Source organism: Solanum lycopersicum, chromosome 9, assembly GCF_036512215.1.
Source record: "Solanum lycopersicum chromosome 9, SLM_r2.1".
NCBI lineage: Eukaryota > Viridiplantae > Streptophyta > Magnoliopsida > Solanales > Solanaceae > Solanum > Solanum lycopersicum.
The window spans coordinates 65,430,398-65,566,612 of NC_090808.1; the positions used below are offsets into that span (position 1 = coordinate 65,430,398).

The 136,215-nt window shown below is 31.2% G+C and overlaps 15 protein-coding genes and 3 pseudogenes across 19 annotated transcripts; 9 read left to right on the forward strand and 9 right to left on the reverse strand.

Moving 5' to 3' along the window:
- Positions 1-1,970: 1,970 nt before the first annotated feature.
- Positions 1,971-5,435, reverse strand: LOC101247367 (FCS-Like Zinc finger 8). 2 transcript variants are annotated; one of them, XM_010328372.4, is made up of 3 exons: positions 4,432-5,435; positions 3,497-4,324; positions 1,971-2,435 (listed from the first exon to the last, which is right to left on the reverse strand). In XM_010328372.4, exons 2-3 carry the CDS (start codon positions 4,276-4,278, stop codon positions 2,327-2,329), a joined length of 891 nt encoding a protein of 296 aa, XP_010326674.1. In that variant the 5' UTR covers positions 4,279-4,324; positions 4,432-5,435; the 3' UTR covers positions 1,971-2,326. The 2 variants fall into 2 exon arrangements, with proteins under 2 accessions (XP_010326674.1, XP_069144876.1); XM_069288775.1 differs by having other exon boundaries at positions 4,409-5,189.
- Positions 5,436-26,950: 21,515 nt separating this feature from the next.
- On the reverse strand, positions 26,951-28,056 carry LOC138338210 (uncharacterized; annotated as a pseudogene).
- Positions 28,057-29,748: 1,692 nt separating this feature from the next.
- On the forward strand, positions 29,749-30,804 carry LOC101247659 (uncharacterized). The gene has a single exon (XM_004247525.5). The coding sequence runs from the start codon at positions 30,069-30,071 to the stop codon at positions 30,621-30,623; it is 555 nt and encodes a 184-aa protein (XP_004247573.2). The 5' UTR covers positions 29,749-30,068; the 3' UTR covers positions 30,624-30,804.
- An 8,716-nt stretch (positions 30,805-39,520) lies between these two features.
- LOC101250737 (uncharacterized) lies at positions 39,521-40,045 on the forward strand. Its single transcript, XM_004247618.3, has one exon. It carries the CDS (start codon positions 39,521-39,523, stop codon positions 40,043-40,045), a length of 525 nt encoding a protein of 174 aa, XP_004247666.2.
- A 638-nt stretch (positions 40,046-40,683) lies between these two features.
- LOC101247959 (uncharacterized) lies at positions 40,684-41,757 on the forward strand (annotated as a pseudogene).
- Positions 41,758-42,477: 720 nt separating this feature from the next.
- On the forward strand, positions 42,478-44,149 carry LOC138338647 (uncharacterized). Its single transcript, XM_069289624.1, has 3 exons — positions 42,478-42,901; positions 43,764-43,841; positions 43,989-44,149. Exons 1-3 carry the CDS (start codon positions 42,478-42,480, stop codon positions 44,147-44,149), a joined length of 663 nt encoding a protein of 220 aa, XP_069145725.1.
- Positions 44,150-44,834: 685 nt separating this feature from the next.
- Positions 44,835-45,278, forward strand: LOC138338648 (uncharacterized). The gene has a single exon (XM_069289625.1). The coding sequence runs from the start codon at positions 44,835-44,837 to the stop codon at positions 45,276-45,278; it is 444 nt and encodes a 147-aa protein (XP_069145726.1).
- Positions 45,279-45,653: 375 nt separating this feature from the next.
- Positions 45,654-46,806, forward strand: LOC101251328 (uncharacterized). The gene has a single exon (XM_004247620.5). It carries the CDS (start codon positions 45,839-45,841, stop codon positions 46,709-46,711), a length of 873 nt encoding a protein of 290 aa, XP_004247668.3. The 5' UTR covers positions 45,654-45,838; the 3' UTR covers positions 46,712-46,806.
- A 120-nt stretch (positions 46,807-46,926) lies between these two features.
- LOC101248237 (non-specific lipid transfer protein GPI-anchored 5) lies at positions 46,927-48,605 on the reverse strand. The gene is made up of 3 exons (XM_004247527.5): positions 48,116-48,605; positions 47,422-47,472; positions 46,927-47,265 (listed from the first exon to the last, which is right to left on the reverse strand). The coding sequence occupies exons 1-3, from the start codon at positions 48,438-48,440 to the stop codon at positions 47,144-47,146; spliced, it is 498 nt and encodes a 165-aa protein (XP_004247575.2). The 5' UTR covers positions 48,441-48,605; the 3' UTR covers positions 46,927-47,143.
- A 2,758-nt stretch (positions 48,606-51,363) lies between these two features.
- Positions 51,364-53,214, reverse strand: LOC101248516 (non-specific lipid transfer protein GPI-anchored 5). 2 transcript variants are annotated; one of them, XM_004247529.5, is made up of 3 exons: positions 52,638-53,214; positions 51,941-51,994; positions 51,364-51,667 (listed from the first exon to the last, which is right to left on the reverse strand). In XM_004247529.5, the coding sequence occupies exons 1-3, from the start codon at positions 52,966-52,968 to the stop codon at positions 51,555-51,557; spliced, it is 498 nt and encodes a 165-aa protein (XP_004247577.2). In that variant the 5' UTR covers positions 52,969-53,214; the 3' UTR covers positions 51,364-51,554. The 2 variants fall into 2 exon arrangements, with proteins under 2 accessions (XP_004247577.2, XP_004247576.2); XM_004247528.5 differs by having other exon boundaries at positions 51,941-52,021; positions 52,638-53,057.
- A 3,197-nt stretch (positions 53,215-56,411) lies between these two features.
- Positions 56,412-59,312, forward strand: LOC101249017 (non-specific lipid transfer protein GPI-anchored 20-like). The gene is made up of 4 exons (XM_004247530.5): positions 56,412-56,909; positions 58,319-58,348; positions 58,512-58,586; positions 59,006-59,312. The coding sequence occupies exons 1-4, from the start codon at positions 56,561-56,563 to the stop codon at positions 59,215-59,217; spliced, it is 666 nt and encodes a 221-aa protein (XP_004247578.2). The 5' UTR covers positions 56,412-56,560; the 3' UTR covers positions 59,218-59,312.
- Positions 59,313-70,642: 11,330 nt separating this feature from the next.
- On the forward strand, positions 70,643-71,928 carry LOC104649376 (non-specific lipid transfer protein GPI-anchored 21-like). The gene is made up of 4 exons (XM_010328373.4): positions 70,643-71,070; positions 71,227-71,253; positions 71,365-71,439; positions 71,548-71,928. Exons 1-4 carry the CDS (start codon positions 70,731-70,733, stop codon positions 71,814-71,816), a joined length of 711 nt encoding a protein of 236 aa, XP_010326675.1. The 5' UTR covers positions 70,643-70,730; the 3' UTR covers positions 71,817-71,928.
- Positions 71,929-72,528: 600 nt separating this feature from the next.
- On the forward strand, positions 72,529-75,275 carry LOC101251621 (non-specific lipid transfer protein GPI-anchored 25). Of its 2 annotated transcripts, none has more exons than XM_019215734.3 (4): positions 72,529-73,006; positions 74,405-74,443; positions 74,534-74,617; positions 74,858-75,275. In XM_019215734.3, exons 1-4 carry the CDS (start codon positions 72,625-72,627, stop codon positions 75,064-75,066), a joined length of 714 nt encoding a protein of 237 aa, XP_019071279.2. In that variant the 5' UTR covers positions 72,529-72,624; the 3' UTR covers positions 75,067-75,275. The 2 variants fall into 2 exon arrangements, with proteins under 2 accessions (XP_019071279.2, XP_010326727.3); XM_010328425.4 differs by having other exon boundaries at positions 72,534-73,006; positions 74,537-74,617.
- Positions 75,276-75,542: 267 nt separating this feature from the next.
- Positions 75,543-80,637, reverse strand: LOC101249580 (proteasome subunit beta type-2-B). Its single transcript, NM_001321184.1, is given in 3 exon segments — positions 75,543-76,087; positions 80,145-80,268; positions 80,356-80,637. Coding segments are annotated over 3 exon segments (615 nt in total). The 5' UTR covers positions 80,514-80,637; the 3' UTR covers positions 75,543-75,754.
- Positions 80,638-87,146: 6,509 nt separating this feature from the next.
- Positions 87,147-90,340, reverse strand: LOC101251923 (vicilin Jug r 2.0101-like). Its single transcript, XM_004247622.4, has 6 exons — positions 89,966-90,340; positions 89,402-89,577; positions 89,215-89,295; positions 88,483-88,740; positions 87,653-87,917; positions 87,147-87,464 (listed from the first exon to the last, which is right to left on the reverse strand). Exons 1-6 carry the CDS (start codon positions 90,273-90,275, stop codon positions 87,280-87,282), a joined length of 1,275 nt encoding a protein of 424 aa, XP_004247670.2. The 5' UTR covers positions 90,276-90,340; the 3' UTR covers positions 87,147-87,279.
- A 1,813-nt stretch (positions 90,341-92,153) lies between these two features.
- vicilin lies at positions 92,154-95,281 on the reverse strand. The gene is given in 7 exon segments (NM_001321189.1): positions 92,154-92,598; positions 92,768-93,104; positions 93,191-93,457; positions 93,547-93,627; positions 93,780-93,955; positions 94,039-94,425; positions 94,991-95,281. Coding segments are annotated over 7 exon segments (1,710 nt in total). The 5' UTR covers positions 95,244-95,281; the 3' UTR covers positions 92,154-92,389.
- A 4,232-nt stretch (positions 95,282-99,513) lies between these two features.
- Positions 99,514-102,256, reverse strand: LOC101250157 (vicilin Cor a 11.0101-like; annotated as a pseudogene).
- An 8,961-nt stretch (positions 102,257-111,217) lies between these two features.
- LOC101250445 (type IV inositol polyphosphate 5-phosphatase 7-like) lies at positions 111,218-116,812 on the reverse strand. Of its 2 annotated transcripts, XR_743319.4 has the most exons (13): positions 116,098-116,812; positions 115,866-115,953; positions 115,181-115,246; positions 114,970-115,060; positions 114,780-114,884; positions 113,870-114,689; positions 113,563-113,756; positions 113,109-113,217; positions 112,852-113,000; positions 112,423-112,678; positions 111,946-112,023; positions 111,695-111,855; positions 111,218-111,477 (listed from the first exon to the last, which is right to left on the reverse strand). XR_743319.4 is itself a non-coding variant. In XM_010328374.4 (11 exons), the coding sequence occupies exons 1-10, from the start codon at positions 116,125-116,127 to the stop codon at positions 112,456-112,458; spliced, it is 1,875 nt and encodes a 624-aa protein (XP_010326676.2). In that variant the 5' UTR covers positions 116,128-116,812; the 3' UTR covers positions 111,218-111,477; positions 112,423-112,455. The 2 variants fall into 2 exon arrangements, 1 of the variants encoding a protein (XP_010326676.2); XM_010328374.4 differs by lacking the exons at positions 111,695-111,855; positions 111,946-112,023.
- Positions 116,813-136,215: the final 19,403 nt, after the last annotated feature.

Below are 136,215 nucleotides of genomic sequence, written 5' to 3' on the forward strand. Positions count from 1 at the left end.
TTGTCTCCTCATCAACCACTCATACTATACTAAAAATGACAATTAATGATAATTAATTAATATCATTAAATATATATTTTTAGATGCAGTTGACATTTTTTGTAAATATCGCTAAAACTTACAACAACAGTGAATCCAAGTGAATTTAACTAATATGGATAAAAGTTTTATCAATTTTTTATTAATGTACATATTTATTGTTGCTAAAAAGTATTTAATTACATTAAATCATCCCCAACCCTAGTACTCACTCCAAGTCTCATTTCATCGCGCTTTCATAGTATTTTGATAAATAACACATAAATATTTTTAAAATAATATTTCTTATTGACTCGTCGATTACTCATATACTTTTCAAAAAGATATTTTTCTTCGTACCGACCAGGCTCTCTCTGTATAAGGAAAAAGCCAAGGAGAAAGCCAAAGGAGTACTGTAGAGAGGTAAACATTGGTAATGAGTTACATTTATGGTCCCAATTCCCAACTTGCATTCATAATTCATCTCAACAGTCTGAGCTCTAAGCTTCCCATGCCTGTCTCCTCTTATCCCAACCATATCTTCCTCAGCTCCTTTCAGGTTTTATTTCTCCAAGGCCCCATTTTTCTTTTTCGTACGAGCATCTATCGAAAATAATCTAGTGTCCGTTAATCAAGATTCACTATTGAGAGCGAGGGAAGAGCCTCAACTTTAGATTAAATTGGTTTCATCGTTCACCTTATTTCCTCGTTCAACAATTGATTGTGCAAGTATTTGTTGAAGAAGAAGGAAGTTGACGATTGGAACATGTCCAACGAAGCTAACTGATCTGTCTGCAGCAATTCTTGATGAAGAGAGTTGACGCTTGGAACAATCAATATAATCCTTGATTTCTATTATCCTAATCATGATATAATTCTAGACGAAATATAATCCTAATTAATATAGGTAGTGTGACTCTAATTCTTTAGCAGTGTTGTAAACTCGTCAGTCAGCTTCGTTGTACCTGTTCCTTTGACATGCTCCAATCAGCTTCCTTCTTCAAGAGATTCGCTGCAGACACGTCACTCAACTTCATTGGATATGTTCCTTAGACATGATTCCAATCGTCAACTTTCTTCTTCTTAAACAGTATTCATTCAATCAATGCATAGCGAATCAGAAAAGCTCTTACTAGTAAAAGTGCATGAATATATTGTTTGTAGTACTAAAAAAACTGTAATTGTATTTCAAGTTAAAGTAAAAAGATAATAAAGTCCATAAAATTCTAGTTTTACTAACACTTGAAATATAATGGTAAAAAATTTCCTTGCACATATACCAAACTATATCACATGATATTCCTAATCGGCATATTTATTTTATTTTTATGAGAGTGACCTTATTTATTACTAGAAAATAAAAAACAATGAAGTTGAAAAGTTCCATGAACAAATGTAGGGTATTGGTTAACTCGATGACGAAGATAAAAATTTTCACTAAAGAGGTTCATGCTATAAACAATACGAAAAAAAGAAAAACTCAATGTCTAACATATATATACCAATATAATTTTTATTAATAAATTTCTCGATCTTATTCGACTGCACACCTAGGTGAACCCATCATGTAAGTTGCTACACGAGGACACGAATTTAATATTCTAGAATTTGATCCGTATCTCTTTAATTTATTTCATCTAGGTTGTCACATAAATATTAAACAATAGCATAGGTAGAATATTTTGTTGTATATACTATACAATACTAGTAATATAATAATACTAAACACCATGATAGTCTTTAGGTGAATTATTTAATCTGTAAGCCTAGTCAAAATAACTATTACTTTACCAATAAACAAATAAAGAAAAGGACCTCCCAAATAAGATAAAAAGAATCTACTCAATTGAGGTCATTGGTTATGATGATGTTTGCATTATTATGGGATTGATTAGTGTATATTATAATAATATAAATTAAAGATTAATGCCATTAACTTTACTCTAACATCATCAATCAACATCATTTATATTATATTAATAATAAAAATTTTAATAAAGCATCCAAAGTAGTGTCAGACACCATAATCACCTACTACAATATTTTTTTTCAATAAAATAAAAATTTCATCAATCACTACAAATATTATCTCATTATCCTTCTTGTTTCTCAACAAAGACTTTTTCTTTTACCCACCTAAACCAAAAAAAAAAAAAAAAGTGACAAATATGTCTAAAAACAGATTCAATTATCCAATTTACAAAAAACAGTTTTTGAATCTGCAAATAGTCTTTTAACACCTTGCAAGTTGCTTACTAGGACAAAACTTGCTATCACTCATCAATTATTATTATAATTATTATTATTATTAGGAAATAATACCAAATACATTATCATCAATCTCTGATTTATCCATTCCTTCTTCCAACATCATTTCTTTGTATCTGCAATCACTGCTGCAAAATGCCTTCTCACCTCTACAAAGAAAACACCATACACAATTACAAAACGGAAATTTTGCGTCTGCAGATCTAACCCCTAGCTCGTGGAGGTAGAGAGGTTGTTTGTGAGAGATCCTCAATTCAAGTGCATCTTATGAACGGGGAAATACGCCAATGAACAAAACAGGATAACTAATATGGAAAGCAATACAAAGCATATAGTCATATGGTAACAAATATCAAAAGGCAAGAAACTAGATGAATAAGGCTAATACTGCGACATGCATGATGCTCCGGACTATCACCAAGCCTAATCCCACTGAAAAGCGTGATAACACCTACTAACCTTCTATCTTAATCTAGGTCTCTTCAAATGTTAGTGTCATTTTAAAGAATCTTTCATAGAATACAGAACCTAACAGAAGTTCTCAATGTTACTACCGGAAATTTGCAAAGATAAGAAGAGCAAACTATTCTAAAAAAAGGTATGTCAGACAACAATTAAATCATGAGAAAAGAGAAGTAAAAATCTGGCCCTCATGAGTCATGACCACATTAATAAAACAAACAGATGATATGAAATCATCAAAATACTTTAGAATAGGCCTTGAAACTTTTAACATCTAACCTACTTTTGGACTTAGTCTCATAATGTCATAAACATTTTTTAAAGGTTATTTTACAGAAGAAAAAAAACTTTGCAGAAACACTGAATTCTACTAGAAATTTGCCAAAGGGTAAATTCAAGAGAAAATTGTACTAGAACAAGTATAGTGAGTATCAAACAACTTAAAGGGCATATCAAATAACAGTTAAATCATGCAAAAAGGAAAATTCTTCCCCTCATGAGTAGATTCAGCTAGCGTTCGGCTATAGATTTTGAATCAAACCAAAAACAGGTCTAGACTAGTTTTTTGGTTTTTGAGACTTCGACTCACAAAACTTCCAACTTTTTACAAACAAAATGCATATACAAAATCATACTTCAAGATTCAAGTTCAAAATCTACGGCCAAACGAGAGCTAAACAGATAATAACTAGGAGCTACTAGGCAAGTTTTTTTTGAAGTTTTATAAAAAGCAGAAAATTTGGAATACCTGTACATGTAAATGTCTTTCCCTATTCCAAGATTCTTCTTGCAATTGTGACAGAAGCTGAGAAAACTTTCAGATGGATAGCACATTGGAGGACTAGTAAAAGTTTCATTTTCTTTTCTTGATGCAGAGTACTTAACAACACCACAACAGCTTTCAAGAATACAATCATCAAATATATGAGTTGTTCTTGGATTTGGACCATGTGAAATTACACAAGTATACTCCTCAGAAAGCTCCATTTCAGCAGCAGATAGACTACTAAAAGCCCCTGGTGAATTTGGGATATCTATGTTAGAATTTGAGGAACCAAATGGAGATTTCTTCACAGGAGACAAAGAACCTAACTGAGAATTCCTAGTCTTGATACCAAAATCACCAGGTGAAGGTGGTGAATCAGTAGGGTAATTAAAAGTAGGAGGCAATGTAGGGATCTGAATCTTCAATTGTGAACCAAGAACAACCATTCTGCTAACAGAATTCATCTCTTTAGAATCAGATTTTTCATCAATCAGAGCATCAACAAGACCAAGACCAACCCCTTTTGAGTCAAGTTTCTGAAAATGAACTCTACTTTCTGGTTTAGGAGATTTTGGCTCAGACCAAAAGGGGTTTCTCAGAACAGTGAAAGGTTTACTATCAAGAATTGAAGTAGGACTCATAATAGACTCAGTATCAGGAAACCCCTTAGCAGCAAAACAAGTAAACAACCTTGGTGAACCAAAAAAAGAAGAGGTTTTTCTTGAATTCTCCATTGGAAAGGGTAAAGAATTATAATCTGCCATTATAAACTTTGCTTAAAAAATTCTGATCTTGAACTTCTTCTTATTCCTATACAACAAAATCAAACCAGAAGTGTTACAAAGTTTCAAACTTTCCACTTCAAGAAACAAAAACAAAAGAAAAAAAACTTACTTTCAACAAAGATTATTGCATACCTTGATTATTTCAGCTTGAAAACACCATCAAGATTCAACTTTTAAGCAACCCCAGAAACTAATTTGTACCAAAAAAGCAAAGATCCAAGGATGAATAAAGCAACTTTCTTTCAACAAGAAGAATCCATCATATCTGAGAACCGACATGAGACCTCAATAGTCATCATCAACACTAAACATTTACAAAAGCAACAAAAAAATTAGTCATCTTTTTCTTTCTCTTCCCCTTGCTTTTTTTTTTCCTCTCTTTTGTTTCTTGTGAATACTTACAACACTATATTATTTCAGCAAAATTGCATCATAAAGACACAAAGCCTTACATGCAGACAAAGACCCACAAATCAAAAGTTAAATGAAAAAAATAAAAAATACCCCATAGTTTATTTTTATTTTTATTTTTTTAAAAAAAGTCTGATTCACTCTTCTAGTGCTCCTAACTGCAACCTTTTTTCTTTTTTTTTGGTGGGTTTTTGTCCTCTTTCCCAACCCACTACACTTTTAGTCCCTTTTCCCCTTTTTTTCCTCCCCACCTTACTCTTGTTTCAGTTTCTTCAAACAGATTTTATTTATAACTGAGTGAGAAAAAATTTAAAAAAAAAATAAAAAAGGGTGCATGAAAATCAGTGGTTTAGATGAAAACATTGGGCTTTAATCTGAAATGTTGTGGCAGTTTTATTCATGGTGGGTTTTTTTAATTTTTTGGGTGATTGAAAACTCAGTCACTGAAAGAGAGTCTGCTAAACTGAGGAAACTGCTCTTCTCTAATACCTATTGACATCAGCAATATATCTATATATGGAGTTGGCCATTGAGTTAATTTTCTTGAAGAGATGAGCAATGAATAGTGTTGTCAGTGGTAAATGCCAATTTTAAGGGTGTGGGGTTGTACAAATTTTGTACATTTGGCCTTTGGGGAGATCATTTTGTACAATTTGAGTATTTTGTACAATCTTTATAATTCTCTAATCTCCTCCACTACTTTTGTGAGAAATTAGAAATAATTTGATGGTAAAAAATATCTTTAAAAACATTTCACCGGATATATTATTATTGTTTTTATTCATTCGCGAGTGTAGCACCAATAAATATTATGTAAAGTATTGATTATTATTTATTTGTACTTAACTAAATTTTTTGAATTTGAATGTTATTTGAATATATATGTGTTATTATAGAGTGTTTTATCTTTGTATAATATTTTTCTATATAAAATTTTTAATACAAATATTAAACACCATGCATAAGTAACGAGACAAACAACCAAAAAATAAAAAAGTTTTTAAGAATTTTAATAATTGGCTTCGTTTCAAATATATTTTTCACTTTTAAAGTAATTTTTAAGTCTATTGACAATACAGCTACAGAGTGGTAGAAGAATTGTTCAAGGTCATTTTAGGGTGTCAAGAATGCAGGAAGAATAGATGTGGAGTTCAATGATATCATTCAAGAACAATGAGATATTCAAAATTACAATAATTATAGGATTATTAAGATGTTAAGCCAAATTATGAAAGTTGGGTAAAGAAAAATGGAAATAAAAGTGACAAGTGATATGTCTATTATCGAGGGCCAATTTGATTTATATTAGTGCATTCAAGTACAAAAGTCATTCATATCATAGGAAGATTAGTAATGCAGTTAATTTTAAGCTGGACATTTGGAAACAAGGCTCTGAATTTTAAATGATTTAAGTTGAGCGCGCACGACTAAGATAGAATACTTACAGTGCAACTCACTAGAGAGATGTGAAAGTGAGAATTTGCTCAAGTCATCTCAATGAGAGGAAGTTTTAAACGGTTATCTAGAATAATGGTAAATTTAACGAGATGTTACACATCGCACTATAGTGGGTGGAAGAAAATTAGGCTTGCATTCAATGTCTTATATGACAGGAACGTGACACGTAGACTTAAAAGTTGCTTTTATAAAGCGATGGTTAGACTAATTATGTTGAATGAAACAAATTTTTGATCAATCAAAAACTCACTTAGAAGTTGTGCTATACTTGTTTAAAAAATTTCCTACCATATCCATCATCGGAGGAGAGGTTTTGAATTCTGTAAATAGAAGATTTTTCATATATTACACAACACAATACTCTTTCATGATGTAGTCGTTAAGAATTTAGTTTAGAGTTAGATTATTCTTCCAATAAATTTTATGCTATTAGCTTTTCGATATGTCGATAACTTGACTGAATCATATTAGGCAATATAATTTTTTAGTATAATTTTTCTCTATCATTTGATTTGCCATTGCCAAATTTTGTAATTATTGATTTTCACATGACGCCCAGCAATTAAGAGCGAGGATATTATTGTCATGGCGGCAATGGGGCCCACAATGGACAAGAAAAGGAAAACAAGATTGAAACGATTCGGACATGTGAAGAAAATATGAATAGAAAAGATGTGCGAGAGGTTGACTTTGGTGGGCCTAAGGAAAGACAAAGATATATTCAAGAAATATGGGAGAGAGTTGATCAAACAAGATATGATTCTCACAATTTATCAATGATGACTCTAGATAGGAGAATATAAAGCTGGAGAATTAGAGAGAAGGTTAGTAGGTAACTGAGCGTTGTCTAAGGTATATTATCAGTGCTCTTTCCTCCATTATTTTTGCATGGCTACTTCAGTATTGTATCTTCTTTTCATATATACTTTTACATATGTATTTCTTATGCCTATGATTATTAAATACAGTGTTTCTACTTTCACAAGATATAAATAAAGTTTTGTATGTACTCCGGACTAGTGTTGTGTATCGGTCGATTCAGTTTGGTTAAAAGTTTGTCAGTTTGGCTTATTGGTTATCGGTTTGTAAAGATGATATAATGTTATAAACCATTAAGATATTGTCTTATCGGTTATTGATTTATTGGTATTTGAACGTTATCGACTTAATTATTAAGATTTTGTTACAGAAAAAGGTATTGAAAAATCACTTAGAAACAAGGTGACAAACCAAATAAACCATACACATGACTTCACAAGTTATATCTTGCTCAAATCAAACACTTTTACATTGTAGAATAACCAAATATTTGAGACAACAGAAATAAAAGTATAAAATGAAACTATAAGTCAAGGACTTTATATTCAATGGTATATTAAAACCTCTATAAATTAATATAGGTGGGACCATGAAATTTTATTATTTTATATATATATATATATATATATATATATATATATATATATATATATATATATATATATAATTAAATCGATTAAATTAATATTTATTAATTTAAAGAATAAAATGAGATTTGATGAAGGTTAATATTGATTATATCAAAATCATTTTATCTTACTAATGTATGTATCATATTTATTGATTTCACATAAAAAAAAATATACACATAAAGTGCAATGAATACATCAAAATCATTGTATCGTACTAATTTCAACCTTGTGATGCTGTGATAATAAGAGATTTCAAAATGTATGATCAAGCAGATTTTATCATAGGAATTAGAAGGCTATGAAGTGGGACGAATTGATCTAACGAAGATTAATGTTTGGATGCTATCAATTTTGTTATCCCTGTTCGGAGAAAAATATTCAGCAAGAGACAATAGCAAATTGTTTTCGACACTGTAAAATTCATTTGGGGATGCAATCTTAGGTACTTTGGATGAACCTACTTGTGAAAACATCATTCATGAACTTGAGGTCATTTTAATGATCTCTGTTACCACCATAAAAGATGACAATAACGTGTTGGATTATTCGAGTGAAAGTGATACATGTTCAGATGACCTGCGCGTAGAAGTAACCGTGGATACCATCAGAAAAAGCATGTTGATGATAAAGTTGAAGATGATATTATACCTTTAGAACCAGTTATACGTAAGGAAACACTTATGGTATATAGAACTCTTCATAATTTTATGTGCAATTTGAAAAGATAACATCGGAGATCGTGGATGCAATAAGAAAAGTAATAGATGAGCTTCAACCAGATTTTTTCAAAAAAAAAAAAATAGATTCATATTTCACTAAATTGTCTACAGATATATTTGTACTTTTAAAGATTTATTAATTTATGATATTAATGGGACTATATATTTATATAGATATCTTCTGAAAATATATTATTTTATTATCTTATCGAAAATGATGATTTTTTTCCATTGGCTCAAGTCGGAACTGGAGGAATGAAGAAAACCTTATCCCGATACAAGAACCAGGTTCTTGTAATTCTGTCGCAACACAATAAAACGAAGATTTATTGTGGAAGCGTTCCTCACTCAAGGAAGGAAAAAACCACACCGAAGTTTTATGTTAATTAAAGATTTACAACTCAGTTAATCAATGAATCTAAACTTCTACCTTTTCGATTAACTATAATCGAAAACACTCCACTCAACAAAAAGTCAAACTCGCTCTTGTTTACAAAAACTCTCAACTCTTCTTAACTCTAACCACCCAAGAAGTCAAACCCACTTATTGTTTAGAATTCTCACAATCTCTCTCCCAAGAAGTCAAACCCACTTCTTTTTACAATTCTCTCAAGACCCAACTCCCAATAAGTCAAACCCACTTCTTGTTACATAATCTAGGAATTATTACAACTCAATAATAAACCTAGAAAAAATCAACAAAGACTAAAAACCCAATTGATCAGATTTCAACATTCAATAGTTCTGAGTGGAACAGATACGTGGACCTGATTCTTTTGTTGTTGTGATGAAGGTGAACCTGGTCCTTGCGTTGCTGTAACGAAGGCCTGCGTTTTTTCTCCAGTAAATACTGCTCTCAAGATAATATATTTCGTGAATATGCAATGACTATTGTTCTGACTTTGCTGATAAATTCTCTCGATTTGTGTTTATGCAAAGACGTTTTTTTCCCTTCAACTTCTTGATCCTTTTATAGATATGATTTGCCTTCAACTTCTACAAGGAAAGAAATTACAAATCTTTTTCCTTCTTGAACTTGTCTATATTTACTTCTTTCATTGTTTGACTTGAATTGCTACTTCTTTATTTCTTTCCATATTTGTATCCTTCTTTCTCTCGATTTCTGCATTTTTTCTTCATTGCCGCAATACTTTTTTCTTAGCCGCAATCTCTCAAAAAGTACACATACGACAACAAGTTGTGAACCATGCCTTCACTTTATTAATAATCAAAACTACTTTTTATGTTCTCCTGCTTCCCAACAAGAAAAATATTATTTTAAAGTGATTATTAATTTATCGAATATTAATTTATAAAGATTTTACTGTATAAATATAATTGTTTAATTTAATATCAGATTATCCATTAATCCGTTAAGAATAAACTCAAACTGTTAAGAATTGATAACCCGATAACAAAAAGAATCAAAATTATAGTCAAAACCCCTAAACTAATAATTCAATACTGATAAATTAATAAATTTTTTGACTCAATTTTGAATAGTTCTACTCCAATCAAATCAAAATAGATAAAGTAAATGAATAATTTTATCTCAAAAGTATTTATATGGATATATAGTAAGTTTTAACCAAACCACAACTTTTTACTATTTTTTTGAACTTTTTTAGTGAATATAGAGATTAATAATTGAAATAAGGAAAGGTCCAAAAAATGGTAGGGAAAAGAGAAGAAAAGATGAGGTAATCCAATTATTATCCCAAGGGAGTTAGTGAAAGGAGTGGGGTAAAGGGATGAGTGGGTGAATGGTTCACGGACTGTCAACTGGGCCCACTATCATCCTTCTCAAGACTCAAAAAAAAAAAAAAACCCTCGAATTTCGTATAATTTTTAACTTTTTGTGGGTCCACCTTTTACCGTTTATTAAGCTCTTTCTTCATCCAATCAATAATTTCTTACTCAAAAAAAATAATAATCTATATATTTAAAAATTACGTAAAAAAATATGAGAATCACAATAAATGATAATTCAAAATATTTATAAAATTTATGAAATATTTACAGTTAAAAATAAATTTAATTGACTTTTAAAATTTAAAAAATGACATAAAATAAAATACAGATAGTATATATTTTTTGATATCAAATATATATATTTATACGAGATGCTATTGATATTATACAAATTATAAGGATATGTATAATGATGCATATTGATGTAATATATCATTCGTAAATTTCATTGGTTATGTTATTATTATTATACTCATGCAATAATTTTACACATATTTTTATTTTTATTTTTTCATAATTGATTTATGTATTCTCTACATTATATTTGTGTCCTAAATTAAGGACGAGATATAAAAAAAATTTATAAGCGAAAAAATAAATAAATAATAAGAGTATGCTTTAAAAGTTTTTAAGTATAGTGGGTCAATAATTACTTCTCATCGAATCAAGAATCAACTAAATCATTAACGTAGGACAATCTATTCGATTTAACTTACTTTAAAGACAATATTCAACTCTTTTCCATCTTAAAATGCAATATAAAGTTATTTTTAGTGAGTCATGACAAAGATTGATGTTTATACATAAAAAAAGAAATACTAATATTTTTCCAAAAATATAATAATATTATTTATTCGTCTAAAGTTGAAAGACAATCGAATTTACATTTCTTAAGTCTATTAAACTTATACTTTTTCTTTTTTTGCATTTTAAAATAGTATTTCATTTTTGTATTGAAATTCGTCTATATTTAGATTATTTGAATTTTATATTTCAGATTTCAGAATGAAAAAATATTCATTACTCTATATCACATTTCTTGTTAATAATATCCAGAAATTATTATATTGAGAATAAGTTATTCTAAAATTAATTATTTCGAAATAAGTTATTTTGAGATAAGTTTATTCGTCATGTATATGAAATAACTTATTTCAATAATATGACAAAAATAATGGGATAAATAAGACAATAACAACATATTATCTTTAACTAAATATAAAATAAAATAATTTTTACATTTTTTATTCTGAGATTATTATATATTATATCTCACGTTAAAATGAGTTTTTGAGATTATTAGACTATTACTAGTCAAACATTGCACCAATGGTATAATCATTTGAATGGGTTACCTTGCTTCAACTTTTGTGACCCACAAAGATTAATCACTCTTTTGTATATTCACATCATCCTTGATAAGGATTAGATACAGTATACAGATAAGACACTACTTGAAAATATATTTCCATTTCTTTTTTCTTGAAAGTAATTTAGCAATTTTTTTAAATATATTACTATGATATTTTTATCAGTTCAATGTATACGCAACACATATTTTGGGGTACATTTTATTAATAAATTACATTTAATTAATTGTCTAGAGAAATCGTTTTAAAAAAAAAATTGAGTTAATTAATTTACGCTATTCATAAACAAACAGACTGTACTCTAGTTGATTAAGACTTTTTTTTTCCTAAATGGATTGATTTAATTATGAAATTGAATATAAATTTATATAAATAATAATAACAAGTGTGGGAAAATTACGTTAAAATTAAAGGCCATATTTGTTTGAAGTTAATGTTATTGGTTTTGTTTGAAAAAAGGAAAAAAAATTGTTATTGGATTAAATTAAATAAGTCTTACTTCTTATGGTAGGATTACATTTTGATATTTATTTATTTTTGGTCCCCCCACCTTACCCCAACCCAACCCACCCATGTTTGTATTTGTATCGAGGTTTTTCAAACTTGTATCGAAAAGTCAGTTAAAGTGTTTTTTAACGAAATAATTTTTTATTTAAAAGAAAACTCAAATATAAGATTTTCAATTAAAATTAAAAGGGTACTTTTGTATTTTAAAGTGAAGTTACATTGTAGTGTTATATTACCTAGCTTCCTGTAATTGTCACATTCACCTTTATTTTATTTTTTTTCTCATTAAATTATTTTAATAGTACTTTCAAATACATGACATTAATTATTCTATTTCCAATAAGCTAAAAAAAGTTTAATTTTGGGAGAGCTTTAATCAATTCCTTCTTACTTTATGTCTCTGTCTAGGTTTACAAGATAAAGATTGAATATTAAGTGTACTTTAATAACTTTTTCTAATTAAGAAAAATGTATGCTTTTTTTTTTTTATAACATAAACAGACATCAATAATAATATATTTAGTAAAAACGATGAATTTAAAGATGATATAGTATACTCAATTTTTTTTTTCATGCGAAAATAAAAAAAATAATTTTAACAAAAAATCAATTTAAATAATATCTTTCAAATTAGATATATAAAAAAAATACAGTAACTTTTATATTTATTTCCACTATTTTCTTCTACTAGAAAATAACTTGTACTTTGTATTGAGTCATACATCATATGAATAATTTTCTTTTAGAACTTTATAACTTACTTTTTTTAATAAAAAAAAATAATAAAATCACCCTTTTTTAATTGAAAATATATTTATTATGTAAGAGATTCCAAGAAAATAAAGGAAAAGTAAAGGAGATTATAGAAGTCTCTTTCAAACTTTATTAAAAATACCTAATTTCATATATTTCCAGTCTCATTTAATTCACTTCTTCCAATTCATACTATCGATCGTCCTTCACTTTTATACTTTGTAAAATTAAATATTTACATGTTCGTAATTTTTAAAAGTTAATTACTATTAAAAACTAAAAAGTTATTTTAAATTTTTAAATAACAAATAATTAAAAATATTAATTTTCAAAATTTACGACGAATAATTTGACACTGAAAAGGTATATAACAAGGTTGTCAATACTAGAGGTTAAATTAATTGTAAAAATATGATACTCTTTTTCAAAGGAAGTTAAATAGGGGAAAATGTGATTTCATATTATATCTTCAAACTCGAGATTTTATTATTAAGAATATAAGAGTCTTTGATCTTTTTAGTTAAGTTATTATTAGCACAAAATAAAAGAAGAAAAATAGAATAGCGCTCTTTGAAATTCGAGGGTCAACACATTAATTTTAATTTTTTTTTATATTTAACTATATTTGAAAATGTTTAGACAAATCATCACACTTTTTATAATTAAAGGTAAACTGTTAATTGATTGATGAATTATTCTAACAAATAGGAACAATAATCAACCAAAAGAGTAATAACATCTTCTCATATAACCGTTTGCTTCATCAAATAAAATACTTTAAAAAATTAAATTTATTTATTTTTCTTTGAGATATAATTATTTTCTGAATAATTTATATCTCACAAATTGTGTTATTCTACCTAGGAAGTGGGTAAATTAGTCTTACGACTATAATTATAGGATAATTTTATTTGCAAAATAATTTATAATATAATTTAAATTATTTTCAGAGAAAATAATACTTCATTATTGAAAAAATGAATAAATTTGTAAGCATGTTCTACAACAGTGTGATTAGATTTTTTCCAACTCTATTGTCAATAATTAGATTGGAGACATTTTAATTAGACCCCTTTGATTAGATTAGAACAATTTTTTTTATATAATATATATATATAAAAAAAAAGTAGGTTTCATTGTAGTGATAATTGATATATGCATTTAATGCCAAATGGCAAAAATAAAAGAATTGGTCAAAGTAATTAGGATATGTAATTAAATTCTGGTCATTGTCCAAAAAATCATTTATGCGAAGTGCACGTTGGTCCCTACAAGAGTTATTTATAATTTGGAGTATTTTTATTTTCTTCGATTTTAAAATAAGTGATATTTTTATCTTAAATTTGTTTCAAACTTACTTTTAAAAAGTAAGAAGTGTTTTTAGGAAGGAAAAATTATATATAATAGCAAACTAATAATCTAAAATAAATAGAGTAGCTAGAGTTTAATTTAATTATGCTCCATAGCAAACGTTTGCAAAAAATTGTCAGACGCCTCTCTCCCAAATGTCTTGCTCGCCACTCTCCTCCTATCTCTCGCTCGCTTCCTCATTTTTTTATACAAACAAAAGCGTATAAAAAAATTTCTAATTGTATAAAGCAGGGAAAATTGTATAAATACATATATTTTTGTTCCCCTCTCTCCCCTCTTCCAGATCTCGCTGGCAACCCTCACCTTTCTCACTTATACAAATAGAAACAAAATGTATAAATTATGTTTATGTTTGTATAAAGCGTGATAAAATTGTATATACACATGCAAGTATATATATTTTCGTCCTATACACTTGTAATTATACAATAAAAATACTCCCCTGCCCAATTTCTTTTGTCTTTCTCTCTTTCTCGTTTTATACAATTTTCAAATTGTATCTAATTTCTATCTTTCTCATTTTATACAATTCGATTCAATTGTATATTCCTTGTCAAGTCTCTTTTGTCTTTCTTTCTTTCTCATTTTATACAAATTCAAATTGTATAAAATCGTTCTATACACTTATAATAATACAATTCGTTTTATACACTTCGTTTTTATACAGTTCTCTGCCCAAGTGTCTTTCTCTTTCTTGTTTTATACAATTCGTTTCATACACTTTGCTTCAACTGTATATGTATAGCGAATTATACAGTTTCTATGTTTGCTATGCAACGCAATTATGCAAACTTTGTTATAGCATACAAATATGAATTTTTTATTTGCTATATGTGAAAGTTGCTCTTTTATGAATACCCCAAATTAAATGCTTCAAAAAGAGAGAAACTTTTTAATGATTTTTCATTATTTAAATTTTTTAATAAAAGGATAAAATAGAAGAAAAAGTCATCGATGTCCTCTTAATTTGTGAAAATCACTTATATTTAAATATAAAAAAAATATATCACTTAGTTTGACATTAAAAACAGTATTGAATAAAATTTCCCGATTTTTTTAAAAAAATGTTTTACGTGAAAATTATGATTTATAATACTCCGTTCATTTTTTATTTAATATAAAATTATTTGACCAGTCATTAAATTTTAAAGATTAAAGAAGACCTTATGATATATAAATCAAATAATATTTATATCAAGAAAAAAGCATAAAATTCACTCATATGCTAACTTCCTTTTAGTTTTATCATATATTTACTTTTAAATATTTTAATTCTGATGATCATCATTTTATTAATTTTTTTTTAAAAATAAAAAGATGTTGGTCCACTAAAATTGTTTTCTGAAAGAAAAATATGCGACAAAATGAAAGATATGTGTATAAAATGTGATAAAATATTGTTTTTATGTACATTTGAGTTACATATATTTTATTTCAAAAAGAAATTACGCTATATTAATACTAAAATTAGTACCAAAATTAGATCCATTACTTGTTGTCCAAACTTGCAATTGATTTGGAATGTACTTTTATTTCCAAAACTTTCCCAAGTAACAACAAACGTTTTGTGTCCAATTTCATATAAATCACTTTGGTGGGTTGAAACTTGAAATGATCTTATTGGAATTATTTTTTTTCTTTTTTATTTGTTTATTATTTGTAACAAATTTTAAATATACGAAAAAGAAATAAATCATACAAATAAAATATTAAAAAAACATAATTTTATTGATTAAGATAGCGGATACAATTCTGTTGATCCCTTGATTCTACTCTCCTAGAATTTACCCATGATTCGAGGGCTTTAGTGACGTATTTCTTTTGACCTCTCTTTATGAATAAACCATCAATTTGTGGAGTAATCGAGATCTTGATCTCTTTATTAAATTTTCGAGATGCCTTTTAAGTAAATTTAGTATCCTTTGTATAGGCATAAACTAGGTTTTAGGATTGAGTAGCCTCCAAGAATCCTAATATGAATTGAATACAATTTGTAGAATCCCAACTCAAATTGAACACATCTTATAGAGTATACAAAATTTCAATGTCTACCTTCATATTATGGGATAAGTGAATCTACGATCTTTTAAAATATTAATGCATTATTAAACAATAAAATAAAGTGATGTTAAATGGAAAAAGATCTCTGGTACACAAGAAAAATGACTTAAACATTCAATTAAGGTCTAAGTGAACCATTCATCTTGTAGTATATGTTTTAGCAGATAATACTATATCAAGTTTTAAAATATTTACATAAAATATTTAATTTTTTAAAAAGACTGTTGTGCGGAATTTGATAAAATACAAGAAAATATAAATGCGAAAAACAAGACAACAGATTTACGTGATTCACCAATAAATTGGCTACGTCCACGGAAAGAGGGGGATCAGTTTTATTATGGAGAGGCAAAAACAGAATTACAGAATAGGGTTTGCCATAGCGTGTATATATAGTGCTAAGCTACGCCCTAACAGGCTTGGGCCCAAAATACATAATTGACAGATAATTAAGAGCCCAATTCAAGGCATTCAACAAATCTCCACTTTGACTTGAATTCTCCAAATAGATTCTTCAGACGCACTATGATAGTGCCAGACCTCCCCCTCTTCCTCAGAATTCCCCGCAGGGCAATTAACAGCTTCTGATGTTGAGCAAGTCCAAACAGTGTCGAAACTTGCTCTGTGGAACCGGCTTTGTGAACATATCAGCAGGATTATCAGCAGTTCCTACTTTCTTCACCTTGATTCTCTTCTCACTTCTCAGAAATGATACCTCACGTCAATATGCTTGGTTCTCTCATGATGGACTTGATCCTTGGCTAGACAAATTGCGCTCAAACTATCACAATACACCATAGCCTGATCATGATGCAATAACTTAGTCATATCCTCCTGGTGAACTTCTGACGATGCAACATGGACTGAACCTGTAACCGTGGAACCTTGTAGAAAATACAAAGTACCACGCATGACACCTTTCAGAATCAGATTTGAACCCTTCCAGACCCGCAAGACTCCATTTTTTCCCGACCAGCTGAATCCCTTGTTGTCCAAAAGACTGAGAGATATCATATTTTTCGTCATCAATGGAACGTGCCTGACCTCGTTCAATGTGCAGAATCTACCGTCATGTGTCCTTATCTTGATCGAGCCTGTCCCAACCACCTTGCAGAAAGAACTATTGGCCATTGAGATGCTGCCTCCGTCTATCTGCTCATAAGTCGTGAACCATTCTCTCCTAGGACAGATGTGATAGGATGCCGATGAGTGTGCTCATCCGCAACTAGGGCAATGTCTTCTTCAGAATTGGTGCCTTCTTCAGCAACAACAGCAGACACTGATTGTTTTTCCGATTGCTTCTTCTTCTTCGGACAATCAAATTTCCAATGTCCCTTCTCCTTGCAGTAATTACAAACATCATCCGGCTTTGCACCCTTCGACATCGGCTTATTTTTCTTTCCGCCGTTTTTCCTTCCCTTTCCGCTACTGGTGAACAGACCGGAAGGCTGTATGTCCGTACTTGTGCCGTTAGCCTTATGCCGTAATTCCCTCCTATGAAGGGCCGATCTGACTTCTTCTAGCGACACAGTATCTTTCCCAACAATGAACGATTGAACAAAATTCTCAAACGACATTGGGAGAGATACTAACAGAATCAGGGCAGCATCTTCATCCTCGATCTTCACATCGATATTACGCAATTCTAATAACAAAGTATTCAATTGCTCTAAATGTTCCCTGAGTTGTGTACCTTCATCCATTCGTAAACCGAATAGACATTGTTTCAGAAGCAGCTTGTTGGTTAGAGATTTTTTGTCACGACCCAAAAATAGACGTGATGGCACTCGTCTTATCCCACCAAGACAAGTAAGCCTAAAACTCAACTATTACAATAAATATGCGGAAAATTTACTATCAACTTACATTATACCCCAAAATCTGGTTGTCACGTGTACAAGCCTCTAAAGTATTACAATCGGATCAAAAGAAAATATAAGTCTCATATGATATTGTTTCTAGAGTAGAACAAAATCATAAACAAGAGTAAGGAGGGATGCTGAGATGACCAACAACTACCTCACAAAATCTCCAGGAAGCCTCGAAAAAGAAGAGAATATATCATAAAAGTCCGGGCTAGTAACCTACAAAAAATTTGTAGAAGCAAGGGATGAGTACCAAACCACACGGTACTCAGCAAGTAAACCTCTAAACACAAGCTAAGGGGATGATATACGGGTACTCCTACCACCCCAACCGAACCTCCACAACTACAACCTGCATAAACATCAACCCAACCTAACAACTCACAGTTTACATAGAACGTAACTCAACAAAAACATATAGACAAATTACATATCCTCCACAACAACACTTTAACAAATTACATATCCTCCACAACAACACTTTAACAAATTATATATCCTCAATAACAAGCTCAGTATTCAACAATCACAAGTTCCGCAAAAAGGCAATCACTAGATCAGCAAAATATGATATCAAGTTCACTAATGATAAGTATGTGCAATGTAATGGAATGCAATGTCAAGTATAATGATGCATGTCTGACCTAGTGATACACACCCGCTGTCTCTCAGTCCGGGACCCATGGGGGACATATCTGTCCATGCATCTGTCGCGGCGCATGACACGACCCTCGATAACAGTAACCATCGCGGCGTGCGATACGTCCCTCGAAATATAGTATCCATCGCGGCGCGCGATACGTCACTCGAAATGGTACATCCTCTTTAAGTTATCATTCTTTCTCAATGCACATAACACTTTCACAACCATGTCTCAGAATAATGCAATGACATGTCCACACAAATAATGAGGAGATGACCATTTTCATAACATTGCACAGTTCACAACCACACAAACATGAAATCACATCAACAATGATTCAACAAGCCATCAAACTTTTCTCAACACATCACACATAAATAATTAATCACATCGCCTTTTGTTATCCCTTTTATTTCATCATTAGAATTAATCAATGTGGACAAGTCAACCCATCACCAATCCCGTTACTCCCAAACATATATCACAAGGAAATACACGCATTCCATAGACTTAACAAGAGTTTAGAAATCCACTTGCCTCAATTTATCGAACAATCACTTCGGGACTTTAGCCTTCCTCCTTTGTTGCACTTCCAAATAAAATCTAGTCTATTCAAATAATTAAACACTATAAGGTTTCGAAGTTAACAACACACATATTGCACGTGTCTAGACTAAACCAAAAAAAAAAACTCACGCAAATTTATAATTAAGTTCTTAAGTTTCAAGATTAGGATTAAATTTTTAATTTCTTTTCAATATCATAAATCTTAAGACATTCACTTAATACCATATACCTAATACTTAATTATATAAATTAATATATCAAAACTTAAATGATAATATGGAAACTATTAAAAGGATCTCAAATTGATCCTAATTTATATCACCCGTATTTGAACACCAAAATAAAGATATTTCATGAAATACTTTTATACGGAAGACTTCTTGCATGTCTATTTACCTCTCTTCCCAATAATTGTTTTATGATCATCAACAATTGGTCATAATTACTTAATGACTAAGGTGAAATTTATGCTAAATAACATGTGCATACATGTACACAGAATTAAAAATTAGTTTCACATATTAGTGTAAATTATACACGTTTCAATCTAAAAATCTACTTCTAATTGCATAAAAACTTAATAGAAAGGATGAAAATAATTACCTTGACGCCTTGAGATGAAAATATTGATTTTTCTCCTCCTTTTTCCTTTTCTTTTCTCCCTTTCTTTTCTTTTCTTCTCTGTTCTTTTTTCACATCGTTCTTTTTTTTTCTTTCTCATATAGCCGTCACAGGCTTTATAAGTTTAGGGCACTTTGCCCCCTTTTTTAATTATTTTATTTTATTTTATTATATTATTTGATTTTTTTTTCCTTTTTCATTATTCTTAGCAATAAAATAATTCTTTATTAAATCTAAAAATTATGTCACTCATTCTTATAAGTCATATAAATTATTTACAAAATCTACTAAAAAGGTTAATATAATAATGTTGGTTAAAATTTCTAAAACGACTAAGAGGATCATTACATTTTGTCATGTACAAACTCTCCAGCTTCAACCACAGACCAGCAGCAGTCTCTTCATCCGAGACCTCCGTGATGACGTCATCCGCGAGACACAGCATGATCGTCGAGTGCGTCTTTTCCTCCAGAATCGCCATCTCAGGAGTAACGACGGCGTTCTTGTCTTTCAACAACGGCGCCCAGAAGCCTTGCTGTTTCAACAAAGCCCGCATCTTGATCTGCCATAAACTGAAACTGTTCCTACCTGTGAATTTGTCGATTTTCACGTTCAAAGCAGACATCTCGAATTCTCCAAGAACACCGATTAACCGAGAGGCTCTGATACCAATTTGTTGTGCGGAATTTGATATAATACGAGAAAATATAAACGCGAAAAACAAGACAACAGATTTACGTGGTTCACCAATAAATTGGCTACGTCCACGGGAAGAGGGGGAACAGTTTTATTATGGAGAGGCAAGAACAGAATTACAGAATAGGGTTTGTCATAGCATCTATATATAGTGCTAAACTACGCCCTAACAGGCTTGGGCCCAACATACAGAATTGACATATAATTAAGGGCCCAATTCAAGGCATTCAACAAAGACCACAATTTACGTACTTTAAAATTTTTGTTATAAATTTCTTTCTTAATAGAAATTCGATTAATCCAAATTCATAACATAAATTTTTTTACAAGATTTTTTTTTTCATATTTAGAATTTAAATTTGAAAACTCTGGATCACCTCCTTGTTCATAGGTTATATTTATATTTTAGCAGAATATATTATGTCAAGGGACCACTTTTTTTGTTGAATAATGGAATTCAGAAGAAACCCTAATTAATTTAATGAATTAAATTGGTGAGACAAGGCATTTCTTAATGTCCTAACAATTGGTCCACTTAACATAATTATTAAGACCTAGCTTTGTAAAACAGAGAAGATATGTTTCAACTCAAAGATAAGTGGCTTCAATTTATCTTATCCATAATTAGGGGTGTTCCCATATTGTTTTGCTTTTAAATTATTAAAATTACATTTAATATAACATATGTTTATTAATTTAATTGTTATCAATTTTATTTTGAATATTAATTATACACAATATAAAAGAATCGATTCACTGAGAAAAGAAATATAATTAAAGTTACTGGCAGAACCTTCATTTTTACTTTTTACTGAACTCTAAACTTAAGTCTTAAAACAAAGTAAAAACATTTGCACTAAACACACACTTTGGTCTAGATAAAGAAAAGATAGTGTCATTCCTAGTCCCACCTAGAATTGCTATAGAACTAATTTACATGAAACCCTGAGGGTAGCTCAGCCGGTAAAGGTTTGAGGACAAAGTTCTTCAAGTCGCCAGTTTGAGGCCCAACAGAGCCACTGAAGGCATTACAAACTGGCTGCGTCTTCCAGGGCCCCGTGGAACTAACCATAGTGCATCCGTCTTGAAATAGCGGGATCCGATGAATACAGCTAGCCGAGTTCGCAAAGCGATACCCAAAAACTACGGCAAATTTTTTTTTAATGAAATCAATGAGATAAATGCTCTCGTTTTTTAGACGTTTTTACTTTGTTGAAGAAATTATAATTAAATTTGATGAAAACATACATAACATGTTTGAAATTGTTTATAAAAAGTAATATATTATGTATGTATAATTTATCAGTTTGGTTATTTGTCCAATTTTTTTTTACGAAACTAAAATTAAACAAAATATTATCAATTTTGAAAAATGTAAAAGCAAACTCTAATCCAAATAAACTCAGTTTATTCAACTTGTTTAGTTTGATTTATCCTTCGGTTAATTTCCTGATTCAAGCCTAGTAATTTAGCTGAGTGTAATTAACTTTTAATTAATGTAAACGTGCTATTTTAACCCTTTAAGTTAACATAAGTTAAAAATTTAACCAAATAATTATTTTAAAGTAACAAAATAAATATTCTTTTGGTTTTATTGCCTTACCAACTTATGAGACTTGGGGAAGAGAGTTTTTTTTTTAAAAAAAATCAAATTTCAAGGTATTTTCTTTTCTTTTTTTAATCTCCATTTACAAAAACTACAAAATAAACCCAAAATTCAAAAAATCTTACAGTTAATAAATAAAAAATGAAACAGTATTTTGATTATTTTCCAACCCTCCATTAATTGTATTCAAGGACAATACAAATAATGAAAATAAAATAAAATGAGAGTAAGCGTGAAAGAATGGAAAAGAATTCTCTATATAGCAGACAAAATTATATTCCTCAGAGTACAATTATTAGTTAGACAATGACAAGGTTTTCTCTCTGCTTTTTTCGTCTCAAGTTATCTATCGTAATTTTTTATATATTTTTTTTGTCTCAAGTTATCTATTGTAATTTTTTATACATCTCAATGGAGAATTAGTTTTTTATTATTTAATACTCATTAATTATAACTCTGCTTTTTAGTACAATTATTATTAAAAAGAAAACAAAAAGAAACAATTGATATTGTTTTACATTTTAAAATAAGAAATATGTAAAATAAAAATTTTTAGAAATCACAATTAAAAATTTATGATGGAGAAAGATCAATAAATAGGAATAGAATCGATAAAAATAAGAATCTCGGAAAAAACCATATAATTTAGATGAATAACTACGATGTAGAGTAAGAAATGACTATAAAAGTAAAAAGAAAAACTATTCCATCGGTCCCATATTATAAGTCACCTTTTTCATGTACACCTGTATTAAGAAATAAAATAATTTTATCTCAATGCCTTTATTTAATTAGTTGTAGATTTCCAAGGTTAGTTCTAGTAAATATATTTTCGAAATTGATTCATTAATTAACTAATAAAGGTATAACGGACAAAATATGATATTTTATGCAAAAAAATTATAAAATGACATACATTGTGGTTCAACTATTTTTAATGGATGACTTATAATATGGGACAGAGGTAGTAGATATGAAAGTAATTGGATATGAATAAAATTATGTATAGTTTCCTAATAGCTTTGTAGTAACTGCTTTGAATTTAGTCAGAGTCTAATATGAACTTCGATACTGAGTAATAAAACAAATAAAAAGACAAAAAAATGAATAATATATAACCTCAAAACTTTTTTTTTAGATAATATTTTTTTAAAAAAACTTGTTTGTAATAATACTGTTAGGAAATAATTTAGATAATCTAGATCAATGTATCTAGAGCTATTATTGACAATCTTAGATAATCTAAATCAATGTATTTAGACCCACTATTGATAATCTTAGAAATGTTATAGAAATTTTTTTATCGTATTCTTATTAAATTTAGGAAAATGAATATCACTTCGAATTAAAGTAAATTTAAGAGACTTAATTAAAGAGGGCATTAGGTCATCACTCTGAACTGTATAAGGTTAGGTTCTTTGTCACTTCTCAACCACTCTTAATTAATTAAAATTAATATCTTATTATAATTAACCCCTTAATTATTAGATTAGAAAAGGAGAGGAATTCGGTATATCCAAATCCCGTTTGGAATAATTCTCCGTTGCTGGATTGACATGATTAAAACATAATACACTTTCATTTTTATCTTTATTTCGATTTTGTTTAGATACTTTTCGTATTTTTCAGTGAATAATGCATTAAAATTTTGATTAAAACATCATGATATTCATTGCGGTTTTGATAATTTTTTAATTTTTTTTGAATAAATTCTATATTAATATTAATATTTTTCTATTATAAATTGAGAATATAATTTTAATCTATTTAATCATACTGAATTCATAACAGCATCGCCCCTGACGAAGTTATTTATGAGGAGGTACTATCTACTTCGAATCCCTTTGAGTACGGAGTCGCCTTCGGGAGCCTTAACACTAATATGAGACTTTTAACGCATATTCAAATATGAAATATAAAAAAAAAAAAAAAGAAGAAGAAGAATTTAGACTATTTTACATTGAGGTTTTAAAGGTATTACTACTATATTTTTTCAGAGTCCTTGAATTATGACCAAAATTAATTTTACTTGGCAAAATATATTCTCATAGACAATAATATAACAATATACAAATTGAAGAAGCATCAATACACAGTAAAAAGGGCAAAAGTTAGGTCCCAGCCACGTTAATTTTTTTTTTCGAATGACCAATTATTATTTGCCTATTTTTCCTCTCACAAACTTTTCTTATGTTGCATCATTTTTGTGTTATTTTATATTTATCATTATAAAAGAAATTAATGTGATGCCCACTCAATTTATTGGCCCAGTGTGATGTTGACCATATTTTTTTGACCCACATCTTAAAAAAATTATAAGTACCTTTTTCTTTTCAAAAGAAAAAATTGAGGGAAAATATGTCAGAATTTTTCACATTGGTCCCCAACATATGATTTGGTCTGCATGGACCCTTTTGGCCCAAAAAATATTTTGAAAAAAACTTAGCTAGCGTTTGATCATAAATATTCAAATATTCTTGATATATAGTATTTCAGAGAGAATTTAGATGAAATTACATCATGTGTTTAATCATAGTATCTGAAAAATATATTTTACTTTTTTAGAAATATATGTTTATATCCATAAGTTTAAAAACTATCAAACTAACCATAAATTTATATTACAAGTCAATTGAAACTTCGTTTTAACAATAACAAAATAGTGTCTATGACACTAGAACAATGTTGTAATTAGAGTGAGTGCAGAAAGTATCATTTCATACATCGTGAAGTTGACAAAGCACATGACTTTGTTACCTGAGTCGATTGTTCATCATTTTAATCAACAACCATATCATCATTTAATAATCACTGAATATCTCATCACTATTTTGGTGTTCACGAAAAAAATTATGTAATACAACGCAAACAACTTCACAAATTAATGACAGATTGTATGGACAAACACTATTTGCGAAATCTTCACAAATTAATGGATATTTTAATAGGTTTTAGAACTTATGGGTATTAATCATATTATTTGATATAGTCAAATATTCTTAGAAAAACTTACGCTAAACACATGTTGTAATTTCACCAAAAAAACTTGGCCCAAATATTATTGGAAAAATTGTGTATAGTAGCAAACTATTAATTCAAATTAAATGCTATAAATATACTTTGATTTAATTGTACCCTATAGCAAATTATTGCTATTTTCGCCTTTCCCCCGGGTGGAATCTCACTCGCCACTCTCGATTGGCGGTAGTGTCGCTCGCCTCTCTCGCTTTTTATACAAACACAAATGTATAAAATGTGTTACTGTTTGTATAAATCTAGAGGAAATTGTATATATACATATATTTTTGTTCCTCTCTCTCCCCTCTCCCAGATCTCGCTCATCACTCTCCCAAATCTCGGTCGCGTCTATCGCTTATACAAACAAAACAAAATGTATAAATTGCATTTCCTTTTGTATAAAGTGAGAGAAAATTGTATATACATATTCAAACACATATATCTTCGTCCTATACACTTATATATAAAATATAAATATTTCCCTACTCAGTTTTCTTTTGCCTTTCTCTCTTTCTCGTTTTATGCATACATAAATTATGCAATTGATCTTTTATATACAACTGTTTCTTTTGTATATGTATAATAAATTATACAACTGTTTTCTTTGTATTTGTATAGCGAATTATACATCTTTTTTTTTAAATATATATAGCGAAATCTATATATTTATGTTTGCTATGGAGCAAAATTATACAAAGTTGCAAACTATCGCTATAACATACAAATATAATTTTTATGTTTGTTATATGAAAGTTAATGAATATTATTTTCCAAAAATATTTGGAAACTTGGGGCCAAACACTAGCTTATATTAATTTGTACTATCTTTATTTTATTGGCTAATTTTTTGGGGATGGAATTAGACATATTTCCACTTAAAATTCACAAATATTTTGAAAACAACTAGTGTTGTAGAGTTTCAAATTCTAAAGTGAAACTCCAAGTGGTCACTGAGTGTTTATGTTATATTATTCATGCTCTATATAGCAGGCCTAGTTATGCAACTTTGCATAATTTATTGTTCAAGAAAGTGATTCATTACTCCAAATAGAAGTTATTTGTTGTTAAGTTGAGTAAGCCTCAAAGGAGGCATACTTAACTTATCTAAATTCAAGATTTTCTTTGTTGCAATAGGCATATATTGAAAATTTACCATAAAAGTCCCTGCAAAATTAACAGTTAATTCACATTAATCACGAAAGTTAATTTATGGTTAAACTCTACTATAACGTATCATAGACTATGATCAAATACTTTTTATTTATTTATTTATATGACATTATTTGACTCTACACGAAATTTTTTCAGCAGAGGAATCTTGGAAAACACCAATAGAAATAGATGGAGAATTTCGATTGAAATCACCTTAAGGCCAATGAAAAAATTCAGATATGGAAGATTTCGATGAATGGTCAAGAGAAAAAGAACTTACATTGGCAAATATAACAACTATTTCAAATTTAGCCAATATATGACCATGGTTTAGAGTAATTAGTATGAATGAAAAGGCTATTGGATTCATTAATATGAATCCAAATTCTGGTCTAGATGATTGCAGAGCAGATCTTGCATATGCCTTAGATTACAAATATTGGGCAAAGGTATTGTTTACATTAGCAATTAAAATGGTTATTTCTAAGATTTTCTTAGAGTGGCCATTATTGCAAAGACTTTGTGATGTCTAGCCTTTTAAATACAAATGTTATTCTATCTTAGTTACTTTAGTTTACTATTAAAAGCGTTTAAATTATATGCACAAACAATGATTATAGCTTTTGAGCGTTTGTATGAATTGGATGTAATATTTTATTACTCTATTTTTCGAATCAACTTTGTTTATGAGTTTGTTTGAAATTATATAAGAACAATTTCTATTTGCTATATCTATTTGTGGAAGTAATTACACTTAATCTACTATAATTATAGAATACTTCCTTTTAACGAATGACTATATTCATCTTAGGTGATCCATAAATGGTAGAAATCCCTCTTCTTCTTCTTATCCCAATGGGTTGAAAACTCTCTTTTCTGTTGTATCTATACGATGTCAGTTCATAGAAATTAAACTCATACAAAATTTGTTCATCTCTTCACTTTAGCTTTGTTGATTAGATATAGTCAAAGCAGAGACAAGTTAGAATATTGAGTTTATGAGTTTTGAATTGGAATCCTTCTGAATTTTCGAAAAAACAACTTACTAAAATATATCTTTCAACACAAATATCGACTTTCAGCCAGAACGCCTGGATTTTATTGAATCCATAAGCAGAACTATAGCTCCGTCCTAATAGACATAGAACATAATTTCCCCTTTTTGTCACAAAATTTGATCAGGTATAGATGAACATATCTCTAATTTCACCTTTATTAAAACAATACTTCCTTAAAAACCCCTCTTTTTTGAAACCAACTTTTTCTAACACCTTTTGTGACCCTGTATTTGCAGGTTCCACCAATGCTTCTAACCTCAACAAATTAGGAAAATCATTGAACACAATTGGTATGGCCATTTTTAATGCCTTAGTAACAATTCCTTGTCCCCAATAATCAGAACCAATTGCATATCCAATGTGAGCTCTATGATTTTGATCACTCCGTGATTCTGGCCTTACTGATACGTATCCGATTGAATGATTATTTAAACAAATGGATCGACGCCATGGATGTGGAATAACAACTTGTTGGATGTAATTTGTTGCTGCTTCAATTGATGTGATTGTGTTCCATCTTAGATATATAATGTGTAACGTTTTCGTCGTTAGCCCATGTAAAGAGATTGTTAGCATCAGAAATGTTGAATGGCCTGAGAGAGATTCTTGTGTTGTCCATTTAATTGAACTTGTTCTGGTTATGATCTCCCCTCTGTTATTTACTCTGTATGTTTTGGATTTGTATAAATCTTGGTTGAGTGAGTTTTGGACCTTAATATATATATATATAAGGCATGTGATGATGTAAATAATTAATATTATGATATTATATTAATAAAAAGGTTAAAGTATTCATCACTTTCCTGAATTTGAAACTTTTTATTTGGTATACATTTAAATTATATTTTGTTTTAATTATCCCCTCAAACTTGTTTATCCCACTATCTCGTACACCTTTTTGTCTGTTGCTCCTAGTGTGACTAGACACGCGCGTCAGCTGACAAAATAGTGATGATGTGAATTTCCACCTGCACAAATAATAGCCACCTAGATAAATTAAAATATCAAAAAATAAATATCATATTCCAACTACTTTCCCGGTTGCCGTCAATCTCCACCACCAACCATCATATCTCCTCTTCTCATCTCTCTTTCTAATGCAAAATCAATTCTTCACTCTAACCTCCTTTCCGCTGCAAAACAACACGGTTTCTTCCAACCCACATAACACTCCATCTCCTCTCACCTTTCTCAATCAGCTGAATCGGAATCCTTATCCATTTTCAACGATGAGAAATAACTCTGCTACACGAAGAACTGACCCTTGGGCTTTGATAATGATGACGACGACGAGGGTGATGTCGTCTGCGGCCGGTCAATATTAAAAAAAATAGAGATTTTATATTTATTTTTACTGTTGTAGCTTTATGACGTGGCAAAAAATCACTCCTTCACGCGCCTAGTAGAGTGTGATTTCAATTTCTACGCCAGGTGGACAGAAAAGGTGCACACATTGAATGAATAAACAAGTTCGGAGGTAATTCAAATAAAATAAAATTTAAGTGTACAACGAATAAAAAGCTTCAAGTTCAGAGGTAATTAATACTTTTGCCTAATAAAAATTATTCAAAACATAACAAATAAACATAAGTACAACTTATTATTTTGTTTGATTCCATTTTATACAATTTATTTTCAGATTCTTATATTTTATATATAATACTAAAATCTTAAACAAAAATATAAGTAATTTTGTTTTTTAATTTTAATAAGTAAAAAAATAATAATTTAAAAATATTTATATGTAAGTTAGTATATTATGAGGTTGTGCCAATATTTAAGGTAAAAGAACAAAGAAACAGTTTAATTCATTAAGTTTTCGTTATGAATGAAATTTCTTATTTTATAATTTTTTTTTATAATTTAACTTTATAATTTTTTAATTACGTGACAATAAAATATTATATTTAACTTTTATGCACTTGTGATGGATCTTTCCAAGAAAAAGTTGGGAAGTAGTCAAGTGAGGCGGCTATCAAAATTATTGCTCTCTTTTAATTTATTGGCTGCAAATGGTTCGTGATAGTTCCAATTTCTTGGTGATCAAGTCATAAAAACAGTAAATATCCAGTTGACTTCATTTTAAAATTTATATATAGTATATTTTTATTTGTTTTTGTTGTGTATAATAGATACTCGATTTTAACATGATATAAAAAGTTAAAAAGTATCTAAATATAAGTTAGAATGTTTAATCGGACGATACATACGAGTTAATCAGATTTACATCCTTAATAGTGTTTAATAATCGATTGAAGTCAAACTAGGACATCTATTTATATATATTATGCTCCTATCAAGAATTTCTTCATTGCCGTGGTTCATATAAATATCTAGTTAAAAGCGAAATAATCTCATTCATTCCGTTATAACTTTTAATAATGCTTTTTATTTTTTGATTTTCACTTAATGTTTGAAGCTCGTATTAGAGCCCTAATTAAATTTGAATCGCACATTGCAAGGTCTATTCGAAATTGATGTGGCTCAAACCCAATCACAACGAGATCTCTGATTAAGAAAGTTCCAAGAAGGTTTCTTATCTGACTCCTCGATTTTCAATGGTCAAATTAATTCCAAGATTATTAATAATATAAAAAGGCCACATCTCCATGATCTAGAAACCATACAAACAAACAAAAAAATCTCATTAGCTTCAATATATTTTCATTTTTTTTCTTCATTTTGACGCAATGGAATCTGATACATCTTCTAATCTTGAGAATTTGAAATTGAGTAACAAAGAAGATGACATAATTACCCTCAGGTTACTAGACCTAACAGATGTTGATGATTTTATGGAATGGTTTGGTGATGACAATGTTAGTAAATTTTGTTCATGGGATACATTTAAATCGAAAGAAGATGCAGTATCATACGTAATTGATGTTGCAATTCCACATCCATGGTTCAAAGCAATTTGTTTAAATGGCAAACCAATTGGTACAATTTCAGTTTCACCTTTTTATGGTACTAATAAATGTAGAGGTGAACTTGGTTATGTCATAGCATCAAAGTATTGGGGCAAAGGGATTGCTACTAAAGCAGTGAAGATGGCGGTGTCCGCCATCTTCGTAGATTGGCCTCACTTAGAGAGACTTGAAGCTGTGGTTGATGTTGATAATCCAGGATCACAAAGGGTGTTGGAAAAAGTTGGTTTTAGAAAAGAAGGTGTCTTGAGGAAGTATTATTTACTTAAAGGGAAAACAAAAGATATTGTTATGTTTAGTATTTTATCTGGTGATTAATAAGTTATCAAAGGAAAATTCATGGATCGATCTTATCATCTCTATCCTATAGGTATTACGAGATTAGCTTAAGGATGTTTTTGATATTCAGGGGTCACGTATCGATCATAGAAACCTATTAGCTATTTTGTGTAAGTTTGTAAAATTTTTAATTAATTAATTAATTTCTTATGAAGCTTAAGAATGTTTTGAGTGTGTTGAGAGATTAAATATTTCTTGAATGTTGAGGAGATCACTTTTAGTTTTTATCTATGATTACATCTTATTGACTCTGTTATAAGAAGGCTAGTGATTCTGTAGACAAGACTTGTGTATTTTAAGATTAGTTTTACTATTTGAAATTATTTATATAGCTATGACTTTTTTTTTATATGCCTCAATTCATGTGACATAAAATAATATAGTTTTAACTTTGATTTCTGATTTACAGAACATTTAGAAATTTTCAAACAGAACTTCTATAGTACTTCTTAACATCATGAAATTATTGGAATATACTCACTCTGTATGACAACACTTTTTCACTAACTTGGACACATTTTAATAAGTAAAAATTTAAGGAATTCCATAGTGTAATTCAATAATTACACTCTATTCCGATAAATTTAGTATTTACTAAAAATCTCTTAAAATTATTGTACCGTGATACTTTAAACTCTAGTGATACATGGTAAATGATACATGGTAAGTTAAAAACTGTTAAGAAAAAAATGGAGAAAAAACGGTACATTTAAACTTGTTAACTTTACAGCTTAATTTATGGTAACAGATCATTAATCAACATTAAATCAACACGTAATTGGATATTAATTTCAAATTTTGAAAATCAAAGATTATATCATCTATTTTGAATACATTTTTCATGAACATCCTGTTAAATTTCGAACTGCAGTAATTTTATTGTTGTTATTGTGGATGTTTCATGATGAATACATCAATTTTGATGAGACATTCCGGAATTTGGGTGAACGAATTGCAGTATGAAAGTTACAAAATCGACGGAATCGTTGTTGGAGATTCAATTTCGTTTTCTAATCTCAAAGCAGCAATTGCAGCCGAGTTGGATATTGATGTATCAAGGAAAGAAATTGAAATTCGTTACATTGTAGAAGGTAACTCCTGTCCGATGAAGCTTAAGAGAGGTTTTGAAGAAAGAGGATTTTTTTTCTGGAAAAGGGTAGCAAACATGCGATACATATCTAATACATGTATCAGTGCATCGACTAAACACTATACACACTGATTCTATATGTATCATCAAGCACAGTTGATGACGCAGTTATTAAACTTATTGAATGATACATTATAACAATTTTCAGAACCTCATGATACATAGAAAACATTATGATACACAACAAATTCATGTATCAATGCATCGTCTAAAACACTATACACACTGATTCAAAATGTATCAGCAAGCATACTTGATGGCACAGTTATTGAAATTAATCACTGATACATGATAAAAAATTTCAAAAACCCTTGATACATAGGAAATTATATGATATACATCTAATTCATGTATCAAAGCATAGACTAAACATTATAATCCACTTAGTACTTATGTATTTAACCTATTATCTGATATATGATAATAATTTTCATAATTTTTTGATACATATTGGATTCCTTAAAATTTTTACTAATTCTAACAACAATTTTAAAATAAGTATAAAATACAAACCCGAAACAATATAGGCCTGACAACAATGTTTGCTGCTTCTTTTTTCTTTTTTTGTTGTATTTTGACAACCTTTGATTTTGATGTATCGCCAGAGTCTTTGTTTGAATCCTTCTGAAGATTCACAGGATCATGCAAGGACTATTTTCTATTTTCTTTCCAATTTCATCGTCGGAATCATATATCCTTCTATTAATTAACGGATCCATTACTATGATGTAATAGAACAATTAACCAAAACAAAAAAAAGGAAGAAACGAAGAACTGATGATGGAGTAATAAGAAAAAGAAGAAACCAATAACAGATGCTGGGTTAAGAAGAAGAAAGACGATGATGGAGTAAGAAGAACTGAAGACGTGATGGAGTAAGAAGAACAATAAGAACGGGAGAGAAATTGTCCAGTTTTTTGAAATTTCAAATTTTTTGAATTTTGAAATTCAAAATTTCAAATTTTGGGTGTTTTAATTAAAATTAATTAAAATTAATAATTCAAAATCCAAAAACTGATTTAAAAGATTGTGTGTTTTAGTGGAGAAAAAATAGGCATTATATTGGGGAATTGTGTATTATAGGAGAGAGAATGTTATGTATCTATACACTTCTACTAAAATTAAAAAAAAAGGAATTATGTAATATTTAAAAAAAAGAAGGAAAAATTAGAGAATATAAAACTTATAGTTGTGTATTTAAGTTATTTTTCCTTTTAATAAATAATAAATAATAAGGATAATATTATTATAATATCCTTTGAATATATTGAATTTAATGCTTTAAAAATTGTATTAGATATTGAATAGTATTCAATAATAACAATAAAATAGATATAACAGGATAAATTATCTCTTGATTTTTCAAATTGGACAAGTTTTGTTGCACAACTATTTTTTAGTATAATAGACAAGTAAAAACTAAACGAATATAACAACATTCTTTACACCTTAATGTAAGTGATAGTAATATTCATTTTTTTTTTCCTTAAACATTGTGTCTAATCAAACCGAGACACTTACATGGAAAGGTAATGAGTAATAGATTAATATTAAACTAAAACAAACATCTTGATTAATTTAGTACTTTTAATGGATTCTGTTAAAACTTGTTCACCATTCATGCTTGAGCTTCCATGATCATAACAATGAAGTTAGAAAAGGAAGAAGAAGAAGAAGAGAAACAGCTGCAGTCTTGCAGTAACAGAAATGGGAGGAAAATGAAGAAAGTGTGATGAGTGAATTGAATCAACCACTTTGTATTGTGTGAAGATCATGTATTTATACAAGAAGAGAATCAAAATATCTAACAAACTCATCTAACAAACTAGTGGACTGAAATAACAGAATTAGTTAACTAACTAACTATTCTAACTAATTAATTGAAATGACTGAGCTAACTAAACAATTATATACAATTAATTAACTAAATCTTAACACCCCCCCTCAAGTTGGAGGTGTGGAGAACACAGACAGCTTGTTAAGTGCTGCAGAATGCTTGATTCCAGTCAATGTCTTAGTTAACATGTCTGCCAGTTGGTTATCAGTACTTATGTGATGCAATGATATGAGCCCTGTCTGAAGTAAATTCCTCACGAAGTGACAATCAACTTCAATGTGTTTAGTGCGTTCACGAAACACTGGATTTCGAGCTATATGAAGGGCTGATTGACTATCACAATATACTTCTATAGGTCTGTGTAATGGCAGTGTAAGTTCAGTGAGCAATCTGCTGAGCCAAACTAGTTCTCCTGCAACTTTCCTCAAGGCTCTATACTCTGCTTCTGCTGATGATAGGGATATGATCTCTTGTTTCTTGGACTTCCAGCTAAGTGGACTGTTACCCATTAATACAATATAGCCACTTACAGACCTCCTAGTATCTGGACATGCAGCCCAGTCAGAGTCACAGTAAGCTCTGATGTTGTAAGACTGACCTTTGGACATAAAAATTCCTAATGTAGGATCTGTCTTAAGGTACCTCAGTAAATGAAATGCTGCTTGTAGATGTGGCTGTCTAGGATCTTGCATGAATTGGCTGAGATGTTGCACACTATATGAGATATCCATTCTAGTGTTAGTTAAGAAATTCAGTTTTCCAATGAGCTTCCTGTAGAAAAATGGTTCTGTTAAAGATGTTCCTTCCTTTGCATGAAGTTTGATTGTAGGATCAAGAGGAGATGAACAACTGCTCATATTTCCAATCTGGTAGTCCTTCAACATGTCAAGAACAAATTTTCTCTGAGAAATGATCAGTCCATCATCTTTATACAATACCTCTATTCCAAGAAAATAGTGCAGCCTCCCTAAATCCTTGATTTTAAACTTGTCATGAAGAAATGCTTTGAGGTCATTGATTTCAGAAACACTTGTTCCAGTTAAAATCACATCATCTACATAGACAGCAACAAAAATAGTGGAAGTCTCTGACTTTTTATGGAACAAGGAATAGTCATTCAAAGAATGTGTGTACCCTTTTGAATATAAAGCTTCAGTCAGCTTGGCATACCATTGCCTACTTGCTTGCTTCAAGCCATATAAAGATTTATTCAACTTGCATACCAATCCTGGTTTATGTACTGCTAACCCTGGAGGAACTTCCATGTACACTTCTTCATGTAAATCTCCATGCAAGAAGGCATTATTCACATCAAGTTGAAATATATCCCAGCCCTTCTTTACAGCTACTGCTAACAAAGCCCTCACAGTTGTCATCTTGATTACTGGTGAAAAGGTCTCTGTATAATCAATTCCAGCCTCTTGAGTATAACCCTTCACTACAAGTCTTGCTTTGAATCTCTCCACAGTTCCATCAGCTTTATGCTTCACTTTATATACCCATCTACATCCTATGGCCTTCTTACCACTAGGCAGGCTGACAAGATCCCAAGTATGATTTGTGTGCAATGCTTCAAATTCTTGTGTCATAGCTTGTTGCCAAGCAGGATTTACAGCAGCTTCTTCATATGGGGAAGGTTCATTATCATTACTGATGTTTCTCACAAGTGTTTGACTCTCAGAAGACAAGACCTCAGAAGGTATATGTTGGTGTTTTGAGAATGCAGTGTTAAGTGAAACATGTGTATTATGTAAGTGGTTTGTCATGCTGTTAGGTAAAATATAGTCATGTAGATAAGCTGGTAATTTGTGTGATCTAGATGGTCTATTGGGAATCTGGACAGAATTGGAATCATGTTCTACATTATTGGGTGATAAACCAGTTGTAGTGTTGGGTGATGTATGAAGTGGGCTGTTACTTGCACCATCCACATTATTTTCCATGTGTTGCATAGAATGTGAAACAGTATCATCATGCAAAGTGTCTATGAAGGGCACAGAATCCAGTACTGAAGGAAAATTGGAAACATCAGATAAAACAGTAAAGGGAAAAATACTTTCTTTAAAAACTACATCCCTTGAAATGTGTATTTTTCTTGTGGCTAGACTAAGAACCTTGTAACCTTTTGTTCCAAATGGGTAGCCTATGAATATATGTGGTGTGGTCCTTGCTTGAAATTTGTCCCTATGAGGTTTTGGGAAAGTAGGATAACATAGACAACCAAAAGATCTCATGTGTGAGTAAGTTGGTTTAGTGTTATATAGTAATTCATATGGAGATTTGCCTTTTGCATGGGAGGTAGGGAGCCTGTTAATGATATAAGTAGCACACAACACACACTCACCCCAATACTTAAGAGGTATCTTGGACTGAAAAAGAAGTGCCCTAGAGGTTTATAACAAGTATTTATGTTTTCTTTCCACCACTCCATTTTGCTGAGGTGTGTAAGGACAAGTTCTTTCATGTGTAATTCCTTTTCCATCAAGAAAACTTGATGTTTCTGTATTAACAAACTCAAGTCCATTGTCAGTTCTTATGGTCTGAACATGAGTATTAAATTGGTTCTCAATCATGGATAAAAAACTTTTGATGACTGCCAAAGTGTTACTCTTGCATGTCAACAATTGTGTCCATGTGCATCTACTATAGTCATCAACAATGGTGATAAAGTATCTATGTTTGTCGTGTGTTAGCATGTTATATGGTCCCCATAGATCTATATGTAATAATTGGAAAATTTTAGTAGAAACATGGATACTATGATGAAAGGGTATTCTTTCTTGTCTTGCCATAGGGCATATGTTGCAGCGGAACTGTTGTCTCACAGAAAAACTTTCAGGTATAGATTTTATTTCCTTCATTTTTCCAAAAGGTACATGTCCGAGTCTATTATGCCACAATATATCCACATCATAACAGGTATGAGTCATAAGAGAAGTATTAGGAATTGTATTTATTGAAGAACAAACAGAAGGTTGTGTAGTATGTTTACATGAGGAAGTAGAAAAAGGTACAGACTTAGAATTGAAAACACTTGATCTTGATAGATGATCAGAGGTGGAAACAGCAGGAGCAGCATCAGGAGAGACATGTTTCATCAGGCATTTAGAACACAAAAAATAGAGCCCATCCTTTGCTTCACCAATTACCAGAGGCCTCTTCATTGAAGGGGCCTGCAGAATGCATGAGGATCCAGAAAAATACACAACACTTTTAGGCATGGATTTTGAAAGGCAATGAATTGAAGTCAGATTATATTTGAATGAAGGCACATACAACACTTGATGCAAAATAATGTCTGGTGCAAGTGTCACAGTACCAATTTTCACAACTTTTACTCTATAACCATTTGGTAAGGAAATTAACAAAGGACATGGAAGGTATGTGATGTTTGTTAGGACTGTTATATCAAAAGTCATATGGTGAGAGGCTCCTGAGTCAAGTATCCAAGATTCAGTCTCATTGTGAGAACATCTGTAAGATAATTTCCCAAAAACAATTGAAGAAGTACATGCTATCATACCTGCAAAGTTCATACCACCATTGTCCATGTGTTTAACATTATTTTTCTCAGCTTGGAATTGCTGCAACAGCTCCACAAATTGAACATATTGTTCCTTAGTTAGTTGATGAGTTGTATCTGCACGAGCTTCTCCATCATTTGTATCTCCAGAACTACCATGAACATCAGCCATAAGTCCCTTTCCTCTATTGAATCTAGAGTTCTGATTATTATCCCTGTACTCATTTTGATTATTGTTTCTCTGTGAATTGTTACTTGTCTGTGGGTAGCCATGTAGTTTGTAACATTTATCCCTGATATGTCCAGGCCTTTTGCAATAATCACATATCACACGAGGCCTGTTATTACCATATGAACTAGTTTGAGAGTAGTTGGTTCTGAAGTTAACATTGTTGTTCCCTGTAGAGTTGTTATTTAACCTCAGTGATCTAGAAGAACTTGCTCCTCCTGAACTATTTGCATTAAAAGCAGTAGACTCCATAACTTTTTTTCCTGAACCACTTGCATTCAATGATGTAGATTCCATGAACATTTGAGCACTAGGCTTAATTTCTCTTTGCTTCTCATCCTGAATCAACAGAGAAAATGTTTGTGCCAAAGAAGGTAATGGATTCATCATAAGAATATTTCCTCGCACTACAGTATAGACTTCATTCAACCCCATAAGAAATTGTATTAATCTTCTATCCTGCTCCACTTTATACATACTATCCTTGGCTCCACAAGTGCAGTTACAACTGCATTGAACTTTAATATGTAATGCACTCAACTCCTCCCACAATTTTTTCATCTTAGTGTAATAGGCAGTGATATCCAAAGTTCCTTGTGACAGCTCATTGATTTCACGTTGGATCTGATATAGCTTTGCACCATTAGTTTGATCATATCGATCCTCCAATTCTTTCCATAACTCGTATGAATCAAAAACATATTCTACACTTTCTGCTATCTCTTTAGTTAAGGAATTAAGAATCCAGCAAGTAACCATGTCATCACACCTTTCCCATTGACGAAACTGTGGTGTTCCTGCATTAGGCCTCTTACAATCACCATTGATAAAGCCCAGTTTGTTTTTAACTGACAGAACTCTTAGAACACTTCGTCTCCATGACCTGTAACCTATTCCATCAAAAGGATTTTGAACCAACGAAATACCAGGATTATCCGAAGGGTGCACATACAATGGTGAACTAATATCAATGTTGTTAACACCACTGTTACCCACAGAACTTTCAGTCGAAGTTGAAACATTCTCAATCACCATAGCGAAAACTAGATTAATCGAGCACACAAAATATGAATTGATCCAGCAGCTGATTTCAACAAGGAAAATATTGGAATAGGAAACAGAAACGGAATCCAATTTTTAGCCAGTAAATCGACACACTTGAGATGTATGTCAAAGAACAAAAGAAACGAGATCTAGAAAATGAACTCAGAAGGTGAGACAAACGAATTAGAATACCTCCTAGCTCTGATACCATGTTAAAACTTGTTCACCATTCATGCTTGAGCTTCCATGATCATAACAATGAAGTTAGAAAAGGAAGAAGAAGAAAAAGAGAAACAACTGCAGTCTTGCAGTAACAGAAATGGGAGGAAAATGAAGAAAGTGTGATGAGTGAATTGAATCAACCACTTTGTATTGTGTGAAGATCATGTATTTATACAAGAAGGGAATCAAAATATCTAACAAACTCATCTAACAAACTAGTGGACTGAAATAACAGAATTAGTTAACTAACTAACTATTCTAACTAATTAATTGAAATGACTGAGCTAACTAAACAATTATATACAATTAATTAACTAAATCTTAACAGATTCTCCAACAAAAGCTGTAAAGTTGGACAAGTTTATAATTTATTTTGTTGTTGTTGTTTGCAAGTGACCCATTATAAGAACAGTAAAGACCTAGCAATTTCCTTGAAACATTATTTATCCTTCATATTATTAGCTTAATATAAAATTTCAGTTTTGTCATGTTTCATTTCCCTAATCTTACTCGTATTTAACAAAAATATTATTATTCTATATAATCTGAATGATAGTTAATTATTTTAAGTGAATCAGGTTTTCTAACGTGTTTTAATAAAACAATAAAAGCAGTATAAAAATATACCCTTTTTTATGCTCACAACAAAAAGGTGTAAAAACCACTATGGGTAAAAACACCTCTTTTTTTATCCAAAGTTGGAATAGAAATCCTAAATTATACAAGATTTATTATTTAATTAATATATAATTAAAATTTGTTTGTCCTAGTTCACATAGAAATAAGTTTTGATACTATAAATAGGAATGCAGCTAGTTATTCTTCTATATACAATACAATACAAAGAGAACTCGAAGTAACATTCAAGAAGATGAAGAATGAATCAGACATAATAAGTCTCCGTTTATTGGATGAAAGAGATGCTGATGATTTTATGGAATGGTCTTTGGATGAAAACGTTAAAGAGTTCTTTTCTGTTGGACATTTTTCAACTAAAAAAGACGCGAAGATATACATTAATAGATCTATTGTACGACAACAATGGTTCAGAGCAATTTGTTTAAACGAAAAGCCAATTGGTTATATCGAGGTATTACCTGATCACGGAATTGAAAGGTTCAGAGGTGAAATAAGATATATGTTATCATCAAAGTATTGGGGCAGAGGGATCGCGACCAAGGCTGTGAAGATGGTGGCGTCCACCATCTTCGTAGACTTGCCATACTTGGTTAGGCTTGAGGGTATGGTGTATATTGGTAATATAAGATCACAAAGGGTGTTGGAGAAGGCTGGTTTTACAAGGGAAGGTGTTTTGAGGAAATATTATAGGTATAAAAGGGAACTAAGAGATCTTGTTATGTTTAGTTTTTTATCTACTGATCAACTTATTACCTGATTTACTGAATAGGTTATCTAGTATCTAGGTAAAATTAGTATTGTATTATGGAAAATTATGAATAAATTATCTTTTCTTTTTTTTTTTCCATTCACAATTAATTAAATTTCATCGAATTGCCAATGAAGAAATTTTATATAATATAACTTTCAGCGTTGTGACTACTTGTATTTTTCGGTAACAACCTCTTTACCTCCACGAGGTAGTGGCACTACAACAAAAAAATGATCATTCTTAATTGTCACTAAATATGTATTTTTTGCGGCAATTGTCATTCTTTGTATATTTTCCTAAAACCTTTAGTGACAGTGATTCTAATGACACTTGACTAATATCGGTAAAGACTTAAACACTATTTATTAATATCAATATTTAATGGCGCTAAAAGTTATTTCTGTTGTATTGTGGTAAGGTTGTTATAAACAGACTATGAAGAAAAGTAAAACAAACAAATTGAAACAAAACGATTAATATATATTCAGTGAAAACAACATTCTGATTAATTTAGAACTGAATGATGGATTCTCCAAGAAAAGCTGTACAGTTGTCAAGTGAGGTTGCTAAGAAAGTTCATATGCCTTTTTTTTCCCATTCCTTGGTGACTAAGTTATATGTTTAAATAATGCTTATAAAGTTCCAGCTTTGCCTTGTTTCACTTCCCTAAAACTATAATCTCTAATTTCAGTGTTTTTTTGGCTATGGAATATGATTCATCCTCTATTGATATTACTCATGTTAACGAAGAGTTGCCAATGAAATTCGAGGAGACGTTGAAATTGAGTAACAAAGAAGATGACATAATAAGTCTCCGTCTATTGGATCTAACCGATGTTGATGATTTTATGGAGTGGTTTACGGATGAAAACGTTAATAAGTTTTGTTCTCGTGACACTACTTTCATATCCAAAGAAGACGCGATGCAATACATTGCTGATGTTGTTATACCACATCCATGGTACAGGGCAATATGCTTAAATGACAAGCCAATTGGTTCAATTTCTGTATCATCATTTCATGGAAGTGATATATGCAGGGGCGAAATTGGATACGAATTATCATCAAAGTATTGGGGCAAAGGGATTGCCACCATGGCGGTGAAGATGGTGGCGTCCACCATCTTCGTAGACTGGCCCCACTTGGCCAGGCTTGAAGGTGTTGTGGCTGTTGATAATATAGGATCACAAAGGGTGTTGGAAAAGGCTGGTTTTATTAAGGAAGGTGTTTTGAGGAAGTAATATCTTGTTAAGGGGAAACCAATAGATATTGTTATGTTTAGTCTTTTATCTATTGATCAACAACTTACATACTTTACTTGAGCCGAGGATTTATTGGAAACCATCTATTTACCTTCACAAGATATGAATTAAGCTACGTACGTACCATCCTCTCGAGAATCTCTAGTTGGCTAAAGTGGAGTACTCTAGTATGTATAGCTATTGTATAATTCTCTCTCTATATGTATAAATTATATATATCATTATACAAATTGTAATAAGTATATGCTATACCATAAGATGGACTGAACTCTCTGCTTTTTGAGACTAAAGCCAGAAGAGAAGAAAGAGAGGAAAAAAATGAAAGAAAAGGTGTGCAACACTTTGGGGCTAAAGATTTATGATATAAGTTTTGGGCTATAAATATGCAATATAAGTTCAAGTAATTATATTTTGAGAAAATTTCACAAATAATAAAGAGATTACAAAATTTAGTTACCTTCGTAGATACAATTTGCTTAAATCATGTTCCAAAGTTATAGTTTTGTTTGTTACAAATATTTTTATTTGTATATTTTGCTTCGAATATACAAACAAAGTATGTATATATAAATCTGTATTTATACCCTTAATAATTTTTTAGAACTCCATTGTATATTTCGCTTGTTGATATTACAAACAAGGTAATTTATTAAGATTCTTTTTATAACTTAAACAAATCAAATGTATTCAACAAATTGTATACAAGCACCTAATGTAAGCATATAAAAATTTAAATTTATACTATCAAAAATTAAAATTATACAAATTCTAGATTCGTACAGTTATAAACTGAATAACAAAATTTAAGAAACTATAGCCAACTGTATTATGGAGGGTAATATAGTACCAAATGTTTGCCATTTTGCGTCTCCCCATTTACTATTTTAAGAATATAATTTCAAATAATATAAAGATTAGTTTGACTCCAATTCCTATACCAAAACTAATTTCCTCGAAACTCTTTATTATATTCCTTTTTTTGAGTTATATGAAAAGTCACTTGTTGGAACAAACCAAAATTGTTTATGATTTGGTATTTTAGATGTTTTTATAATTCATGTCTAAATAGGATTTATAGTTTAAATTATATATTGACTAAGTTTTGTAGCTAATATAAGTTGTAGCACAAAGGAGGACTTCACAAGTTTTTTTGTGTTTTAGTAAAAAATATAGAAGATGATCAATCAATCAGACATAATAAGTCTCCGGTTATTGGAGGCTAGTGATGCTGGTGATTTTATGGAATGGTGTTCGGATGAAAACATTAACAAGTTTTCTCAGCAACGTACTTTCAAATCCAAAGAAGACGCGATGATTCACCTAGCTAAATATATTGTACCACGACGATGGTTCAGAGCAATTTGCTTAAATGGCAATCCAATTGGTTATATTTCTGTATCACCTTTACGTGATGGAAGTGATAAGTCGAAGGGTGAAATTAAATACGTGTTATCATCAAAGTATTGGGGCAGAGGAATCGCGACCAAGGCTGTGAAGATGATGGTGGCCACCATCTTCGTAGACTCGCCACTAATGAACAGGCTTGAGGGTAAGGTTGATATTGAAAATATAGGATCACAAAGGGTATTGGAGAAGGCTGGTTTTACAAAAGAATGTGTTTTGAGGAAGTATTATTATTTTAACGGGAAACTAAGTGATCTTGTTATATTTAGTCTTTTACCTACCGATCAACTTACTTGAGTAGAGGGTGTATCAACTTTATTTATCTTCTAAACAGGATTTATAGTCAAAATTTTATAGTATATGAATAGGTTTCTAGTTTCTAGTATTATGAAATTTTTTGAATCAATGCCTTTTTTTCCTTTACAGTTTTACATATTTAGTTAAAGTTTCATCAAATTGAGGCAATGGAATCTGAAGAATTGCTAATTAAATTTGGTTGATAAATAATTAATACGAATACTATAATATAAACACTCTTTGATATGTTAATAATAACAAAATCTATTTTTGAAATAAGCGAAAAAGATAAATATATTCATGAACCATCGTACATGGTATGCAGATACCTTCGTCATACTTTTGGGACATTGGTGTCCTTTCCGTTCCAAAACTTGAGCATATATGCCCTTTACTCTAACTGTAACGGAAGACTAAAAAGGAACACGTTATCCGTTGATTAAAAATCAAATCAGTGGATAAGATTATGACATGTGTATGTCTCTTAGTATAAAGGGTATATACATTTTAATTTTTTAACGACAAGAGCACCAATATCCCAAAGTATGACGAAAAATATTTGTATATCATTAATTCAGGGGTATATTAATACTTTTTCCCTTTGAAATAATGGTGGAGTGACAAGTGAACAGAGTAATTACTCTGTAATTGTCGCTTCATATTTTCAGGGGAAACAGAGTTTCTTTTCCCAGTGGAAAAGAAGTTTTAAATCTAAACAAATTTGGTTCCTAATTAAGCTTTTAAAGTTGTCTTCGTGACAGTTTTAAGTTACAGGTTACCAGTTCGAGTCGTGGAAGCAGCTTTTGTGCACCGGGCTACGCTTAATGGATACACAAGAGGTTGGATCCTCTTCAAAAAAAAAAAAACAATGTAGTGACAAAGAAGTTAGTGAGACAGTTGTTGGTGTCGAATACTTTTATCGAGTCCCAATGAGGTTGTCTGTAAGGATCTCTCCAGCATATATTCCAAGGGAACTGGGAATGAAGGTTCCTCCAGCCCAGAAATCTCTTTTGTCACTCTCCGGGCTGAAGATGTGCCATATCAGACGAGGTTAATTGATATCACAGATGACGATTCATTCGGGGCATTTGCTGCACTATGTGGAGGTCCTAGCGAAGAATGGAATGAATATGCTTATATTGATTAGCCCTATTGTCACTACGATCCAGTTAAGACGAGTTTGATGATTCACAAAAGCTAGTTTTGTGATCCTTATTAACTTATAATATGCACTGTCCTCTTTTTGTTGTTGTGTAATGAAGAGATTGATCTTAAAAAATTTAACTTTTGGGGTTCCGACTTGTGCTTTTCAGAAACAGGACCTTTACCTCCACGGGAACATGTCATGTGGAAGTGGAGAAACAAGAGACATTCCTTTTTTGAAATAGACTAAATAGGAAAGTAAGACAAACAAATTGAAACGACGCGAGTAAATAAGAAATTGCAGTGAAAACAACATCTTGATTAATTTAGTACCTGTGATGGATTCTCCAAGAAAATCTGTCAATTGCTAAGAAAGTGACTCAAGATAGTTCCATTCCTTAGTGACTAAGTTATATGAACAGTAAAGACCTTGAAACGTTATTTATTTTCATGTTTAAGTTAATATAAAGTTCCAGCTTTGTCATATTTCACTTCCCTAAAACTATAATCTCTAACACATAATAAAATCAAGAGAATTTCAGTGTTTTTTGGCTGTGAAATCTGATTCCATCCTCTATTGATCTTACTCGTCTTAACGAAGAGTTGCCAATGAAAATCGAGGAGATGTTGATGATCAATCAGACATAATAAGTCTCTGTCTATTTGATCTAACCGATGTTGATGATTTTATGGAGTGGTTTACGGATGACAACGTTAATAAGTTTTGTTCTCGTGACACTACTTTCATATCCAAAGAAGACGCGATGCAATACATTGCTGATGTTGTTATACCACATCCATGGTACAGGGCAATATGCTTAAATGACAAGCCAATTGGTTCAATTTATGTATCATCATTTCATGGAAGTCATATATGCAGGGGCGAAATTAGATACGAGATATCATCAAAGTATTTGGGCAAAGGGATTGCCACCAAGGCGGTGAAGATGGTGGGGTCCACCATCTTCGTAGACTGGCCCCACTTGGCCAGGCTTGAAGGTGTTGTGGCTGTTGATAATATAGGATCACAAAGGGTGTTGGAAAAAACTGGTTGTGTTTTGAGGAAGTACTATCATGTTAAGGGGAAACCAATAGATATAGCTATGTTTAGTCTTTTATCTACTGATCAATAAATTACTCGAGCCGAGGGTTTATTAGAAATCGTTTATGTAAGGTACTAAGATTAGGTATCATGTTTTATCTACTGATCAATAAATTACTCGAGCCGAGGGTTTATTAGAAATCGTTTATGTAAGGTACTAAGATTAGGTATCATGTTACGTATATACCATCCTCTCTAGAATCTCAAGTTGGCCATAGTGGAGTACTCTATTTTGTATAATTCTATATATTATATTATATCATTCTACAATATTTTACAAATTGTAATAAGTATACACTGTTATACCATAGTCCATAATATATTAATTTCTACTAAAAAAAAATTATATTCTCTGATTCCTATACCAAAAGTAATTTTCTCGAAGATTCTTGATTATTCCTTTTCTTTTTTTGAGTTATTTGAAAAGCTAGCGTGGTGAAACACTAATTCAAAAGCCCTAGAAAACCAAGATTGTATAGGATTTGATATTTTATAGTTTTTCTAATTCATGTCTAGATAGGATATATAGTACAAAAAAATTATAAGATTGAATAGATTTTCTAGTTTTCTAGCTAATTTAAGTTTTGCACCATGGAGAATACTGAAGAATTGTCAATGAAATTTGAGGAGGTGCTGAAATTGAGTAATGACAAAGATGTTGTTGTTACAGATGATTATTCAGATTCAGACATAAGTCTTCGTGTATTGGACCTTACAGGTGTCGATGGTTTTATGGAATTTTATGCATATGTCAATGATAGTGTGTCTTGTGACACTTTTGAATCAAAAGAAGACGCTGTTGTTGCAGATGATTATTCAGATTCCGACATGATTAGTCTTCGTCCATTGGACCTCACCGATGTTGATGATTTTATGGAATGTTACATGGATGACAACGTTAGTATGTTCTATTCATGTGAACCTTTTGAATCCAAAGAAGAAGCAATGCAACACATGGTGGATTTTGAATTAACACGTCCATGGAATAGAGCAATTTGTTTAAATGACAAGGTGATTGGTACTATTTGTGTGACCCCTTTGGATCAAGAATGGTATAGCTGCAGGGCTGAAATCGGATACGAGATATCATCAAAGTATTGGGGCAAAGGGATTGCCACCAAGGCTGTGAAGATGGTGGCGTCCACCATCTTCGTAGAATGGCCATGTTTGGCCAGGCTTGAGGGTGTGGTAGATGTTGAAAATCCAGCATCACAAAGGGTGTTGGAAAAGGCTGGTTTTACAAGAGAAGGTATTATGAGGAAATATTATCTTCGTGATGGTGAACCAAGAGATATGGTAATGTTTAGTCTTTTATCTACGGATTCTTTAGACAATTTGGGTCTAGATATCCCGATTTGTGGAAAGAGTAGCTATGAGAAGCGGAAAAACCATTCAGGAAGAATAAATTTTCGCGATACTAAAAGGAACTTGGAACGAAACTTTGGATTATTTGGAACAAGTTGATAAAATTAAAACATGTATCTTTAAATTCTTTCATTTGAAAACAAATTATGTTTGTTTGGAAATTTATTTTATTTCTAACTTTTGTTAATGGTAAATGTTGAAGTGTGGGACCATTTCATCTAAAAGATTAAGCTATTAGAGATTATATTCTCAACACGCCCCGTCACGTGTTGGCCAGGACCTCTGCCTGCTCTGATATCAAATTGACAAGATAATTTATATATCAATTAACCAAATTGAAATATCTATACCAAATACAATACAAAAGTTTATTAAATCATGTAACTAAAGAATAAGAAAATACAATAATCTCCGTCAAGAAAATGACTGTAGATCATATGAAATAAAACAAATATAGCTGGTAATCGATACACGAGTATGAATCTATCAACATAGTAATTCCGTTATTCATGAAAGTCGTAGCTGAAAATCTCAGGCCGAGGTGAATGTTGAAGCAACGAAGAGAAGGAAGAAGAACAGAGGAGGTGCCATTTTAGTTGAAGTTGCATCATTTGAACCATCTTGTGGTGATGGAACTCTGTTAGATCCACGTCCTGTTACACATTCGTATAGTGTTAAGCACTAAAAATTAAGAATAAAAAAGATATAATCTTTAGTCTGAAACAAACCATAGACATTACATGGTGAAAATTCTAAACTAAAGAAAAGTGCGACAAATAAATTGATACAGAAAGAGTTGTATAATATACCTGAACCATCAGAAGTTGGTGTTCCTGTTGGAGAGCCAATTGGTGAATCAGCTGTTTCAAAATAACTAATGTTAGTGAAGGATCTAAATTTTGGTGACAATCAATACAAAATCATAATAATATACAATTGAGAATAATTAGGTCTGATTGATCAATTGATATTAAGTCCAGGGGGCGGATCTAGGGTATTAGGTGTGATTTTCATAGACCCTTTATTTATATTACAAACAATTAAATATATAAAAAATATTCGTTGAAAACCTAATAACTGAGTAACCTCTTGGTGTAGCTTTATAAACGTATCTTATTTAAGCTTTTGTTGATGTATTGGTCAAGTAAATATCATTGTGGCAAAATTTTGGAAGTAGCATTATTTGAATACACTTTATAGAACACATTCATGGAATACGATTGACGAAACTAAAATCCTAAGGTCTAGGTTCAGGTCACCAAAAGAGCAAATATTTTATCAAACTCGATTTGAATCCACTCACCCTATAACCTATATTCACCTCTAAAGTGATTTTAGTATGATGAGAGCAACAAAGTTTATAACAATATCAACAACGACGACATGAAACAGATCATCGATTAGGCATTGAAGACATGATATATAAACACATCAAGACTACTGATGAGTTGATACGCGAACACATTAAGGCTATTAACAAGAAGATTGATTTTCATTTCTTACCATTGCATTGGCTAAGAGGTGGAGTTTGAACATTACAAGCAGTAGGAAGTGCCAAGGCCTGAGTTTGGTTAATATTTAGCCCCAAATTAGAAGCACCACCATTTAGGACTTGACACAAACAACTTGGATTGTTGTTAACCACAGTGGCAAGTTGAGTGCAACAACCTGAAGTTGGAACAGAGGAATTGCCAGTAATATAGTTCAAGCAAGGTGACATACTAATCAACACGTTCGTGCAATCGTTGCTCGATTGAGCAACAACTCCAGAACAGATCATCGCAAACATAATCGCGAAAAAACTCATCTTGCTCCCTTGATTTGCCATTTGATATGATTAGATTTTTATTTTTTTTAATTGATGTTTGATCACACAAATGTTGTTTGAATAAGAAATATTGTGTTTGTTTATATAGGAAAAAAGTTGAGTAGGGAGAGTCAAAAGAAGATGTTTTTTTTTAAAATTGGTGACCAATAAACAAATAGTAACAATTGACATTATTTTGTTTTATTATATAGTTTACATAGGAATTAGGTAGATTTGGGACAAAGTGGTTAGTTGTGTAGGTGACCAACTAATGCTAACCAATTGTGCCCATTTTATGACTAGTCACACAAACAGAAAAAGCCTCAAGCTCAAGCTGTTTTTTTTCTTTCTTTAATTATTTTTCACCTAATATCCTGCAGTCATATTGAGGCTCGATTATCTTTAGACGTATATTATTGAATTTATTTATAGGTATGATGCTTCAAACAAAAAAATATTTTTCATTCTCTTCTTAAGTTTTTTCAACATTTGCTAACTTTCTAGAACTTGCACAGAAGTTTCATATATATTAGAATAATAAAGTTTGTGTAAATAGTAATATATATTGGTCAAACTTGTGGAAAAATCATGGGATGAAACTTGCTCTAAAAACTTCTAGAATTTTACTATTTCCGTTTCAAAGTTTTCTTTTATTGAGAAAATTGTTGCTCAATGAAATTGGAGTAATTTATGGGAATGGCATCCATAGACCAAAAGGGTGATTTTGAATTTGTGGCTTCATTTAATAAAAGATTTTGAAAGGAAAAATTGTGCAGAATAATAAGTATTTAAATTATATTAAATGTCATAGCTACTGTTTAGGAAAATTCTAATTGGCAGCTACAGTTTTATCAAATTTTGCTATTTGTTTTATTCGTATAATTTTATATAATTTTCCTGATTTGTATAAATTTAGAATTTGTATAATTCAATTCTTGATTGTAAAATTCAGAATTTTGTATATGCTTATCCTAACTATTTGAATACAATTCATGAATAAATTATCGTATTTGTATATTGGCAAAGAAAATATACAAACTGAGTTCTGAAAAATTCCTAATGTTCAAATACAAAATTTGTATATACTTACTATTTGTATATTTCGCTAAACGGACAGAAGTATACCACTGAAATCTCCATAGTAAACAGAACTATAGTTATAGAGCGCAATATATTATCGATCTTATAGATATAAAAGTCTTACTATGTTTATTCTATTTGTGATTTCTAATTTTTTTTTCTCTAAAATTAGTTTTTTCAAGGCAAAAGTTTGGGATATTTTCATATAAGTTTGAGCTTTTGAGGTAGTAAATTTGATCAATTGATCACAAATTAACTTTGCCTTTATCGGTAAAAGTTGCATGTGTTCAATTGTTAACAAATTATGACATGAGTAAGATTTGGTAATACTCATTTTCTTGATATAAGTTGTAATGTATTGAAAAAAGTTACTTTGTGTTATTTAATTGTTAACAACTTGTTCCCTTTAATTTATAAAGAGTCAATTCTTATAATCCACAAAATAATATTATATACTTTTAAATAGAAAATGTGTAATGCTGAATTAATGTAAAAAATGGATTTGATCATAATTAAATTTACAAATAAATTAACTCGGTCAATATAATTGAAAAGTTATAGTCATAACCAATAAACACGAAATTACACTATTTATATCTATGTGACTTATTGAAATGATAGGAACTCCTACCTTTGAGATTTTTATTATTTATTAAAGAGTGTCTAAATATAAAGTAATAAAATAATGTTGCTATAAACTATAAAGAATAAAATGCACAACCTTAAATAAGTTTCGCAATTCCTTAATCACTATACTAAATCTTACAAAAATATATCAACACTAATATATATAATCATTAAATTAAAATTTGACTTATATAGATCATGTAATTTTTTGATGAAAATACGTCGCTGATATAAGATAGTTCCGCTCCTGCCTTATGAGCACATTACAACTAAAACTAATGTCTAATGAACAAAACATGTTCTGTTCAACAATTTTATTCACATTATGATTATTTCTTCAATTCTTTGAAAGAAAATTACTAAGCGAAGACAAAAGTTTAAAATTATCATATTTACTAATTTTTTCTATAATTTTATGTAATCACATTTTATTTATTAATTAATAATTTTGTACTAGATTTTAAGTTTGATACACCAAGATATATGTTTTTTTGCTAACAGATACATTGAAATAGGAAGAGAGTCAAACGAAATTTGTCTATCTATTACATCACATATACATGAGAATCACTCTAGATACACACTAAATACATGTATCTGATGTGAATCACATGTATATGGGACACCAGATACGCGACTGAGATATGAGAGTAGCGAGCGAGATGAGAGAGACGAGCGAGATTTGTCTATGTTTTCAAGATACATACGAACTCACTTGGATACAATGTATCTAGAACAGATTACACCTAATTTAATTTGAAATACATATCTATGAATACATGTATTGAATGTATCTAGACACGTTAAAATTTGATAAAATTTATTATATCACAAATTAACATATATCTAAGTAATTAGTATCTAAACAAGTAGAATTTCTGTAAGTTATTTAATAACTATTTAATGATATGCACTATTCCCATTTTAGTGTTATTGGGTTCGAATTAACACTTTATTGTAAAGAAAAATCAATTAAATTAAGCTCTAAGGTGATTTTAAAAAAGACAATAAAGTCTTTCATTATATCTTACTATATTTTTTTATTCAATTATTAAACAACCACATAAATTGAGACGAAGAAAATGCAATTGATAAATGCATTTCATTATCAAAATGAAGGAAGTTCTTTCCGATTGTGCAATAGTATATAAAATATAATAGGACTATAAACCATGCTTAATTGTAAACTGGCAAAACGTGAAACAGTTTTCTCTGTATTTAATTTGTAAAAAAACACTTAGAAATAAAGTTAAAACAGCATCACAAATACTGGTACAATATATAGAGAAACAAATAATTAAAAAGCAACACACACACAACAAACTTAAAGACAAACACTAACTAACCAAGCCCCAATATAACATGTAACATATCATAATGCTACTTTTATTTAATACTACGATACTCGGACATTAAAATTCATAAACTTTAAATCATGAAAACGTAGGAAGCCATGAAAAGAACGATTCCAGCAGCAGCTCGAACCGGAACCTTTAGAGAACTTCCATCAGACGTGAGGCTGCTACCTGACGCTTTTGAGCCTGAGAAATTAATCGACAAAAATAAATAAACGATACGAAAAAAGACATAAATACTAAAAGAAATAACTCATTTGACTCTCGAAATTCATACTGTATGTGTCATATAAATAACAAATTGGGACGGATGGATTATTATACGTATCATATTTTTGTTATACATGCATACATGTTATGCAAATTTTAATTAGAATTTTATGATTTATCTGATCGTTAACTAGATAATCAAGTAGGATAATTAATTATAAAATTAGAGTTTAATTATTATTAAATTACCTGAGACAGATATACCAGTCGAAGAATCTGGAGCTCCTTCTGTAGGTGCACCCTCTGGAGACATTACCGGTCCATTACCAGCTATGAAATATTAATTAATTGCACAATTTATTTAAAACATATATATATCAAAGTAGGAAAAATATTTAAACATTTACTTACAGGAATTACACATATATAACGTCGGAATAATTAATGATTTTCATTTAGATGATTATTTAAAATATTAAAAGGGAAAATGTACGGGTACCTTCTAGACTATGATCTAAATTTCAGAGATACGTTTTAACTAACTAATGTTATATGTTCCTCTGAACTTGTTTTTTTTTTTAAAAAAATTTTTTGCATCTTTTGTCTTACGTGACACACGTTATGACTTCACGCAATTGAGGCGCGTGGAAGATATTTGGATGCCATATAAGCAAAAAAGGTGCATAAAATTATAAAAAAAAAAAGAAGACAAGTTCAGGAGGTATTATGAGATTTTTAGTTAATACGTGTCTATGAGATCTTTCCATATGTACAAAAAAAATCAAGAAAATTCAGCAAATATTAATTTTATGTATCCGTAACATAATGAACAATTTTGATGGGTAACAGAAGAAAAATGTAACTTACCCAGTATACTAAGTTAAAATTATACTGATAGTGTGAAAAATCTTTATATTATCAGTTATATTATGATAACGTAACGTACCGTAACATTTACTAACGGGTGGAGTTTGTAAATTGCATGCACTAGGCAATGCAAGTGCTTGAGTTTGATTAATTTGGACTCCTAACGACGAACCGCCACCGTTGACAATGACGCAAAGGCACCGTGGCTTAGACTGCAACACCCCGGAGAGGGCGGAGCAGCAAGAAGCCGATGGCATTTTCGCACTTCCGGTGACAAAGCTAAGGCATGAAGCCATAGTAATAAGTGTACTTGTACAATCAGATTGAGCCATGGCTACTTGTACTGAAATCATGGCAATGATAATTGGGACAAAAGCCATGCAAATTATAGCAATTCCTTTTGAAGCCATATTTGGAGAAAAATAATTATATTATCTTTTGTGGCTTATAAGGAAATGATGAATATGGCTTAGCTTGTGTGTGCCTTAGCTTTGTGAGTGATGTTAGGGGCATGTAATGGGGTATTTATAGTGTCTTGTTTTGGAGTTTCTAATTAATTTTATTATAATATTCTTTTTAGAGAAAGAAAAAGGGGATTTGAGGTTGGAAATGACAAATAATAGAAGTGATGATTACTTCTTTCTTTTTTTTCCACCAAGTATTTAGAGTTTATATTAAAACCTTGATTAAATTGAGATTATGCATCGTAGGATTTATTAGGGAATGACATTACTAAATTTTTAATTTTTTTATCCAGCGCTCAAATTTGAAACCTCTAATTAAGAATGAAATAGTTTATCACTATATTATAACTTTGTTGTTGATAGAAGTAGTTACTTTGGTTAACTAAAGAGGTTATCATCGTCTGTGGTCAGATTTATATGATTCTTTTCTCGATGTCTCAAGTTTGAATCTTAAAAATTTTGAAAGAAAAAAAAAACTCAACAGAGAGCGCTTCTTTCTTTTTCGTGTTTATATAGGACAGATCAATAATCAAGCCTCCATAATATATGCTTCCTATGTTTCAAGTTACGCGACATATTTTATTTTTTTGAGAGTCAACAATTTAAGTTTAAACTAATATTTGCTCATGAAATTTTCAAATTTTTTAAATAAAATTTATCTATTACTAAACTACGTAAAGAATATTATAAGTCACAATCAAAAATGGAACCCACTACATTCAAGGGTATTCCGAACTTTCTTTGGCGGAAAGTGTTACTATTTATACATGATTAAATATTTTTTTTATGTATATGTAGTAGATGTCGATCTTCCTTTGGTTAGTCGATGTGTTCACTTCTCCAAATTATGAATTCTCTGATTAAAATCCTAGCCTGCCACCGATCACAGTAATTAACAATTCAAAATATTTAAAAGATATACAATTAAAAATATATTTGTTTAAATCACAAAAGCTAAAATATATCACATAAATTGAATCAGAAAAGTATCCAACAACTATTGGGACCAAAAAAAAACTAATTAAAAGAGTTTATGAAGTAAGATTTGGAAATAGTGTAACTTACACCGTAATATTTTGAATAACGTGTCATTGAGACTAATCAAGTTGCAAGTTAATTTAATTAATAGTCTATAATAATAGTAATATAAATTAATTAATGTACGCATGCATGCCGTGAGATTTATACGGCTAGTCGGCTACAATGTATCACCTTAGAGACTTTTTGGCAAAGGGGGAAATTTTTTTTTTATCTTCTCAGCGTTCGTTATTATTTATATTAAAATTTGATTAAATTAAAATATTTGTATTGTAGGGATCATTTTTGAGAAAGGCACTCTCAACAAGGGTTTTTTTTATTTCTAGAAACTTGAATTATTCAAAACTTCTGATTAAGAATGAAAGAATGTCAATCATCCTATCACAATTCATATCCGTGAAAGGCACCTGGATAACATAGGCATTCTAAGCTGATCACCTAACTCCAAGAAATAATATATACATTGTACACTAATGTTTGTATAATTGAGTCAATGAAATGAATAAATAATACACAAAGTCAAAGAAAATTCGTCATTCATCAAAATTATGATAAGCTAAATTAAAAGATTATTTTATCATTGTAATGAAACTATATATCATGGAAACTTGTTGTTTCATGGGCAAGTGGAAGCCGTCATAAAAAAAAATTTCTAATCAAACGTAACTTCAACTTCATAAAGTTTACATAAAGTTAAAAATATTTAAAATTTATAACAAACGTCTACTAATCTATTAGCCCTCAAAAAGTGGACCTTCTCTACAAATTTGCTAATATTGTCGTGCATATACTAACATCTAGTGTTCACACCAAATCAATGAACAAAATGTGTATACATCGTGCTCGTTGTGGGCCCTGACTACTAAATCCCTGGGTAGTGTGTATTGGGCCAGATTCTTCAGTTGGGCTTTAAGAGACTGCTTCTGTAATTGGGCTTCTTGAGCAGTGGCAAGTCCAAATCCAATTCAAACGGAATGCAGATGGTGATGTTACTTGTTAGTGATAAAACTGATGAATGTTAAAATTTTGAAAATAATGTTTACATTTGGTTGAATTACAACAATATTTTACAACATCACTCATATTTACTGTAATCAGTCTTTCATTATATGCTATATTATATGTTTTTTTATAATAATATAATATTTCACTATAACAATAAATATTTAGACAAACAACGTCGTTATAAAAGGTTTTGACTGATTTGGAAATAACTTTCCATCAATAAAGCAAGTTGTTTCTCTGTTTTGGTATGCAATATTTTGTTTCACAAAAGTCATGTAGTTTAACGGTACCCAACATTAAGATAAAAGATTTTATCAATAAAATATCCATTGTTGAATACTATCATATCATATTACATGCTAAATTTCTCGCATATAATTTAGCAATTAGCAAGTGAGTACTAAAAAATTCGATTCACTTTCTCTTGTTACATATTATTTCAAAAATCGATTTTTATGTTTATTTGTCATTTTTAATGTACAAAGAAAATATGATTCTTTTTTTCATGTTTTACCCTTACTATTAATTACCGTACTTATTTTCACAAACCTAATACTCCCTCCGTCTCATTTCATATGTCATTCATTTCTATAAATAGCTGGACCACAATACTTGTTATTTTATAAAATTTATGCATAAATTATCATATTTTGCCTATTATATCCTTGATGGAGTAGTTAATTAATCTTGAAATGCATTCTATCATATATTATAAAGTTGACTTAAGAAAACATTAAATAAGGCAGAAGGGTAAAATCACATCATTTCTTAATGCAAGTCTGCAAAGTAAAATGTGACATATAAAATGGAACAGAGAGAGTATTAAACAACAATTAATAGGGGTAATATGGTAAAATAGTCATATAAATTATTGTTTTCTTAATAGGTGTGCCGAATCCAATGATGACAAATAAAAGTGAACGGAGGGAGTATATTATAATTTATATAATTACATGTATTATATCGATCTATCAACTAAACAAGATTAACTATGTTTAGTTAATATATGAACCTTTTTATTAAATTTTGTCTCAAGTCAAACAGTGTTACGTAAATTTAGACCGGTGAAATATTTCGTTTCCCCCCCACATTATGTAGCTTTATTCTTCTGTGGAGCTTCACACTACAATGTCATTGAGATAGAATAGAGCTTTATTTTCTTTGGGTCTCTTTCAAACCTCAAACTTAATTACGTCTACTAATAACAATTATGTGTCACGACAAGCAAAGCCAAAGAGACAAAAACATCAAAACCATAATAGTACTTGTACAAATATTTGTTAAGGTTGTTGAACTTCAAAAACCTGCTAATCTAATCTTAATTCAACTAATTAATCTTCATCATCATAATAATCTTTTCAAACTTTCACCTATTTATAAATTCCCCCATTCACTCATTATCTCTAGTATCCTAAAAGTATTCTCAATTACTATTAACAGCGTGACTGAAACTCTTAACCTACCATCAGTTTGAAAGTTAACCGTCAACCCTGACATGTCTTATAAGCACTTAGCTTTTCCGAATTTGGTTCTTTCATGGATGTTGTTGAACGCGTTGTCTCTACATACTATCAATGGCCAAACGATAACTACACCATGTACAGGACCGATGATTACTAGCTTTACTCCATGTATGAATTTCTTGACGAATAGTAGCAGCAACGTTGGGGGTTTACCAATCGAAGATTGCTGCAATGTATTGAAGAATATGATGACCAATGCCATGAATTGTTTTTGCCTTATTGTTACGGGTGGCATTCCCTTTCAAATGCCTATGAATCCCAATATGGTTATGTCTCTTCCTAGTGCTTGTAATATGGCTGGTGTGCCACTCAAATGCAAAGGTAAAGTTTATAGGATTTAGCTTATGTAACCGAGATACTGGAGTAGTAAGTATTATTTCATCTTTCGCATGAAATTTTAGGTCTTAGTCTTGCTGGATATGGAGTCACGAGGGAGGGTTGTATGAGTTGATAGTTTTATCGTTGATGAAAGAAATTTCTAAACAGAAAAGGTAAGTGGTAATACATATGTTTTTTTTATTTTTTAAGATTATAAATATGATGTTTTTTGTTTGATAGATTGAGTCGAGTCACTGAAAAGGATATGATGAGCTTTACTCGATTATTTCAAAATCAGATTCATTTATAAACTTAGGTCCAATATTTACGTGTACTGGAGTAGTAAATATTATAGGATTTAGCTTATGTAACCACGATACTGGAATAGTAAGTATTATTTCATCTTTCGTATGAAATTTTGGGTCTTAGTCTTGCTGGATATGGAGTCACGAGGGAGGGTTGTATGAGTTGTTAGTTTTATCGTTGATGAAAGAAATTTCTTAACAAAAAAGATAAGTGGTAATACATATGTTTTTTTATTTTTTAAAATTAGAAATATGATATTTTTGTTTGATAGATTGAGTCGAGTCGCTGAAAAGGATATGATGAGCTTTAGTCGATTATTTCAAAACCAATTCATTTATAAACGTAGGTCCAATATTTACATGTTTAGGAGTAGTAAGTATTATAGGATTTAGCTTATGTAACCGCGATACTGGAGTAGTAAGTATTATTTCATCTTTCGTTTGAAGTTTTGGATCTTAGTCTTGCTGGATACGGAGTCACGCGGGAGGGTTGTATGAGTTGATAGTTTTATCGTTGATAAAAGAAATTTCTAAATAAAAAAGGTAAGTGGTAATACATATGTTTTTTTTTTAAGATTATAAATATGATATTTTTGTTTGATAGATCGAGTCGAGTCACTGAAATAAATATAATGAGCTTTAGTCGATTATTTGAAGACCAGATTCATTTATAAACTTAGGTCTAATATTTACGTGTACGGTTGATATGATAATATAAAAGCTATTTACATGGATGATGATTTACTTTAGATTCTTTTTATTTAAATTAATTATGATTTAATTGCGTAAAAAATATTTAGAGACATTTACATCTTGGCGAGAATTAGGTGGTCTACTTCCTACCCTAGCCCTTTCAGTGCTCATAGTTTATCCATTTGGTTTCCTTTCGTCACACTTTAAGAAAAGAACTCTTTTTAAAGTTTTTATTTATTGTTGAGCTGGCTAAATCTAAATTCATATTATCAAATTTAATTTTAATAATGAGACTCAAAATTAAAAAAATAAATTTAAATTTTTTATTTAAAAAGAAAAAAATACTTATCACTTTATCACAATACTTATTAGTTAAAAAAAAGAAATTGACATCCTTTATTTTCTTACTTGCAGCTCCCAGTCCACCTGAAGTTGTTGCGCCAGGTACTTTTTGTTTTGTAATTATTATTATTATTTATTTATTTATTCGATTGGTACTTTTTATAGCAATTAAAAATTCTCTAAACAAACGATATTATTCTAGAAAGATTTGCTTTTATTATTGAAATGAAAATATTGTTAATTAATTATCTTTTTTCATAATTAGGTCCTCGTAGCGATGCTGGGGCTCCAAGTGCTTCACCAACGACTGCTCCAATTATCCCTCCTCGTAGTCCTAAAGGTGCTTACGATTTTAATTGTTACTTTCTCTGTCTTAATTTATGAGACACATTTTTAGAATTTGAGATTCAAATCAGTCTTATCTTTGACGGTAAATTTTTTATATATATTTAGATATTTTGAATTGTCAATTTTTTCGACTTATAGTACTTTTTACGTAGTTTATAAATATATAAATTTCATTTTAAAAACATTGCTGCAGATTTTCATACTAATCCCCGGAAAAATCTCCATGTAATTTACATTTTTCTTTTCTTGTAGTGTTAAATTCTCGTTCAAACTTAAATTGTTTGACATTATTTTTTTTACATATTTATTACATCATACAATAAACCTAATAATTTTATTTATTATTCAATTAATTAACTTATAAATTTAATTAGTACAATATGATTTAACTCAATAACAAATTTCCCTCAGATTCAACTGTTCCTCCGCCGTTGCCGTCTAATTCATCGCCACATGCCGATGAAAATCCAACTCTAACGCCACCATCTCCGCCAACGGAATCGTTAATTCCGGCAACAAATACCGGCAGACTAACTCCGGCAACACCATCGGCTGCACCGTTTCTTGGTCATGAAATTTCACCATTGTTAATTATTTTAGTTGCATTTGGAGCAATTTGTTGAGTTTGTATTAGTAATTTGATATATGACTATAAATTGAAATATAGATTGTGTAAAACAATTAGCAAAATTATTCATTAGTGACGTTGATGGATATGTGTAACGACCTGTTTAGTCGTTTTGAGTAGCAGACTTCAATTCTGGAAAAACTGGCAGAAGCGACAGACCCCACGACGGACCGTCATGGCACGACGGACCGTCGCAGGGTCTCGTTTCAAACACTTAGAAAATCTGAAATTGGGTACTGAAAATCGACTCTCTGAACTTCGTAACGGAATGGCAGGACGGACCGTCACAGATTATTCAGTGGAAATTGAGTCTCTGACCCTTGCGACGACCTGCAGGACGGACCGTCGCAGGCACGACGGGCCGTCGCAGGTTGCGCAATCCCAGTCTGGGTCGGATTTCTTGATACGTTTTAAGGGACGTTTTTTACTATTCTTGCCTTAATTATAAAGTTAGTGGGTTAATGTTAATAAGTCTAATTACTTGGGGGTTAAAAGAGGTAACCTTAAGTTAATTAGTGGGGCATTATTGCCATCTTTTATTCTTAATTATATACTAATTAGGGTTAAAGAAAGAGGGTTGGAATAAGAAAAATAAGAAAGGACAAAGAGAGACAGAAAAAGAAAGAGAACGAGTAGAGAGAGAGAGAAACGAAGGGGATAGCAAGGATTTTGAGAAGATAGCTTGTTGATCGCAATTCTTCGGTGGAGGTAGGTTATGGTTTTCATGCTATTCGTAGTAAACTCTTAATAGCGAATGATATGTGTTAGTAGTATTGTAAACCTTCTATATGCTTAATTGTATGCTTGCATGAATGATGAGATTATGTAATTGTGAATAAATAAGCATGATGAAGCTATTGAATCCCAAATCTTGAAAAGAAACCCTAATCTACTTTGTTAATGATGATGCCTTGGTATAAAAGAAGGCTTGATGAACAAAAGTGGTGAGATTAGGGGATCGGGTGCCACGTTCCGGTACCAGGATAGAATATATGGATCGGGTGTCACGTTCCGACACCAGGATAGTATATGGATCGGGTGCCACGTTCCGGTACCAGGATAGTATATGAGGATCGGAGTGTCACGTTCCGACACCAGGATAGTATATGGATCGGGTGCCACGTTCCGGTACCAGGATAGTATATGAGGATCGGAGTGTCACGTTCCGACACCAGGATAGTATATGGATCGGGTGCCACGTTCCGGTACCAGGATAGAATATGGATCGGGTGTCACGTTCCGACACCAGGATAGTATATTGAGGAGCGGAGTGTCACGTACCGACACGAGGGGAATAAAGATAATGAGTCTTGAAAGATGATAATATATTCAAATCTAATGAACCTAATTCCCAAATGAGTATGATGAGGAGGCGTGAGTCCTCATTGATGTGCTTGGTGTTGTAACCAAGGGTTATGGTAACTGTAAATGCTGCATGCTAAGGATATCAATTGATTTTATGATATTATCTGGTATATACTGTTTTCTATTTTGAGTTGGCCGATGATATCTACTCAGTACCCGTGTTTTGTACTGACCCCTACTTTTATGTTTCCTTCTTTGTTAATTGTGGAGTGCAACAAACGTGCCATCGTCTTCAACTCAATCGCAACTCTAGCCAGTCTTCGTCACATCGGATCTTCAGGGTGAGCTAATGCTTCTAGCTTGGACTGGATCTTCTTCCTCATGTCTTGATGCCTTGAAGTTTCGGCATGGACTAGCTTTTACTTGTTTTAGCTTTTAGAATACTCTTAGTCTAGTAATTTGATCATAGATGTTCTTGTGATGATGACTTCCAGATTTTGGGGATAATAATAGTTATTGATTTTATTAATGAGTTTAAGTCTTCCGCATTAATTTATGTTGATATTATATTGAAATGTTAAAGTTTAGATTGGTTGGTTCGCTCACATAGGAGGGTAAGTGTGGGTGCCAGTCGCGGCCCGGATTTGGGTCGTGACAAACTTGGTATCAGAGCATTAGGTTCGTTGGTCTCATCACACAAGAACGAGTCTAGTAGAGTCTTGAGGAACGGTAGGAGGACGCCTTTACTTTTCTTTGAGAGGCTATAGGACTTTAGGAAAATTCCTTTCTTTCTTTCTTTCTTTCGTGCTACTACTTGAATCCAATTGGTATCTGACCATCTTCACTCTCTTCCGCAGATGGTTAGAACTAGAGCAACGACTACGCCAACACCAACACCAGCACCAGCAGGACAAGGTGCGTCTGAGCCAGCCACTGAGGCTGTGGCTCGAGGAAGAGCAACGGCAAGAGGCCGTGGTAGAGGTCGTGGGAGGACGTCCTCTAGAGGAAGAGGACGAGCACCTAACCCATCTGATACTAGGGCGGTGACTCCTCCACCGACTGAAGAAGTAGTAAAAGAAGGGGAGGATGGGGAGAATGAACAAGTGCAGAATGAGGAAATTCCACCTCAACCTACCCCAGAGATGATCAATCAGGTTCTGGCTTATCTTAGCGGGTTATCCGATCAGGGCCAGACACCCCCAGTGTTTTCTGCACCAGCACCTCAGGCTCCGGAGGTACAACATGCGGCTACTATGGCTCCCCGCATGGATGTTCCATTGGAAATAAGCACATTTCCTCATCTGATTACAGGGCCTGTAATGACAAATGATCAGCATGAACTTTTTAGTAAGTTCTTGAAATTGAAACCTCCAGTCTTCAAGGGTGCTGAATCGGAGGATGCTTATGATTTTCTGATTGACTGTCACGAGCTACTACACAAGATGGGTATAGTAGAACGGTTTGGTGTTGAGTTCGTGAGTTATCAGTTTCAAGGGAACGCCAAAATGTGGTGGCGATCACATGTTGAGTGTCAACCGACAGAGGCACCACCTATGACTTGGGCCTCATTCTCTAGCTTGTTTATGGAGAAGTATATCCCTCGGACTTTGAGGGATAGGAAAAGGGATGAGTTCTTGAGCCTAGAGCAAGGTAGGATGTCGGTTAATGCTTACGAGGCTAGGTTTCGCGCACTATCCAGATATGCCACGCAACTTTGTTTCAGTCCACAAGAGAGGATTCGCCGGTTTGTGAAGGGGTTGAGATCAGAGTTGTGAATTTCGGCCTTACAAGTAGCGGCTACAGCAAAATCCTTCCAAGAAGTGGTAGACTTCGTGATAGAGGTGGAAGAAGTGAAGCCCGATGACTTCACCTCGACATCGACATCAAAAAGGTTTCGAAAGGGAGGTGAGTTTAATGGTTCTTACTCTAGAGGGCAAGGTTCCGGAGGTTACGCAGTTCGACTCATTCAGTCTTCACTACAGACTGTAGTTGGGGGTCCACCTCCGACCGGTCAACACTTCTCTGAGAGACCTATGCATGAACCCAGAGAGTGCTATGGATGTGGGGAGATTGGACATATTAAGAGATATTGTCCAAAACAGAGTTACAGACCTCAAAATGTTAGAGGTAGAGGTGGTCATGGCAGAGGCCGTTATTCTGGAGGACGTGGTGGTCGAGGTAATGGTGGTCACCAGAACGGCCGAGGTGATGGGCAATCTGGAGCCACTACATCACAACATGGAAGGGGCAACGGACAGACGGGTGAGAGGGCCCATTGCTACGCTTTCCCTGGGCGGTCCGAAGCGGAGGCATCTGATGCTGTCATCACAGGTAATCTTCTGGTTTGTGATTGCATGGCTTCTGTATTGTTTGATCCTGGATCCACATTTTCTTATGTATCTTCCTCATTTGCTAATGGTCTAAATTTACATTGTGAATTACTTGATATGCCTATTCGTGTTTCTACTCCGGTGGGTGAGTCTGTGGTAGTTGAAAAGGTATATAGGTCTTGTTTGGTGAAATTTGTGGGGAGCAACACTTATGTAGATTTGGTTATCTTGGAAATGGATGATTTTGATGTAATTCTGGGTATGACTTGGCTTTCTCCTCAATTTGTGATCTTGGATTGTAATGCTAAAACGGTGACGTTAGCCAAACCTGGGACAGATCCGTTAGTTTGGGAGGGTGACTACACTTCCAATCCGGTGCGTATCATCTCTTTTCTTCGTGCTAAGAAAATGGTTAGTAAAGGGTGTTTAGCTTTCTTGGCACATCTCAAGGACGACACTACCCAAGTACCTTTGATTGAGTCGGTTTCGGTGGTCCGTAAGTTTCTGGATGTGTTCCCTGCAGATCTTCCTGGTATGCCACCAGATAGGGATATTGATTTTTGTATTGACCTTGAACCGGGTACTCGCCCCATTTCTATACCCCCTTACAGAATGGCTCCCGCGGAGTTAAGAGAGTTAAAAGCCCAACTTCAAGAGTTGTTAAACAAAGGCTTTATTAGACCAAGTGCATCTCATTGGGGTGCTCCGGTTTTGTTTGTGAAGAAGAAGGATGGGAGTTTTCGAATGTGTATAGACTACAGATAACTAAACAAGGTAACCATAAAGAACAAGTATCCTCTTCCCCGCATTGATAACTTATTCGATCAGTTACAAGGTGCTTGTGTCTTCTCTAAGATTGACTTGAGATCCGGTTATCATCAATTGAAAATACGGACAACGGATGTGCCAAAGACTGCTTTTCGAACGAGGTATGGGCATTACGAATTTGTAGTGATGTCTTTTGGTCTTACGAATGCCCCTGCTGCGTTAATGAGCTTGATGAACGGGATTTTTAAGCCATATTTGGACCTCTTCGTGATCGTATTTATTGATGATATATTGGTATACTCAAAGAGCAAGAAGGAACATGAAGAGCATTTGAGAATGGTATTGGAAATGTTGAGGGAGAAAAAGCTTTATGCCAAGTTCTCTAAGTGTGAGTTTTGGCTAGATGCAGTGTCCTTCTTGGGGCACGTGGTTTCTAAGGAAGGAGTGATGGTGGATCCTTCTAAGGTTGAGACAGTGAAGAATTGAGTAAGACCTACTAACGTGTCAGAAATAAGGAGCTTTGTTGGGTTAGCTAGCTACTACCGCCGATTTGTCAAGGGATTCTCTTCTATTGCTTCCCAATTGACGAACTTGACTAAGCAAAATGTTCCATTTGTATGGTCGGACGAATGTGAGGAAAGCTTTCAGAAGCTCAAGACTTTGTTGACTACCGCACCTATCCTTACCTTGCCAGTAGAGGGTAAGAACTTCATTGTTTATTGTGATGCATCCTATTCTGGTTTGGGTGCAGTACTAATGCAAGAGAAGAGTGTGATTGCTTATGCTTCAAGGCAACTAAAGGTGCATGAACGTAACTATCCGACCCACGATTTGGAATTGGCTGCGGTGGTGTTTGCATTAAAGCAATGGAGACACTATTTATATGGGGTTAAGTGTGAGATCTATACGGATCATCGTAGCCTACAGTATGTCTTTACTCAGAAAGATTTGAACTTGAGACAGAGGAGATGGATGGAACTACTGAAGGACTACGATATCACTATTTTGTATCATCCGGGGAAGGCGAATGTTGTAGCGGATGCTTTAAGTAGAAAGGTGGGAAGCATGGGAAGTCTAGCTCACTTGCAAGCTTCTAGACGCCCATTGGCTAGAGAGGTTCAGACTCTAGCTAATGACTTGATGAGATTAGAAGTAAATGAGAAGGGAGGATTGTTGGCTAGTGTGGAGTCAAGATCTTCTTTTCTTGACAAAATTAAGAGAAAACAGTTTGATGATGAGAAACTAAGGCGAATCCAAGATAAAGTATTGCGAGGGGAGGCTAAGGAAGCACAAATCGATGAGGAAGGTGTTTTGAGAATCAAGGGAAGGGTATGTGTACCCCGCGTCGATGATTTGATCAACACTATTCTGACAGAGGCTCATAGTTCAAGGTATTCTATACATCCGGGTGCAACCAAGATGTATCGTGACCTAAAACAACACTTTTGGTGGAGTAGAATGAAGCGTGATATTGTTGACTTTATTGCCAAGTGTCCAAACTGTCAACAAGTAAAGTATGAACACCAAAGGCCCGGAGGAACACTTCAGAGAATGCCCATTCCGGAATTGAAGTGGGAAAGAATTGCAATGGACTTTGTGGTTGGTCTTCCAAGGACAATGGGTAAGTATGACTCCATTTGGGTGATTGTTGATAGGTTAACTAAATCTGCTCATTTCATTCCGGTAAAGGTGACTTACAATGCAGAGAAGTTAGCCAAGATCTATATCTCAGAAATCGTTCGATTGCATGGGGTTCCACTATCCATCATATCAGATAGAGGTACGCAGTTTACTTCTAAGTTTTGGAAAACATTGCATGCGGAATTGGGTACTAGGTTGGACCTTAGTACTGCGTTCCATCCTCAGACCGATGGTCAGTCTGAAAGGACGATTCAAGTGTTGGAGGATATGCTTCGTACATGTGTGATAGAGTTTGGTGGCCATTGAGATAACTTCCTACCCTTAGCGAAGTTTTCATACAATAATAGCTATCACTCAAGTATTGATATGGCCCCATTTGAAGCATTGTATGGGAGGAGATGTAGGTCTCCCATTGGTTAGTTTGATGCATTCGAGGTTAGACCTTGGGGTACTGACCTTTTGAGGGATTCGATAGAGAAAGCGAAGTCTATTCAAGAAAAGCTTCTAGCGGCGCAAAGTAGACAAAAAGAATATGCAGATCGAAAGGTTAGAGACTTAGAGTTCATGGAAGGTGAACAAGTCTTGTTGAAGGTTTCGCCAATGAAAGGGGTGATGCGATTTGGTAAGCGAGGTAAACTTAGCCCAAGGTATATTGGTCCATTTGAAGTACTTAAGCGAGTAGGGGAGGTGGCTTATGAGTTAGCCTTGCCTCCAGGGCTGTCCGGAGTGCATCCGGTATTCCATGTGTCTATGTTGAAAAGATATCATGGGGATGGAAATTACATTATCCGTTGGTATTCAGTTTTGCTTGATGAGAACTTGTCTTATGAGGAGGAGCCTGTTGCTATTTTAGATAGAGAAGTTCGCAAGTTGAGGTCAAGAGAGATTGCATCCATCAAGGTGCAATGGAAGAATCGACCGGTTGAAGAAGCCACTTGGGAGAAGGAGGCAGATATGCAAGAAAGATACCCACAGCTGTTTACAGATTCAGGTACTCCTTTTCGCTCTTGTTTTTCCTTCTTGTGATCGTTCGGGGACGAACGATGGGTAAATTGGTATCTATTGTAACGACCTGTTTAGTCGTTTTGAGTAGCAGACTTCAATTCTGGAAAAACTGGTAGAAGCGACAGACCCCACGACGGACCGTCATGGGCATGACGGACCGTCGCAGGGTCTCGTTTCAAAACACTTAGAAAATCTGAAATTGGGTACTGAAAATCGACTCTCTGAACTTCGTAACGGAATGGCAGGACGGACCGTCACAGATTATTCAGTGGAAATTGAGTCTCTGACCCTTGCGACGACCTGCAGGACGGACCGTCGCAGGCACGACGGGCCGTCACAGGTTGCGCAATCCCAGTCTGGGTCGGATTTCTTGATACGTTTTAAGGGACGTTTTTTACTATTCTTGCCTTAATTATAAAGTTAGTGGGTTAATGTTAATAAGTCTAATTACTTGGGGGTTAAAAGAGGTAACCTTAAGTTAATTAGTGGGGCATTATTGCCATCTTTTATTCTTAATTATATACTAATTAGGGTAAAAGAAAGAGGGTTGGAATAAGAAAAATAAGAAAGGACAAAGAGAGACAGAAAAAGAAAGAGAACGAGTAGAGAGAGAGAGAGAAACGAAAGGGATAGCAAGGATTTTGAGAAGATAGCTTGTTGATCGCAATTCTTCGGTGGAGGTAGGTTATGGTTTTCATGCTATTCGTAGTAAACTCTTAATAACGAATGATATGTGTTAGTAGTATTGTAAACCTTCTATATGCTTAATTGTATGCTTGCATGAATGATGAGATTATGTAATTGTGAATAAATAAGCATGATGAAGCTATTGAATCCCAAATCTTGAAAAGAAACCCTAATCTACTTTGTTAATGATGATGCCTTGGTATAAAAGAAGGCTTGATGAACAAAAGTGGTGAGATTAGGGGATCGGGTGCCACGTTCCGGTACCAGGATAGAATATATGGATCGGGTGTCACGTTCCGACACCAGGATAGTATATGGATCGGGTGCCACGTTCCGGTACCAGGATAGTATATGAGGATCGGAGTGTCACGTTCCGACACCAGGATAGTATATGGATCGGGTGCCACGTTCCGGTACCAGGATAGTATATGAGGATCGGAGTGTCACGTTCCGACACCAGGATAGTATATGGATCGGGTGCCACGTTCCGGTACCAGGATAGAATATGGATCGGGTGTCACGTTCCGACACCAGGATAGTATATTGAGGAGCGGAGTGTCACGTACCGACACGAGGGGAATAAAGATAATGAGTCTTGAAAGATGATAATATATTCAAATCTAATGAACCTAATTCCCAAATGAGTATGATGAGGAGGCGTGAGTCCTCATTGATGTGCTTGGTGTTGTAACCAAGGGTTATGGTAACTGTAAATGTTGCATGCTAAGGATATCAGTTGATTTTATGATATTATCTGGTATATACTGTTTTCTATTTTGAGTTGGCCGATGATATCTACTCAGTACCCGTGTTTTGTACTGACCCCTACTTTTATGTTTCCTTCTTTGTTAATTGTGGAGTGCAGCAAACGTGCCATCGTCTTCAACTCAATCGCAACTCTAGCCAGTCTTCGTCACATCGGATCTTCAGGGTGAGCTAATGCTTCTAGCTTGGACTGGATCTTCTTCCTCATGCTTGATGCCTTGAAGTTCCGGCATGGACTAGCTTTTACTTGTTTTAGCTTTTAGAATACTCTTAGTCTAGTAATTTGATCATAGATGTTCTTGTGATGATGACTTCCAGATTTTGGGGATAATAATAGTTATTGATTTTATTAATGAGTTTAAGTCTTCCGCATTAATTTATGTTGATATTATATTGAAATGTTAAAGTTTAGATTGGTTGGTTCGCTCACATAGGAGGGTAAGTGTGGGTGCCAGTCGCGGCCCGGATTTGAGTCGTGACAATATGATTTAAATTTAGTATGTACTTATTATTTGGTAAGTCTATAGTTCTATTTGATTTTAAGAATCCAAGTACTACTATGAATTTGATTAATTTTTTCTTTACCTAATTATATGAATCTTTTCTAAATTTGGTTATCGTAGAATACGTAAACAGCAAAAATAATATTTTTGACTATATTTTTTTCCCTAAAATACTTACTTTCTAAATATTTGAATTGTTAATCATTGTGATAAATAATACTTTTTATCATAACGATAATATATTCAGTAAAATTCTACGTGTGAAAAATAGTAAAATGTATGCAAATCCTTTACAAATAAAAAAATGAATATATGACAACGAAATAACAATCAAACAAAACAATAAACTATAGTACTTTTTATATAATTTTTAATATATAGATTTATATTACTAAATAAATTATGTGTGAATTCACACCAACATTAATTGATTTCATCTGGCACTTTTAAATCAAACCAACTAAATTGAAACGGGGAATTATATTATGAGTGGTACCCAAATATTCATGTATACGTGGATTTTGTATTTTCTAAAATATTAAAAGGAAAAGGCAAAAATTCAAAAGGCTATCCGTTAATAAAGCCATTATTACTCAAGAATTACAAGTCATCTAAATATTTGCAAAAAGAAATACATTTGAAGAATTTGGTGGTTGTATATTATAAGGAGAGAAAGATGAAATGCTATCCCGTTAAATAAAAAAAAATATAAAAATTCTTACGTTTAAATTTTAAAAAGAAAGAAAATGAAACTTACAAGTATCATTAGATTTTTATTTATCAATTTCGTATGCTGACTTTTACCAATTTCATGCGAAAATGATCATATATTTTGAAAGAATATTTGCAATGGGTCAAAATGATCCATAGAAACCTTTGTTTGGTCTATTTTGTTACCACCTGTATGACCATGATATTTCCTAGCATTATTTTAGTGATTATTATTAAATTAGTCTAAGTAATCATATCACTTATAAGATAATCACATATTATAAATCTATATATAAGCATTATTGTTAATTTAATAAAAATAGTAAATTAACTTATTATTAAAAATTAAAAATATTCATATTTATAAGAATAATTATTTAATCAAGGTATGTACTTTCCTCCATTCCATATTAACTAGAATATTTTTGATACATTTTTCATTTTTTAAATCAACTAATCTATTCAGTTTTTAAGACTACTTTTAGAGTGTTCTTCCAATTTTACCATTCATTAGTTAGTATTGAAATTAGTGATTAATTAATATTTAGTTATTTTAATCATAAATTTGACAATAGTTACTAAGGGTAAAAATAAAAAAATAAGTTCAATTTATATCTTAATCTACTTTTTTAAAGGGTGTAAAACACCTCAAAAAATAAATTATTATAGAATGGAGGGAGTAAACAAAATTGATGCGCTTTTTCGATTGGTTCTCAAGTGTGATCACTTAATTACTCTTAAGAAAGAATCTTGAATTTAGGGATATAAGATATGTGTATTAGTGACAAAGTATACTTGTTAAATAAGAACGAATACTATGACTTGAATGATTACTAATTATATGCATTTCATTGTCTAATTATTTGTAAGAATCTTTATCCTTTGTCTCTAAAATATATGATGTTCAATAAGCACATAACATTTTTTTTCCATCCTCTATTTTTTTCTCAAAGAAAATAAATTTTATTTCAATAGTTAATTGTAAGAAAGTCACTAAAGTATAGTCGGTGCACAAAAAATTCCATATTTATAATGGGTCTGGAACTTTTATTCTTAGATTGGATTTCTAGGGTAAAAGTGAATTGAAAAATTAGGTTACTAATGGGTTATATGGGATATTTTTTTAATTTGGGTGGGTCTTTACTTGGGTGGATCTTTATTTGGGTGGGTTTTTTATTTAATAATTTTTCAGATTTTTGATTTTTTATTATAAATAAAAAATGACATGGACGAATTTAAATCTGACACGTGTAAAAAGTGGTTTTGTAAAATCACCGTTAAAAAAAATGGCATGAATGAGCCTTTTTTTAAACGATAGTGGCATGGATGAGCCAAACTTTTAACGGATGGCATAAATGAGCCTTTTTTGAAAGTTTGATGACATATTTGAGCCTTTTCCCTATCAAATATAATACGAACAATCTATCATAATACAAATATTAATGGCTGCTTACATCGACTCAAATACATGATCTATGATCACAAGAAGATGACATTAAAGAAGTCAATGAATATATTTTATCTTATTTAAACACATCATTTTAGCTTCTAAAGATTTCCAAAAAAGTCATACAAAGAAAATAAAACTTGCAAGGTCACCTAAATACTCTGTAGGATATAAAGTTAGTTAAAGGTAGTTGAACTTCAATAGCACTTTTGGACTTTCATATTTTCTTCCCTCCATTTTCTTCTTAAACCTCAATTTTCTTCTATAAAACACCCTTCTTATTTATGACTTCCATAACCAAAATCAACTTCTTTCTTAAAAATCTCAAAAAATAAAAAATCCCAAAATGGAAGGGTATAAATTTTTTAAGGATTTTCGACGTTTTGTACCATATTTAGCCATAGTATTGATGATTTTTGGCATACAAGTTTCAGGGCAAATTACTACAGCATGTAGTAGCGCGATGCTAAGTAGCTTTAGCCCTTGTATTAACTTCATGAGCAATAATGGTTCAGGTTCACCAACTTCAGCTTGTTGTCAATCTCTTAAGGAACTTACAGCCAGTGGCAAAGATTGCCTCTGCCTTATTGTTACTGGAAATGTTCCTTTTAAAATACCAAACAGAAACGTCGCGATTTCCCTCCCCAAAGCTTGTAACAAAGATAGTGTTCCCATTGAATGCAAAGGTAAAATCAAACATTTTTTCCCCAGTATTTAGTCATTGATAACACTCATGAAATTGTAGCTCGAGTGCACGCTCCGTTAGAGGGGTATGAACGTCATTTGGCATTCGAGTAGTATGATTTGGTAACGAATTCTGTTTTCAATTTCTTGTATTGCAGGTTCTTCTACTCCTCTTCCAGCTCAAGGTACCAAAACGAACTCAATTAATTTATCTAAACTAATACGAACAAAAAAAATTTCTAAATCAAAATCGAAATCAAATACTTTGATCTAATAAAGCTATATTGGTGTGACAGGTCCAGCTGCCTTATCACCATCAGGATCTCCACGATTTCGAAATCCTAGGCCACCTCAAGCTCCTAGCCCTGACGGTAATTCATTTTTCATTTTCAAAATTTCTCGTGAATTCAATTGAACATGATGAATCTAAGGTCCAATCTCGCGAATTGCTAAATTGGTTCAATGTAAATTGATGCCAGGTGACGATGTTCCCGAGCCATTCGATCCTCCTTCGGGACCAGGAAGTGATACAACACCAGGATTAACACCACCATCACCAACAGGCGGCGGATTGGGAAATCCTTACAATGGATTTTCACCTCCATCTTTAACAGATGACGGATCTGGAAATACTGATACAGGATCAGGATTCAGGCCTAATTTAACGCCTTCTTCTGCCCCGGATTCACCGAGATTTTCACCATTTGTTGTTCTGGTAGCTTGTGGAGCAATTGTTTTGAAGTTATAATGAATTCATTCTTATAGTATGTGAACATTGTTTGCAAACATTTTTTGTTGTTTCATTTGTAATCAATTTGTACTATCTGTATAATGAAATTTTTTGGGAGTTTTGAAATTTATATATACATTTTTTAACTTTTCAATTTGCTTTATAATAATGTAAAACATGATGAAATCACGTATAGAGATCTAATAATGTATAATTGCATACTACTTCTTAATTCTTTATCATAGGATATCAACGTCATTGCATAAGTGAGTTTAAAAAGGACAATGTCAATGTGTACGTATATCTTATTCTTATCTTGTAAAAAAATAGTGAGATTTTACTTAATTATGAATGATAGACGTATTCTGATTTCGCAAACATAGTGAAATACATTGGATTTGCTCTCATAACAATAGTGAAATATATTGTATCCATTAACGTCTGACGTAATAAGTGTATCTGCTATTATATGATACCCGTGTTAAGAAGATATTTGCAATATCTCTGGTAAAACTCAAACTTTTGCTATGTATGGTAAAAATTTAAATTTATGATTATTCCAGATAATTTGAGGGGTTATTAGTTTGCTAAGCAGAAAAAAACGAACTACTGACTACACCATTCCTGTAAATTCCACAATTTAGAGGGCATATATGGAAATAAAAGATCTCTTTTTTCCCGCCATTCGCTACTTTCTTCCATGCATAAAACATTCTACCCAACTTTCAGAATCTGTATAAATTAGTTTCCACTAATCAGTTACTCAACAACCCTCTGATCAGCAACACAAAAAAATAACCGTTTCTCTCTCTCTCTCTATAGAGCAATGGCGGACGTACTGATCCTTTTCTCAGTTCTCCTACTCGCCGCCGGAACACTACCGGAACCACCAGAACTTCCGCCAACTTCGCCGGAGTCATTATCTACCACGATTGGATGTGCAGACGAACTGGTGGCGTTCTCTCCATGCCTTCCGTACATTTCCGATCCACCGAACAATATATCTGATTCGCCTCCGTTTCAGTGTTGCGATAACTTCTCGGAGGCATTTGTTGATAATACTGCGATTTGCCTTTGCTACCTCGTTCGCAACCCTCAGCTCCTCGGATTTCCAATCAGTTCTATGAAGCTGTTGTCTCTAAATTCTGTGTGTCCCGTGGAGGATAAAGAAGGCGCGGAGAATCTATCTCTCGAGTCTCTCTGTTCAGGTTTGGATTCCGATTACTCACGTTATAATCTTCCTGTGACTGCATTGAATCTTCTAATGTAATTGGAATTTTTTCGTTATGGACTGATAGTAACAATTTATTTGAAAGTAGATGCTGTTGATCTAGTCTATGAATTGAATTAGTTGCTCTGTTTCAAAGTGTTTGATGCTTCGGTTTCAGTTATTCAGGCAAAATTGTGATTTGATCGATATCTTAAAATATGTGTAGTTAATGTTTAATCCTTTTGATATGAGGTGAATTCTAGCTTACATAATCATGTAGTTTCAATATAAAAATGATTCGATTTAGCTCTGGAAATTAGTCAAATGTCTGTCGATGAAAATTGCCAATCAAATTGGAACAATTGAGAACTCAGTTAAGTATGCTAGGATTTGAATTTTATCACAAAGAGGTTAAGGACAAATTTGTGCTTTTGGCGTTATGATTAGATTCTTCTTTTTAGATTTGGACTTGTGATATAATTCGTTCTGTTAGAGTTTTCGAATGTGCTCTTTACACGTACAAAAGCATTTCGTTGAATCTGACCAAAAAATGGGGGTAATCTTACCACGGAGTTGCAATGTAGTTGAATTTCTACTTACATTTTGCTAACACTGTAGAAATGTATGCTTCTTATTTCACTCTATGTTATGAAGAGTTCATATTGCTAATGCATCCATTTGTGGTTTTGAGTTATCTGCACAGATAGCTTGTCATCGAGTGAACACAAAGGAAGAACTTCTGTGTGTATATGCGCAAATGTTGTTACTGTCAATGAATTATTCTGTATGTATAAATTAACATTATACGTGCTATCTAGAACAGATCGTACTACTACTTGCTTCATGTTATCACGGATGTGAAAGATATTTCTAGTTGACGTTGTTACAGATGTGAAAAAAGTTTCACGAATTCTCATTGAATCTCCTAATATCGAAGGCAGCTTTTACATGTAATAGTTTCATTTATTGGTATAATGCATGCATCCACTGTGAGTAAATATGTCCACTTAGTAGATCATGATCTCAAAGTTGCATGAATTTAAAACCATATGTGTGTAAATCCATCTGCAGTAATCGCATGACAGTACTGAGCACTATTCCAAGCATAAATACCATAACCTCTTTCTCTTTTTCCCATTTGATTTGCTAATTTGATACTTGAGTTTCCGTCACCATTTACGTTATCTGGACTCCTTTAGGTATACATATATGAAGTGTTGATATACTTCTAAGAGTTCTGTAATATGGAGTCATGTTACACCTGTTAGACACAAGTATGTTGAAGACAAAAAGTTACATAGCTCACTATACTGAAGATCTTTTAAGTACATTCAAAGATCAGCCATTTCATTCAGCATATTCTCGACCTTGACGATGTTTTTTTTCCGTGACTCAGGTTCAACTACGCTGCCTCCTTTTAGATCAATAATAACAGGTAATTCTCCTTTGATCTTTTGTCACAACCAAACTGATGATACTACTTATTCAGAATCTCCTGATCACTTCATTGTGTAAGAATTTCTAGCAGATCACAGGGGTTCAAGTCCAAGACCAGTGCGTCGTCCTACACCCCCTAGCTCTCCTAGACCACCAAGCAGTCCAGATCCAGGCAAGCTACTTATCTTCTGTTTCTTCAAGCTTATAACTTCGACATTCCAATTGTTCATAACATTATCTCTATATAACATTTATAAAATTGATATCAGAGTCACATAACTGCAGTTCTTAGAAACTTCAGATACTAGTTCCAACGGACAAAAAAGGAAGGGAGGAATAAAACCAGGGGAATGAAATTTGAAGTTGGAAGTTGATTTTCTAGTAAAAAAAATGAATTGTCGCTTTATTGCAGGTGATCATGATAACCCTTCACCACAAGCTCCACCAGTATCTGTCAGTTTACCACCTCCATCCTCCAATGTCGGTGACGATCCTAGCCCCGGTGCTCAAGCCACAACAGAATGTTCATCAGCCATAGAACTAATGTGCAATTACCGTCTATGGATTATATCTGCAATGTCGATTCTCCTGTATCTCTCTTGCAAGCACCAACTTAGTTAATACTGTCTCTTTCATGGCATCATAAACTGACAGTTTGATTGGAAGATATTAAAGTCAGATCAGAATTCTGTGGATAGATGTAAAACTACTGGCATAAAATTCTTTGTTAAATTCTTGTTGTTGACATGTACTGCTTTATCGGTATCTGATGTACACATAATCTTCTTAGCATATGAATGAAAAGCGATGCAAGATCCAACATGAGCAAACACTTGTCTTACTACAGCCATTCAGTTTATTAACTTGCCCAGGTTTGTTCTTCCTCTTCCTTTTAACTTCTTACCTTCAGTTGATCAATTGGTGTAGACATTTAGTGAATTTGATTAAATTACATGTCAAAGGAGGGGGAGATTCTTTTTTTTCCTCATAGTCCATGCAAAACTCCTTTTCGGTGAAGCAAATTGGCGACGATTGTATTACCCCTATATTCTTCCAAATTAATGAAGAGAGACATGCCAGCATAACACAAGGGATAGTTGAAACATAAGAATAGACTCACAATACCATCTTTCTATCGACCTGAAACTCGAAAATAATTAAAACTAAAATCTTGAACACAGCGGGTGTATCGATCAAACAGTGAATACTTGTAGCGTCAGATTTTTGGGCAGTTACAATGACTAAAGTTTTTTTCCCAGAACATAAGATTCATAAGCTTCAAGAGTAAACATAACACAAAAACAGAGCTTCAGATGTTGGAAACGGGAGCATCTTTGACAGACTCGCGCCAAGCATATTCCCTGGCTCCCTCCTTGTCGACAATTTTAATCACAAAGTTTGGTGGGGCAACAACCAGCCTAGATCGGATCTCCATGATGCACTTATCTGCCAAATCAACAGCTTCTTCAACTGTCATGTCCTTTCGGTAGTGCCTATCCATCATGGCAAGAGAGAAATAGGAGCCATAACCAAACGCTGCTTTATCCACCTTGTGCAGAGTAGCAATATAATCAATGTAATATAGAGAAGGGCCTGTCTCCTTGTCATATCCAGCCAGGATAATGTTCACCATGTATGGATTCTACAAAAAAAAAAAAAACATCCCAGTTAACCAACCACAAAACCAAATCGCACATCAAAATTTGAAAACTGACCCTCACAGAACATTATTTTTTTCAAGAGTAAAAGAGACTTCAAGTTTTAATAAGCAGGAAAAAGTATTACTATGTTTGCTCTCTGTGAGCTATAATGTATCAGAGGAATAGGGTAGAGGATGAATTTTCTTGCAACATTTAGCAATGCATTATTTTCCTCTATTAAAGTACTTTTAAGTGCACATATACATGATAATGGTCTGTATTTTGCTAGAAATTGTATGTTCCCAGATGCCCTAATGGCTGACAAGTAATTCTTCTCTTTCTAAACAGATCTGATACAAGAGATAGAATTCACGAATTTTAAGTGGATGGATGACTATCCGCCACATCATCCTCATATTCATCCTTCCTCCTTATGTTGGTCTATTCTTAACGACTTCATTTCCAACTGTAATATACACATTAACAGTAATCAGTTGGAGCAAACCCCCTCCCTCGCTGAACTTAATTTAGATGGTTGTTCTAAGGGTAGGGTTAAAGCGGTGTTGCTTGAACCATCACAAATTGTATGGCAACATTGGCCTGTTTATAAGTCATAAAAGGAGAGCAGGTCATTAGTGTAACAGAAGCACGTCCCTGTTCTTTTCATCATACATCATAACAACAAGATTGGCAAGAATGTGTTGAGACCAAAAAGTGATGAATCAATGGGAGGCCCTCTTTGCAGTTCAGCCTCTCACTATCCATTAGCACCATTTTATAATTTTGTTAGCTCCCAACTTATATATTGTTCAAAACAAATGAAATTGTAGTGATTAAACAGGAGTTATGGTGTCTGCCTAAATGAAAACAATTTAGATATCTAGGTTCATCTTTCCGGAGTGCTACAGCATATCCTATGGCCTACAAGAATGTTAAGCAATAGGAACAAACATACTAAAGCGAGAAGGCAAATCATATCAAATGTTGCAAGACTAGAAATGTTGAATGAAAATGAATCTTGGCCCATAGCAAATTCACAAAGAAATGAGAAGATGTATGTGCTTCATACAAGATTAGACAACTTTTGAAGATTGGATGATTAGGAAAAATTAAACAAGATAAATAGTACTCCCTCCGTTTCACAAGGAATGACCTAGTTTGACTTGGCACGGAGTTTAAGAGTATAAAGAAAACTTTTGAATCTTGTGGTCCTAAATTAAAGTTAGGCCAAATGTACAAAATTGCCCTTTGATCTTGTGGTCTTAAACATGCCACGTGGAAAGTTGTTACCAAAAAAAGAAAGAGGTCATTCTTTTTGAAACAATCTAAAAAAGAAAAGGAGGTCATTCTTTTGAAACGGAGGGAGTAATTCACATCCGAAAGATACATGTAGAAGATAAAATGGGAAAGGTCACTTGAGTATAGTTTGGTCGTGCTTTATGTGAACCTAAAAATGCACCAGTATGCATGTGTGAGATAATGATGACAGAAGGTGCAAGAAGAGAACATAAACTGAAATCATATAGAGTGATGTTCTCCTAGAAAACGTACAATTTCACTACAATCTCTCAAAATCCCTATGGATTTAATGAAGCAAGCGATCTGTGTAGATGGATCAATTGGTTTAACAAACACATCCTAGTTCCAACAATATGGGATCATCTTTTTTCCCTCTCAAAAAAGATGATAACAATAAGACAGGACTAAGACTTAATTGTTGTTAAACCTACACTAGATTTGCATGTCCAAATTGTGAGATCAAGGGGAACTCTAGTATCAGATTACCCTTAATTTTGCCTTAAAAGACAACTTATTGAGTATTGAAAATTAGGCCCCTATAGAGCAAAATGAATGTAGTGGATTCATAACCAAATTCAATTTGTTTGGATTAGAAGCTTAGTTGATTTATTCAACCATCTATCATTAGCAAAGAATACATTTTGCAGACAGACAAGTTCATGCCTCGAAGTCTAGTAAAATATACACAGTAAAAAAGGTTTAATGTGCACGACATGCTCCCTAACTAGCACACGGGTAGGGAAAGAGTAGGCACATACTGTACGCAACATTGATTAAACCCCTATGGATTTAATGAAGCAAGTGATCTATGTAGATTATCCCAATTGGTTTAACAAACACATCTTAGTTCCAACAATATGGGATCATCTTTTTCCATCTCAAAAAAGATGATAACAATAAGTCAGGACTAAGACGTAATTGTTGTTACACCTACACTATATCTCAGGCTTGCACAAGTTTGCTAAAAAGTTTGTATGTCCAAAGTGTGAGATCTAAGGGAACTCTAGTATCAGATTACCCTTAATTTTGTCTTAAAAGATAACATATTGCGTATTGAAATAATATGGACCCAATAGAGCAAAATCAATGTAGTGAATTCATAACCAAACTCAATTTGTTTGGATTAGAAGCTTCGTTGATTTATTCAACCACTATCATCAGCAAAGTATACATTTTGCAGACAGACAAGTTCATGCCTTGAAGTCTAGTTAAATGTACACAGTAAAAAAGGTTTAACTTGCACGAAATGCTACCTAACTAGCACACAGGTAGGGAAAGAGTAGGCAGGCACATACCGTACGCAACATTCCTCTTACATTTTTGCAAACAGGCTTCTTTTACTTCTCCGACCCGTGATTTACAAGTCATCAAAGAAGCAACTCTAAAACTGCACTAAAACTTGCCCTATACATCATATCTGGTAAACACACTAATAATACAGCTGAGCAGGAGATTTTTGTTAGGATCAAAATGGTGATTCAATGTTGTTTATCATGCAATTATACTCAGAACTGACAGATGGGCTATATACTAGAGGTCATACTTAGTAGGTCTTCGGACATAAATTTGATTGAAAAGTAAAAAGAGTTTCTGAAGTTGAAGAGAAATATGGTATTTAGAATTGAAGTTGTGTTTGGACATGCATTTCACTTGAATTTTGTGAGTCATAAGAAAGAATCTACTTGAAACTTGAAAAACTTAGCTGAATCATCCCAATGTAAGACCAAACAATATTCTGAATAAAAAAAAAGGGTTCATGTTGGCCCCAAGTTTTTACAAGGAAGTTTCTCTACTTCCTGGAAGACCAATATTCATCATTGGCCAGATTCTGAAATGCTAATTTCAGTCGACACAGTCACCAAAGAAGCTGATAAAAGAAGGCAGAACTTTCACAAGATCTAGGAGTGCAATCAAAGATAACGATCCTCATAGTGAAGCTAATTTATACAAAAAAGAAATGAGAGAATTTTAACTACATTAAATGATGCCATACAGAATTGTAACTGCTGCAGACACTTTGATACACAGGGTTGTTAATATGGCAAGAGTTGAAAATGCTACAACAAGTATTTCATGCCCTGATATATAAGCAGAAAGCCATGGATTGACATAACAACAGCGATTCATTTAGAATTAAAATAGAGCATACTACTAGGAGAAATGGCATATGAGGAATTTGTCAACACAAACTTGCTTCTCTCACCCAATCTTTCCTTTCCTGTTCCAACAATGTTAATAGAAAACTAGAGGAAGATGCTTAATTGCTTTTACAGATACATGTCCAGTGAGATCCCACAGGTGGAGGTGGGGTCTGGGCGGGTTGTATACAGACCTTATCCATACCTCTTCTGAGAGGCTTAGTTACTCTTTACATCTGTTCAAGTTACTAATCTACATTTCATCCAATACTCTATGAATCAGGAGTCTTTCCTAGTCAGGTTACGGACATGTATATCAGTATACAAAATGGAGAACCTTTGAAAATTCTAGCTTTACGGAACCATGAAATGAAATGGGCTTTAATAATAGGAATGGTTTTTCAAAGGATTCATTTAGCCAACCCCAGCAAGTATGGAGTTCATGCATACTTGATTAGTGTACAGTTGATCCTCAGTTGATTGATTGATTACAGTGCCAAACCCTAATTTCACATTTTGGGACTTCTATACATTTAAAACCCTAAAACTGTACCCAAATGAAAAACAAGCTCAAATCTTGATGTAACTACAGTATCAAAACCCTAGATTCCAAAACCAATACCTTACGCAAAGCTGTAGCTAGCTCGCCTCTTGTAAAATTAGCCGTAGCAGCTGTAGTCAACGGAATACCATTACGAAACTGATACAAAGCCACATTTTTCTGCACATACTCCGTAAACTGGGCTCTGCAAATTCACCCAAAAATTCAACATACAAATAAAAATTCCATAGAGATCGAAAAAAAATAAACTATTAAATCTAGCAAACAAAACCTGTCTCCAGCTTCACCACTCGCTCCCATAAGTTTATGCGAATCGAGAATCATGATTTTGTCTTCATTAGATTTGTGAACCAATATACTGTGCACGGCGGAGGAGTCCGCTACCACCAGTGAGAAACCGTTACCGACCATTCCGAACACACACTCCATTTTCTTCTAGAAAGTTCTGTAGATCCTTTAGATCTTCTTCTTCTATAAGAGATTTGCAGAGATTTCTCCGATTTTTTTTACTTAAAAGTTTTGGTTTAGTATAAGAGCTTCGAAGGGCGTCTTGGAGAACAAGTTTCAGCATTTTCATTTTTTTTTTCATATTTTAAGCTAATTGCACTTTCATCCATGTATCTTTTCATTATTACTAAACTATACCTTATAGTTTTCTAGTTCGGAAGTCTACTACAACAACTTTTAATTTATTTCTATGATTTGACCTATTTTTTCGTTTGTATGGAGTACGAGATTAGGATAGAATTGTTTGATAGTTGGATAAGAAATAAGTTGTTTATGTATTATTTTTTTTGTATAACTTATACGATATTTGGTAAATAGATAAGAAATGAGTTATTCATGTGTAAAACAAAATTAATATAATTAATCATACAAGATACAAGAAGAGAGGTGAGCGAGAAAGGAGAGTGGAGAGCGAGATATGATAGAGGCGAGCTAGAGAGTCAAATACATGTACATGTTACTGATATCTAAAGAAAATTACACTTAATTTTGATCTATATATTTTGTATATATGAATCTAGACATTCAAATACGTGTATTTGCAGTCCAAAATCTGTTAAGATTCATAATATTGCAAACTAACATAAATATAAATAACTACCTATTAAATTAGTGAGATTATGTAATTTATCTATGATTTGATTTTTCAATTCTTTTCATAAATTTACTTTTGTCACATCCTAATTGCCAAGGTAAATATTGTCCGCTCAAATATTATACTCTTTGGCCAAAAAAATCTTATTGTCTTTGCTTTAACTCAATAACATTTTGATTTTTTGAACACACAATTTATGTATCTAATTGTAACTTGTTTCTTATATAAATGTGAATTACTTTAGTTAAGCTTCACAATAAATTTCACTCCGACTTAAGAGTCTCTTAATTAGGAACTTATCGTCTTTGCTAAAATGTGTTTCATTACCATTGTAGGAGAGATATTGATATTTTTTCGATTTCTTAATTTGTTATGTATTTTGGTATCATGTTTGTTTGATCAAAACTTTATAATTATTAAGTAGATACAACAATTAGCTAATTCTCATATTTATTGTTAGATTTTTTTATTGACTAATGACATTTCTTCAATATAATCATAAGATAACAATATATGATTATTGATGAAAACAATAACATATGTTGTTATGCACCTACTAAAGAAACTACATATAATTGGATTTTTTCCAAGGAGGAATCACTAGACATAATTGGTCATTTTATATGTATATTTATTGAATAGATAGATACATTCAAATATTTCAAACTCATGTGATAATAAAGTACTATCTTTTCTTTTACTCGCACAATCGAAGCATACATATTAACGCTCAGTTATATTATGCTTATTTCCTCTTCTCATATATCATCAGATGAAATTTTAAAAAAGATTAACTAGATTCAAGAACTGAACCTATCACATGTTAAAATAGATTGATAATGTAATTGTTACTAACCTGAATTCTTGTCAAAAATTTAATTTGTGATAGATGGAGATTTAGAAATTTTAATAACTGTATTATAAAAAATGAGAACCAATTATGTATAGAGAATACTTGGAAGTTGAAAATATATACATGTATGCAAAATATAGATCCACCTTTGGATTTTAAAAAAGTGTAAATTAGGTACATAACATTCTATATAGTAATATTCTCAAGTTATAACAGTAGAGTCTGAATTTCAGTGTATAAAATTTAATATCTCAATCTATAGTTTTATTAATAAATATAATATTAATTATAATTTATTAAAAAGAGTTGTTATTAACAATTAATAAAAAAAAAAGGAATAAACTAACAATGGATAATTAATATACCTAATTAACACACAGATAAACTAATAATGGAAAATGGGATATTTTATCAATTAGCACGTTTTGAAACTGTACACTAGCACGTTTTAAGGTATTTTAATTAAAAATTAACATTAAATTAACACATTTTTAGGGATATCAAAAAATTTTAGATTAGCATCACTGCTTTGAATATCTCTAGTTAATTTAAATGATATTAGTTTTTTTTATTTAATTTCTTAAAAACTTTACCAAATCTTAAAGATTATTTTTAGATTTGTAGATTATTTTCAAATTGGTATTTTCAAACCTATTTGCATCATCGTTACAATTCATCTTTTTTCCAAATTTTCATGATTATTTTCATATTGGCATCAACGTAGAAGTTATTTTTTTCCAAAATTTCGCGATTATTTTAATATCTGCATATTTCAGTTCATTTTTTTAGTAACATAATAAATTTTGGCGTTTGAAACAATTTGATTTGATTTGATGGAGAACATTATATCAATATTAATTAAACATGGTGGAAATTGAAATTCATCAGGTTGATTTTTAATTATGATTTGTTTCTTTTAATTATGAATTATTGATTTTAATTAATTTGATGTTTTTTACATGTAGAACAGTGTTCGATATTTGATAACTGTATTATATGAAAACAGTTTGTATATTTTTTTTTAATGAAATAGTTATGTTACGTATAGCGTGTTTAAAGTCTGAAGTTTGTATTATTAGTGTATGAAAAGTATACGAAACGTGTATCAATTGTTTATGAAAGTCCTTTTTTTAAAAAAAGAATATCTTAGTTTCTATTGAAATCAGAATATATGTTTTTATATTAATTTTGTATTGAAATTATATTGTATTTGTTTAATTGGAGTAGTTTGTAGGACAATGAATGATATATTAAATATGTATGAAGTATGTATGAATTATATGAACTGATTATAAACGGTCATCTTCTTTCCAAAAGTTTTCCAATTTAAACTTGTGGTAAAAATTTGACTTGGGGACTTTGTCAAAGTCTCCGAAATTTTCTGCAATTAATCTATTTGGAACCGATGGATCAGAAACAAATTCAGAAATATGTCTAGATTTTAGACCGGTTACAACGACCAACTCTTTTAAGTCAAAATGTAACTCTGTACCATTTTTGCATTGATAATGAACATGTCATCCCTGCCAGTTTCAGATTCAAGAAGGAAAGTATGATCCAACAATTGACATCGGATTTTTATGTTATGTAAATCATAAAAAATTCAAATGGGATTTCTTGTAAAAATTGCTGAAACTTATCTGAACCGAGAAAGATCAACAAATCAGCGAACACAATCATGTTGATACAGAAAGATAAATGTGTTTGAACTTTCTTCTACTATAAAATTTGTAAAACTAAATTCCATAGAAAAAATCATATATACAATGCTATATTAAATTGACATTCAATTAATTCGTACACAAATTATACAAATTATATACAAAATTCATACAATATTAATACATATTCGACAAGCATTTAATTCAATTCATACAGAAATCATACAAACTATATGCCTCAGTTCATACACAATTCATACAATATTAATACATATTCAATTTTAAAAAAAAATTAATATGTGACTTTTAAACTACAAACTAATCTCATTTAGTATGAATATGTCAATTCATACATCATAATCAAAAAATAAAATATATAGTTACAATATTTATTATAATGGTCAAAATTATAGGATACACAACATTAATATATCATTCATACACATATATTTTACTGGTCAAGAATATCATTTTATACATATGTGATACAAAGGTAATACATAATGCATAAACTCCTGTATTGATAATGACCAATTATTTCATACACAAAATCAAACAAAATCAATACATTTATTATGTATCAAATCATATACTGATATATTCAAATTATATCATATACAAAACATACAACACTAAATCATTCAATATTCATGTATAATTATAATATAAAATACTAAAAACTCAACTCATACATAAATCATACAAAATTTCATGTAGTATACTATTGACAAATAAAAGCAAACATTAAATACACTAACACAACACATTGTAATCCAAATTTGAAATAATCTTTTTACTCACTTTATCAACTTTTTTGGGTTTATTTGTAGCTTGTATCTCTGATGCTTTTTTTTGAAAACTTTCTTGTTGATCGATCAATTTCATTGCCTTTTATTTTTTTTGATTTTGTATTTTTTAATCCTCATTTAAGTCAGAATTGGATTCTGATGATGTTCTAATTTTTTTTCCTTTCCTCTTCTTGCCTCTTTCCTTTGCCTCTTTGATTTTATCTTTTTTCATCTTCGAATTGACTGAACCACACTTCTCTTTTTCCTTTGATTTCTGCGTTTGAGTTTGTGACAAAATATCGAATGAAGGAACATAAAAGTCATCAAACTCATCGACCAATCTTTTACTTTTACTTGGGATTTCACTACCTTTTCTAGACATTTTATATGAACTAAATGGGGAACTGATCTGAGAGGGATGATTGGGTTTTGGGATGAACTGATCTGAGAGGGATAATGGGGAAGATGAGTGAGGCGGGATTTGGATAAGAACAAAAAATCTTTGCGTGTTGGAAAGAGATGATGAATGAGGCGGGAGTTTGTGGAAGATCAAAATATATTCGCGTGTTGGGGAGAAATGAAGTGTATTAGGGGAAGATGTTTGTGTATGTATTGGTTGAGATGGGGTGGATAGTTATTGGGCAAACGTATAATAGGAAATTAATTAAAATCAAATTTCTATTATTTAAAAGGTGACTATATAATATAAAATTTAATTAATAATAATTTATTATTTATATTAAAAGCTTTAAAAGGTGATAAAGAGAAAAAAAATGAAAAAAAAATCATGTTTTAATTTGATTTAAACTAATTTGAGCATTTTAAGGAAACTGAATAATTTAAATCCTTTTTGAATTTCTTAATATGTGCTAATTTGTTAATGATCCATTATTAATTAAAATTAATTCAAATCCCACATTAGTGCTACTTACCAATTTATACATAAACGCTTTCTTTTATTTAAAAAATAAAAATAAAAAGTTAATTGTAAAAAATAAAAATTAATATTTAAACATATTAATTAGTATTTAAATAATTACTTATAGTTTATTTTTAATTAAATATATTTTTAATTGATATGCTATAACTCGATAATAATCTGCTATAAGTAATTTATTTTTGCAAAATATGTTTATAACTTGATATATATAACCTTAAATGTGTATAGGTGTTATTTTTATTTTAAAAATGCGAATAATTGAATTACCTGGAGTCGGGTATATATGGTCATTAATGATGATTTGAGTAAAATAGTGGAAGAAAAGATAATTAGAACTTTTTTAATTAGAAATTGAATTTACTTGAGTTCTTCCGGCGTTAAGTTATTATTTTTTGAATTTTCTTGATAAAAGTTTTTAACTCCGTCACTTTTATTATTGCTAGTACTAATTATTCTTATATCTTTTAATCGCCTCTCCTTTTTTTTTTATACAAGAAAAGGTAAATTAGATTATTTTTAATTATTTTTTTCCCGACTTCAATTTGTTGCACTTTCTTTTTTCAATTTTAACCAAAATATGTAATAAAAGAAGTATTCATATTATTATCTATATTCATTTTATCAAATGAGTCTTAATATCTTTTTTATTATCTCTAAAATCAACATTTATTTTGGTCAAATTTCTAACGGTTGATCGATTTTTTCTTCTTGAGGAATTGCATTTATATTATCTCTAAAATCAACATTTATTTTGGTCAAATTTCTAAAGGTTGATCCTTTTTTTCTTCTTGAGGAATTGCATTTATGGCAATGATTAGCCTTTCTTCTAATTTTAATCCTCGTCACATGTGGAGAATGGTTTTACATGTTGGCAGATGAGTCTTTTGAAAATTTTTATTTGATATTCGATATTCGATATTCATATTAAAATTTAAATTAAAATTGAAAAATCACACAATAGGAATAAACACCCCAACAAAGGCGATTTTAATTACTATGTTACATGTGTATATAAACATTGCTCCAATATTGAGAAAGGACAAGTGAAAAAAAACAAAAACAAAGAGCAAATCCATTTTCTTTTCCTTATTTTACTATGGTGAATTTTATTTTAAAAGAATCTTTGCTAGTTCCAAACTCCTAGTTTTATATTAGTAGAGTTTTTTGAATTCTGATAGTACACTTATCATACCAGGTGGAAAGAATAGTGTCTAACTTTGTTGAATTCCATACAAATATTTATAAAAAAAGGTATTTTTAGTAAAATTTCCAACAGAAATTACATAATAAAATTAGTCATTATATATCTATTAAATCGATACATCAAAATATTTCAAACACATACATAATAGAGTACCATCTTTTCTTTGACTCATTAATACTACCTAGTTTCGAGCTGGGAGCTGAACCGGGTTCACATAACTGGGCCAATTTGTGATCGAGTTTTTGGGGTTTTAAACAACATTATAAAAGGTATGAATGATCCATCAAATCTATGCACCTTTTTAACTTTTTTGTTTGTTGTATCAATGCATAACGAATACATTGAAAATACAAACTCTTGTTTCTTCACCTTAACGATATATCACATCTCCAATTTTTTCCTCAACACCTCAAATTCAGTTGCAATGATTGATTCAAGATTCACAATTTTTATATTCATTAAAATAATATAATATAATATAATAAAATAAAAACATCACAATACAAAAAAGAAATAATAGGTAACAGAGTGAAGTTTATTTTATGTTACAGAAGTTATATTACATTACATTAGAGCCACACCCACATAGAAGACACAAACATTATTTCAGGTACAAGTGGTACTATTCACATAGCATATGATACAACTTAGAAAACTAAGTCCAAAATTAAAGACTCATATTGTTGTCCCATTTTTTTTCCTTCTTCATTTGGTGCGGCCACAAAATATGACTCATTTTGATTCTGTAATATTTCTTCAACCTCCCTTGCTGGCATATTGAATGACAACTCTTTTGCTTCTCTGTTTACATTTCTCCATATACTTTCTTGACCTTATAAAGCAATTGACATTTTAATTTCTACGTAGTAACAGTATAAATAACTATTCGTAATTCCCCTTTAAAAGGTGAAATTACTAATACATACGAAGAATAGTTAAAGGACAACGTTGATTGACTTTGCGTGTTATAAAACATAGTTTAGTGACTTCGGTGAGCAAACGAGGAAACTAGCAACATACCTGCAAGGAAGTTTAACATGCTGTTATGACCATTGATTCCAAAACCAACCATACTGAGATTAGAATCAGCGTTGGCTATAACTGTTATAGGATGTCCTGCCGGAATTACAAAAAAGTCACCAACTGATAGACAATCTCTGACCGCCTTTTGGTGGCCTCGTCTCTCCTGGCTTTGGCTACTAACCATTTCGAACCGCCCATTCCCTTGTGCAACCATTACCAACCATGTAGTCCTTGTACTATAGACCGGTAATATCATACCACCCTGAAAAATGAATGTACACTATTATCCCCGTCATTACAAGAACGTTAGGTTCTGATAAGTCTTAATGCTTCAAATGTTTTGATGATCCTCACAAATGCAGGGAGCCGGTCCTCTACAGAGTGTTCTCGTACAGGGCAGTGTGCTATACAACTGAAAAGTTGTTTTGTCAGAGGTTGGTGAGGTTGTCAGCATACTATACCAATCAGAATGGACGAGGTTGTTTGTCCAACGTAGTTAGTGGAAGCATATATTCCATCAGGTTCAGCTATATAAATCCCCATGTATGAAGCACATAGCTCCATTTAAGTTTTTCTATTAAAAATGTCGTAACCATAACAGTCAAGATACATCAAGATTTCGGTTTTTTTAGTGTTCAATTTGCTTCAGATTATGTGATATCATTTTTCTATTAGTTCGTTTTAAAATATAATAAAACATTTCTATATTTGAAAGTTAATTGTAGCCACATAAGTGAGCCAGACAAATGTTATATGACTTGTTTAAGACCAAACTATGTCACGTAAATTGAAACAGAGGTGACCAGGACAAATTAAGTGTGGCTTACTAGGTTGATGTTCATGATACCAACAGCAACATCCAAATTCATCAAGTGTTGGAATCTCTCTGGGGCTGCTTCAAAGTATTGTCCAAATCTGTTACCAATTAATGGGCGTTGGTTCAATACATTGAAAGGACCTCGCGTTTCACCTCTGGTGGAGCGCGAAGCGTGTTGGCTAATAGCTCGAATTTTCTCTTCACTGGCTTTGATTATTATCCCCTGTTCTTGTTGTCCAAATAGCCTCTCTAACCTGCTCCTTGGAGTCTAATGAAAATAATAAAGAAAAAAAAATGTGAATCTTAACTAACATAAAAAAGAGAAAAACTTATTGACAACACTCGTAAAGTTGGCGTAAATTATTAGTTTCGTTTCTGAATAATTGATAGCCTTAAAAACATCATTCTACTTGACTAACTACAGTTCAATACACACATGATCTTGCCACGTGGGTGAAATACACATCTGAATTCTCCTTGACTAACTACAGTTCAATACACACATGATCTTGCCACGTGGGTGAAATACACATCTGAATTCTCCTTAAGTTCATCAGGAGTCTCACGCTCATACAAGAGTTTGAAAACACTTGCTATGTCATGTGGCAGATCGAGATTATATTTAAATTCGATTAGTCAAGTACAGGTAAGTTTTTTAAAACTATCAATAGTTTAGGAACGAAACTAATAATTAACGCCAAGTTCAAAAGTGTTTTCAATGTTTCTCTCTAACGAAGCTCACATTGAAAGCAGTCTCCAGGATATCACTGCTGAATGCTCTGTAGAAGGTTTCTGGATTTTCACTTCCAGCACTAAAGAATTCCTGAATAAATATGATAGATATTAATTTCGTAACTTTAAAAATATAATGAGTTGAATACTAAAAACATAAATGTAAAATTCATAAAATTTAAATTCTGAATACGCACTTGAAACTGACCAGGAACATTAATGGCCTTGGCTAGCACGTAAACCGAGAACTTCTCTTTGTTATCTGTGTTGGTGAAGTAGATTGTTGAACCAGCAGAAACACTGAGCACATCTCCATACTCCAAGTTGAATGAGTTCTTCTCATCTTCTTCTGCTATACTTATACTTCCTCTCCCTATAAGAAAAAAGGAAAAAAAATTACTCTTTTCTGTTTCTATTTACGTGACATAATTTCTCTTTTAGCCCGTCCATAAAGAGACTTCTAAATTTGAAAATAATTAACTTTATACTTTACATTTACGTTTTTTATAATCACATGGCTTAACTGACATCTATGTCCCTTCATCTTTGAGTATGTTACAAGGAAATACTTAAACTCATATAAAATTGAACAAATAGACACATTGATCAAATATAATGTCACACATGATTATTTTGTGTACAAAATATGTAACAAGCTTTATAATATTTAATTTTAAACGAAAGGGAGGATTGTTAATGCAAATTTCGTATTGATCGTTCAAACAATATCACATAAATAGAAACAAAGAGAATGGACGTACCTCTAACAATAAGAAGTAAGAGTTGAGCATCAAAGTGATGAGGAAGCAGGAAAGAACGAGGTTCAAATTCAAGTACTCCAATTCTGTAATTTTCGATTCCTCGAAGAAGTTGCGTGAACTTATCGAGTACTCGAAATTCACCATGTTTTGATTCGAATCGAGATTTGAACATATGTGATTCAAATAAGTAGGGATTGTTGTTTTCTTTTTCACGATCACATTCACATTGACAAGCAATAAACATAGAGATGAGGATCAACAAGTAGAAGAAGAGAAATAAAAACTTTGGTAATTTAGTGAAAATTGCCATAGTTAAAATATATAACTAATTGAACTTGTGATGGAAACTCTATTTTTCTAGGATTGAAGAGAATTATTTTGATTTTGCGTGGGAAATTTAAATGAGGGAATTTGAAGATGGTCAGTTCCAAAGTTTGCATGCAAATTGACAAGTGTTGAATTGAGAACACTAATGAAGTGCAAGTGTATAAGTGATAACAATAGCACATGAATGTCATATGGAGTATGGTATAAAGGACAAATTTGTGAATGCCGGAATAGGCTCCGATCGGTTCGGTTCGATTTTGAAGTGTACTTGATATTTTATATTTTTGCCTAAGTGTGAAAGAAGTTATTTAACATATTTTAACAAAGTAGTAAGGACAATTAGTAAAAACATAATATTTTTACGTGGAAATATCCGATTCAAAAAATGTAAAAATCATGAATTGTCTTCTTACCGGATTTAACTCTAACATCATTAAATCAACTACGATCCTCCGCAAAAGATAGATTACAGACTTTGCAATCTACCTTGACTTCAAGTTATGAATTTGAACTACAACTCTTGTAATCCTAGGAACTAACTCTATTTCCTAACCTTCAACACAAACCTCCCAAGGTATGTATTCCCAACTCTTCAAGTTATTACAACCTGAAAACAACACTCCTAATTCAGTTTATAACTCATTGGAATAAGATTACATCAAGACTCATTCACAAAGAAAAACTCCTAACACATAAACTCTGTAAAGGATTAGGTTCTTCGATGTGTTCCTTCAGTTCGTTGGTAGCACTTGTGAAGTCAATTTCTCAATTGCTCTTTTTTGCTTTTTAAGTGCACATGTATTCTAAATGACTTCACTTTTATTTAAGCTCAATTCTTCATAAAGTTATATTTACGTCAAATTCTTTATTAACTTGAACTCGCTTGACTTAGAGGTTCTACTTCAAGTAGGACTCCTTTTTCAATTCAAACTCCTAGATTTTTTGGATTTCTTCTTCAAATTACATTCATTGATTCTTTCGTATCGTAGTTAAACTCCAACACTTCAATTCAGCAGTAACTTGAAGAGTTCTACTTCAAGTAAGACTCCTTTTTCAATTAAAACTAGTTGCCTCTTTAGACTCCTTCTTCAAATCAAACTCATTGATTCTTTGTCTTCAATTCATCAAATGTTTGTTTCCGTGGGGTTTCTCACGAATTTAACATTATCCATTCCTTTATTTCTGCACTCTTATCTTTATTCATTTTAGAAGCTTTCTCGAATTCAATATCTCATGACAGTGTATCTTTGAATTATGTTGACTGTCATGTTTCTTCTTTCTTTGTCAATCATCAAAACTGCCTAAATCCCAATATTTGTACAAATAGAAAATTATTAAGATATTAATTTATCTGTTATTCAAGATCTTTGTAAAGGACAAGTCTAAACCTGTTGACAACTTCTCATAAATAGCTCTGGAAATATGAGGAGAGTATGCAAGTACCGATGCTTTTGCCGATTGCTATCCTTTTCGTTTTATTCTTTGCATCATATGATGACTCAAGATGGAATTTGGCTTTCAAAGTTTTATGTGCCAAGTAATTTTTAAATAACATGATGATATATATAGTTGATAGTTCTAATTGCTCTCAATTAAGAGAACTTTATTGGATGCAAACTGAAAAGTTCAAAATATATAAAAATATCAAATATAAGAATCAAACTCTAAGAGTCCCTGAGAGTAGTAGCATACATATAAAACTAAAGGAGTATCACAACTTAAAAAGTTGTAAAAACTACGTAGATTCCAGAGTAGAACAAGTAGATTCCAGAGTAGAACAAATATTATTTATATAGTAAACATTCACTTCATTAAAATAGCAAAACAAGTATTGCTAATCAAAAAGAGTAGTAGTACAAGATAGTTAACAGCAAGGAGTTTTATTTATGATGCAAAAGTTACATTGCACACCAAAACATACATACATACTACAAGAGAGTCTAAAAACCCTCTATAAAACTCTTTAGACCACATTTACTTTTAAGGAGTTACATTAGTAGTAGTACATATTTCTCTGGAGCCTCATTCTTATTTACTCACAAAGCTCTTTTCACTTGGCACAAACGCATATCTGCATTGTGCATAACGTACACTCTTTTAGAAAACAAAGTCCAAAATTGAAGACAAATATTGATCTTGTCCCCTTCTTCCTTCTTCACCCCTCTCCCTCTGCTGGCGATGCTCCGGTCCAGCCACAAAGTAGGACTGGTCTTGCCTCTGGAATATCTCTTCTACCTCCCTTCCCGGCATGCTAAAGGACAGTTCTTTCGCTTCCCTGTCTATGTTCCTCCATATGTTTTGTTTACCTAAAACGACAAAATTTAGGTTATCATGTCATCTAAAAAAACGAACGAACAATATTAGCAATCGTCATATCGCTCTAAATGATAAAATTGGGCAACTAGGGCACACGGAACTAGAAAGATATAGGTGAGTTGCTCTAAATGAGCAAATTGGATGACAAAATAGGAGTACCTGCAAGGAAGTTCTTTTTGTTGTTCTCAGCATCGACTCCGAAACCAACGATCCTCAGATTCGAGTTTCCGGTTGCTACAAAGGTAATTGGATGGCCAGCAGGGATTACCAACACATCACCAACGTTTAGGTTACCGCGGATTTTCTGGTAATGGACATCTCCTTCTTCTTGTTCTTGTTCTTGCTCTCGCTCTTGCTCTCTCCCTTGTCCACGAGACCATGGGCTCTGGCTTTGTCTACCAAGATGAGGACATGCCATTTCAAATCGAGCGTTCCCTTCTATGACCATAACCAATTTTGTAGATTTCGTGTTGTAGTATGGTAGTACCATTCCACCCTACAACAACAAATTCAAATTTTCAAACTTCTATACACTTAACAGTATAAGATATCAAATTAGAGCCGAGGCGAGGCGAGGCTTACTTGGTTAATGTTCATGAAACCAACAGCAGCATCCAAGTCCCTCAATTGCTCGTATCTTTCGGGACGTGCTTCAAAGAACTGTCCAAATCTACTTTCGAATACCGGGCGTTCCTTCATCAAATTGAAAGGTCCCTGTGTTCTACCTCTAGTTTGCTGAGTTGAGCGCGAGGCGTGTTCGCTTATAGCTCGAATTTGCTCCTCACTAGCTTTGATTATTATCCCCTCCTTGTGTTGTCCAAATAGCCTCTCTAACTTATCCCTTGGGTTCTAATCAAAACAATCCACAACACTAAGCATAGTAACTACATATATATTGAAAAAACAATCAATGTCATGATTAATTCAAGCAGGCTTACATTGAAAGCAGACTCCAGGATATCGCTGCTGAATGCTCTGTAGAAGGATTCAGGATTTTGGCCTCCCGCACTAAAGTATTCCTGAATTTAAAGATAAAAAGGACAATTTAGTAGTCGAATAAAGTATACTCAGACTTGTGTCTCAAATGAGTATATGTATGAACATAAAATTGAAACAAAACTACTACTAGGTATAGAATGATTGTATCAAAATTACGAGATTTAATCGTTACCTGCAAATTTCCAGGGGCATTGACGGACTTAGCGAGCACGTAAACAAAGAGCTTTTCGTTGTTATCTTTGTTGAGCAAGTAGACATTTGAACCAGCAAACAATCTGATTACATCTCCCTTCTGCAAGTTGAAGGAGTTTTTGTTATCTTGTTCTGCTATATTAATTACTCCTTGTCCTGTAAAAAGAGTTCGACATTTAGATTAAAACATTTTAATTACTTATATTATTAAAAAAAAAATGAACTGTGACTAAAATTACCTTTAACCACGACATAAATGGCTTCACCATCACAGTGATGAGGCAACACGAAAGACTGAGGTTCCAATTCGAGGATGGCGACACGGTATTTTTCGATTCCTTTGAGAAGCTGAGATCTTTGATTGAATCTCTCGAGGATTCGGAAATCACCATGACTAGCTCTGAATCGAGACCTGAATCGCTGAGACTCGAATAAGTATGGATTGTTTGATTTTTCTTGTTGTTCCCACTGTGGGTTAGTTTCACCTTGGTGTTGTCCTTTCTCTCTTTGGTACTCTTGTTGACAACGTTGTTGACACTCTTGTAGTCGTTGGCCCTGTTGTTCACTCTGGCACCTACGTTGGCATTCTTGCAATCTTTTGTAGCTCTTATCAGGCCCACGATTGCCTGTCACCAAATTAAAAATGAAAAGACATTAATTTTCTAAATTTTAAATTTAAGTTCGAATCGTCCTTTTATAATAACAAGTGTGAAGTTAAAGTGTTAAAAGCCAAAAAGAAGAGGGTCCTTGTTTTGAAAGAGACTTGAGTTTCAAAACTAAAAAGGGGGATGAATTTTAATTAATATTTAAGACATATTTTTCTATTATATTGATAGGAGAAAAGTTAAAAGTGAAAAAAGAAATTAGCAAATAGCTAAAATAACTTTATAGTATTTTCTATATAATCTTTAATAGCTAAAATATCTTTTTAAGATGTATATTTCTATTATTTTGACAGAAAAAATGTTGCACTTAAATATTATTTTAGAATACTACGAAAGATAACATAACCACTAAAAAGGAACAAAATAATAATATAAAAAGATTGTACAATGTACATAGAGATTAAAAAAAGCTCATCACTCGTTGAAGAAAACGTTTTTTTTTTTAAAATAAAATTAAAAAGTATAGACAAATAAAAATAAATTTTGTTAAAAAAAAATAAGAGATAAATTAAAATTAAAACATTACCTAGATCATCTTCACCAGTCTCCCCTCCATGTTGTTGTTGTTGCTCTTTCCTATACTGTTGTTCACAACGTTGTTTGCACAACTGTTTCTGTTGTCCTGGTTGTTGTCTCTCACAACGTTGTTGGCACTCTCTTAGTTTCTCCTGAGGGTCTTGGTAACCCCTAGGGTTTTGATCATAGCATTGAGATACAAGGACCAAAGAGAGGATCAAGAAGAAGATAAATAAAAGCTTTGGTTTTGTGAAAATTGCCATAGTGAGTGAAAAACTTTATATTGTATTTTAGTGATGATGAAATGTTGATTTGGGTGAGGGGGATTTTATAGTGGAAGAAATGGTACATGCATGCATGCAAATTGACAAGTGTTGGAAGTGAAAAGTAGACGTGGAGAAGTAAATTGAGTGAAGTGGAAGTGTGAGAAGATAAGTGTTAGCTATATTAGCTGGCTTGATGAGGTGGACTTACACATTTTAGTATATGAATTCTAAGTAATAAATTTTATTGGAGTTAAATAATATTTTGTTTGATTATAGCTTTTTTTCAAATTCTTATTGTAAAATTAAAATAGAAGGGAGTAAAGGACATGTATTAAAGTAAAAGGTCAGTAGGTAAAGTGTTATGATCTTAATAGGTGGTCAGTGTTTGTTATTGCAGTATTTGTATCTAAAGGGGTCAATGATTTAGTTAAAATAAAATTTAATTGAATAAGTTTTTCACCCGTTAGAAGTGAGTGTAATATTTTCATTATGATATATTAATAAAAAGTGTCAAACAAATATAGTATTTGATCATGACATGAGGTGTCTAAATTGAACAAAGTCTATTTAAAGTGTGTTATTTAAGCTTTAATGTCAATTTTAGGTGACTTTTGATTGGTTAAACCAGAGTTAGAACAGAATCTCTATTACAAAGTAATTTTTTTACGAAAGAGTGCTTCTTGACCCCCTAATGGTTAATGGCGAAGTCAAAAAAATTCACGAAAAATGTTCAAACCTATTAAACTACAATAAATTGTTATGTCAAAAGTATTAAAATATGTTACATGATCTCTATGTATATTATTTATTTCAATATACAATATTTTCTTTTTATCAAAAATATTTAACTAGACACTCTAACTACGATATAGCTTCGACTATATTAACACCCCTTAATAAAAAGTAGCTCCGCATAGTGCTACTTTCTTCTGTAGATTTTACAATTCTCTCCTATGACTCATAATATTTTCTTGTTTATACTCAAAAGTCATTATTAAAAATAATTTTTCTACCTCTAATTATATAAGTGTCACGACACGTAAATAAGGGTGCAGGGAATCATGCTATAATAAGATTATTAGCTGGCGCTGTGCTGTAGAAATATGCGGCGAGTTGATAAGTATTGATTTTATTTTGATAATTGCATTAAATATGTGGAGAATTGAGATAGCTGCCTAATTATAATTTCTCTTCTCCCAAAATATCCTGAACTTTTATAATTTCACTAAAGACAGATCTAAACTAGATTCAACAGAGATATCAGGACAAAAATAATTCATTATGAAATTCAACATTAATCTATCATAAACTATTTGTAGCTAATACTCATATATATAATATATTATATTATATAATAAAATAAAATAGAGTAATTGATACTCTATTTATATAAAATTAAATACGGTTAATATTAACAGCGAAAGTTATTTATCTCTAATTTTTATTTTTAAAATGAGTGACAAATAAATTAATTTATATATCATGAGCTTATTATCTTCTTCATTTATTTTTAAAAAACACTTAAACAGGTAATTTAATAGTCAACAAAATAGTTAAAAACTCACACAAATATATATATCTAAATATATCTAAGTTATACTTGCCCCGCAATTAAAATAGCATGAAGATCAAAATATATACTACTTAAATAGAGATCGAAATTAATCAAACAAATCGAATATTACTCATAATAACATTCAAAATTAATAACATCATAAACTAATTAATGCTTAATGGAATATTTTTATTTTTGTCAAGTAGTATTATGGTTGTTGAGCTAGTGACAGGTGAAGTACATATTTAATTAATAATGAGGCAAAAGATATTAATTTTTTTGTTTTTGAATAAAATCAATTTGAGACAAAATAAGAAAATGCGTTGAGCTAAAATACAAAAAGTGTACACGTGATGAAGAGAACACATGGCAAGGAAGAGGCATGCATAAAGGACGAAGGTTTGCCTCTTCATTTGTAATTAACTAAATATAGGTGCAAAATGACACTATTTGCCGCATCCCAAGAGAAAAGACATTCTAGCTAATGCAAATGTAATAATTAAAAGCATTGCACTTATATACAGACAAACTTTATAGGTGTCCACTGTAGCAAATATGATATTTAATTACGAAAATTATTAATTAAAACATGAAAGTCGTCATTAAATTATTTAATTTTTATGACAGAAATCATATTTGGTAGCTTAATATACGGAATTTTTTCATATATATCCATCTACAAATAGCTTAATCATTCTTTATATATATAGTTTGATAATTACAATTTTTAATTACATGTTATATTAAGGATAGAAGAGTAAGACCGAGAGAGAGGAGAGAGGCGAGGGTGATGGAAAAGAATAGAAAAAAGTTGAATTGTATATGTACAACGGTTAGATAATTATATATTATGCATATGTAATTTGTATATATGGAAGGCGAGATTAGGAGAGGGAGGAGAGAGGCGAGTGAAATTGGGAGAGGGAGGAGAGAGGCGAGCAAGATTGGGGAGGGATAGAGGGGCGAGCGAGATTGGGAGAGAGATTAGAGAGACGAGCGAGAGAGGGCGAGAGAACTAAGTGATCACCACAGAGTTTGTAATACACTCCATGATGATATTACAAATGAGTATGCTTAAATAATACTCCCTGCGTTTAAAAAAGAATGATTTTTTTTCCTTTATAGTCTGTTTAAAAAAGAATGACTTATTTTCTTTTTGGTAATATTTTAATTTTAATTTGTCATGTGTCATGTTTAACGCCACAAGATTAAAGGGCAATTAGTACATTTGACATAACTTTAATTTAGGACCACAAAATTCAAAAATCTTTTTTATTTTCTAAAATTTTGTGTCAAGTCAAATCAGCTTTCTCTTATTGAAACGAAGGGAGTACAAAAATATGTCAATCAAGATGAAAGTTGAGTTATCATCCCAAATTTTCTATTTCAAACGCCTGAATTAAAAAAGAGTGATTATCCACTAAAAGTAACTTGAAGTATTTTTCTCGTCTTCTTCTTCAAACCTATCCAAAAACACTTGATAATTCATACCTTTTTTATGGATTTATTGGATTTTATTAAACATATTAATATACTGTCAAATGATTTTGCTTTGCATATCACATCGATAGGTTCCTTGGAACAAACTCTTCAATCATTTTACCTTCTCAACTATGTTACTTTCTATGTGTCTTTCTTTTTGCTTTTGTTGCTTCTACTTCTTTGTTGCCTAGGTGATATATCTCCTTTCCTAGCCACTATGTCAAAGTATATACCCAACATATTTCTCTCATCTTCATCAAGAGAATCCTTGCTCAAATCAATTCTTATTTTGTTCAATTAATTAATAATTGATAATATTCTGCTAACTAATTTTTCTTTCTTAAACTACCATTTCAGAATTATGTTATTATAGCCGATGATCTATTAAAAATAAAAAAATATATTAAATAAGATCTGTTCGCATCTTATTCTCCCCAAGTTTTTCTAGCAAGATTACATTGAAGAAGTACCCTTGGTGAGCTGTAAACGAGGAAGTTGCTTAGTGCTAAGGTCATCAGAATGGAGAGCAAAGTCAAAAATTTCAATTAAGGATGTTCAAAATTTAATATACATTTTTTAAAAAAATTGACCTATTTATTTTATATAATTTCTTATATATATAATATAATTTTTCGATAAATAATTTTCGACTGACCATCCTAAACTATACGTAGCTATACCACCGGTGGGGGAGATGAGCTACTAGGTATTGTGTTCGATAGGAATGGGGAAGAGAGGGTATAGGGAAATTGAAGATTTCATGGGCTGGGTCGGGTATAGAGTTTTGGGCCGGGTTTTGAGCTAAGAGGTCCAAACAAAGGTTGATTTTGAGAGTAAGAATTGGCTATATTAGGAGATGGCTTTTTTTAATATTACAATTGTAGCCATCCATTGAAAACGTAGCCAAATTAATTTCAAACTAGTTTCAATTAACACGTATTCTTTTTAATATTGATTTGAAGTATAATTTATGATGATTTTTTTTCTTATAGAAGTTCATTGATTGAGCTTCTTGACTTAACAAAATAAAACAATCATTTCTAAAAATGGACCAAGTATAGTAATTAATCATGCTTAGATGTTTAATTTTACTCTGATCTATAATTCTTATATTTCATTTTTTCCAAAAACAGTTTATTTCCAACAGATCCTGTAATTTCAATTTTGTTGAGGATCATACATTTTAATGAATTTGAAAAAAAAAATTGTAATTGAGATATACATAGGTCGTGATTTTTAAAGTGAGTCATGCTCAATTGCCTCTTAGCTCGGTGCTCATAATATACTACAGAATCTTCCCCGTGCCAAGGGAGGGGGGATCAAACAGGAGATAGCTAACGACATAGAAACCGACTCAACATGAGATGGAAAAAGTTTACATTGCACACCACAAGAGAAGCTAAAAACCCTTACAAGTATATTAGTATATATAGTACTCTCTCTAGGTAGAAGCCTTCTCTTATTTACTCACAAACCTCTCTCACTTTGACATTGTTGTTATTGTCCCCTTCTTCCTCCTTCACCTCTCTCCCTCTGCTGCAGGCCATCGATGCTCCTCCGGTCCGGCCACAAAGTAGGACTCATCTTGCTTCTGGAATATCTCTTCTACCTCCCTTCCAGCCATGTTGAACGACAAACTCTTTTGCTTCCTTGTCTATGTTTCTCCATATGTTTTGTTTACCTAGTATTTCAAAACGTAAATTTTACACTATCAAATCACTTAAAAAGAAAGCAACGTAACTATTAAATCGCCTAAAAATATTGAAAAATCTAACTAGAAATGGAATGTGTCACACTCATGTTACTAAAAGCATGTTAATTTGTTATAGTAAATATTGGAACACTCTTAATATGGTAAACTATACACACATCAGGAATCGAATCTGTTAAATTAGGTATTACGCCTAACTCACATCCCAAAAGCTAGCTCAAAGGGAGGAGGATCGTCCAAGCCTCATAAAGAGTTCACCCATCTCATTAACTACTGATGTGAGACTTTGTCTCATTCTTTAACAGTGTTTCACCAACAAGGTTAAAATTCAGATAACGTCCAACCATTTGAGCTACTAAGATTTCCTCTGGAACAGATTCCACTTGTACTATTGAAAATTACACTTACAAATTGAAGAAGCTAAGATGGAATACCTGCAAGGAAGTTCTTTTTGTTGTTCTGAGCATTGATTCCAAAACCAACTAGCCTCAAATTCGAGCCTCCGGTTGCTACAAAGGTAATAGGATGGCTCGCAGGGATTACCAAAACATCACCAACCTTTAGATTACCGCGTACATTTTGGTAATGCACATCTCCTTCTTGTTCCTGTTCTTGTTCTTGTTCTTGTGTTCGCTCTCTTCTTTTTCCACGAGGCCCTTGGCCTCGACCCTGTCTACCTAGATGAGGACATGCCATTTCAAACCGAGCATTTCCTTCAACAACCATAACCAACCTTATATACCTTGAATTGTAGTATGGTAGTACCATTCCACCCTGGAATAATATTTCATCGAGTTTAACTTTAACTTATATACAACGACAATATAAATTTCTTACACAAATACGCTTACATGGTCTATGTTCATGATACCAACAGCAGCATCCAAGTCTCTCAACTGCTCAAATCCTTCTGGAGATACTTCAAAGAACTGTCCAAATTTGTTTTCGAACAATGGGCGTTCCTTCAGCAAATTGAAAGGTCCTATTGTTTTACCTTTACTTTGCTCAGTGGAGCGCGAAGCGTGTTTGCTTATACCTCTAATTTGCTCTTCACTAGCTTTGATTACTATCCCCTGCTTTTGTAGTTCGAATAGTCTCTCTAACCTGTCCCTTTGTATCTAATCAAAATAATAAAAAACAGAGTATTGTAACAAAATATGAAAAAAAAAAAGACCAAATGTTAAGCAGGGCTCACATTAAAAGCACTCTCCACGATATCACTGCTGAATGCTCTGTAGAAAGATTCAGGATTTTCAGCTCCGGCACTAAAGTATTCCTGAATTCAGAAGCTTAAATCATATGGTTGATAAATTAGATAACAGAAACTTATACTAAAAAATCAAAATATTTATTATATTAAAACTAATATAAAGAAAAAAAACATTAAAACTGTAGAGAGAATAGAAGGATCACAAACAACTTCTTTTACTATCATGATTACCTACTTTTGTAAGTTGATTTTTGCGGAAATTAAACATAGTAGTACTATATTTACATGTAATTTGCCAGGAGCATTGATGGATTTGGCCAGCCCATAAACAAAGAACTTCTCTTCTTTATCTCTATTGATCAAGTAGATAATCGAACCAGCGGGCACCCTGAATACATCTCCCTTCTCTAAGTTAAACGAGTTCTTGTCATCCTGTTCCGCGATACTTATTGTGCCTTGTCCTGTGAAAAGTTGAAATTTACTTTAATTGATGTACCATTTTTACTTTGTAATTTCAGTTACAATGATTAAATTAAATTTATTTACCTCTAACAACAACAAATATGATTTCACCATCACAGTGATGAGGAATTAGAAAAGTGTGAGGCTCCAATTCAAGGACAGCAACACGGATTTTTTCTATTCCTTGTAGAAGTTGTGATCTTTGAGTGAATTTCTCGAGTATGCGTAAATCACCATGACTAGCTTTGAATGAAGACTTGAACCTTTGAGACTCGAATAAGTAGGGATTATTCGATTCTTCTTGTTCTCCTTGTTGTTCTTGTCTCTCACAATGTTGTTGGCACTCTCGGAATTTTTCCTCAGGGTGTTGACCCTGAGGATTTTGGTCATCGCATTGAGATGCGATGACCAAAGAGAGGATCAAGAAGAAGATAAATAAATGTTTTGGTTTAGTGAAAATTGGCATAGTGAGTGAAAAAGTAGTAGTGATAAGATGTTTAGAAGATGAAGAGAAGTTTATAGTGCGAAAATGTGCATTACATGCATGCATGCATGCATGCAAATTGAGGTTTATGGATGGAATTTCAAGTTAATCCATAGTTGTTACAATCTTTTATAGTCTCTACCTGCCTTTTTGGGTGAGCACTTTGAGAATATTTTAGTAAATTTTCTATTGTGTATCAGCTTACAAATTACATAGGATAAGTAAATTGTGTTAGACAAGCTCGATCCAAAAGACATTCAGATAGATTTTTTTGATAAATTAAGGCATGAAATAGCTTTACTAATCGAAAGGTATACGAAAACTATTAATAGTTTTAAGATATTCAATAACTATATAAAAGTACTGTAAATTTTATTTTTTTATATATTGATATGACTAAAAAGTTCATTATCTTAATCAAATTTTTTATGATTTAATTATAAAAAAAATTATGATATTTAAAAATAGACGAAATAATATTAATTAATGAGGCAAAAGACCAATTTGTTTTCATGAATCCATGAGACAAAAATTCACATAAATGTTATGCCTTTGCTAAATACAAAGTGGACACGTGATTAAGAAAACACTTGGCAACGAAGACGCATGCAAAAACGACGAAGATTTGCCTCTGCGTTATTGTTTAATTAATTAATTATAGGACAACTTTAGCAAATAAAAAATTTATATTTGTATGCTATAGCAAAATTTACATAATTGTGCTCCATAGAAAACATAAAATTGTATAATTCGCCATACATATACAATTGTATAATTTGCTGGCCTAAATTGTATAATTTGCTAGCCTATTTCGCTGCAATTGTATAATTCACTAGCTTATTTCACTGCAATTGTATAATGCACAATTGTATAATTCGCTGCCTATTTCGCTGCAATATTTGTATAAAATTTGTTTTGCATACAATTGAATCGAAGTAAAATGTATGTATATTGCATAATTATAAGTGTATAGGAAGAAGATATATGTTTTTCTCTCGCTTTATACAAAAAACGGAACACAATATATACACTTCTGTTGTATAAAATGAGAGAAAATTTTATTTAACTACAATTGTATAATTCGGATTTGTATAATTCATTGGCCTTTTTTGCTGCAATATTTGTATAAAATTTGCATTTATCTACAATTGAATTGAAGTAAAATGTTTGAAAATTGTATAAATAAGTGTATAGCACGAAAATATATGTTTTTGCATGTGTATATACAATTTTCTCCCGCTTTATACAAAACAGAAACATAATTTATAATCTTCTGTGTATAAAGAGAGAGAGGCGAGCAGAGGGAGAGTGGCGAGCGAGAACGGGAGAGTAGCGAGCGAGATTTTTGGGAGAGAGGCTACTGGTAAACTTTGGCTAACGTTTGCTATGTAGCACAATTAAATCAAACCGTAGCTACTCCATTTATTTTAGATTATTAGTTTACTATTATATATAATTATCCCATTAATTAACCATAAACCAGAGTACATGAACAAAATGATACAATTTACCACATCCCACTATGCCACAATCAAAAGAAGAAGACATTAAAGCTGATGGAATATTGTAATTGCTCGAGATAAATTTTAAAATGATAGAAAATAAATTAACATTATAAATAAATAAAAAAATTTGTTTTATTGACAAATAATATAGGTATAATTCTAGTAATTCTTCTCTCATGAAGAATCATGATTTGAGGGTCGTTAGTGTATATTTCTCAACCTATGATGATTTGAATTTGATCTCTTAATGAATATTTTATAAATTTGTGGAATATCCAAAATGTCTCTTAAAAAAAATATAGTATTTTTTATAGAGTTTATATAGGCATGAATTAGGATTTGAAATTCAATAGCATCCAAAATTGTACATATCTTTAAAATATCAATTCGAATTAAACAATGTCAATCGTAATAATTAATTATAGTATGCATGTGCTGAGAAATTCAATAAGTGTATGTGTTGTTTTATAGTAAACAATTTCAAAATACACATTTTATTATTTTTTGGGAAAAGGGTCTGATATACCCCTCAACTTTGTCATTTGAAGCTGATATACCCCTCGTTATAGAAGTGGCTCATATATGCCCTTACCGTTATACAAACGGCTCACATATACCCCTGCCGTTATAAAATGGCTCACATTTACCCTTCATTTAACGGAAGTTAAAAAAATGGTTTTAAATTTATATTTGTTACTTCTAAATTTTTTAAAAAAAATTATTTAGGGATATATATGATTCTTCTATCAAAGTTCAAGGTATATTTTAATTTTTTTTCATACATAAATTATTTATTGATTTTTTTATTATAATTATTTGAATTTCTTATTTTTATTTGTTTTTTTCTTTCATTCCTTAGTTTAAAGAATAAAAAATTAAACTATTTTTTTTATGTGTATTGTAATTTAATTTCGTATTCGAAGAAAAAAATTGGTCATCTACAATAAGTTTTACAAGAATATTTGTAAACATAAATAAATTTGATTATCAAAATAATAATTATAAATTAGTCATTAATAAAAAAATAAAAAAAATATGTTCGACGAGGATTAAATTTACTCATATGGGATTATATTTTTTAGAAAAAAATAATAAAAATTTAGATTAAAATTATTAGTTTTTTCATTTCCGTTGGAGGAAAAGGGTATATGTGAGCCATTTGTTTACAAGTAGGGGTATATATGAGCCACTTTCATAACAAGGGATATATCAGCTCTAAATAACAAAGTTGAGGGGTATATCAGACCCTTTTCCCTTTTTTTTTTAAAAAAAGATCTTCTCAAAAAAAAAAAGTTTACTATCTACTATTTGTTTATAGGATCATCAACTATCCAAATTTATTGATCTAACTAGTATAAATGTATACTATATAAGGTCTATTACAAGAAAATCATTCTCCTTCACCAATTTAAACTTTTTTTGATTTGTCTATATTAAGCTAATCAATTTTGAAAATGTATATTCATCTTGAAAGTTGATTATATACAATTGACAAAATCATAATAGGTGCTTGTAGAATTTCTTATAGGGAATACCTAATTACATATTAAATAAGTAGAAATATACGTTATAGATTTAAACAATGTTGAATAACCGTATAATATTTTTATAAATAAATTAAAAAATCGATTGAAGTAACCTAACCTGCTTCTATCTAAAATTGTTCTCGTTCATATATGTCATCTTTTGATGAGACACAATTTTGTACTAATCGATATCCTCAAGGATACAATGTTAACTCAATAAACATTACCCGATATATAATTACAATCACAAATAAGTAACGAGGAGAAAAAGAAACTTTTGTGCCTAAATATAAATTCTGCTTACATTATTAATAAGGCTAAAAGTTAAATAGATGTAAGCTAAAATATGGGCCGGTACTCTGTCATGGCTTCCCTTTCAAATAGAGAAACGAGTTGGGCCAAAGTTGGGCTGATTATGAATTGGGCCTCTACTAACTAATACCTAAAAAACCTAGGCCCAATTATGTTCAAAACAAGGCATTTTACGGGTCAAGCCCATTGAACGGTTCGACCCGTAACTCCTCCGGTAAAATTTCAGAGATGAGGTGCATAAATATTCGTTTTTTGGATCGCGATTTACTTTACGTAGGTGATTGAAGTCGAAATTTCTATCGAACTTAGGACGTTTTTGCCAGAAGTATGACTTTGTTGAAGGCTAAATAAGGGATATTTTTATCTAAGTTCGTTATGATTTGTCAAAGTCAACTTCAAACCTTATTTAAAACCTTATTTAAGTATTTAAATTTAGATATAAATACTCAAACAAACGATATCGTTGTAAAAACATTTATCCATAACTTAAATAATTCGTTTCACCAAATGGGTACGAAGCATGCATGTCACCGCCCTGTGCTAGTGAATGAGAGTGCCACAGAGACATATATATAAGAAATGTCTCCCATATATCTCTTTCTTTTTTCCCTTCCATCACATCAATAAAAATCTTGTAGTAGTAATTGAGAGACCCCTAGCTAGTTGCAGCCACATATCGCCATCACATCAACTTTATATATATATATATATATATATATATATATATATATATATATACGAAAAGTCTGAGGATTTTTCAAAAATAATCTTTTTATCTCCACCAAGGGAGTACACTCTATTCTCATCAGACCCTACTTCGTAGAATTTCACTGGATATGATATTGTTGTGTATATAGGTATAATAGATAAACATATTATTTAACTTGGTCTCAATTAGTATTTAGGCATAATACGACCGTTAACTTGGCGTCAATTGGCAACTATGACACATTCATCCTACATAGGAGCCAACATGACAATTTTATTTTCTACGTGGCGTCCTACGTGTATTATGTCATGTAGGACATGTGTGTCTAATTTATCAATTTTATACAAGTTTAAGTGTCTAGTTGTACAAAATTAAAGTTAGAGGTCATAGTTGTCTGTTGAAGCCAAGTTAAGGGTCTTGTTTATGTACTATACCTAGTATTTATGCCCTTAAACTATGAGTATATACAAATAAACACTTACACTTGTATGAGGTTAAACAAGTAGATACACGCGTCCTACATGATATTCTACATACGAAGTGCCACATGAGACGCAAATTGAAAATAGGACGCCACATGTCAACTTTATACGATTTCATGTCTACTTGTGCACACCTGAAATTGAAAGACATAGATTCGTAATGAGACCAAGTTAAATGGCATATTTATATGATATTTATTAGGTATATACACAACATATACAACCGAATATATATATATATTTTTAGTCATATTGATAAACTAAATGATTTTAGGGCATCTACATTATGTTTTTTCTTTTGATTTTTTCATTAAAATCTCTGGTCCATCATTTAGATATATATCTATGAATATATAGGGAACACAATTTGAAGGATGGCATGGAGTTTTTTTTTTGTAATATATGGCAAGGTTATGGTCCCAGAGACAAAGCAAATGGGAGTGTTGACTGTACAAATGCCATTAGAATTTGAAGCACTGTCCCATTCATTAAAAGTATGAATACCAAACCTTAGTGGAACTCTCAGAACTCATGAAGAAAAAAAAAGTTAATCTTTATAATTGTTGGAAATATATATCTATCAAGTTTTTTTTTAGTTTTTTTTGCATGCATAGATTGTCTTTATTTTGGAGTGGTGATTATTTAATTAATAATGAAAATTTGTGGGCTAGAATATCTTTAACTATGAAGTAATTTTGTTAACACAAAAGTTTTAGAAAACTTTTGCCTAATCCAACAAAAATTATGTAGATAAATTATGAGTTGACCGAGCTTCTGAACTTATATATATCTCTATCAGCATATACAAAAAGATTATGATGTCAAAATCTTGTGCCCTTGTTTTTTCAATTTATCGGCATAAGTATCATATGAACTAACTTATGTGTTATAAAATATACACATAAGTTTTGTAAGAACTAAATTATGCCTTCTAAGATGTAACTTATTGGTTAGGCTTAAGTCATACAGAGCCCCTTAAAGTTGTCCGCATAATTCACTTAGATATCTTAACTAAGACTTGTACCTATTAAACACTTTTAGACTTCAAATTTATACCACTTGAGCACTTTTTGTCTGCCTGGCATTGTGAGTGTGATTCACCGCTCATAAGAGCGTGAAAGAATTTATTTTTAGTTGAATTATTTATTTTTTTAAAAAAAAACAGTCAACTTTCTTCTTCTTCTTTGTGCTTCTTTGCCATTAATAATTTCTCATGCAATCGCCATTGCCATTGCAATCTTTCTTCAAATTTGTCATTATCGCTGCCATCACATACTCCTCTTTTGAGCAACCACCAACATCTCTACCATTAACCTATCATATGGTCGTTTTATTTCTTAAGATCTAAAATCGCCTGAACCTTTTTTTCTTAAGATCTAGAACTGAATATTTGTTGATTTATGAAAGTAAGCAAAGTTATAGATTGCAATTTAAACAATTCCACCACCTCTACCATTAATGTTTTACTCTGTTCTTTTCTTTTCTCCAGATCTTAGAATATTATTTTATTGTTAGATTTTTTAAATTATTTTTTTCAAGTCTAAATCTGCCATTATTGATTTCTGGTAAAGAAGAGGAAGAAAAAGAAAAGAAAAAAGTGGTTCAATGGGCGACATTAGACGTCTTCATTTTTATTTATTTTTTTGAATTTAATGATTTGTCATTGTTGATTCATACAAATGAAGAAGAAAAGTTTATTTCTTGGCTTTTCTTTTTTAAGAGTTAGAAAATTATTTCACTAAAATAATAACTCAATTTCACAATTAATTGTTGATTTTCCTTGGACTTTTTTCATTGTTGAATTATGAGAAAACGAGTTGTGATGGTGAAGGAGATGTACAGGGACATTTTTTTAAAAAAAATTGAAGAGTTTTTCCTTTATTTTGGTCATAACTTTTTCGTTGTTACTTTGACTCAAAAAATAACTCAAAATGCCATATATGCACCATTTATTTGACAAATTTCCATGTCAGCGCGAGTGTACTACACTCATTTTATATTTTTAGCTGATTGTCAAAAAATGCTCAAATGGTTATAATTCGACTCGGTAGAGGTGTTTAATAGGTACATGTTATAGTTAAGGTGTTCAAATGAAATATGCGGACAATTTTAAGAGCTTGTAGATGACTTAAGCCTATTGGTTATGAATTGAACATTATAATTCTAATGACATGGATTTAAGTGACATAACTTGTTTTACCTTGACATAATTTGTGTTGTATTATGAAAGGGAAATATACACTTTTGTCTTGTAATTATTTTCCGATGTCAAGGGTATCTTCGTCCACATTTTTCTTACTTAAAGCGATTGAAGAGAAAATTAAAAATCATAAATTTGAAGAACAAATATTAAAAATCATTCCAAAACTAGTATATTTATGTGCCAAAATGACCTATATACTATATGGTTCCAGTGTATAGAAATACACCATTATGATATAGAAAAATAGAGGTTTTATTTATGGAAAAATTGTATATAATAGCAAACTAATAATCTAAAATAAATAGAGTAGCTAGGGTTTGATTTAATTGTGCTCCATAGCAAATGTTTGCAATAGAGCCTAGGGTTAGTTATCCAAAAGAGAGGGGGAAAAAAAACCGCTCTACATTTTCTATGTATATTCACAAGTTCATTTTCGCTACGAAAAATTCATAAATCTCTTAAATTAGTATTTACGATTTGAATACTAATAACAATTTATTAAAAACATATACTCACTAGTAGTATTAGTTTTCTGAGTTTTATGTCGAGCACACTTTGCTGCAAATTTACAAAACTGAAATTGACATGTCTTGAAAAAGAAAAAGAGTCTAAATCTAAATCATGACTTATCCCATTAACTTGTCTTTTTTTTTTTTTTTTTAAATAACTTTTTCATGTTACCCCTTAGATTTTCTTTTTTAACATGTCAATTTCTAGACCCATTATAAAAAAATATAATAATATATAGAGACAAAGACATAATCAAGAAAATAAACCTTTTTGTCTATATATATTCCTTTGTCTGTAAAGAGTCTGCAAGATGTTTGTTAAGTGCTTTGAGGTTCAATGCAATTTTCTGCCTTATTTATAAAAGCTACATGAGTTGTTTTTTGCCCATTTTTTCAATACTTGGTGGAGTATTGTCTGATCAAATCAAATTTGTACATTATAAAAGTTTAGGAAATTAACATATGAAATTCCATAAATAAATAAATAATATTTCACTTTAAAAAGGTGAATTCCTGATTTTTTTAACGACCTTGTTCATTTTGGGTCTAGGTCTATACAACTTTAAAAAAATTACAAATGTATACGGCATGCATACCTATATACCCAACATCTCTCGTGCTAGTGTCACTGACGTAACAGGAAAGTTCATCTGAAATATTTCCGATGAACCAACTTGATTCCCAATGGATTGGATATTTTCGTTGGACGTATTATTACAACAACAATAACACATTCGGTATGATTTCATGTGTGGAACTAAAAAAGATAAATATGCGCAGATTCTGCCCCTATATCTTTATGGGATAGAGATAGATTTTTGATAGATCTTCGATTCCGATGAACCAACTTGATTCCCGATGGATTGATATTTTTGTTGGACGTATTATTGCAACAACAATAACATATTTGGTATGATTTCATGGGTGAAACTAAAAAAGATAAATATGCGCTTATTCTGCCCCTATATCTTTATGAGATAGAGATAGATTTTTGATACATCTTCAAATTCCTTTGACTTACTATTAACAGGCCATAATGGAAATGTCACAAATAGGAGCAGTAAACTAGGTTAACTAACTAAATTGTTCTGTTCCTAGTCATAACAAACCAAATTTGTTCAGACTCAACTTTTGTAAATTCTAAATCCAGTAAAATTAAAGCAAAGGTATGTCACATCTTTAGGGTTCTCACAGTCAATAACAAGTCATATCAACTCTTTAGCACCATTAAAGAAGTCATATAATGGGTGCTGTTACTTTTTTCCTTTATATTATTCCCCCCAATATTATTCAATTTCTGCATGGTTTATTGAAACTAATAATCTCATTAAATAAAAGCCATAATTTGAAAATAAAAAAAGTAGTGTTTGTATTTAACTATAGTTTGTCTTTAAAATATTTTCGAAACAGCCTGAATCATCAGCTAAGGCTCCTAAATAATCACTTAGAGGTGCAAAGACGAACAAGTTCAACCAATTTTTAAAAGAAGTTTCACTTTCACTCTCAATCTCAAAAATCTATGATCAAATGGAAGCTTAGATTTTTTAATTGGTTAGTCATAGCTAGTGATATTATTTTGTAGCACTAGAGACAATAAAAGAGAAGAATGTGAAGTGTATCTACCAAAGAATAAAGTGATTCTGAATTAAATATGACTTTACCTGCTATCTCTGTAAACTTGTCTAACTTACTTTATCTTTAATTTTACAGAAATAAAGGGAAAAAAAATAGACAAAGCCCAATACAATTGAGTTAACCAAGAAAAAAATAACTAGTACTTTTCAGATAAATCATTGGCAAAAAACAGTAAGGTAAGAGAGGTTTTCAATAAATAAATATATTCTTTTACTTACTAGTAGTATCATGTTTGCAATTGAGTATACATCAGATGATCAGAATCATTAAAAACAAAAAGTAAGAAAACTCAAAAAAAAAAAACATGATTATTTTTCACTCATGCTCTTCTTGTCATTGAATCTCTCCTATTCCTAAGTCCTAACTACTTAAAATAAAAGAATCTTGGAAATAAAAATCATTGTCATTTCCCCACTTGGCATTACTCTTTTGGTCTTTACTTCGTCCTGCAAATACATTGACAAACAACAACAACATATTCAGTATAATCTCCAGATACGAAGAAAGTAGAGCGTAAACAAACCTTACCCCTACCTCGTGGAGCTGTGGAGGTAGAGAGGTTGAACATGTGTATCAAATCAAAGTTGTTATGAAAAAGGAACTACGACATAAGTATAGCTAAGGTTTGTCAAGACATGTAAAATTGAGGTGATTTAACATTACCTTATAGAAAAAGGATGATAACTGTGCCAAAAGATAGACGTTGCCACGGGGAGTTTGGTAATTAACAAGTCGAGTTATGCTTCTCCTAAGTGTTACAGAAATGTATATGTAGTCCATGTCGATTCAAGTTAAAGTTAGTCATCAAAATTTTGAATATACACCTGGTCAAAGAAAAGAGGATGGATATTTTTAGAAAAGTGAAGGTGAAACCTGCAGAATCAAGAAAAGAGATAAAGAGGAGGAGGAGTAACCTTTTTCAGTTAGTGGGATAAGAACGGTCCCAAGCGTTCTTCAGGTTTGAGTTTCGTCAAAGTGGTTCCCGCCTGAATCTGGGGACCAAAGGAGAAACAAGATAAGGACCACTCAGTAGTAGGTTCAGACGAAAAATCAGAGGTGAAAACAATTCCAGGGAAAGACCAAGGGACATAATGTTTTAAGGCCACTGAAGTAATACCGAGTGCTAAAAACAAGAAATGCATCTGTTGTTAGAGAAGAATCCTATGAAGAATCTGCATATTTTAGAACAAACAAACATTTCATGCCTGGTGATGATAAGTGTATGGTTCAACTTTCTTCACAAAGTGATAAAAGATTCATCTAAGAAGTTCGGGAAAAAGAATTGAGCTTTTGTTTCTTCTAAAGCCGTGTCATGCATCAAATGTAATCAATAGGAGAAAAAGTTATGTTCACCAAATTGATGATAAGTAGTCAAGATATAGGGAGCATACCGAAAGCTGAGGTTTGGTATCCTCCGTTCTCCTTCAAAAGAAGCAGAGTTCGGTATAGCCATGAGAATATGGCAACAGCTCCTCCACCTCGATTCTCGAACTTGAACAACTCATACTTTTCCTCAATCTACTTGGGACCGACTCCACTTCAGCCCAAAATACACTGGAAACGGGTCTATGATCTGAAAATCTAGACTCCCCACGAACATAAGATAATTGCTGAAGACCACCTCCGTGCCACAATATCCGATCACACCTTCAAATATGAAAGGGAAAAGATCAGTTCTAGTCTCGATAACTAAATTAAACATTTTATCGATAAGGAATGCATTATCATTTAATTTGTTTATTTTATCTTAAGACTTCTTGGTATGAGCTATTTTGAGATTTCAAGAATGATGTTTGACATTTTAAAGGAAAAGCATGTACCATGCAGGTGTTCGTCGTTTCTCTTTCGGGTGCATGTCATCTCCTGCATACCTATCTGAATTCCTTGAATATTTGTATGTTGGTGGGAAATATATCTTTCCTTCTTTCCATCCGACAAAAACCCGACCTTGTCTCTGTTCTATGCGTAGCTGTCAACGAAACTCAAACAAAATCAGTCCAACATTGTTGTATTATGAGTTCCAAACTGATTTTAACAAAGAGAATGGATAAAAATTCTACTTAGATTGTGAAAATACCTGGTCCTTTTCCAACAAAGCTCTCCAATTTTGCATCTCAACGAGTGCTTTGGCAGAACGGTACGAGAGTGCAATTCGATAATTCAGATCCCCAAGCCAAATAACTCGGCTAATAAAAATAAGGATAATTGTTAGAGAACGTAAATATTTTCATGTCAGATGAAATGAAGCGGACCATCAAAATTGATCATATCATTCAAACCCACAGTAAAACAAGAGAATTGGTTACTTATAGTTTTACAGAACTAATTGTATTAAACTTTCTTCATTCCATTTTCCCACTTTCATGAGCTTGTGTTCAAAATCAGCTATGTTGCTTGGGCTCTCCAAAAATACCTCACGAGGCATCTTGGATCCTCAAAATGTAGTACATTTAGGAGGATCCAACACGAGTGCGGAAGCATTTTTGGAGAGTCTAGCAATGAAGGATCTACGAAGTAAAAAGTAGTCTTACTCGTGTTCAAGGATATTTTCAGGGGACTTCTCTTCATCCGCACCACTTACTCGCGGAAACCTTGTTTTCTTTATGATCTCCATAAAATCTGCATTTCTGCGTAACTCGTCACCCTCTTTCTGACCAGAGGTTAGGTGAGTGCAGACAAAGCAAAAGCTTGTCTGATGCAACATCATACTTACTGAAATAGAACCCTGCAAATCCAAGTAATGGAATAACATGTTACGTATGCTTTTCGATATCATTAAAAATAAGTAGAAATACTTAATTTAGCCAGAAATGACTAATATTTCCCATTTAAAATTACCTTATTTCCAAGATAACCCATCAACCCTCTGCCAACACATGATACTTTCATATTACGGACATGTTCCCTCAATTCACTTCGTACCCATACAGTAAGAAAAATGCCAACCATCTGTTTACTGGCTACCAAACAGTATCTTGAGTTTCTAGGCATTCTATTACCGTCTTCTGCACCAGTCACAGGTGAAAACAAAACAGTACTTGGTGAATCTCCAGGACCATAATCATCATCTGAAGAACCCCATCTGGAGAAATCACTTGGCCGCTGTCCCCAAGAATAGTCACTTGGCCTATGAGCAGATGAATAATCACTTGGCCTGTGACCGGAGGAATAGTCACTTGGTCTGTGACCAGACGAATAGTCGCTCGGCCTGTGACTAGACGAATAATCACTAGGCCGGTAACCAGAAGAATAGTCACTTGGCCTGGGACCGTAGTCACTAGGTCTGTGGCCCCATCTTATGTTAGGATCAAAGTCACTCTGTCTATGTCCAGAAATAACTCTATCACACACGCTGTATCGTCTATCAAGGCGAGGTTGCGAGATGGATGGATCATTTTCCATTCTCCAACATTGGGGAGTCTGGAATGATCGACGAGGAAATAAGGATGCCTTGCGTCTACCTGACCCCTCGAAATCAGCATTCCATTCAGCAATTGGATCTGGGACAGGAGAAGGAGTATAGTAGCCACTACTACCTCCACTACTACCAGGACCATTATTAAGTGTCTTTCGTATCAAAGATAGCCATTTTTTTGCAGGTCCATTGTCTTCAGCTCCAAGGATGTTACCAGCATTTAAAGGAACTATTTCTTGAAATCTGATTGTAAAAATCAAATTTTGTATCAGTCAGCTACTATAAAGGACAAAAATTGCAAGGATACATAATGACAGATCTTGAAACTCATACCCAAGTACATAGATATCTGCAGGTGGTGCTGAATGAAGCCAATCATCTAGACTCAAATTACTTGATGGTGATTTTCCACCCACGTTCCACGTGGCAACGAAAACGCTGTGCCAAGAACAAAACACAATCATGCTTCTACCCCTAAAAAAGGAACAGTATAGAAGGACAGAGATATATGAAGAGTACAAACCTGTAGTTGTGTACATTTATAATTTGAGGGTGATCAAGATCAGCTCTTCCTCGTCGGGGACGTTCCATACTCCGTGAAGAATTTGATTTTTCTACTTATTTGAGAAGGCAAGGTGATATGAATTAGCTTAACAATCAGTGAAGAACAAACTTATATATATACTAAAAACTGGGAAATGTATTCATACATTCAATAGTACCCTGTTACTAACCTGTTTTAGTTTTCTTAATCGTGCAATGCTCCCTCTCCGAGATGCTCGTTCTCCACTCATCGCCACCTAAAAAGATGAGGACATTCATTTATGCTTCAATTCACAGTTGAAGGGTAGGTAAAGTTGGTAAAAATCAACCAAACTTCATCAATATTACTAGCAGAAATAGAAAAGATTAGCTTTAACTTTAGCTTGATGACATTTTGAGAACCTAATTAGAGAATGTAGCCATCAAATTCAGTAATAGATAGAGAAAACAAGACTTATTCTACTGATCCACGAATTCGAAAATTCAGGCATTTCCTTCAATTATAAAATTTCAGTGTCTTCTAGAAATTTTACTAGTACCCTTGTAATTCTTATCATTATGCAAAAACATTCACCAGTCAGCAGAGACATCAAACACAAAATATGAGATCTCCCATCTACCCATCCACCTCCAAAATGAAACAACAAACAGAGAAAAGAGAAAACAATAAAAGATTCACCTCCAACTGCTCATACAACAACAACATAACCACTGAAATCCCATAAGTGAGATCCCAAGAGGGTAAAATAAACGCAAACCTTACCACTACCTCGCACAGATATTCGAGTGCTCATAATTTCAAGAAAACCCCAATTCACCAAAACAAAGTTTCTCTTTTTTTTTCAAGCTCAAAACCAGAGGACATTAGATACCTACCTCCATAAACAACTTCATCAGACTGGAATTCTTCAGTTTTTCCCTTAATATTGAACCATTTTCTGACAAGTTTCTTTGACCAGGAGAGCTTCAGCAATCAAAACAAAATGTCAAGCAAAATAAACACTTGTAGAAATGCAAAAAATAGAAATTCCTTAGAAAAAACAAAAAGTACAATTTCCAAGAAATGAGAACAAAAAGGAAATAAGCTTAAGACAACTCATGTATTCACCTTGCTTTTTTTGGAATTTTCATCTCTCATTTTTTCACTATTCCTTCATGCACCCTTCTTTAGTTTCAACTTACAATACACAAAATCATACAAATAAAGAATCAAGAATCAATAAAGCTCAAAACTTTATCAAGAATCACTCTTCTTTCTTCTTCTTCTTTGAAATATAAACCAAAAATCCAACACCCCAAATAGACCAAATTGCAAATGAGGCACTAAGAGAAGTTCAATCTTGGGTATCTCTTAAAAAGCATAAAGATTGTTCCTTTCTTGTTCAAATTCACTCTTGTGATATATGGGTATTATTGTTTTTAACCCAAAGATTTTAACACTATATAGAAGAAAGAAAAAGGGGGAACTTGAAACAAGAGACAACTACACTACTTTAAGTTAAGCACAAGACAATGTAGGCCAAAAATAGATAAGAAAAATTAAAGAAAGAAAAAGAATGAGAGAGAGAAAGCAAAAGGGGGTCCTTCTCTTCTTTCTTAGTAACCAGCAAAGTAAAGAATTTGAACAGAATAAAGTGCACATAAACAAGAGAAGACTGATTTCTTGCTTTATAAATTTCTTGTTTTTTTTTTTTTGAACCTCAAAACCCAATGTCATATGTCGTTTTGATGTGATTTTGTGAATAAAACGACTTGGTCAATTGCTCTAAAGATGTGCTCTAATTGGTCAGCAAAAGGTGGAAGGGTGCAAGATTTGGTTAGACAAACTACCCCTTCTTTAGAAACAAAATTTCTTTGGTCTTACAAAATTAAAGTTTTATAAAAATAAAGGCAACTAAAGATAAAGGCACAATGTGATGTTGTTGTTGCAGCAGTAATTGTAGTACTATACATTTTTTTTCCACCCGACCTTCCTATTTTATATTGAAGCTTCGATTAAATTTAAATCACACATTGTAGGGTCATTTTAGAGTTCAAACTTAAAACTTCTGGTTAAGAATGACTGTACCACAACTCATATTGATACTTATCACATATATAATCCTAGTGTTTGAGTCAGCAAGTACAGAACATAATGTATCACATGCATTATTCGATTTTGCTTTGATTTTTTTTTTAAATAATCGTGATACTCTTGCTAGCCTGCAAATACATTGATAGAACAATTGAACAAATATGAAGAAATCACCTAACGCTTTTTTTTATTTTTGCTAGAAATTTTACCTCAATATGTTGTACACTTGGTTGCTTTTTTATCTATTTATTTATTTATTTGTTTCCATTAAATGTGTTTGCTTTTTGTTTTTTGTTTTCTTCTTTTTCTTGGGTTTTGTTCTTATTATATGGAAGGAATGTTTTAGGGAAGGAGGAGTTGTCAATTGTTTGTGAATAAAGGAATGCTTGTCTTACAGGCTTTCTGGGATTTAGTTCCCTTTTTCTTTCTTTTGTTTATAAAAAAACATTACATTAGATAACATCATTTTTGTTAACTTTTTTGAGGAGTATAATGAAGTGTGTGAATCAATGTTAATAGTAATTAAATAACAAATCAATTGTTGCTAAATAATTACAACAAAAATGGATAGAGGATTTGGAGTGCAAGAATATTTTATGAGTCAAATTCATCTACCTTTTTGTGTCCATATTGAAGCCTAAGTAAAGAATTTATTTTAGATCATTAATGTCTAATGACTCTATTTGGTTACAAGCACTAATTTATAATTTTAGTTAGTAAATATGCAGAACATATAAATCATCAATTTGCTTAATAATAATACTATGTGTATCATCTAAATGTGACTTGGGGAAAAAAAAATGAGGCAAAATATCAATAGTCATGTGCAACAAAAAATTATCCATTTTAATTTCTTTTTATTACTTTCATATCTTTTTAAGTTTAGTGTTTGATAAGATTTTGGATCAAATTTTAAAGATTTATCTTTAAATAATTATTTAATCATAAAAATCTGAGCAGATCATAAAAATATGATCATCAAATCCCCAAAAATAAGCTAATATAAGTTTTTGGATATTTAAATTTTCACTCACAAAAGTTTGAATTTTTTCCAAAAAAATGCATGTCCAAACACAATTAAATTCCAAAAATCACAACTTTAAAAACTCATGCTTCAACTTCAAAAATTATGATCAAACAATAACTAATTTATTTTTTAAAACACTAATTTTAAGAAAATAATTTCTGAAAAAGATAATTTTCATTTAATTAATAGACTGATTCTTAATATAAATTTTTGGAGGAAAAATTCTAATTATTATTCTCTTACTTTCCTTGTAATCTTGATACATTTACACTTTTGCCCTTATTTTAGGTAAATTTTTAATTTCTATCTCTCAAAGGCAAATAACTTATTGATGAGATATAAACTTATTTATACATTATAATATTGCACAAATTATGCCCTCCTACTCTTTAAGAACTATACTTCAAATAAACATTAGTTTAATTTGTTGGTGTAAAAATTAAAAATCCATTTATTTGAAGGAAAAAAACATGCAATTACTTTCACATTAATAAGTGAAGTGAACATTAGGATTCCTTTGACCAAATTTGATCCTAATTTATTAGATTCAGTCTTAGAAAAAGATGAATGGAAATTATAAATATTCAAATTTCTTTATTTAAAATAAGTGTATTCGATCAATATTTAATGAATTTTATTTTTTCTAAAAATAAAAATTAAGTTTGAGGCTCAAAATAAGCATGGTGCCTTAATTTAGGATGTTGTGGTCCTATTTTATTTTATTTTTATAAGCCGCCAAGTAATAAAAATTTTGACTGGTAAAAAATAATTATTATGGATTTATAGCTTCCTTTTTAGGAATATGACTGATCATATTAAAGGGGTTTTTCAAATTAATTTATTTAATTCCCAGTTTCTTTATTTATTTATTTTTTCTTTTTATTTAGGAAGAAGGACCAGTTCCACAGTGGTACTACATATGTCTGCCTATACTACTGAAAGAAACATTAACAACATTTAAAATTATGTTTAGTTTTTTTTATTCTAAAGTGTGAATATCGAACGATATTGTAGATCTCACTATAATAATTATGTTTTTTAAAAAAATTAATATTTCATGTTATATTTTTATGACGTTTTGGTTATAGTAGTATTTTACAATTATTGAGATAAATAGTGTTATTGTAAAGATATTTGATTATATTATTTAACTAGTAGTTTAATTGAATCCAAATGCTCGCTCTTATATATTAATATTTTATGTAAAGTTTCGACTTTAGCTATTTCGTCTATATATTCACATTGTTTAAATTCTCTTGCGGAGTTCTTTTGTGTATGTAGTAAGTAGCTTGCCTTTATTTATAGCTTCCTTCCCTAAACTAACCTTTCTCTACCACGATAATTTCTATATGCTGTTATGAAAAGTCAATTTGTTCGATATATAATCTTCATGCATTAAAAAAAGGTGAAAATGTTCTTTTTACTACAAGTATAAAATTTGTTGAACTCCATATAATAGTTATGTTCAATCGAAACCTAGTGAAACACACATACTTATCAATATAATAGTTATGTTCAATCGACGCTCAGCAAAACATACCTACTTATCAAATCACCACAACAAGTAATCCAAACTTAATGAATAGTTATCATATTCTTTAGGAAAAAATTTATCTGCATCGGTGTTTATACCAAACTAATTCAATTTCCACTATTATGTGATCAAATGAAGTAAAATTGTAGAAAAATAAAAAGGAGAAACACTGAAGACCAAAAATGAGGGAAATTTTCTGAGTGATTTTTATTGAAGAAGGAACAACTATTTATGCTATTACAAAATAGCAGAAAGGTAAAATAATCTAAGAGATAACAAACTTTGCACACCTATACAAATTCTAGAAGGAACATCTAAGAAAATAATCTTATGCTATGTAGAAAAGATGATAAAATATAATGGGATATGAGTGAATGGCTTTCTTGATTGATAATGTTGATCTGAATGTTGGGTCATGAATATTGGATCGAATTTGACTTTAGAACAAATCTTCCGACTTGTTTCTCGCCATTCTTCATATGAGACTTGAATTTAGGGATTAAGACTTGGACCTGATTTTCATAACTGCGGCCTGGCCTTATTTTCATCATCATTCCAATACCCCCTTTTGCAATGATTAAGACCTGGGTTTGGTTTTCATAACTGCGGCCTGGCCTAATTTTCATCTATCATTCCAATAAAAACACATGTTAATTAATAAAGTTAAGTAAAATGAATTATAAATTTAAACATATGACATGCATATATTGAACTGGTATAAACACTTTGTGTGGATGAGTTTTGACTCTTTTTTTCATTATTATAAGAGCAAAAAAGTGATAGTTTGTGAATTTTTATTTGTTACTATATAGTCCGCTCCCTCTTCCGGGCACATATGAATCGGCTTAGCCGTTTTGAGCTAATAAATAATTAATCAACAATTGAATTGAACTTTTGAATAATTCTGGTTGACTTAATCATAATTCATGTATAATCATACTTGTAATAGTGAAAAAGAGGGACTAGTTAATCCTTGATGTGTTTCATGATTAATGGGCCTAAGTAATTAATCAATAATAAGCACAAAATCATATACTAAAGTTTAAGCTATTAGTTAAATTCAACTGACGGCGGAAGTGGTTCTATTAGGACCCATAAATATATTAAATATATTACAAGTCTTGTCACAGACAAATGAAAAGGATACTATATATTATATGTAAATTATTACTAAATAAAATTATACTCCCTCCGTCTTTTCATTATTAATAATACTTATTTATTTTATGACATCAGTAAATAATTGTATATTTAATTTCTAAATTATTATCACTAATTTATAATTATTTTCGTATTGCATTTTTTAAAATATTGTATTTCGAATAGTAATACAGTAAAATTATCGTTTTATTTACAAATTCTCAAGAAATATGTGTAGACATTGAAATTCTGTACGATTCTACTAGATGTGTTCAATTCGAATTGAGACTCTAAAAGGTGTGTTCAGTTTCAATCAAATTTCTTGGAGACTACTCAATCATAAACCCTAGTTTATGTCGATATTAATCGTACTAAATTCTCGTAAAAGACATGTGGATGTATTTTACAAAAGCCATAAATATTCATATAGAGGTCAAATCTAAATCATCATAATTCAATAAATACACCACTAAAGCCCTCGAATTATGGATAAATCTTCTGAGAGGAAAATCAAGAGAGAAACAGAATTATACCTATACTATTATTAATAAAATATTTATATTTTCTTTAATTCTATTTATATGATTGATTTATATTTTATATATTTAAAATTTGTTACAAACAATATGTAAAGCCAATAATAAACCAGTATTATTCTACGGAAGGAATATAAACTTACATAAAATTTGAGTAGCTAGCCAAGTGTAGCTTCCACTACTATGAAATCCTTTGGGTCCTCAAATTTTGTGAATCATTAATGCTTGGAAAAAGAAAAGTCCTTTTTTGTTCTTTCATTTCTCAAAATTTGTGTTCAGTGGATATCTTAGTTGTCAATTTTTTTTAAATCAAAAGCCAAAATTATACATTACAGCAAAAAAAAAAAAAAAATTGTCTGCGAAATTTTGTCACTAATCTGTCATTAAATTATGCATAACTTAATAAAATGTTATAATAATATAACTAAGTAATAATTTGTTACTAAAAAAAACTTAATGACAATTTTTTCGATTTAATTGTAGAATTGTTTGTCGTTAATGCTCCTTCTTTTATAGTAGTGATAGTTCAAAAAAAATTATTTGATATTTAGCGGCTAGCGCCTAAAAATGATATTTGAATGAGCAGCACTTTTGATATTTCAGTTATTAAAAAAAATTAATTTTTATTTTTATGATATTTGATTAAGCATATTTAATTTTTAATAAAATGTGTTTTTTGGTCTCTTTACACGGGAAGTGAAAAATTATTTTTTGATTTTTGTGATATTTTAACTAATCATATTTAATTTTTAGTCGAATGTGTTTTTTGGTCTCTTTACTTAGAAATTATGTTATATTTTTGCGTATTATTTTAGAACTATGTATAAGCTACCATTCAATATAGATTCTATAGAAATAGACTAATAAGACAATTTTTAACATTACACGTAAATAATATAAAAGTAAAATAATTAGCAACTGCAGTAAATTTATGAATGTTCACAAGCAGCGGATAGAAATGCACACTTCTTGATTGAATATTAAAAGAATTAAAATCGTAATTTATTAATGACTAAGTCTAAATTAAAAGTAATTTATTATACATAGGTGGTTAAATTAGAATATATTCACACGCATGCGATTATCTAAAAATTATATTCCCACGCATATATGAATGCATTACATATATTCTATATTCTCTTTTAAATATATTCTTATCATTTTATCATATAAATTTACAAAAATTCAACTATAGTCAGATCCTTTCTTAATTTCAGACTTAAAGAAGGTTGAGGTGATAATAAGAATCATTTTGGAACTCTAGCGTTTTAGAGAAGGATTTAAAAGCTATTTTAACATATTGTGGAGTAATTAAATTTTTGTATTTTAAAAATTAATTATTTATTTGTAATATTATGAATATTATCAGATTTTGATATATTCAGAATTCAAATACATGTATTTCGAGATATAGAAAGTCAAAATTAGATGTAATTTATTCTAGATACATTGTATTTAAGTAGAATAGCATGTATATCGGCTATATGAACAAATCTCGCTCCCCTTTCTTGCCTCCCTTGTTATTTGAAGTTTTGATGATTTGACAAATACAGGAACCTTGTGAAAGTACCTAGTTCTCAGCTCAATATGTTTTTTGACTGTCAGCTGGAGAAAGTACAAAAAGTTGGTACACAGTCTCCAACAGCAGCAGAGGCGTCAGAAACTTTAACTAATGGCATGGCTTTAAGGATAGTGACCTTTCTATACAAGAACAACATCTCCACACTCTTGCTAGTTTTTGTAACTTGAAAAAGAAAAATCAAGAACTCTTGCAAAGGCTGAGAAAATAAAGAGAAGAAATATTTCAAATGATTCAAGCTGAAGTGAAGATAACGTGTGTGTGTTCAGAAGTATTTTCTTCCGATCTGATATTGTGAATTGATCCTAAAATTTATAAAGAATTTACTGTGGTCTGATCTGAAAATTCTAAGTTAGTAAGTTTAACTAATTTAGTGGGCAACCTGTGTGTTGCTTAGAAAATCCTAAATAATCAGTAGGTTGATGGTTTAGTGGGCAGTCTGTAATATTGCTTAGAAAATTCTAAATTGTCTAGAGTTGATAGCTTAGTGGGTAGAGTAACATCTATTTAGGTTCATCAAGCAATAGAGTTATTGTTTGATAGTGAGATTAATAACTTTTTCTCACATTTATTGTAACCGATTTACTTTGCTCTTGAAGATTAGTGAAACGATTTGAAAATTCTGTGTGACAAGTTGTAATTTTACTCCCTTGAACAAGGGATTTTCACGTAAACTCATCGTGTCATTAATTTGCATTCATTTACGGTTGTTATCTTTTTAGTGTGTCAAGACCTAGTCTATTGACTTGTAGTGGATGCACAGATTCTAACATCCCTCCTCTCTCGCTCACCACTCTCATATGTACTGGTATAAATATACTTTTATAAAATTAAAAATGAGATTTTTTATTTATTTTTTACAAAACATAAATTTATGCATCAAATTTTACATTTTAAAGAAAAGAAATCACAACTTCGAGATTAGAAATCCTACTAATAAAAGGATTTGAGATTTGAAATTTTATAAAAATTTTGTAAATAAATATTTCAAAACTCAAATCGTATGGTCATAACTCAAACACCTACTACTATGTTGGAAATATTATTAACCTATGGTCAATTTATGTTTTTTTTCAAAAACAGGTCACAACATGATAACATATATTTATAATTATTAATTAGACTTCCATGCCCTGGCATATTTATTAAGTGGAGTTTCAAATCAAGCTTATCTAAGCAGCAAAAAATCAAGATTTTGTAAAAGTTTTATTGCGATGCAACCTTTTATTTTATTTAATATTTATTTGTAGCTTCTATGTGTTGTCATGGAATCATTTCAAGACCTAAAAAGTGAATATTATATATATATATATATTTGTTTTGGGCCTACCAAATACCAATATCTTTAATTTTGGTTTCTTTTGATTTTTTGTTTGTTTCTTTAATTTTGGTTTCTTCTTTTGATTTTTTGTTTGGATTTAAAAGTTGTTACTATGTTTCATTAAAGGAAGATAATAAAGAGTTCTGTTTGGCTGCATTGAAGTGTGCTGCCAATTTTGGGTCTATACATTTACTTCGAAACCGTTTTTGATACACAATTTATACTCTATCTTTATCTTTTTTTCTTCATTCATTTTTATCCGTCACATTTCGCTTATTTAAGAGTCATTAACTTAAACAAACATTTTTAATAACATATTTTTTCAATAGATTAAGATGAGAGATTGCAACTTATAGTTTTTAAGCTTTTAAATATTAAATTATTATAATTCAATTTATCTCGAAATATTAATTAAATTAACTCTCGTAAAATAAAATGTGCCAGTAAAAGTGAACGGAGCAAGTATTTCACCATGGAGTTCAATTTTGTAAGGTAAGCTGATTGAAGAAATTACATTTAATTCATAATTTTTTTTTGGATTGAAATAACTACGATAAAATTCACCTTAAAAATCGTTGGTCTTCGTCACTTATCAAGAATTTGGCCAGAATGACATTTTACCTATATTATTTTACTTTTTTGAATATTTTTACCATTTTTATTTTAATATCTATTAACTAAAAAATAAAAAAGAAAGATTAGTTTATTCTAAAATTTAAAAAATAATACAATTTTTTAAGTTTTCTGATTAAATTTTCTGACCATCTAGCATTATCCTAATAACTATTTAACAATTTTATATGCATATCGTGTTGCTTGATTAGCACTAAATAGCTAAATATAAATCTCCATAGTCTATATATTTATTAATTGCACAAAGCTGTCTGTTCCTTTAATTTTGTTGCTTTTTTCTTGAATGAGTATAGTTAAGGTTTAATGGATTAGTATAGTCTTTCAAGCTGATAAAGTGGCTTTTATTGATTACAAATAATTACAATTTGATATTGTAGAAATAATGTAGCTATTTTTTAAAAAATATTTTTAGTATTTTTAATAATATTGAGCTAGTGGAAGACTATGGGAATTATTTAAAGTTTAAACTATCAGATATGCTGGCTTTCTTATTGAAAAGTAGAGGCATCTTTCATTTGAAAATTTGAGCAAAATTAGAATATATGTGATCGCACTAACAAGTCAATAATTCAAAGCAATTTTCAAAGTCAATATTCATTTAAATGATTATATATATTGTCAGTATTAAAATTTTATAGTATAAATTTAAGGAATTCCATAGTTTAATATAATAATTATATTCTGTCCCGACAAATTTAGTATTTACTAATAATCCCTTAAAATTGTTGTGGCGTGATACATTAGTATGTTGTGATGCATGGTAAATGATACACAGTAACTTAAAACTGTTAAGATTAAAAGGGGGGAAAATGGAACATTTAAATTTGTTATCTAAATCAGCTTAAATTACGGTAACTGTTCATTAATAAGCATTAATTCAGCACGTAATTGGATAACAATTTCAAATTTTGAAAATTCAAGATTATATCATCTAGTTTGAAGACATTTTTATGAACTTCCAGTTATTAAACTTATTGACTGATACATGATAACAATTTTTAGAAACTCGTGATACATAGAAAATCATATGATACTCATCAAATTTCATGTATCAATGCATCGTCTAAACACTATAACACACTGAGTCAATATGTATCAGCAAGCACACTTGATGGCGCAGTTATTAAACTTATTGACTGATACATGATAACAATTTTCAAAAACTCTTGATACATAGGAAATCATATGATACACATCTAATTCATATATCAATGCATCGACTAACACACTATAACACACTGAGTACGTATGTATTAAACTTATTGTCTGATACATGATAACAATTTTCAAAAATTCATGATACATAGGAGATTCCTTTAATATAATTTTTACTAATTTCAACAACAATGGTTGCTGCTTCTTCTCTTTTTTTTTTTTTGGTGTATTTTGTTAACCTTTGATTTAGAGGATTCGCCAAAATCTTTGTTTGGATCCTTCCGAATATTCATAGGATCATGCAAAGACTTTTTTCTATTTTCTTTCCAATTTTCATCGTCCGAATCATAAATCTTTCATTTAGTAAAAGGATCAATTAATATGATGTAATAGGACAATGAACAAAAAAAAAAAGAACGGATGATGGAGTAAGAAGAAAAAGAAGACCTAGAGACGGCTGATGTAATATAGTAATGAACAAGAAGAAAAAAAAATAAGAACAGATGATGGATTAAGAAGAAGAAGAACTATAGAGGGATGATGGAGTAAGAAGAGGAAGAACCAGAGAACAATGGTCCAATTTTCAGAAATTTCAAATTTTTTGAATTTTGAAATTCAAAATTTCATATTAAATGTTGTGAAACGTTTTTAATTAAAATTAATAATTCAAAATTCAAAAAGTGATTCAGAAGATTGAGTGTTTTAGTAGAAAAAAAATAGGCATGATATTAGAGAAGTGTGTGTTATAGGAGAGAAGGTTATGTCTTTCTAAACTTGTACTAAAATTAAAAAAAAAGAAATTATGTAATATTTAAAAAAAGAAGGGAAAATTAAAGAATACTAAACTTATAGTTGTGTATTTAAGTTATTTTTTTAATTTTATATTCGATATTTGATATTTATATTGAATCCGATTTAATTAAAACTTACATTATAAATCATACATTAGAATTATAAAGGGGTAAAACATTCCTTTCCAGAGTAATTTTATATCAGCAAGACTCGAAATCATACATTAGAATTATGAGAGGATAAAATATTCCTTTCCAAAGTAATTTTATATCAGCAAAACTCAAACTCAAAATTTTTAATTAATAATAAAACAATACTTACTACTCCGTCAAAATCTTTCATGCTCGAAATCAAGTTAACTCTACTCTATAAGGATAAAATACATGACTAATCTAGAAAGAAAATTGTGCTATGGACATAAGAAAAAATAATCATATTCTATCTAGTGTGGGAGCCATAATGATAATTAGACACTTCGATTAGATGTTTTAGAGGACATTGTGCACTAGGCTAGCTAGCTTTTTAAAATTGTAAATTTTTTCTTTCAACTGAAAGGGAATTTTTTTAATAATTAAATATATCTTCTACATACGGACAAATATATTTTTTAACAATATCATTTTAACAAAATATTGTTATAACAGACGACACATATAATATAACAAAATGTATAAGATTAATTCTACGAAAAAAACATGATTGATATAATATAATGTACTTATAAAGTGAATAAGTATTATAGAGAAATTTAACTATATAACTATGTCTCAAAATAAATATCACTTCGTTTCACGATTTTGAATCTTTAGGGAAAAATAGTAAGCAAAGTATGTTTATTATATTTTCCCAATTTATTGATAGTAGATGTTTCTTAAAAATTGGGCTCAATATTAAGAAAAAAAAAAGTGATTCTTGTCTTATATAGATGATTTTAGAGTATATAATTTTTTGTATTGTCAACATTCCTCTTTATAGCTAAAATTTCTCTCCATTTTATATGTAATTTCTTTCTATAAATAGTTGAATTATAATATTTGTCATTTTATAAAATTTATATATAAATTATTATATTTTACCTATCATTTTCTTGGTTAATTAATTTTAAAAATGTATTTATCATTTATTATATAGTTAATTTACGATAAGAATAGAATAATAAAGTTACAACATTTTTTAATATAAATACAAAATAAAAAAATGACATATAAAATAAAACGGAGAGAGTAATATTTGGCTTGCAAGTTGCAACATAATTTTTTGGGTTGCATATGTAAAGCTTCCGGATCCACATGCACAATTAGGATGGCACAATTAGGATGGTAAAATCATTAGATAATTGAACATTGCATGTAGAGTTAAGTGGTTTAATTATAATTCAACACACGTTCAACATATACTTTTTCAAATTTGACTCTAAAAGAAAAATTAGAAAAATTACTTAAATATAATTTGCTCATCAAAAATTATTTTCAAATGAACTAACCAAATAGAAATTGTTTTTTTTTTTAAAAAAGAAATTCTAAAAAACTATTTTTAAAATAGAAAAGGCTCAAAAATATTTTTAAATTATTCAAAATAGTTCATATATATCCTTAAGCTTTATTTTGGTTCAAAACTATTCTTTCCGTCATATTATTGGGTCAAAAGTTCCTTCTTATTAACAAAAGTTGTTAAATGTCACATGGATGTCACATTACATGCCAATAGAATTACACTGCCACGTAGACTAAATAGAAAGGATCAAAAATATCCTTAAATTATCCGAAATAGCTCATATTACCTTTAAGTTATATTTCGGCTCAAAACTACCCTTCTCGTCAAACTATTGGATCAAAAGTACCCTTCTTATCAACAGAAGTTGTTATGTCATGTGGATGCCCCATTGCATGCCAATAAAGTTCCACTGCCACATAGACTAAATGCCTAAATTCTAATTACTTCCCCCCTCAGTTCATTATTTCAGAAATGATATATTCACCCGTTCTCCCTCATTTCGCGGCTAGGGTTGTATACTTTTCTTCGTGACTGGGTTTCAAAGTGGATATTCATGCTTGTAGGTTAGTAAATATTTTTTCTTATTTTATTATGTTTACGATTTCAAAGCATGATAGTTAGGATTTCACAACTTTTCCCTAATTTCACAACTAAGGCTTCATGGATTTCTTCAGGGTTGAGTTTCAAAGTGGATATTCATGGTTGTAGGTTAGTAAATATTTTTTCTTATTTTATTATGTTTACGATTTCAAAGTATAATAGTTAGAATTTCACAACTTACCCGTTATTTCGCGGCCAAGGTTTTCTGAGTTTCAAAGTGAATTTTCGTGATTGTAAACACAATAACCACGAATTCCACTTTGAAATCCAGCGACGAAGAAAACTGTGAAACCTTAACCGCAAAATCAGGGAGAAGGGGTGAAATCATTTTTGGAAAATAATGAAATTAGGGGAAAATGAATAATAAAGATTTAGGTATTTAGTCAATGTGACACATGTGAAATTTAACAACTTCCGCTAATAAGATGGTCACTTTTGATCCAATAGTTTGATGGAAGGGTTGTTTTGAACCGAAATATAGTTTAAGGGCAAATATGAGCTATTCTGGATAGTTTAAGGGTAGGTGAAAGTCAAACCTTTGGCTTGATTTACCATAATAATAAATAGAGTCAATGGTGACTCCGCCGTGGGAAGAGCCGCTTCCTTCTTGCCTGTATGGTGTGGTCTTCCGCTATCCCTTTCCGCTTCACGCAATAGCATCCTTTTCCTTTTAGTCTATGTGGTAGTAGAAATCTATTGGGGTGTCATGTGGCATTCACATGACATTTAACAATTTTCATTAATTAGAAGAACACTTTTGACCCAATAGTTTGACGAAAAGGGTAATTTTGAGTCAAAATATAGTTTAATGGTATATATGAGTTATTTCAAATAGTTTAAGAATATTTTTGACTTTTTCACTTTTTGAAAAGTACTTCTGAAAATAAATAATTTTTAACAATAAGACCAAACAAAACTCTAACTAACCAATCTTATATTTTCGAAAATGTTTTTTTTTTTGGGAAAGTAAGTTGGAAAAAAAAAAAGATCAAAGACTCAAAAGTGATTAATGTTGGTTGCTAGTAATATTATTCATACTGGACAATAATCATATCAAAACAGTAAAACTTGTTTCAACTTTAACGTTCATGTATAATTAAGCTAATTAATCCAATCATTTTAAAATAATGAACGCCAACTATTTCTCAAAACGCCGTTACAAATCCCAAAAGCTACTTTCAACATGATTATTTTTCCTAATCTTTATTAGTACTTCACATTATTTGATTTTCCAAAAATTGCTCCAATTAATTTTTAAATTTACATAAATTAGATTGTTTAATATTTTAAAAATAAAATTTAAATATATACGTTTGATAATTATACATAAAATATATGTATAAGTTGCAATAGTCTTCATGCATGTTAGATTATTAACGAAAATTTATATAATTTGACTCTAAAAAAGTGAAACATGACAAGTATTTTAGAACCGACAAAGTATCTCTTAATCAACAAACACAAAACTAAAGTAAACTCAAGAAGGTTTTAGCTCATCCATAACTCCTTTTTTTTTATTACTCTTTTCTAAAATAAAAATAAAAATGTTTTTTTTGGTCTAAAGAAATGAAGATTTACGAGGCAGTCAAAAGGAATGGAGGCAAATAGTAGTATTTTGATATTTTTTTCTTTAGATTCCTTCTTTTTTGTTGCTTTATTTATCTTTTATTCTGCTTTACGGCCCCATTCTATAGTAGAAATCTTCTTCTTTTTAAAAAAAATTGGAAAATTAGCACTTTAATCCCTTAATTATCGATAATATTTTTTATAGATATCCATGTAATATTTTATTAAGTAACAATTAAATATATTTAATCTCTAACGAATCATCAAGGGTTAGGAGTAACTTTTTTCTATGATTTCACATTTGAGAATAATATAATTCTAAAAATGGTCTAAATGTCACAACTCACATTCAACCCCTATATAAAAAGACCAAAAACACAAATTTTAATTAATAAATTAGCCAAATACTACAGAGATCGAAATGAAAAAATTTCAATAATTAAAGAGTCGAAAATACAATTATCTCTCCTTTTTTTTTTATATATCAGGGAAAGACTTAAATATGCCACTGAACTTTCAGAAAAGACTCAATATGCGATCAGTTAAAAGTTTGACTCATTTATGCCATTACCGTTAAAGAAAAGGTTCATTCGTGCCATTACATTTTAACAGTAGTTTTGCAAAATCATTTTGACACGTGGTCAATTATAATTTAGCCACATCATCAATTTTTTAATTAAAAAAATTGAAAAAAAAAGTAATTTAATTTTTATTCAAAATTTTGATTTTTTATTAAAATAATTAATGACGTGGCCAATTATAATTCGGCCACGCCATCAATTTATTTAATTAAAAAATATAAAAAAATTAATTCAATTTTTTTTAGAATTATGATTTTTCTTATTTAAAAATTGATGACGTGAGCGAATTATAATTGACCACGTATCAAAAATAATTTTGCAAAACCACCGTTAAAAATAATGGCATGAATAAGCATTTTCTTTAATGATAATGACATAAATGAGCTAAGCTTTTAACTGATGACATAAATAAATGAGCCTTTTCTGAAAATTCAGTGACATATTTGAGTCTTTTCCCTTTATATTATATGCGATGACTCATTGTTTGTAGTATTAATTTTTCTTCTTCTTATTTTCGAAATCATAGTCGAACAAGTTTCCAATTCAAAAATTCTTGAAATAGAACACTCACTCTCTCTCTCTCTCACACACACACAAATATATATACATATATATATATATATATTAATTAATTAATTATTTTTCTGTCTCCATCTTCTAGAGGAGGTTGTTGGGTACGTACATAGGGGCCATGGATTAATATGGATGCATGTAAACGAAAAAATAAAATTGAAATGTTTTTTTTTTTTTGTGATAAAAACGTACATCTAAATATGGTACCGTACACACGATCGATCTACGTGGTGCAATAATATTTATCTTGTTAATTCAAATGCATGTCGATTATTAGGTCCAATAAGATAATAAAAATGTTTTATAACATCGGGCAGAGTCATCTTTGTCCAACACGCCAAGAAAAATGTATCGTGTAGAATAGATAGATAAAAAACATTTTGACGACACATTATTCTGTATTTACTTCGATATATTTTGATTTTTCTTAATGAAGATCTTGGCTTCATCACTACTCTCTAGCGAAATATTTTTCATTTGTAAAACTTGAACGTGAAACTTCCAATACATATAGTGAAGATCTCAATCAATCAAGCACAGTACGGTCTTTCGATGATATATATGCAATAATTTACCTATACATAACTGATCTTGTCGACTGTGAAAATTAACCTTACAGGCTATAAACCAGCATATGCATATATGTTGTGCAGGTGATGGAGACAAATCATTGAAACTTGAAAGTAGTGTAGGCTTATCTCAAAATTTTCACTTTTTTTTGGGTTAAAAGTTAAAAACAATAGTGAATTTTGAGTAAATATAGAGAACCTTAGACACAACTTGGAACTTGGGATAAACCAAATCCACAAGTTATGATCTCACATCATTACTCCATTTCAAGATTTTGGCCAAAAAAAGGTTGTAATAATTAGGCAATCACCTAACACTATTCAATGTTCTTCACTATTGGTACAAAATTATTAAGGGGTGTGTGTGTGTTTGGTATATGTTTTTGGAAGGTGCATTAATTAATTTAACGTCTACCATAGGAAATAGGTGAAATTCTTGAAAATATATTTATAGATGTAATTAATTAAGTATGGTGCGTCGGATATTTCAGAAGTAGTACATTTTTGGAGGATTCAGAACTGGTACGTGCAGTATCATATTCAGAGAGTTCGAACAATATCCACCATAATTGTGTTTTAGGAGGATTCAGAACGAATACGTGCAATATCATATTAGGAGCGTTCGAGCAATATAGACCATAAGTGATGAGGCATATAGGTTTTTCCAAGTCCCCATCAACACAATTATTTGACCATATATATGAAGGGCATAACATGGATAGGTTGCAATCAGAAGGCATATAATGATTTCACATTAAATTAAGATGCAACTTATAAGAGGTTGCAATCAAAGTTCAGTATACATGCATTTCACATTAAATTGTTTTAACCTACTTGTTAAATGTGACATATTGAAAAAAAAAATTATATGTATATAATATTTGATCAAATTAATTTTTGAGTATCCTTATTATGTTAAGACTTTGTACTTGTGGTTGTCTTGGTTTGTCTTTTCCCATCAAAGCCCATATGTAACATCGATCCTTTCATTGTCTAAAACTTGTAAGTATTCTTCTATAGCTAGCTCTCTAGGTTTTCTTTGTTGATAACAGTTTAATTTAACTTATATATACATATATAGTGTATAGTTACTATATTATCGCGTAATATTACTTGTTGATTTAGACAATTTATCTTATTTCTAATATTATATATCTCGATCTCTGTATAAGATTATTTCTATATTCTTTTAGATAGCCTGATGATGTAATTTTTATGATATCGATATATATACCTAAATCATTGTAAGTATGTAAGACTAGCTAACTATAGTTTTAACACATGGAAATTGAAATTAGTATTTATATATGATGGTTTTCTTCGATCTTGTTAATTTCGTCAAACTAATTAATTAAAAGAGATTTTTTTAAGACAATTTAAAAAACATTAAAATGATTATGCTTTTTTTCCCATGATTACGGATATAACTGTGGTGGTGGGAAAATTAGAGCAGAAAATATGGAAAAGAAAAAGTAATAAAGAACTCTTAAGGAAAAAAGTTAAAGAAATAATTTTTGATATTTATCATTAATTATGAACCGCGCAGTCAATGTAATTAACTTTAAATAGTGTATATGTTATATGGATCATGTTGATAAATTAGTTGGCCGAATAATATATATCCGTAACTTTCCCCGATTTAATAGGGGTTGTATAGTTACACATTTTCATGTTCATAATCCACTGGGATTGTGGGCCTGAAGATAACCAGACCCCAAGGCCCACGGTGTACGTTGTTCATTAATGGGCCCAATGTAAGAGTCCTAGGCCCAGATATGTAGACAGGCCCAATTCAGCTCCATTAATGATACTCAAATGCTGCAAATTAAGATTTTAATAGGAAATTATTAGGAAAAATTACATGAATACACGATAGATATTATAATCTTCAAAATTTCTTATCATTTTTTAAAAATTACAAAAAATTCCCTTCATGGATACATTCATGCCCTTTCTAATACATATCTACCCCTCTAAGATACATTCCTCCCATTAAGTAAGTGTCATTTACAATATATCGGACAAGTAATATATCTGAAAGCAATGAAAAATTCAAATTTTTTTCTTATTGGAAAAACATCCGAAACAAGACGTAATTAGTCCTCATATGAAATTTTTTATACTTTATGCAAATTATTACTCGAACTATCATTCAAAAATTGTATGATAACAAGAATCTAACATACAATGTGATAAAATAAATTATATCATCGAAAGTAAACTATGAATGATATTTTTAAAAAATAAATAAATTAGAGACACAAAATCATAGAAATGTCTCGTTTAGTTGGCTCAATAGTTAAGGGGTCCTAATTCGAATCACAATATGAGTATATGGCAAGTCCGAATTAAAGTTTCACCTTCCATTGTTAACATAATATATATATATATATATATATATATTTTAAAATTTAAAATAAGATATTTGATGAGAGTTGGATGTCATGTGTTAGCTACCATTGAATTTGCTAATTTTAAAAGTAGTAATTCAGCTTAAATCATTTAAAGTTAGAAACGATAATGATGAGAAACTTTCTAAAAAGAAAAAAAGAAGAACAAAGACACTATTATTTAAGTATAATTAGAGCTCTATAGCTTTATTTTGTCTAATTACGATTTATAGTTACATGTTAAAAAAAAAAGATAGATGTGTGCGAAATTGAGATAGAGATATAAGAGGCGAGCAATATATGAAAGATAGAGGAGAGAGACAAAAGAGATGTAATTGAATTGTATATCTTATTGATAATTGTATCACTGATATAATTGATTTGTATTAAAAACTAGCTACAAAATGGAGGAGAGAGACGTGCAATATTGGGAGTTAGGAGGAGAAGAGAGAGAGAGAGAGAGAGAGAGGAGAGAAAGTGATACAATTGATACTGTATCATGAATACAATTGATTTGTATCATCAATGAATGAAATTGTATCAAAGACTATTGTATTCAATCCGTTGATGCAGACCAATTATATCAAGTATATTAATGAATAGAATTTGTATCTAGATACAATTTACATCAACAAATACAATTATATCAATGTTATATTTCATAACAAATTATATTTGTATCCATATGGTACCTTGCATATTATATTTATGTATTATCCTGTGTGTTTGTGTTTACCATTTGTATTTGTACCATTAATTATTATCATTTATTTTTATTTATATTATTGATTGTTATCATTTATTGTATTTATAACATTGTGTGTTATCATTTGTATTTATATTGCATAGATAGAAAAATAAGCGAGCGAGAAAGTGGAGAAAGCAAGATGATAGAAGTAAAGTGCGGAGAGAGGTAAGGAAATGACAGGGAGAGATAATTTTATTACAAAATTTTACATAATACAAATTGTTATTCTTGTTAAACTATAACTGTGTATAACAAATACATATATATTACATGTATTGCCTAACTTATGTAATATTTTCTAATAAAATTAAAGGAAAAATGTGTATAATAACGTCAAACTATTAATTAAATGTTATAAATATAGTTTAGTTTACTTATGCTCTATAGCAAACTATGCTATTTTCTTTCTCTCCCAGGTGGAATCTCGCTTGCTACTTTGGCAGTCTCACTCGCTTTTATATGAAATGTATAAATGTGCTTGTGTTTATATAAAGCAAGAGAAAATTGTATATATATATATATATATATATTTCGTTTCCCTCTCTCCTCTCTCCCAGATCTCGCTCGCCTCTCTGACTTTATATAAAAACAAATGTATACATTGCATTTGTGCTTGTATAAAGTGAGAGAGAATTGTATATACAAATACAAATGAATATATTTTCGTCCTATACGCTTATAATTATACAAATACAATCTTTTCCTGTCCAATTTTTTTCTGCCTTTCTCTCTTTTTTGCTTTATACAAAACAAATTATACAATTAATTCTTTTGTATATGTATGTCAAAACATATTAAACAATTGTTTTTTTTGTATATATGTATAGCGAAATAGCCATAATTTTCATTTGTCTATATATAGCGAAATATACATATTTATGTTTGCTATAAAACACAATTATGCAAATTATACC

Excerpts from the sequence above, each read along its gene's own strand:
- LOC101251328 (XM_004247620.5), top strand. The coding sequence starts at position 45,839 with ATGGAGAATACTGAAGAATTGTCAATGAAATTTGAGGAGGTGCTGAAA.
- LOC101251621 (XM_019215734.3), top strand. The coding sequence starts at position 72,625 with ATGGCGGACGTACTGATCCTTTTCTCAGTTCTCCTACTCGCCGCCGGA. Across the intron at positions 73,007-74,404 it reads TCTCGAGTCTCTCTGTTCAG|GTTCAACTACGCTGCCTCCT; the intron begins GTTTGGATTCCG and ends TCCGTGACTCAG. Across the intron at positions 74,444-74,533 it reads TTTTAGATCAATAATAACAG|CAGATCACAGGGGTTCAAGT; the intron begins GTAATTCTCCTT and ends AAGAATTTCTAG.
- LOC101250445 (XM_010328374.4), bottom strand. The coding sequence starts at position 116,127 with ATGAGAGATGAAAATTCCAAAAAAAGCAAG. Across the intron at positions 115,247-115,865 it reads TGATGAAGTTGTTTATGGAG|GTGGCGATGAGTGGAGAACG; the intron begins GTAGGTATCTAA and ends TCATCTTTTTAG. Across the intron at positions 113,001-113,108 it reads CTTTGTTGGAAAAGGACCAG|CTACGCATAGAACAGAGACA; the intron begins GTATTTTCACAA and ends TTTCGTTGACAG.
- LOC138338648 (XM_069289625.1), top strand. The coding sequence starts at position 44,835 with ATGGAGTGGTTTACGGATGACAACGTTAATAAGTTTTGTTCTCGTGAC.
- LOC101248237 (XM_004247527.5), bottom strand. The coding sequence starts at position 48,440 with ATGGCAAATCAAGGGAGCAAGATGAGTTTTTTCGCGATTATGTTTGCG. Across the intron at positions 47,473-48,115 it reads ACCTCTTAGCCAATGCAATG|CTGATTCACCAATTGGCTCT; the intron begins GTAAGAAATGAA and ends ATTTTGAAACAG. Across the intron at positions 47,266-47,421 it reads ACCAACTTCTGATGGTTCAG|GACGTGGATCTAACAGAGTT; the intron begins GTATATTATACA and ends AATGTGTAACAG.
- LOC101250737 (XM_004247618.3), top strand. The coding sequence starts at position 39,521 with ATGAAGAATGAATCAGACATAATAAGTCTCCGTTTATTGGATGAAAGA.
- LOC101248516 (XM_004247528.5), bottom strand. The coding sequence starts at position 52,968 with ATGGCTTCAAAAGGAATTGCTATAATTTGCATGGCTTTTGTCCCAATT. Across the intron at positions 52,022-52,637 it reads ACCCGTTAGTAAATGTTACG|CTGGTAATGGACCGGTAATG; the intron begins GTACGTTACGTT and ends AATATTTCATAG. Across the intron at positions 51,668-51,940 it reads GACTGGTATATCTGTCTCAG|GCTCAAAAGCGTCAGGTAGC; the intron begins GTAATTTAATAA and ends TTAATTTCTCAG.
- LOC138338647 (XM_069289624.1), top strand. The coding sequence starts at position 42,478 with ATGATCAATCAATCAGACATAATAAGTCTCCGGTTATTGGAGGCTAGT. Across the intron at positions 42,902-43,763 it reads AAGGGTATTGGAGAAGGCTG|TTTTAAGTTACAGGTTACCA; the intron begins GTTTTACAAAAG and ends TCTTCGTGACAG. Across the intron at positions 43,842-43,988 it reads GCTTAATGGATACACAAGAG|GTTCCTCCAGCCCAGAAATC; the intron begins GTTGGATCCTCT and ends CTGGGAATGAAG.
- LOC104649376 (XM_010328373.4), top strand. The coding sequence starts at position 70,731 with ATGGAAGGGTATAAATTTTTTAAGGATTTTCGACGTTTTGTACCATAT. Across the intron at positions 71,254-71,364 it reads TACTCCTCTTCCAGCTCAAG|GTCCAGCTGCCTTATCACCA; the intron begins GTACCAAAACGA and ends TTGGTGTGACAG. Across the intron at positions 71,440-71,547 it reads TCAAGCTCCTAGCCCTGACG|GTGACGATGTTCCCGAGCCA; the intron begins GTAATTCATTTT and ends AATTGATGCCAG.
- LOC101251923 (XM_004247622.4), bottom strand. The coding sequence starts at position 90,275 with ATGGCAATTTTCACTAAATTACCAAAGTTTTTATTTCTCTTCTTCTAC. Across the intron at positions 89,296-89,401 it reads ATGTTCCTGGTCAGTTTCAA|GAATTCTTTAGTGCTGGAAG; the intron begins GTGCGTATTCAG and ends ATATTTATTCAG. Across the intron at positions 87,465-87,652 it reads CATGTTAAACTTCCTTGCAG|GTCAAGAAAGTATATGGAGA; the intron begins GTATGTTGCTAG and ends TTGCTTTATAAG.
- LOC101247367 (XM_010328372.4), bottom strand. The coding sequence starts at position 4,278 with ATGGCAGATTATAATTCTTTACCCTTTCCAATGGAGAATTCAAGAAAA. Across the intron at positions 2,436-3,496 it reads AAAGACATTTACATGTACAG|AGGTGAGAAGGCATTTTGCA; the intron begins GTATTCCAAATT and ends TTTTCTTTGTAG.
- LOC101247659 (XM_004247525.5), top strand. The coding sequence starts at position 30,069 with ATGGAATCTGATACATCTTCTAATCTTGAGAATTTGAAATTGAGTAAC.
- LOC101249017 (XM_004247530.5), top strand. The coding sequence starts at position 56,561 with ATGTCTTATAAGCACTTAGCTTTTCCGAATTTGGTTCTTTCATGGATG. Across the intron at positions 56,910-58,318 it reads TGTGCCACTCAAATGCAAAG|CTCCCAGTCCACCTGAAGTT; the intron begins GTAAAGTTTATA and ends TCTTACTTGCAG. Across the intron at positions 58,349-58,511 it reads ACCTGAAGTTGTTGCGCCAG|GTCCTCGTAGCGATGCTGGG; the intron begins GTACTTTTTGTT and ends TTTCATAATTAG.